The sequence below is a fragment of the Drosophila albomicans genome, chromosome 2L, assembly GCF_009650485.2.
Source record: "Drosophila albomicans strain 15112-1751.03 chromosome 2L, ASM965048v2, whole genome shotgun sequence".
NCBI lineage: Eukaryota > Metazoa > Arthropoda > Insecta > Diptera > Drosophilidae > Drosophila > Drosophila albomicans.
In genome coordinates this window covers 21,700,664-21,822,559 of record NC_047628.2, presented here as the reverse complement: position 1 = coordinate 21,822,559, position 121,896 = coordinate 21,700,664, and the positions used below count along the sequence as shown (strand labels likewise).

Below are 121,896 nucleotides of genomic sequence, written 5' to 3'. Positions count from 1 at the left end.
TTAAATATGAAATGTGCACATGAATTCCAAATGACAACAGCGAAGCCACATTCACATAGAAAGTTTAGAGCTGCATAAAAATGTTTACGATATTTAAACTTACCTTCTACTCAAACTTGATGAAATCATGGTAACAGCCAAGTTAACATAATATATCCAGGTTAAGGAGCTCTCGAGCAGGGTTGTTAGCACTGTTAAATAGCAGACGTAACCTCAAATTTGCGCGCGATCTATGCGCGCACACACACACAGAAGAGTGCTAAGATTAGTTTTCCCTAACGTGTAACGGTAACTCACATTTTCACTCACGGAATTCGCAACACGACAATCATTATTACCACTCAATATTATGGTAAAAGTGCTGGCAGCAGCCACACACACAAACACAGAAAGTGACACTGCACATTTGCATACATACATGTACATATGTATGTATGGTTGTATGTGTTGCCCGCAGGAGCACACTTTTTTCCGCTATCCATATATCGAGATGGCATGACAATAAATTGCATAGACACGTTGCACTTTAGCTCACACTTATCACCATATACACAATACAAAAAAAAAATAATAAAAAAAAAACATCACATCAACAATAAAACATTGGTTATTTAATAAAACTCGTTAAACTGCGCAGACTGCACGCAAGCAAACTTTTAACTGCACTTACAACTTTAAAGACAGGGTTGTTATAATGCATGACAAAAGCTGCATGCGATCGTCTACAGACACACTCACCCATATTGTAGAAACAAATTGTCCGCACAAAATATAACGGATTTTCTTGGATCAAATGTACCAAATATAACAATAGTGAAGTTTATGTTATTGAGATTATTGAGAATGCGGAGCAACTTTGTGTTAGACAATTAATAGAGCTTTTTGATTACCGCAGATAGTTAATGTGTTCCACAGCAGCTGTTTATTGCTGCCAGCTGCAAGCATGTTGTTGGCAATTACGCTCTTTGTGTTGGCTTAATTAATGCTGGGAAAGCTCCTCCTTCTGCGACTACGACTACGACGATGGCATTGCCGAGGGCAAAAAGAGATGACTGGGAACTCAATTACACTAATTGGGTTATCATATGACAAGGCAAGTTTGTCTCCGAATATCCTTCTTGTTGTACTGAGTGTCAACTAAACATGATTTAACCCAGATTTGAGCAGCCATTAATCGAGAGTGGTTGAAGTAAGAGTAACTTTAATTAATTTACAACATTGTGGGTGCATATGATGTACATTAAAGACGTACGGCTGGCTCAAAGTGAATTAGTTCGGAATTTTCGTTAGATGTGCTGTTTGACATCATCTCTTCCAGCATGCGATTCAATGACTCGGAACCAAGCTCACAATCCTTCTCAATATTATTTATGATCCTCGGACGCATTGCAGCGTTGTGCTCATCGCTACTTAGAATCTGCTGCAAAGCTGCACTTATCTGTTCTGACCCCATAATATAGGGAAGATCTGCCGATTCGGATCCACTTTGAACTGCTGACGAGTACATGCAATGCGCACAATAATATTCATTGTCTTCATTGGCCACCTTCACCATGCGAATGGTTTGTGTCCCCGCTAAAAGGCCAGCTGTAATGCTTACAAGCCATCGAGCGATCGGTTTCATTGCGTACGAAATTTCTTTCAGATGTTTGTGCTTAATTTTTCAGTGCATATTTAATACCAAAATACAAATATGTTGACATATTTTTCAATGAATAACTTAAGTTTGTGCTCATGAGTTTATTTTTTAAAATGGCCGTTACGTGCTTAGTAAGCACTGCTTACAGAGTAAACAGCTGTTAACTAACAGATGAAACAGAAATAATTTGGTATTTTCGGTATTAATACCTCAGTCGTCTGCATTTTAAGCAGAAGAATATACAACCGTTTATAATTATACTCAATAATTGCTTAGTTAATAAGAAGTTATAAATAATAAATAATTATTAACAACTTAAGAATACCGCAATTAAAATAAGCAGTATATTTGTAATTTGAGCCTGCGATTTTGCCAGTTACTAAACTGGTCACACTGGCTGCACGACAAATAAACATAAACGTAAAATGCTACCTGGCGTTGGCGTATTTGGAACGGGTGAAATTGCCAATGTGCTGGTGCCACTGCTACGAGAAAAAGGCTTTGAGGTGCGCGCCATCTGGGGCCGCACCCTCAAGGAGGCCAAGGAGACGGCGAGCGCACAGAATGTCGCCTTCCACACCAACGTCATAGACGAGGTGTTGCTGCGCAAAGACGTCGATCTGGTGTTCATAGTGTGTCAGCCTTTTTTACACGCTGAGATCTCGGTAAAAGCACTGGGCATTGGCAAACATGTGGTTTGCGACAAACCTGCTGGACTACATCAGATGGACGCATTGAAAATGGTGCGGGCATCACAATACTATCCAACACTCATATCGCTGGTGAATCATCCGTTGCGGTTTTTGCCCGCCTTTACACAAATGCGTCGCTGCCTGCAGGAGGAGCTGATTGGGCCGCTGGCGGCCGTCGTGCTGATGGATGTACGCGTCCAGCTGGGCACACTCTTTCCAGAGAAGTACAACTGGATGTGTGACGCACAGATGGGCGGTGGAGCCCTCAATCTGGTAGGCAGCGTTGTGGATCTAGTTAGCTATCTACTGCAACAGCAAGCGGTGCGTGTGCATGGCGTGCTCAGATCGTACACGAAGACAACGGGTGCCATCAATGGCATACGGCAAATTACAGCGCCGGATTTCTGCAATTTCCAAATGGAACTGGCCAGTGGAACACTGGTCACAGTGGCGCTGCACAGTCACACTGTGCCCGCTAAAACGTTCTCGCAGGAGGTGCTCGTTTATGGTAGCAAAGGACATCTGGTGGTGCGTGGCGGCGATTTATTTGTGCTGAAGGAGGGACAACCGAAGGAGGAAGCAGTGTATGTAGATGTGCAGGATTTGCATTTCTCCACAAACAACTCTTTGCTGCCACGTCCCTACATCAAGGGACTGTGCAAAATGGTCGGCGCACTAAAGGAAGCCTTCGGCAGCAAGGAGTCCAGCTGGATTAAGGCACCCGTTTCCACAGCAGCCACGTTTGAGGATGGTCTTTATGTTCAAGCTGTCGTCGAGGCGATACGAAAATCAAACGAGACGCGTCAGTGGCAACGTGTCCAACTGTCCACGGATTCGCCTCTCAATCACGATCAGATCATAAGATATGGCTATGCACGCATGTCCACAATGTGAAGCACATACATAGATAGATATATATACTACTATATAGGTATTAACTCATTGGCCGACTTACTAAACAAAGCACTTCACTAATCGGCGTCAACCGTAAATGTATTTAACTTATTGTATTAGCATTTATATTCGTGCATTAACAAAGCGTAATTGTTTTTGTTTAGACCGTAAGTTTAACTTAAATCGAATAAGCAAGTTTGATATATATAATATATATATTTTTCCAAATTTTGTATAAATTAACCAGACAAATCTGTAGATTATTCCCCCATGTCAAGTGCTCTCCGATTTGTATTTAACTGTGCAATCAAAATCATTCTAAAAATACAACTAAACACATTCGAAATTATGCAGCAACTCAAGTACTATATTGTTAAGTTTGATTTGCCATAACTAATTGAAGATATACGTATTTTAATATGTAGATTTCCAAACGCATTTGTAAGAAAACACTAATTCCAATTACAAATTTACCATTTTATTTAATCAAATAAAAAAGCCACAAAAATTAGAATCCCTTAAGTGTGCTAAATTGCTTAAACTAAAACTTACACTAACTAAAAACATGAATATTCAAAATTTAATGATCACAATGTATCTTTGTTTATTGACCTTAAAAGTGGAATCTGGTTGTTCTGTGTAGTTTCTGCCACGAATCCAAAGATACTCTATAGTACATAATGTTGGCAAGCTCTTCATTTGGCTATGAAAATTTGTGTGCTTGAATATTGTGACAGCAATCAATTCCATTTCGTTGATTGTGCGTGATTCTTGCTCATTTGTTTTTGTATTTTATGTTTTTCCTTCTTTTTTGTGTTTTTGGTATATCAGCGTAAAAGATTAAATTAAAACTACATACTACCTTAATATGGGTGAGAATAAGTGTTTAAAATGCTACCCTAAAGCCTTTTCTGAACAATTTGGTTAAAGTTATGCAACAAAATCGAATGAATGTCTTTAACTTAATGCTAAATAAATAGTATAATTAAATAATAAATGAAATTGAAAAATCAAAACGAAAAAAAACAAAGAAATAGACACCTAAATATATACAAAAATCGTAACTAACTAAGTCTAGTCTAGGTCTATGACGATGCTCTATCGTTTGTTCAGCTTGCGCCACAGCGTGATCACCGTCAGCAGATGCATCACACCAATCACAGTGCCCATGAGCAGTATACAGTCGGACATGTGAACATCGGAGATCATCATGTACTTGAGAAAGACTTTGGGACTGCGAAAATGACAGTACATGACATTGTCGGGACAGTTGAGGAATTGGCGATCCATGCCATAGATGGCATTGAGCGCTCCATGGAAACCAGCACGGAAATAGCTCAGATGCCACATCCAACGAAATATCGGCGTTATGTCGATGTAACGTGTGCAGAAGCCAAAAACGGAGAACAATACAGCCAAAATAGGTCCGATGAAGACGGCAAGCTACAGGCATAAAAATATTATGATTAGAGATATTAATAATTGCGACAAAAAATATGCGAATTTGAAGTACCTTAGTTGGCAGCGTGGCGCCCACAAATAAGCCCCACGCTTGAGCGCTGAGCGTGGCCATAATGGCCAAGAGCATAAAGTAATAGATTCGGAAAGATTCAGAGCTATCGTTATCCGTCAATCGCACACTAATAACGATATAGAGAGCGGCACACAAACTCTGCAAGATTGATTCATTTATTAAATTCTCAATTCATTAATCATTTATCATTTAATTAACTTACTTGAAAGGGTATCTCGAAGCTGATCAGCGACAAGAAATACGGTCCCAACTTGTACCAACGATTGAAGTGTTCCCTCGTCAGCATATCGATCTCCAAGGGAACTGCAAGTAACCACAACAACAAAGATCAAGAGTCATTAATGAGCTGGCAAAAAAGTTAATAATAAACTTATGATAAAGGCAGGCCCGCCCCTGTCAACAACATATTATTATATAGGTCAGGTCAGTAGACCGAAAACGACAGTTTTGCGATGTCAAAAACCGGTTTCAAAGCCACACAAAATCAATACAACAAAATTAAATAATAAAAAAAAACTGAGAAAGTTTCGAGGATATAAAAATGAGTCTCATATTACGCATCTCCAAAGTTAGTGGAAAAAAGTTTGGTTAACAAGTTTGATTAATGACCGAAAATGTATTTAAATCAAATTAAATTATAGAAGAGTTGTGTAAATTGTAGAACAGTTAAATGCTTTGCTCTTTGCTTAATCGATTTAATTACCGGTTTCACCTTCATCAAATGTTTATAGCTTTTTTGTTGGGTTTCTTTGTTAGCATTGATCTTTCAGCCAATAGAATTGGCCACTTCAGCGTAGGAGATCTTTGCGAACAAGAGACATAAATAAGCAAATATCGTTGGCAAACATAAACTGCAGCTGCATACAAAAAACTCCTGACTCTCAAGTTTTTATTTTTGCTTTTGTACTCGTATGTGCAAATAGTATTCACAAAGTGTTGAGGTCAGCATTGCATAAGTCTATGAACACGAGTAACACCAACTTAGGACGTCAACAGTTTACATTTTGCTTCATGTTGTGGTGTTGTTGTACTTTAAACTTGTATCTTTATGCTACTTACATGTCAATACCACTGCCATTTTGCCGGTGTAGACCAAGAGGAGGGTGGTGCCATACAGATAGACGTAGTTGCCCAGCACTGAGTGCGCGCTGTTGCCGACATTCATATACAGGTAGCCGAATATCACGCCAATGACTATGTGCGATATGATGCGGGCCAAGAGCAGAAACTGCAAAATAGCAAATAGAAGACATCAATATATCTATAAATCTAAAGAAAATGTAAGATAAGCGAAGCCGCCAGCGCATGGAAGCATTGCATTTATCTATGTGAAGGTTGCCGTCGAGTCGAGTCGAGTCGCGTCGCTTCGATTGGCTTTTTGAGTTATATTTACAATTGAGTGGTTTTCGCATACTTCAATTCTCAATAGCCACAAACAAGCCCACATCCATCTACAGCATGTTTCGATGTTTGTGCACAAAGTAGAACAACAAATTAATTCACAAGACGCTAAAAAGCACTCGCTGTCAATGGCAAACGAATAAATATGAAAAAATCCAAATATTCATGTAAAACACACTTGTACTACGCGAGCAGATCTCAAGTAACTAAAGCGAAGCTACATTTCAATGTCTCAAACATAAGCAGCTAATATCGCTCATACGCAAATATTACGTATACGCAGTGTGATACATTAGATTTAATTACGCTTGTAATTTTGTATTGATATTAATAAATATCAGTAAAAATGTGATTCAATCAATATTAATTAGAAACATTGCCAGCTTTGTTTCATTTTTTTAAAACAAGTCAATAAAAATCTGTGTTGCGTAGCTATAAATTATATCAGGTGTTAATTACATCTTATCTAAATAGTCGTCGGATATTAAAAATTAATAATGAAATAGGTGTAGCAATTACATCTGCTTTTGGCCTGCTGACCTCAGTTTAACACCTTGTGGAGATCTTGATTTAAGATTGTAGTCGAGTGAATTTTAATTGTCAGCACACCTTAGCACTGATTGGCGTAAAACCGAGAAATTGCTCGATAATTTCTATTTAGTTACATTGTAAAAAGTGCAAGTCGTAAAGAGAAGTGTTTTTACTTGTAGTTGCTGCAAAGTGCAGAATAGTTCATGCAATAATGCGACGTGTTCAATGGCATAACAAGGCAATAATTGCCATGAACATTTAATAATCATTACCGTCAAGCTCAAAAATGATGGCAACGATTACTTAAGAGCAAATCGCGTGTAAGTACACAGTTTATTAAATAAAGAAAAAGGTCAAATATTATTATTTTATGAACACACACAAACATATTTCAGACGTTTCGCAAAATGCGTCGAAACAGAAAGCGTATCCAATGCCCAGATAAAGATAGAGGGAAACATGGACTGTGCTAGTTGTAATTATGAAGTAGGTACAGGGCAATTAAATATAAAAAAAAAAAAACAAATACAAGACGCATACTTAGATATTAAATATAGTATAATGCAACGCACTCAACTTTAACCAAAAAATTACTAGACCATTAAAGATGAACAACACAAAAATGGTGAAAAAAGTATAAAAGCTTGAAACTTGAAATGAACAGCAGCTAGTACACAAAAATATATAATGTTTAACATTTCAAATGGGTCATACAATTTTTGGGGGAATCGCTTAAAAACCTGAATATAACAATAAGTAAATACTTAGCTTGCCTTACTTAATGGATAAAACGCCGTAAATTGCAACGAATTACCAAATCAACTTGACTGGCAATCAAAGTCAAGTTGTCAACTCGCCGCGTTGCGAGTTGCCAAGTTGCCACTTACGAGTTGCGATTGCGATTGGCGAGTTGCACTGCCCTAAACCGGCATGAGCACGACCTTGTTTCATTAACAAGTACGAATTATACTATATATATATATATTGTATATATACGTTGTATCTTATCATCATCGTATACTCACATAGTTACGACGGGCGCAGACCAAAATGCGTTTCATCAGGAGAAGATATTGCATGAGGAACGAGGCCGATTCGATCTTCTCAGATGTCTCCAATTCTGTGCTTCTCACATTGACAATCTCTACATCATTATCATTATCGTCATCGTTGTTCTGTGGTCGAGCATTGATTTCCTTTAGCGGCAACTCTTGGTAGCCAGACTTCGCATAGTCAAAGCTGGCGAATTGTGTGATCGCCAGCGTTGAGAGCTCTTGGGCCGAGCTGCTCAACTTCTTGCCGCCAATGTTCTCTGTAATGTTGTAATGCAAATGAACATTGAGTATACATACATAAAGTATATATTTAAGTAGCCACACGCCATTCAAACAAATACAAGTACTCTATGGCTATGCTATCGTGCTTATTATTCACGAATCCGAATGACGCAACTACGAGTATTCAATGTGATGTAATTCTTTGATTCACGATATAATGTTGCGCAATAAGAAACTTTCTTTAAGCAATTGCATAATTAAACACGAGTATTTAATAGTGTATGATAGTAAAAAATCATATTCATATTCTAACCAGTTTTTAATTCATAACTTGTTTCAACTTGAATCCATTTATTAACTTTGATATTAAAAATTGCAAGAAAATTATAATTCTTGAATTGAAATAGTATCCTAATCTATTGGAATATTCTTTAAAAGCTACATGTTTGCAATTATTACATAAATGATATCAATCAACTCTCTCACCTTTTATCGTTGATATAATGCGCGACATATCGTCGGTATTAACGTAGGGATAACGACTGGCATCCTCGTAATACTTCTGTTTCGCAGCTTCTATCAGATTGCTAATGTCGCGTTGATGTTCGCCAACTGCCACCTCCAGCACTGTGCACAGATATAGATGCAAAGATATATAACTTATTGCAGATACAATCATGAGCATATACTGAGCAAATACTTACGGTAATCGGCTGGATTGTGATAGCTGGGACAGATGAGCTGCTGATCGGCTAAGAAGGGCACCAGCTCCTTCACCCTGCCCTGATACATGCAATGACCATCGGCGACAGTGTAGAGCTTATCGAACATCTCGAAGATCAGAGCACTCGGCTGATGGATGGTGCAGACAATCGTGTGACCCTGCGAGGCAAGTTTCTTAAGCAGGGCAACGCATGAGCTGCACGAGGAGCTGTCAAGGCCGCTGTGAAAAAGTTCAAGGAAAGATGCTTCAATTATAGATGTTGATAACGAATGATTCAACTAATACATAACATAAAGGCAATAAACACAATCAGCGCACTTTCTTCGGTAATCATATTCGAGCACTCAACCCAACGGAAAAACACCAAATCATTATTTCAGCATCACAAATCTATCACATGATCAGAGCATAGACGATGCAAGGGGATCGATTTGTAGTTACCCTGGAATCAGTTTCTGTTTGTATATACTATATAGTGCTAATTCTTAAAAGACAATATACCCTATGGAGGCTTGATAATTCCCTGTGAAGCTTTTAACTTTATAATCCCTTGTTAATTCGACAGACAATCAAAATGTTGCCAAAGTTCGTTTTGGCGACTCACACATCCAAGTTAATGCTCTTTGAGTTCATTACACACTCTTTGTTTATAGCATTGTACGTAAAAATAACCGGTCATATAATAAACTAAGATATGATTCTTATTTTTGGATTCTACTTTGTATACGAGACTACAAATAGAAAGCGCATTTTTTGTGAACTCGTAGTTAATGAATTTATTCATAGTATGTCTAGAGCGGGTCATTAGACTCTAGCTTTAGAGCTTCAATTTGCAAGTCATTATTCGTAATGGCCATAAAGTTGTAGACATCCATAAATTCCCCCCATTCGGGCCTATGATCGAGTTTTTTCACAGCAATTCTCTATCATAAGTAGCTGAACAATTGAATACTATGCAAATGGAAAATTACAATGGAAAATTTTGTGGAAAACAATTAATGATATTGGGTAGAGAATGCACAATTAAAATTTAAATTTCAAATTCTTTGCATTCTATAGTAGTTACTTAGGTTTAGATGTGCGAATATTTTTTTATGAATTTTCTTTATTTTATCGCACTTTTCCATTTACTTGAAACAAATTTTAGATACTTTTTTATGAATCCAGTTATTAGTTACTTTTTGAATTGTACGAATAAATTTTTGTCTATTTTAATACAATTTTTAAGATATTTGAATTATTAATCTGTTGCTCCTAACGATGTTCTATTATTTCTTATTTAATTTTAAATTATAGTTTTGTTTATTCGCAATTTATTTGTTCTGCTTTATTTTATAGGTGTGAGGGGGCGTCAATTAAAACTAAGTTCAAAGCACTTTCTGTTCTTGGCGAAGTGTTCGCAATATTTATTTAGTTATCACTACGTCTTGTTACTCACGTCGTTGGCTCATCCAGATAGAGAACCGGCGGGTTGCTTATCAGCTCCAGGGCAATGGCAAGACGCTTCTTCTGTCCGCCCGACAGTTTTCCTGTGTGCACATTGAAGCGATGCTCCAGGCCCAACAGCGATAAGATGTGTTTGATCTATGCAAAATCAAAGCAAAGCATTGAGAAGAATGTTTTAATTATAGCATGATTATTTCCAAAATGATTATTTACCAAATTAAGCTTGTAGCCTTTGGTCACTTTGAAGCCGAGCTTCAAGTGCGCTGCCATCATCATTATCTCGCCAACCATCAGCTGGGGACGCAACAGATCATCCTGGTGAATGTAGCACGACAGCCGGCGAAATCGCTCCGAGCTTGTGGCCATGGGTTTGCCATTGACGCGAATGTTGCCACTGACTCCGGAGGCGCTACATGAAATAAAAAACAAAAAAGAAAATAAAATAAGGGACGCCGCAATTAAAACAAATTCTGTAAACAAAGTCAAGATGCGAGCAAAATTGTGGCGGGTTACGAATGCGACTTTAAGTTGCCGTCTGTGAGTGTGAGAATGAGTGTGAGTACGAGTGTGAGTACGAGTCTGAATACTTGTAAGCGTATTCATTTCAAGTTCGTAGTTTATTGACCGATAAGCGACATTATGGCGACATGTGTAATAATTTTCTGAACTCTAGTCTAAAGCAAAATTGCTGAGTTGCTTAATATATTATATTATAATAAGACTCATTAAGTTTTAAAAAGTAAAACGATTACCTAACAAAGAAGATTAATTGATGATAAGCATCGAGAACGAATACTTTAGGAATCCAACTTTTCTTAGATCTTATTATTTAATGCTGTTATTTATATTAATCAAAAACAAATTTGTAAAGAATGTATCTGCAAGATAATTCTAATGAATAGAATCTTCTTCAAATTTCAATTTCAAATTCAATTTGCCTATATTACAAAACTTTGGAATTCGCATCGCATTATGTAAAAGTTTAGAGATAGGAAGGTTATCAGTAATCACTTAATTGGTGGGTAAATACCTTTGTAAATTAATTAGAATATACTTTTTTTGTGGGATGTCTGTCTCGACAGTTGTTACCTAACCAGGAATAGTAACTTGGCATAAGATTAAATTGGTTTTGCAATAGGCAACGTAACATTTTAATGCAATAGTATAGAGCAGTATAGAGATCCGCTCGTGTGTGGACTTTGCCAGGGTCTTTCATAGAGCAGAGGCTGATGCTGTTGCTGTCGTTGAAAATGAATCTGCTGATAGCTGATAGCGTGTGTCTTTGACAGTCAGTGACAGTTCCGACATAGATTATTAGTCTCTCATATATATAACTCCTGTTAGCAGCCTCAATAGGCTGTCGATTGTTCCAGTTTTAATTGAATCTCGTTGAAAGCATTTGCAAGCAAAAATTGCAGTTATGCAAATGCTCGTTCGTCACAGCAATTATGACTCAGGCATTCGCTATAGTCGATTTCATTATCGCTCCGAGGTTCTACTTAGACATGCAACAAAATACCCAGTGTCTGTTCTAATGTTCAGACTTGCATATACTGTAAATAGATATAGATATGTTGGTCGTACGATCTTTGAAGTCTTGTGGCGTCACATTGCAACTGGACTTTGTAGCAACTATATATAGAACGCAATTCTTTATTTAGTAGGATATCGCTAAAGAGAAAGGCATTATTTACTAGAGATACAATAAATTCGCCAAAATAATATAAAAATAGCCGCTAAATACAATAAATCAATGCTAATTTATTTTTAAGACTGTAGTCTGGTTTTTAAAATATGCAAATGTCGTGATAATTGTATACAAAAACATATTAATTGAAAGCGTAAATCGAATAGCTTACCAAAATCCCGACATGACATTCAATAGTGTGCTCTTGCCTGCACCCGAAGGACCCATGATGGCTGTTAGTTCACCTGACTTAAAGTTGCCTTGCAGACCATGCAGGATCTCCTTAGTAACTGCCGATGGACAAACAACAGTCAGTACACTTTAAATTATTTCAGACACCTTTGAGTACTTACCAAACTTGCGTTCGGCAAAGGAAAACTTGCGAACCTCATAGCGTACATCGGAGAATTCAATGTCGATGGGTTCGCAGGCGGCAAAATTGGCATGAGCCACAGCTTCGTGGTAATTGAATGTGCGAAACTCGTTGAGATTATTGTTGACCTTATTCGTCGTTGCCGACGAAGTCGATGATTTCTCATCGATGGACAACTCTGAGCTCGCCGCCGAGGTGCAACAATTCATGCCCAGGCAATCGCTTTTCCCATGATGAAGATGATGATGCTGTTGCTCCTTGAGGCTGCCACTCGTGCTTGCCTCGCTGTTGCTGCTGGTGTCGCCTCCACCCACGCAACAGGCGGCGTCGGTGGCCTTAATGTCTGGCAAGATAGTCATTTCACTTTATCGAATAACGCGGCTCCACTTTTGATATGTTTATGGCTTTAGGCTGTAAAGGAAATTTACAAAAAACATTAGCGAAAATATCCATCATATATCTGAGTAACATTCTAGAGAGCGGTTGAATCATTAATTTGACATGCTTCCAGATGAATACATTAAGCGATGCCAATTAACTGTGGCACCTCTCTGAAAAATGGTTTCGTGTTAATACAATGAATAATTGCCAGACAGAATGACAAGCTGATTGACAGACTGACTTACTGACTGCTGGAATTGAGTATTATGCCTTCCATTAATAGTGTCAACCAAAAAGGGGATTGTTTAATAGAGCCTTAACCCCAACAAATAATCATGGTAAACACTTTAATAGCAGTTCTTATTGCTCATTACTCAAAGATCAGAGCTCCATTTAAATTAAATGAGAAAGTTTATTTTATAAATTTCAATTGTCTTTCACAAATATATAAAACAGTGACTTGAAAATAGCAAAAGCACAAAATCAGATATATAATAAATAATTAATTTATGCATCAGCAAATTCCAGTTCAATTGTTTTGTATTCTCAGTATCGATAATTTGCGTCAAAAGGAGTATAATATTTAATCAGAATCAACAATATTTGGCATAAAAGACAGTTTTTTGCTGACACAAAACTTACTGTAATACGAGTTTTAAAAGATAAGTACGTTTGCACTAACAGTAAGAGTAAGAAGTGCACTAACAGTTGAATTGATTGATTCAATGAATTGATTCAATTAAGAAGTTCTAGACAAATTTGCAAAATGCTGATGTCAATTGCTGCGGTCAAATTTATTTGGAGAGAATCTTTCGCTTAAATCTGTTGTTTTTAGATACAACGTATGAATACGTAAAAAGTTTTCAACTTTTATGAGTTATTGTTTACAATAATTATGTGCAATGTTTGCTCTGACCCCAGAGAACAATTCGCGAATTGTTTTCGACATTTTTAGCGCAATTGAAATATTTTTAGAATGCCTTCTACTTATTTGATTTTCAGCTCAAACTTGTTAATTGCAATCATTATTGTGCACACAGTTCACGTAGGCGAAGCGGCGATTATTTAGTAAACACAAATTGCATTTTTAACCGGGAGTGAGTAATGCGATACGATTAGTAAAGTAAACATTGTAGATTTGGGTAACGCCTCCAATTAGCACGAGTTTAAATGCGCACTCTATAATTAATTCAATGAGCATTATTATCAAACAATAGCATATAATATAGCCATAGTTAAATCATACATCTTGGCAATTAAGCACGTTTGCTTAATCAACAGAATATGCGCATACATAAATATGCTAAGTTGATCTGTCAGAGAGAAAGGGTATTACCTCTCACTTATTTTGCACATACATACGTCATCGTTCTATGGGGAAGTCAATTCAGAGATTGGGGAACACGTTTAGAAAAAAGATAAGTTATTTTAAGAAGTGGAATTTCAAAAATGTCTCACTATTTGTACTTAAAATAAAGTCATTGCGAATAGTGCAAGCGAGTCTTAAGCCCATTTCAATTACAGTCACGATCTTGCCATTTTTTATAAAGTCAAAACGTGTAAGCGAGAGTCAGAGAGGGAACGAGGGAAAGACAGATTGAAAGACTGAAAGAGAGACACACACACACGCACACATACAATTACGATTTGGGAATGTGGGGTATAAGAGTTGACAGAAAGCGGCAGGCATGATAAAATAAATAAACAAAATAAATACAACAACAACAAAGTAATAAAAAACCAAACAACAGAAGAACAAGCAAAACAAACTTAGCATGAGAAACATTATGTATTCGACCCTTAGAATCACATTTGCGATAAAGAAAAGTGCCATCGACAAGGTCAGCACGTGGCGATCGGCTTAGAAATCTACTGAATGTGAGCGCTTTGTGTGGGTTCAGGGACAGGGTCAAGGGGGAAATATGCGCAAATAGGCAAACACAACATACTATAACACACATTTTCAGGTTCGACAGTCAGATAACTTAGCGCGAAATTCGTATTTCACAGTCTGTGAGTTCCGGATGTTTTAAATACCTTTCTAGGAAAGTATTACCAGCTCTAAAATTGAACTTGTTTTCGAAAAAAAAACACAGATGCTATTATGAGAATTGGATTTATTTTATTATTATTTTTTATTCTTCAGAAAAACTATAATTTATCCTGATAGACAATAAAATAATAAACTATTTTGACATGATGCGTATCAATACGCAATGTAATTGTTTTTAAGAACTTTGTATTTCCTTGCATTGAATAAACTACGATATTATGATAAGTATTCCAGAACCAGAATCATACGTAATTGATCTGGTAATCCACAATGGTAAACAGTTTAGCAAAAAAAAATATTAGCACCTATCGTTAATTGGTTACGTACCAAGTTGCGTAAAAACTATACTGAACTAGATCATAAATATTAAAAACACATCATTAAATATGATATTTATAGAGTTGATCAGGAAAGAAATAACGCAACAGAGTACTTTTGCAATTGTTTTTGTGTGATGTGCTTATAATCTATTTACTCATAAATATGTATATGGCTGCAAGAGATAGGCGAAGAGAATGAAACGAGTGTTACGATGGCTGAAAGAACGGCTGGAACTTCCAGACTGGAAGAGCCACGACGCATTATCAAAACAACAGACAAGCACAGAGAGACAACATAGATAAATAGTCAGAGAGACGCCACTGGCCTACTTTTGAGTTGTGCTGCTCCCGCTGCTCTTGCGACTGAGACTGAGATTGAGACTGATGCTGATGCTGGTGATGCTTATGCTAGAAACGAACCAGAACCCGATAATAATCACAGCATGGAAGGCGAAAGCTTCTCAGAAGCAAACAAGCAAAAAAAACATTTTTGACTAGAAACGGAATGTTTATAAATACGCATTAACTACACATGAAGAAAAACTCAATCGAAAATTAACATATCTATATATAGGTGTGTATTAATATGAATTAATTAGGAAACCAATTTAAAATTTGCTAATTATATTTATGTACTAGGAAGTTAATTATATATTTGTTTATAAAATCAAGTAATATTTTTCAACTTGCATTTATATTGAAACTTATTTTCTGTGTATTTTCAGTCGTCTTTGGACTTCTACTCTCTCTCCTTTTCTCACTCTCTCTCTGTTTTGGGCAATCGCCCACCCACCCCAACCTAAAAACAACTCTCACTCACTGCCGCTCTCGCTCTTTCTTCACTCGCTGCACGTGAACTGCATGCAGTGTCGTCGACTCCATCGCACTCACCTTTATTTGGCCGCCAGCTGAGCTTTATTCTTGGGTGCAGTTCTTTGCCTTGTATTGTTGTTCTGCTCTCACACGCTAATGATTTGTATTGTTTGGGTGACACAGTTTGTTTTTGTTTGTTGTACTCAGTTGAAAAATCGCGCGCGCACGTGAACTAAAACGATATGATGCAAATATTTATAATAACACAAAATAAATAACGTCTTTCATGAATGAAATATATTGCATCTGCATTGCCTGTGTATGTGTATCTCAATCGTATTATGTATACGTTAATATGGAAGACGTATATAGCACAAAATTGTGTAAATATTTCTTTGCATAAGCATTGACAGTTGTTATCATCACACAAAACACGCGATCGCAGTAGTTTCGAATAATAAGTTTGTTATTGAATTCGCTCGCGTTAAGAACTTTTGTAATTTTAATGGCAATTCTATTGTTTGCGATTTCCGCTTGCACACAAATTTCAGTAAATTAATGGAAAGAACGAACACATGAGCTTTGTTTTGAAAGATGAGCTGCAACTTCAGCACACACAGATACACAGACACACATGCACACATATGTACATACGTATGTATAGGTTTTCTTTTAGTATTTGTACTTGTATCAAATGCAATTGCTGTTGTTGTCATTCGCTGTCGCTTTCTACGCTTTGTGGCCCGTTCTTCATTGAACTTATGCAGATCAACCGAAAGACAGAAAGACGGACAGACGGACAGAACAGCACGTAATTAATTTTAATTGTACGTCGATGTCGTTTTGTGTTGTGTCTTGTCTTCTTTCACTATGTGTTTGTGCTGCTATTATACACCACACACATGCACATTATTTACTTCTTTCTGCGCTTTTCACTTTGACGCGTTTCGTCTCCTTTTTATATCGCCCGCTTTACACAATTCGTTGATGCGCGTGTTCCATTTGCGCCGCTGGCTGCCGTTGAACTAAAGAATGCGCTCTCAACGGCTTGTTATTATAGCATACTCAAGTCAGATGCCCGCTCAGCTGTGTTGCCGGCAACACACATATACAGTGGACGTGGAGCCTTAGTTCTTCACACATATACTTCATATAGATTTTGTGGTAAACAATTACGTAGCGACAAAGTCTAGCAGTTGTTTTAATCAATTAACAAATTATAAATCAACAAATATACAAAATTTATAGCGATCTTTCGAATTCTTTCTCTCGTAAAAATATATTATGTTGTTTACCGTGTAAACAATTACATGCATTAAGGTAGCACTTGATTTAATGAATTAACGTATTGTGCTTCAACAAATTTAAACAATTGTAAATAGATTCTTCTCTTAAAAGATGTTCTTAGTTTCATTATTATCAAATAATGTAAAAAATAATCAAATTACATTTTTTGTTAAATACATCTGTATAAATGTTTAAATATTTAAGTGGAAAAAGTCTAATGACCTCGTAATGCACATATACAGTATTTTAATTCTTAATAAAGAAAGTATTAAATATGATCAAATATTATATAGAGCTCTAGAACACTTGTCCAATTTAAAGGTTTTAAGCATTTAACCCCACAGTGCAATTAGCATGGTGATCAGTAGCTTCAATTGACTCTCTGCTCTCTCGCAATTATTCTCGCTCACTCTCTCGCTCTCTATAAAGCCGACCTCTTGTAACGTTTAACGTTACGTGGAGAGCATTACGTTATGCTTTAAATAACTTTTCACATGATAATTTAATGTTTGCGGTTAATGTGTTTAACCATTGTGCGTATGCGTAATTATCCCAACTACTATATGGCAATTTTAAGTCTGTTTAATAGTTATAAATAAATAGACATATACGTAAATACATTTATGAGCACTCAATGGGTAAAGCTTGGGTAATTCTCCATTGCGTTTTTTCCAATTCTCGCTCTGAGGGTGTGCAATAATTATAAGTCACACTTTCTGCTCGCAGAGTCTTCACCTGACGATTTTCCCAAGTATTGTGAAATTTTCGTTGATTACCACGGATTAATTATAATTTGTAATTTTTCTAAAGTTTTTTTTTTATTATTTTAAATAAAGATTTAAAGTAATAATAATAGAAAAATCCATTTTTATGAATTTTATATTCATTCATTCATTAATTAATTTTTTTAATTATGCATTTTATAGAAATGTTTTTTCCAAAACAAAATTAAAAACTAAATAAACTCTATTGCAATTATTTTTTCTATTTATAAAAATCATTTTAAAATTTCACTCTTACACAACAAAAACTAGATTTAAATGATCATATTATCAGTTATAATCTTGTCAACGTGGTCAGCGAACTGTATGGCGACCTTAGCTTAATCTGATGTATAACGTATGTTATGTAACATATAGAAGGGATAACGATTATTTAACTTGCAATTAGTTTAGATCAAAGTGCCAACTACTTATTGTATTATAGATTATCGTTAAAGTTGGACAATTTCAATTAACGTTACGTGAATTCGATTAAAGTCAACAAGATACGCATAAGCAAATATAATAAAGCCACCTCAAAAATCGCATTACCTATTGGATTGCAGATAATTATGGTTATTTGCCCGTGTGCCAAGTCATGATCCGAAAATCTAGCTAGAAAATGACGCAGAATAGTTGGCAAATGAATTGCGAACTTGAATTGAATGAAGCGTGCTTGAATCTGAAGTACTTAGCAAAGCTTGAATGTAATTAAATTAGATGCTTGTGGAAACAATTATTTAAATTTTTTATATTTAAAAATTTAACAATATTTCGAACTATCATTAATTAAATTAAATTTTAATTGTAACTTTTATATATTAATGGAAATATAGTTATTATATTACGATTTTAAGGTGCTCTATTTGTTGTATTACATTGCTAAAGACAATAATGATAGCGTTCGGTCATTTGTTGAGTTTGCACTTTAATTAGCAATGAAATAAAATCGCATTAAAAATAAAAGTCGGCTGACAACGCCAAATGTTTGCTAATGGCCACAAAATCCCGAATAGAGTCAATGGAACTGCATGTCTTTTTGGCTAATAATTTAAATATGTAAGTATGTACGTTATTTCGAATGAGTGTTGGCAAGTGAATTAAATTGGCATGCTGAGTGCATTACTCGCTAACTGATGAATGAAGCGAATCAAGCGAGTACTTAGTATTTTGATCGGACTCTGAACTGTGCCTGCTGAGCGTACCTGATGAGCCCCAATAACTGACTGCGTAAGCAAACAATATAAAATCGCGACTCCTGAGTGAAATTTTAAGCACTGAAATACTGGGAGTGCCATTTACGTAGAAAATGCAAAAAACGCCGGTTGAGTAAGAATGATAGAGTTGCCTTTTGATGAAATTATCTCGCTTCAATCAGTCTGTAAATGAACTTGCTTGACTTTCACTGGCCTAATGACTAGGCAAATGTGTCCGGCTGCCAAATGAATACATCGGCATCGCACCACCGGAAACCCAGGCAAGCAGGCAGCCAAGCAGCCAGGCTTTGACGTAAGATTCCACTAATTCCGTATGCAGAACATGCAGAACCTAACTGGTTGAATAAGCAACAAATACCATATATGAAGCAGTTATGATGTGGAGAGGAATACCGCTTTTGAAAAGTGCCAAAAGTGTTAATATGGCAGAGAGTTAAGAATCAAGCATAAAGAAAAGCTATCTTAAGTTTGCTGATCAAGTATGTTAGAACTGTGCGAACCCACTGAATGGACAATATCCGATAACTACAATTACGGTGTTGCCCTTCTCCTGGTTTCATTGGGTTCGCTGTCGAACTGAGAGAATAACAAGCTTGCCAACCAAAGTATAAATGTGAAAAAATACGTATTCTATTAGAAAATGCAATTGCAATAGTCATGCTGATAGAGAGTACGTATTTCATTTGTTATCCAGGGGCAACCTTGATGGATTGAGAGCAAGTGTGCAGTTTTATCGCCACAAGTGGCAAGTGCAACTTGGCAAATGCGTCACAAACGAAAGTGCTCGCAACTAAGTTGCGTTCTTCACAATATACATCAAAGTAGTGCTAATCAGAACGATAAGCCGACAGTTGGATTAAGAGTGCAATAAAGGAATGCACTACTATCATTCAAGCCATAAAAACTGCACCCAATAACAATAAAATATAATTCACCAATGTAGTAACACATGCTCAAGTGCCCAGAAACCCAGAAATATACGAGTATGTACCATATGTATGAAAATGCAACAAAAGCTAGGTAATCGTATGTACATATATACAGTATACATTAAAATGCACATATACACATGTGTACATTGTCTATTATTGTCGCGTATATAGGGAATGTACAGAGCCGCGGGTTATGCCCTTTGAGCAATGTAAAACCAAGTGAATCATGGTAAAAATAAAAAACAATAGTCACACTTGAAATGCAAACAATATCAACACAATATTTACATGTGCTTTGAATTCACTCACACACAACGTCTTTTAAAAACTATATAACTTGATAAATGCGCAGTTGAATTGACAAAAGTATCGCCGGCAGATACAACCAAAACAAAACTAAACCATTGGAACCAGGAAAATGCAGAAAAGAGGGTGAAAACCCATGTAAGGTGGTTGAAAACACATACGCACGCAACAAATTGTGCGCGCCAAGTTTTGAAATATTTAAATTTAAAGAGTGCTGCAAAACGTAGAAATTGTGCAAGTTGAGTTAGCAGCGCTGTTTCAGTATACATCAAACTGTACCGTTCATTGTTAATTGGTAATTAGTTGTCATCGCTTGTCGTAGACCTGCAAAGTTTGTAAATTAGAAATTTCACCCAAAGTAGTTTTTATTATTATTTATTCATTAATTATAATTATATATAATTTTTGTCTGCCACTAAAAATGATTGAATAATTGACGTTTATCCAACACTACGGCTATTTTGCTTTATCAGCTGATGGTCACACTGCTGGCTCGGCGTGTTTTGCTTTCTGTGTTGCCCAAAGAAGTTATTTGTTTATTTCTAGTTAAACGATGAAAATCTCGCGCTTTAAAAAGTCACACAAAACCCTGGTGTTTTTCGCCAGCAACTTTGATTATCGGGAGCCCTATCAGGTGCTCGTCGACGCCACATTCTGCCAAGCAGCACTGCAGGTGAAGCAAGCCAGTGAAATTGCAAAACAAGTTTTATAACAATTTCTGTTTGCAGCACAAAATTGGCATAGAAGAGCAGATACGCAAATACTTTCAGTGCAATGTGAAGCTGCTAACCACACAGTGTGTAATATTGGAGGCAGAGGCTTTGGGTGCACCTCTAACAGGTGCCACAACAATTGTGAAACAATTCCACGTGCACAAATGTGGACACGAGGGGAAACCTGTTGCGGCTGCGGAGTGCATCAAATCAATGGTTAGTGAATGGTGTTAAAAGAGTGCATTATTAAACATACTTGCTTTGTAGACCAAGGATAATCGATACGTGGTCGCCTCACAGGATCGTTTGTTACAGGCAAGTCTTCGCAAGATTCCCGGACGTTGTCTTCTCTACTTGCACAAAGCGACGCCCGTGCTCGAAGCTCCCTCGGCAGCATCCAAGAAATGGGTGCTAAAGCGTGCCAAAAATCTGATGCTGGGGAAGCAGGCAGACAAAATCGATTATATGAAGCAGCAGCAGGGGATAAAACCAACAGAGCCAGCTGTGAAAAAGAAACAACAACGTGGTCCAAAGAATCCGAATCCTTTGTCCTGCAAGAAGAGCAAGAAACAAAAGGCAGCGCCACAAGGCGTGCAACAGACAACTACAACGATAGCAAAGGCGAAGCGGAAACGCGTCAAGATCTCTGCACACATCAAAGAATTAATCAATTAAAAAATCAGTTTAATAATTATTACATGTATAATTATCTTGTACAATGGCACACAAGTGATGTTCCTTTAGAGTTTGCCCTCGCGTATCTTGTTAAGCGTCTTCTCCGTCATAAACTGACCCAAGATCTTGGTGAGCGTCGCATTGCGTGCGCAATACGCCATCAGATTGACGGGGAACAGTCCACACCATGTGAGATCCATTTTGTTGGCCAGCGCCACCGCAAAGAGTTCTCCACAACGCTCGGCCGTCAGACGCTTCTGGTTGGCGGTGCTCTGACCCACTTTGCCGCCCTGTGAGCCCGTAAATGCCTCCAGCAGGAAATCGGTGGCTATGGGACCCGGTGCAAAAATTGTCACATCCAATTTACGCAGCTCAGTCTTCAAAGCCATCAGATAAGCATTCAGCGCATGCTTGGCAGCACAATAAGTGGCCGAGAAGGGCACTGGACTGAAGCCAGCAATGCTTGAGGTGGCCGCAATGTGACCACGTCCGCCATTCTGCTCGAGGAAGTAGCGCACCACTAACCGAGAGAGATGGACCACAGCAAAGACATCCAGCTCAAAGAGTTCACGATCCACCTGAATCTCAATGTCGGTCCAGTTGGCGCGTTGCGAGCGTCCCGCATTGTTGACCAGCACATCCAGACGCTCGAAATGATTGAGTACCGTGTAGAGAGCTGTCTGATGCTTGTCTAGCTGCAGCATATCCAAGGGCAGGATGAGCACATCCTTCTGCGCCAGCAGACCGCGTGCCACTTGCAGGCATTCGGCTTGCACTTGCTCCAATTGCTCCTGACGTCGAGCACTGAGCACAAGTCGAACACCGTGGCGGGCCAGGCTTACGGCCAAAGCACGTCCAATGCCGCTGGAGGCACCGGTTATCCAGACCACCTGCCCACGCATTGTGGAGAGCGAGACACCGAAACGAGATTTATACCACAGGGCAACATTGCAGTCAAGCACAATCCAGAGCACCACATAGACTACATAGTAGAGCACGAGAAGCAGAAGCAAAAATTCGAGGAACGTCATTTTATTTTGACGACACCTTTGGACTCGCTCTCTTTGCCGTAAACGTAACCGTAACCAGCTGTGACTTTCTCTATTCTGGAAAGTCGCCGCTGACACCTGCACTTGCTTCTGTGTTTGCGGCTGATAACGACAATCAGCTGTTTAACTAAGTGAGGAGTGAGTGTTGTGTGCGTGTGTGAGAGCTGATCAGACTTTCAGTATATACCAACTTATGGGTCACACTGTTGGGAGAGAGCAAAAAAGGAACGAGCAAAATACTGATCATAATACAATAACAGCTGGTAGTCTCATCTGCAAAATCTGGTACCTCTTCAATCATAACAATGAGTGGGAGTGAAAGGCACTCAGTGTACATATGTACATACTACATGTAAACCGAGCGAAACGACAGTGTGTGTATTAACCCTTAAAAGATGCAATGGGATTAAAGTTGCCAGTTAGAAAAAAAGAGAAATTAATTTCAAATAAGAATTTTATTATTGTTTTTTTGCATAGACAATCTTTTATTTACTAGTCCTTAATCTTCGTCGTCCGTGAGTTCAATGGCAACATCAAGTTTATCCGCTTCAACTGGGTTTTCTGCTAACCACCTATATAATGTGGTTCGACTCGGCAAAGGAAAGCCTTTCTTGTATAAATGTTTATACGCACGAGGCCCTGCTGTATGTAGACAAATTGCAGCAGAAATGTCTGTAGATTTGAATTGCGTTCGCTTTCCTCCATTCTTTAGTATTTTTATTTGGGTCTCCGTGAAAATTTTGCTAAGAGACATATCCAACTGCGTATGTTCCTCCAGCTCCTGGCGTAAAAAATTAATTTCCCTCTCCATCTCACGATTCATTTTTTTAAGACTGTTGTTTTCTTTACGCATTGTAGATTCTATTATCTCGTCCCTATAATAAAAATGCATTATTGTTTGCCTAGAGTTTTGACTTATTGTAACATGTTCAACTTACTCTGTTTGAGTGCCAGAATTGGCGTATCCTAATTTTGTAAGTTTAGGTTCTCTCAGTGGAACAGCATCATCTTTCAACCGCCTTCTTTTTGTGGTCGACGACTTCCACTGTCCCTCCCTAAAATGCGTTTCGCAAATTTTGGAGTGATCACCAAGTTCGCATTCCAACGATTCCTCCCACAATTTTCTTTTCATCGAACACTTGGGCGCTGCGATAAATTTTACACCATTCACGTGTCTACGGCAAACAGTGCAATATGTCATTTTGCATAAAGAATTATTAAAAAAAAATCGTCAGCACACAAGCTTTAACTTCAACATTCTTGCGGACGAGACTAGCTGCTGTTATTATAGCATTGTACTAATTGTATAATAGTGTGACCATATTTTATATTAAGCAATCCATATTTCAGTATTTATATATTTCAAGTATATATGGACTTTAAACAGCCATTTTTAAAATCCCTTTTCTAAGGCACAGTTTTCTCTCTATGGAGAAGGATGATAAGCAAAGCTGCATTTATAGAAAGTGCAGTACAAACAGGACGGATAAGTACTGATCATAATACAATAACAGCAAGTAGTCTCCTCCGTAAAATCTGGTACCTCTTCAATCATAACAATGAGTGCGAGCGAAACGACAGTATGTGGATTAACCCTTAAAAGATGCAATGGGATTAAATTTGCCATTTGAGATTTGTTTAACCATTTAATTTTTAATAATTTTGAATTTGAAAGGCGTTATTTTTGTTTTCACATAGACAATCTTTTATTTACTGTATTAATCCTTAGTCTTCGTCGTCCGTGAGTTCAATGGCAACATCCAGTTTATCCGCTTCAACTGGGTTTTCTGCTAACCACCTATATAACGTGGCTCGACTCGGCAAAGGAAAGCCTTTCTTGTATAAATGTTTATACGCACGAGGCCCCGCTGTATGTAGACAAATTGCAGCAGAAATGTCTGTAGATTTGAATTGCGTTCGCTTTCCTCCATTCTTTAGTATTTTTATTTGGGTCTCCGTGAAAATTTTGCTAAGAGACATATCCAACTGCGTATGTTCCTCCAGCTCCTGGCGTAAAAAATTAATTTCCCTCTCCATCTCACGATTCATTTTTTTAAGTCTGTTGTTTTCTTTACGCATTGTAGATTCTATTATCTCGTCCCTATAATAAAAATGCATTATTGTTTGCCTAAAAGTTTTGACTTATTGTAACTTACTCTGTTTGAGTGCCCGAATTGGCGTAGCCTAATTTTGTAAGTTTAGGTTCTCTCACTGGAACAGCATCTTCGTTCAACCGCCTTCTTTTTGTGTTTGACTTCCACTGTCCCTTCCTAAAATGCGTTTCGCAGATTTTGGAGTAATCACCTAGTTTGCATTCCAACGATTCCTCCCACAATTTTCTTTTCACCGAACACTTGGGCGCCTTTACAAATTTTACACCATTCACGTGTCTACGGCAAACAATGCAATATGTCATTTTGCATAAGGGTTAATTAAAAAAAAATCGTCAGCACACAACCTTTAATGTCAACAATCTCGCGGACGAGACTAGCTGCTGTTATTGTAGCATTGTACTAATTGTAATAATAGTGTGACCAAGTTTTATATTAAGCAATCTATATTTCAGTATTTATATATTTTAAGTATATATGGACTTTAAACAACCATTTTTAAAATCCCTTTTCCAAGGCGAAATTTTTAAAAAAAAAATTCCCCATTTCTCTATGGAGAAGGATGATAAGCAAAGCTGCATTTATAGAAAGTGCAGTACAAACAGGACGGATAAGTACTGATCATAATACAATAACATCAAGTAGTCTCCTCCGTAAAATCTGATACAATGAGTGCGAGTGAAAGGCACTCAGTGTATGTAGTAAACCGAGCGAAACGACAGTATGTGGATTAACCCTTAAAAGATGCAATGGGATTAAATTTGCCATTTGAGATTTGTTTAACCATTTAATTTTTAATAATTTTGAATTTGAAAGGCGTTATTTTTGTTTTCACATAGACAATCTTTTATTTACTAGTCCTTAATCTTCGTCGTCCGTGAGTTCAATGGCAACATCAAGTTTATCCGCTTCAACTGGGTTTTCTGCTAACCACCTATATAACGTGGCTCGACTCGGCAAAGGAAAGCCTTTCTTGTATAAATGTTTATACGCACGAGGCCCCGCTGTATGTAGACAAATTGCAGCAGAAATGTCTGTAGATTTGAATTGCGTTCGCTTTCCTCCATTCTTTAGTATTTTTATTTGGGTCTCCGTGAAAATTTTGCTAAGAGACATATCCAACTGCGTATGTTCCTCCAGCTCCTGGCGTAAAAAATGAATTTCCTTCTCCATCTGACGATTCATTTTTTTGAGTCTCTTGTTTTCTTTACGCATTGTAGATTCTAGTATGACGTCCCTTCAATAAAAATGCATTATTGTTTGCCTAAAAGTTTTGACTTATTGTAACTTGTTGAACTTACTCTGTTTGTGTGCCAGACTCCGAGTAGCCTAATTTTAAAATTTTTGGGCTGGGCTCCGTGTCTTTGTGAGGGACAGCATCATTAATTAATCGTCTTCTTTTGTAAATATTTCCTTTGTTTGGTGCCGCCTTCCATTGCGAAGAATCAAAATGAGTTTCGCAAAGCTTGGAGTTTTCACCAAGTTTGCAGCCAAGGATTTGCTGCCACAGTGTCCTCCTCTTCAAACATTTTGGTGCATTTATAAATTTTACACCGTCCACGCGCTTTCGGCATAAATTGCAATATGTCATTTTAACACAAGGGTTAATCTTCACAAAAAAATCGTCCGCGCACAAACTTTCGCTTCAACAAGCACGAGCGCACTGACGATACCGACTCGAAGCCGAACGTTAAGGCACGCGACGAGACTACCTTGTGTTATTGTATCATGGACGAGACTAGCTGCTGTTATTGTAGCATTGTACTAATTGTATAATAGTGTGACCATATTTTATATTAAGCAATCTATATTTCAGTATTTATATATTTCAAGTATATATGGACTTTAAACAACCATTTTTAAAATCCCTTTTCTAAGGCGCAGTTTTTAAAAAACGTTTCTCCATTTCTCTAAGGAGAAGGATGATGAGCAAAGCTGCATTTATTGAAAGTGCAGTACAAACGGGACGGATAACAATAACGCACGTCGGCTGGAAATTAGCCAACGATATGCCAATAATATATCTCAAGTCACCCCCACCACTCGCAAGAAACATCACGTTATCAGAATATTTCCAATGAGTTTGAGACTTGCGCGCAGGCGACTCAATGCAGTCCACACTCAAGCACAGCCATGGCCAGTTACATAGTTCCATTTGGCCAATGAAATCTAGAGCTGTCAAAGTTAAAAATTAAGGTGAATAAAAATAAAAGTTTTACATTAAAGGAAAATGCGAACTTGAAAAGGTTAGTAACTCTAATAAAGCGTCGTTTATTCACTACGCCTGCAATACATCGCCAAGGTTATCACACACTTTGTCGATCTCAGAGTGTCCCGCCTGTTCCAATGACAAAATGGCATTCGCCAGTCCCACAGTTTCGGCTGCCGAGTGAGCTTTCACCCAGATGCGACCGTTAACGCCAACGGCAATTTCATAGGGCAGTTTTTCGGTAAGCGCTTTCAGGGCTGGACAATTCTCGCGCAGCAGCAAACGTCCCAAATTAAGGCTGCACTTGAAGAAGAAACCATCCTGCAGTAATCCCAGCTTGCCGCGCTTTCCATTGGAATTGACGCACACTAATTCCGGTTCAATGTCTGGACTGGCATTCAGAACACGTGCATAGAGCAAATCACCAGGATTGAGATCGGGACGATTTTTTTTTGTGGCCGCCTCAAAGGCCAAATATGAAATGGAAGCCGAGTCTGCTGAGCCAATATCCACACGATACACATCACCAGACTTGGCTTTGATAATGCCAATGATCAGATCTCCTCGCGCCGGAACATAACGTCGCTGATAGTTGTCCACCCAGAATGTGTTTGGTTCCCGGTGTTTCAGTGGACCTGCTTTGCTGGCCACAACTGTGTCGTTGACTCGTCGCAGACCAGGGCCCAATATGATTCGCTTGCCCTTTGCGACATCCTCGACAGCCGTGATGCGCTCGCCGGGCATAACAATGTTCAATGCGCTGGACATAATTCTTGCAAAATAAACAATATAAACAAACTTGAGAGCGTGCCGCGTGCTGAATGCGTGCGCAGTGTGACCAATACTTGCAATAGAAAATATAATCAGTAAATTTTCCCCATCTTGCTCCACACCGCCAGTGCTGTAAAACATGTGTAGTTAGTAACTAAGTACAAATTGCTTTCTATATAAGTTTTGTTAGCATAATATTTATTACTAATATTTAAAGTAAACATTTAAAATTATGTGTTTGCAGCTGTGTGAAATTAAGTAGTCATATGTGGATGCCATTAGGCCTAACCTTGTCCGAAGGTCAATTCAAACATTTAGCCCCTTACTGAGAAAGCCGGCAGTCGGTAGTCCAGTGTACGCCTACAACAAGCCAGAAAGAGCCCCCACCTGGAAGCACACTCTCACTTCCACTCAGTACCACGCATCGGCAAGAATTTACGATCCACAAACGACAACAACAACATGGCGCACATTGTATTTGTATCGCGCGCTCTCCGATTCTGCCCAACGTTGCATTCGTCGTCAGCGCAAAAAATCAGCCAAAGTAGAAAATTTGTCGTCTGCTCATCGAGTTGGTCGAACGTAGCTTTCAGTAGCAAATCAGTCGGACAAGCCGGAAGCTCGCTAGAGTCGCTCTCGTCTGGATTTCAATTTCTCAAATTTAAAAGTTCTTGGTATGTATCACAAATATTAGATATATAGTATATAAAAGTGAGAGTGTGTGTAATAATAATTAATATTCAAACACTTTATTCAATTGCAAAAATTGTTTGCTGCTGATAAGCGCATAAATAACTAAACGCTACGATTATCTAACAAATTAGACGACAGACATATATATGTAATCTATATATACAATTTTTCGCTTACATTTGATGATTGCGAATTACACATTTCCATCGATATTGTTCTTAAAATACAGCAAATATTACAAATTAAGCAGCTTTGATGTAATATTCTATGTGACATTGTGCAATTTACTTTCTTTCCGGCAAATTTTCCTCATTACTTTTGCTATGACCTTAAACGCGGCGTAGAGGTCATTCGTACAAATCGCACTGCGGTCGCTGCTCTCCCGCATTGCTTCTTTGCAGTAAAAGTGTTTTTTTTTTTTGCGAATTACTGTTCGTTTACATCATATTTGTTAATTCTGCTAGGACAACAAATTGAGCTACGTTAATTTAAATATTAAGTTATTTTTTACTTATTTGCTCTACGTGTTTTTCTATCAATGAACACAAGTTTGTCAGCTAAACATTAATATTTAAAAAGCTCGGTAAATTGGATAATTTCATTTGTGTATTTTATTTAAGCTGTAAATACTATTAATTTAACTTAAAAATTATATGTATATGTGTATATTTGTTGGCTTCCTTGATGAAATCTTTGACTTCCCAATTGAAATTATTTCGTTCTTCTTATTTAATTGGATTAACTCATTTTAATGTCATTTGAGACACGCACACACATAGAAATATACATATGTACATATAAATTTTCAGAAATACATGCACTCATTTGTAAAAATGCGTGTATACTATATATAAAAAACTCACTATTTTCTGGATCTGGAAACAATTTGAATTCTATTTATGTGGTCGCGCAAAAAAAGAAAATCGTTAAAAAATATATATGTATATTAATTTTACTTACATTTAATATGATATATTTATTGCGAATACTTCATATGTATATATGTATATATATATGTATATATATATATATATATATATGCATGTGTATATTACATATACATATATTCTTCTATGACAATCTATAATACATAGATCATCTCCGGGTCTTATCTGCCACTATAAAATTGTTTTTATTTTCACGGTCCGAATAACATATTTAATTTAAATTTGGAAATCATTTAACAAATTTAATAAAAGTTACAAAGTACAACACATGCTTTTAGAATTTTTTAGATTCTTAAGTACTTAAAATATTTGCATATACATTTTTTTATATCACCTTTCTAGATTTTTTATCCATTTATAAAATAAATATAACAAATATTTCGGTGAATTTTTCTATTATCTTTTTGTGTGTTTAAATATAATTTTATTCGTTTGCACCTGTCTACTATATCATCTGAGATATTAGATAGTTTACAACATAGTACTAATCTTTCAACCAATCTTCTCATTTGTTTGCAGTACAAACGAAAACAATATGACCATCAAGTCGATCAAGGCCCGTCAAATCTACGACTCGCGTGGCAACCCCACCGTCGAGGTCGATCTGACCACCGATCTGGGTCTGTTCCGTGCCGCTGTCCCCTCGGGTGCATCGACCGGTGTGCATGAGGCTTTGGAGCTGCGCGATGGTGACAAGGCCAACTATCACGGCAAGTCTGTGCTGAAGGCCGTTGGCCATGTGAACAACACTCTCGCTCCCGAGCTGATCAAGGCCAATCTGGATGTCACAGATCAGTCTGCCATCGATAACTTCATGATCAAGCTGGACGGCACTGAGAACAAGAGCAAGTTCGGTGCCAACGCCATTCTGGGCGTGTCTCTGGCCGTTGCCAAGGCTGGCGCTGCCAAGAAGAATGTGCCATTGTACAAACACATTGCTGATCTCGCTGGCAACACTGATATCATTCTGCCCGTGCCCGCATTCAATGTGATCAACGGCGGCAGCCACGCTGGCAACAAGCTGGCTATGCAGGAATTCATGATCCTGCCAACTGGCGCCACCAGCTTCACTGAAGCCATGAAGATGGGCTCTGAGGTCTACCATCATCTGAAGAATGTCATCAAGGCCAAGTTCGGTCTGGATGCCACCGCTGTGGGTGATGAGGGTGGCTTTGCCCCCAACATTCAGTCCAACAAGGAGGCTCTCTGCCTGATCAGCGATGCCATCGCCAAGGCTGGCTACACTGGCAAGGTACACGATAAATCTCTTCAACATCTATGGCATTGTTTAACTTTTATCGTTTTTACAGATCGAAATCGGCATGGATGTTGCTGCCTCTGAGTTCTTCAGGGATGGCCAGTACGATCTGGACTTCAAGAACCCACAGAGCGACAAGGCCCAATGGCTGTCGCCCGAGAAGTTGGCCAACTTGTACCAGGAGTTCATCAAGGACTTCCCCATTGTGTCCATTGAGGATCCCTTCGATCAGGATCACTGGGATGCCTGGACCAACCTGACCTCCAACACCAAAATCCAGATTGTCGGCGACGATTTGACTGTCACCAACCCCAAGCGCATTGCCACCGCTGTGGAGAAGGGCGCCTGCAACTGCTTGCTGCTGAAGGTCAACCAGATCGGCACAGTCACCGAGTCCATTCAGGCCCATTTGTTGGCCAAGAAGAACGGCTGGGGCACCATGGTCTCTCACCGTTCCGGTGAAACCGAGGACTCCTTCATCGGTGACTTGGTCGTCGGTCTGTCTACCGGCCAGATCAAGACTGGCGCTCCATGCCGCTCGGAGCGTCTGGCCAAATACAACCAGATTCTGCGCATTGAGGAGGAGATCGGCGCGGGCGTCAAGTTCGCTGGCAAGAACTTTAGGAAACCACAGTAAACGTTGACACTTAAAAATTCCAAACACACCGAGCACACTCACCTCTCACGCTAAAAACAAAAATAAACGAATTGAAAAAGTAAAAAGAAACCAACCAACAAAATGAACACAAGTGTCGCATTTGGTGTAACGTTTTTTGTCAACCTCTTATTTGGGTTTGTGACTGGCGCACAAAGCAACCGATCTATACTATTACCCACACTTTGCTTCGTTATTAGACATTATGATTAACGTTACGATTAGTATGATCCTTCTCCACTCATCTTATGCTGCTCGACAGAGGCACAAATATCATTGTATAACCATAATATGGTACGGATTCATCTATGTTCAATGCTGCCCCGATCAACAATAAAGATAAAATACAATTACATACTTGTTATAAGCATCATAATTGTTCGACTCGATCAGTTAGCGAGTATATATTGTTAACACGCTATAAACAAAAGACGAATCCATTATACTCTTATTCAAAGTGTTACTAGATGTCAAATAAATATGGTTGAAAAAAAAAAAACAAATATGAAATATTTTCTTATGCATTACAAAATCGCAATGGAAAATTATAAAAAACACATAATCCTGGATATCTCAAGAACCGACAGGTCGATTGGGACGACCTTTGGTCAGTCGATAGTCCTTACTAAAGGGAGTTGCTTGACACAGGATTTGCCAGGATCGGCAAGGATGCAGCTGAGTTATAGCTTATTTTCTCCATACAAAAAAGTCCTTATATTTTACGTATTTGAAGGATGTTTGTCCTTTTGCCAATGTCAATCTGTTTCTAATAATCAGAGCTATTTATGTGCCAAAGGACATCCCAATAGTCCTTCAAATGGCCGAGATATGGTGGTCCTTCCGATTTTTTGCCATTTTTCCTATACCCACCCCTTGAAAAAATTTGAGGTGAGAATTTTTTAAATATCCTGAAAATCCTTGAATGTCAATCGATAGTCCTTGACCTTCTGATCACAAAAATATATATCCTCACGAGATCTTTAAGGATTTGGCCAATTTGGAGTTGGTTATGGCTAAAAAAAAGAATGTCCTTTTTCGAAAATAAGCTATATTTCCGTCATATCCTGCTGGAATTTCAAAGGACACGTATTGTTAGGATCGCAAGTATTAACTCTATCGATCGTCATCAAAAAAATGTGGGGTCATCTAAGAATCCAACACTTGTAATTTTTCGTCCTTGGCTGCAAAGAAAAATGTGAAAACTACAAAATCCTGGATATCTCGAGAACCGGCAGGACGATTAGGATGTCCTTTGGCCAGTTGATAGGCCTTACTAAAAGCAGTTGTTTGACACAGGATTCGCCACGATCGGTAAGGATATGGCTGAGTTATAGCCTATTTTCTCTATACAAGAAAGTCCTTGAAACTTGGCTGTTTGAAGGACTTTCGTCCTTTTGATTTTAGAATCCGATATTGTGCAACAAAAAAGTTCTATGGTCCAAAGGACATCGCGATAGTCCTTCAAATAACCGAGATACTGAGGATTTTATGATTTTTTGTCAAATTTCCTAGGGGTACCCCTTGAAAAATTTTCAACATTTTTTTTGTAAATAATTGGGATGATTTTAAATGCCAATTAATAGATTTATATTTATTAGTGTAAAAATGAATGTGGATTGACTGTAATTGTTGCTGGTGTGAAATTTTTTAAATTTGCATTTGACATTTATCCGTTAAATTTAAAAAAGTTTCCTCATCAATTTGGTCATGATTGAAACAGTCTTGTTTATAAATATCATCAAAATCGATGTCGATTTATTGTGGCATAACGTTTATCTAACTAAACTAAACTACTTACACACTAACAATTAACAAAATTAAAAGTTTGTCATTCTATAACTATGTGAAGTTTGTTCAAAGTTTTTAAAATAGCATGAGTGTTTGTAATAAATTCTTTGCTTATGAAGTTTTAACGAAAATGGTAGCACAATTATTAAAAAAAAATGTGAAAACTTAAAGAGAATTAAAATTATAGACTAAGGCACCGAGTTGGTAGCGATAGCAATGGGCCAAGTTGTTGGCCCCTTTAATACGATATCCTCGAGAGCATGTTTGATCTTAATGAAGCGACGCTTGAACTCCAAGCCGCATCCCTTTGACAGTCGGAAGTCCACAAGTATTTTGCCATCCATTTCGATAATGTGCGCCTTGAACACGAGACGCAGTTTGCGCCTATCGATGGTGGACACAGTGACGACGCCCTCGTCGCTCACCTTGCATGTGTAGCCACCGAGTCGTTCAATGGTGCTAACCAAACGCTTGATGGTGTCATCCCAGCGTGTGGTCACAAAGAAACGAGTCATGCGACGCACCAAGCGCTGGAAATAGTTCTGTGATGCGCTCTGTGTCTGATTCATTTGCGTGGCCAGCAGCAAATCATCCAGCATGGCGGGCTGCGAGAAGCAATAGGTCAGACGTGCCTCCTGCACCAAGGCCTGTCGATCGCCATCCGCCTGGTTATTGCCACAATCCTTGTCATTGAACTCATCATCGCTGCGAAGCGTGGGCATCGGTTGTGAGCAATAGTTGCGGGAAATTGAGTCATCCAGATTGGTGCTGAGATGTGCGCTCGACTGCAGCCGTTGTCGCTTGGCCTTGGGCGAACAAATCTCCAGGGCAGCTGCCGAATCGACCAGATCATACGAGCGATCTGTAAAATGGAGAAAAATGCTTTGTAAAATGACCGTAATAAAAGTCAGCATTCAGCAAGACGGTTGTGCAATACAAAAATGAACGTAAGCAAAGCAAATAAATAGGAAACGAAAGCAGTGCAAAAACCATTTGGTATTTGGTAATAAAGCTCTATGGAATACGCTCGCACCATACAGCTAAAATCACCAAAGAGCAAATAATATGCAAACAAAAAGTTTAATAAATAATAAGTGTAATGCATTAATAATTAGTTCACTTTGTAATTCGTTGGTCTGGTCGCATCCGCCAATGCTTTGGTAATCTAGCTTTATGAAGTATTCAAATCTATCATACAGCTAAAGCGCCAAAGCAATGGCAGTGCAACAAACGCTGTCAACACTTGATGATCACATTCTCTATAACTCTTTCACATTTAGGTAATCGTTGTATTGTCACATACGCGGTACAGGCACAGAGCGACCCTCAAAATATGCAAGGCACAAATGTGATTGAGAGTCACTAAGTACCTGGGCAGCAGCATGCGCATTCTATCGAAACTCAGCACTTGGATTTCAAACTTAACTCTTGGCACTTTCTCTTCTTACCATGTTCGGCAAACTGCATGTTGCTCCACTTGTGATCGAGTATCTTCTCGAGCGTCAGACGAGAACCCGGACTACTTGCCAGCACCTTGCGTAGCAATGAGATGGCCAACGTATCCAGTTTGCTCCAAGGTGTCTGGGTTTGCCAATGATCGTTTTCCTTCCAGTTGATGAACTCTGTGCAGGTCGCTGATGGCTGATCCCAAGGTAGCTCTATGAGTAGATAAACATGCTAATTAATACAAGATTTCTTGTAGCATAATGTAGATTGTGATTTTTAGGCCAATTTGAGCCGTGCAATAAACAAGCTATTTACAAAGTTGTCGTGCTCTGAGATTTGCTGACTGTTATTGTCAGTTGTTGCTTCTTATTATTATTATGAATGATTGTTTGATTGATTGATTGTTGGCTGGTTGATTGGTTGGTTGGGCGGGTGCGCTGGCAAGCAATTTAAGCTGGAGCTTTGGTATAAAAGCTTTAGATGATACAAATTATATAAACAATCTACAGCTAGAATACCAAAGAAACAGCAAAAATGATAGTTTAAACAGTAGTTGCAGTATTAAATGGTTAAAGACAACATCAATAACGAGAATAATAAAAACAATTCAAGAACAAAAACACATATTAAACACAATTACATTCAAGTACGATGAACCTTTTAAACGGTGCCTTCATATGGATGCGAAATGTGTGTAGGAAACGATCTTATGCGATATTATTTAATGCGCTATGCCTTAATAGATTTTGCAAAATCGAATCGCGTTGAATAGTGAAAAGTGCATTAAAATAAAATGTTAAATATAAATTGAATATACACATGGCGATAATAATGTTGAATGAAAGTGGTGGGCACACACTAATCAAACATACCTCCCGCTAGCATTGTGACCAGTATGACGCCACAGGACCAAATGTCAGCTGGCTGTGCATGGTAGGGCTTTAGAAGGACCTCGGGTGCCACATAGGGTAATGTGCCGCATCGCTTGTCCAGCAGACGCTCCTTGCCCTTGCATCTAAATACAAATAAAATGATGAAAATTAGAAATTGAAGCATAGAATTTGCAATATAAACGAATAAGGTTTTTTTACAACATTAATTAGATTTTAGTAGTAGTATCTTTGCTTGTACCTAATACCTAAACATTGTGGCCATGCCGAAGTCTGAGATTTTCACATTGTCGTGCTCGTCGAGCAGCAGATTTTCCGGCTTTAAATCACGGTGCGCGATGCCGCGTTGATGCAAATACTGCAGTCCCGACAGTAGTTGTGTGAAGTAGCGTTGTGCCTCATGCTGTGGCATGCCAACGTCAGGTTCTGCAAATAAAGAGAGAGATAAAGAAGTATAATAATAAACAATTTTATAGTAATAATATAAAATTAATATTTTGGAATCAGCAATCTTGAAAAAGAAACCGCAATTTGTACACTATTTTATTTAGAGTACATATGACTTATGATTATTTTTTATTCGTATTCCTATTCTATGATTTTCTATAAATGTTATGGTTTTTAATTTCATTAATACTAATAGCTCTATTTTATTCTTATTAGTGTTAGTGTTTCGACCTCTTTAACTTCTCATCGTCATTTGGAGTAGCAAAATCATCTGCTAAGCCTTGACTTAAACATCTGACGCGCCTAATTTAAAAGCCCTCAGGAGGCAATCAGTGCAGTCCTGTGTAGTGCCGACTAGTTTCATTAGGCAACTGACAAAAACGTTGCACTGTTTGCATCCCACATCTGCCCCCTTATTTGCCATAGCTGCCAGTTCTTGTGTGGTTATCAGACACATTTGCCAAATTGCCATTTGCACGTCGTCGTCCAGTCGAGAGTTCCATGCCGCGCTGTCGTCGTCGTCGTTGTAATCAAGATCTGTAACTTGTCATTTCTGCTTGTCGTCAGATGTTCAAGCTGTTTGATTTGCCCCTTACGCCTCCCTACAGGCGACCCCCCACACAACAGCGATGTCCTTTGCGTCAATGTCAGTTTACGTTTGCTGTGCACACATTTGGTCGAGCTGCGTCAACACAACGAATGCTCTATTTGGCAGTTAAGGAAAATTGGGAGGCTGATTGAGTATACGACCTGTATACCAGGATAATAGTTGATAAGCTGAGCTCTTCACTTACCAATACGATCGAAGAGTTCACCGCCCGCTGCGTATTCCAGGAAGATGTACTCCACGTTGCCTTGCGAACGTTTACCAAAGAAGCGCAGGATGTGCGTATCCTGCAACATCTTCTGTATGCAGACTTCTTTGCGCACCGAGATCACAGCATCGGGATGCTTCTTTAGATCCACCATTTTCATGGCCACCGCCTCGCCCGTCTGCCGATTGATCAGCAATTTGACCCTGCCACAAATGAGGTTGGAAGAAAGGGCATTAGATGTTGACTGTGTATCGAGTGTATTTTTTTTCCTTTTGTTCAATGCTCCTATTCCCAATTCCGACGCAGTGTGGTTGACACATGCGCACAAAATTAAAGCAATAAGACAGGGGAACGAGGTGGAACCGAAGCCGAGTGGCATATGCCGCAAAAAATACGCCGGAAATGTGCGTTTTTCTTGCGCCTCAGAGTGTTTCCGGTTTATTGACTTCTCCGAACATGCACACAGCAGCAAATGCCGCAATGTTGATTTGGCTTGCTACTTACTCGCCATAGGCTCCTTCGCCTAGAGTCTGAGCCAGAGTCCAGCCTTCGACAAATTCACGGCTCGCTGCTGCCGATGCCGTCGTTGCTGTTGTCGCCGTGAGAGCGGTTGCTGCGCTGGCCGCCATCGTATCTTTTGCTGGCACGATTTATGTTTAATATCCTGTTGCCGTATCCTGCGCTAACTGCTCTCGCCATGTGTTGTCCTCATGGACTTGTCGTCATCTGAGATGCTGTTGCTTTTGTTGCGGCCAAAAGCATTGCTGCAAAGACCGTAAGAAACAATTAGCCAAGAGTCAGAAACTATTTTACATTTATGATGTGGGGATGTGACGGAAAGGATTCTTGTGTTCGTTTTCTAACCTCAAATTTCCCAGCACCCACGCACACGCAGACATACACACCCACTACTAAAGTACTACTACGTCGTAGTTGAAATGCATATACACACACACACACACAACCACACACACACACACACGAGGCACATGTACACACTTTGGGGATGTTGCTGTTACTGGTGTACACACACCAAAGCACAAAAAGCAACTTTTGATGGCCTTTTAATATTTCATCCTTTGGCATGGTCATGGTTCGTTCGCTCCGTGCAACCACATTGACATCACACAAGCGTGCCGTCGTCCCCCTCCCCATTTCGATTCCTCTCGCCTAACGCCATCGCATCTCAACTTAGAAACTTTCCGAGATGGCTTTGTGAGCTCTGAGAGAGCACATGCGCTCTCTTCATTCTGAAATTTCGCTTGAATTGAAGCTCTTGAAGTTCACTCTCTCACGCACACAATGACACATTTCAATCTGCATAAATACACATACATATTTACACACGCTATACATACACATTGCAAAGCAGAGACCTTTTCTCGTTTTTAAGGAATGCCATCAATAAATACGCACAATATTAACAAATAAATAAGGTATAAATATTTGTGCGACAGATATTTCAGTTAATCTAACCTCAGTTTTCTATTTATTTTTTTATTTTAGTGTAACGCAACAGCAACGACAACAACTATGACTGCGACAGCGAAAGAGACAGAACAGCATCCATCAAAGACGTTGTCGGCGTCATAAAAATGTATTCCTGCCGTCCATGCGTCCCCATCGTCATTTTCACAATATTGCGTAGGAAAGCTCTCTGCAGCTGCTGCGCTGCTATAGCCACAGACGAATATGACGTCGCGGCTAGAGCTTTGCTTTGCCTAGCGAGGACAGCAGAGACAAAGACAATAACTGCTGTTGCTTCTGCGCTCTTTCACAACGCGACGTTCGCATTGACAGCGACAGCAACTTCTTATTTGCCGGTGCTAAAAAGCTCAATGGCAGGCGTCGACGCTGCTCTTCTCTTTGCTGTTGTTGTTGCTCTGTCGGCTTGTTCAACAGGCCACTATTACGATTTTTTTTATACTCCTTGCATATGCATGTGTGTGTGTGTACTCCATTTACATTCAACAAAGTGGAATTTTTACCTCTCTTTTACACATATATACACGCACTCGCACACATATTTAGAGACTGTGGCACACTCGCTTAATTTTTCTTTTTCTTTCATGTTGCGCTCCCTTTTTAACGCTTTTCATGGCAGCTTCCTCTTCCTTGGCTATTTTTAGGCTAGGTAGAAAGATGGAGATGGAAAAAACGCAAAAAAGGTACATTTTCTTGCCGTAACAATTCGAATTGCGAATACTCTACACGATAATTACGTATACATAATAAATAAGTTAGATTGACGCTTGGAGTATATTCAATATGAGGTCTCTTAGGTCAATGTCCCCTTGATAAAACCCATTTAATTATAATCACAAATATCCTTTCATCATATTTGGCTTCACATTCCCTGAGATCAATGCACTCCTGCGCCATTTAGGGTTGCTAAATGTGTCGTCCTTATGTCCTTCTGTCATTTCTGGTATTTCCACAATGCGCCGCCTTAGGGTAAAGGTCGTAAAAAGCAACGGTTACAATGTCGGAGACCCCGCTCTCTTTTACTCTTTCGGCATCCTTAACAAACAAACGGAAAATACAGACAACAACGGACAGTTTCTGGTGTTGGTAAACACGCTTAGAATGGTGGGGAGACTTGAAAGCTAATGAGACTTTGTTGGCAACACAAGCCGCAATTGTTTGAAGAGTCTTTAGATTTAATGAGCTTGGAGAGCTTGCTCAAGCCCGGAAAATATTTACTATTGAACTTTTGACATCAAATAATTTAATTACCCTGAACTTGAATCCGAATTAAAATTAAATTTAGAAAATGCAGTTCCTTTTTCTAGTCGCAAGCAGTACGACTTCTTTTTGTTTTGTGCGGTTTGTCATGGTATAAAAAATGAAGTCAAGCGCATGGCAACAGTCACGGGATTGCACTGGACATAGACAAAATCGTAGACGGACGAACTGGTTGCTTGGAGTTTTGTGGCAAACGAGTTGTTGACCAATAAAAAAAAAACTATCAAAATCGAAAAGTGATATGTGGATGGTATTCTCATCCAACCACGTTTAATTCAAATTTGAAATTGTTGTAATAATGCGATTTTTGGCCTAGAAGCGACTAGCATTCATAATTTTGGCCAAACTTCATTGAACTTCGAGTGCTGTAATAACTGTGATTATGATGAAAGTCCGGCGTACTGGGAACTCGACTATGAGTTACTTGATGCCTTTCTCTGCAGCGAATCAGCTGATCATAAATATGATTTATACCAAAAGATTTTCAGGCGCTTTAGCATTTGCGGTATATGCAGGGTATAATTACTATAAGTAAAGACATGTTATTTGCTGTGCCGCTTTGCTCAAAACCTTGCCCCTAGCAACAGCAACAGCAACTGTAAGTACCTCGGGGATCGGGGACTGCAGATTGTAAACTCAACTCAACTCAACTGAAGGAAGACTGTTGTCCCTCTCTCTTTCTCTGTCTCTGGTTAAACAACTGACGATAAGGCTCAGCAAATACGAGTTTGGATATGAGCTTCGCCGTTCAAAATAAAAAAAAAAAAACCAGGAATAAACTTGAATATTCCAGGTGAGTGAGATCAACTTGTCAATACCCTATACAGACATATAATAACCAAATGAAAGAAACGAAACTGAAATACTATTAAATACTTTTGAACCTAATCCACAAAAATATAAGTTTAGTTTTTTCTTTCAGTTGGAGTGACTCGTTCCAACCTATTTGCACAGGGTATAGAAATTGATTGTATGGCTAAGATGAAATACACACAACTCTCTCTGGGTGGATGCAAGGACAGCCACCAGATGCGGACTCTCGGGCGAGCGACAGAGACGGAGTCCAGAGAGGGGACATAACAGGCTGCCGCAGACAGAGAGCAGAGGAGAGTTGGCAAAACAAGACCAGACCTGAGCGGCAAGCAGCAAGCAGCAAGTCTTCTCGGCACTTTTCTTCAATTTATACATATCGTGTTTTAGTTTTTTTTTTAGGGAATGGCGGGCTTTGGTCGACAGGAGCCACGTGAACAGAGCAGAGAAAACGCGACGACTAAGTAAAAGTTAATTTCATTAGCATTGCAGGTTTACCTATATGAGTGCTTTGTATTTGATGGTTCAGCCATAACGTAAAGCGGAGACTGAAGAACGATATCTGGTGATAAAGTTGGGGGGTCGTCACTTTTTTTTTATTTTCGACACCGAAACCGAAACGGAGTTTGGGGGACTTGGGAGCGCGCGTCATTGCGAACCGAAAAACCGTCGCGTCGTAATGAGCCCAAAAAATTGTCTCGTTGTCGTCGTCGTCGTCAACTCGGCAATGCGTCGAAGTACTCACGACACAATGGAAAACCCGGCACGGTCCATAGTTTGATGATGGGGCAGCCGTTCCTTGTTTGCCACCTCGTTGCTAACAATGTTGTATTCTCCATTAAAATTCCTTTTTTTTGTTCTGCTCCTGACGTTGTCTAGAGGTGATTCAACTAGTATAGTTTTTTATTCTTTTTTTAGAATAGATGGAGGAAACCGAGAATTTTAGACGCAATCCTGGCGACACACGTTGGTTCGTCCTGGGCCAGCGTTAAAACGAAACTGTGAGCAGCGAAACTGCGACCGATACATGACCATTGTATAATATATATTCGCATACACATACATGCCCATAGGCCAGGCCAGGCTACGAGGCAACGAGGCAACTCGCAAATTGCAGAGAACAACGTCGCGTAGCCAACAAAGAGAGCGATAGAGCGAGCAACACATATAGTTTACATATACAATATATATACATATAAATATCCGTATATATTTATATATCTGTTTAAAGATTTCTGTATGTGTGTGTGTGTGTGGAGAAGGAAAGACGCGCTTGCGCGCGCCAAAAAGGTGGATGCAACACACTGAGGCTCAACACGTTTTCGGTGGTTGCTGCTGCTGCAGCAAAGTCGTCTCTCCGTTTGGACCGTCGACGTCTCTCGCGCTCCAAAGCAGCAAACAGCTTTCAAGTTTAACTTGCCGCTCGCTCTTAAGTTCAATGCGGCAGCTGTGGCGACGTCGGCAGCCGAGACAGAAACTGAGACCAAGACCGAGACAACACCACACACACACACACACACACACACACAGCAGCCAAGCGACACAACGAGGAGCAGGAGGCAGAGCGTTAAGCAAAGGGCTGTTGCTTCATGTTATTCCTCATCGCAACTCGCATTTCATCATACATACAACGTATACTTGTATTTAGCATTGTTGTATTATTGGACAGATGAATAGTCAGTCCACGTTCCCGTTCCCATCTCTGTAAATCACACCTTGACAAAAACCTTTCCAAGTTTCATCGGCATAATTAATGCCAACTTTTTAAGGCAAATTTTTTCTACTCTTTGTTTCGCTGAATAAAAGTAAATTGAATTTTAAAATTTTTTTTTTTTTTTTTTTAGTGTAACAAGGATAACTTATCTTAAATTTAAAACTTTGGTTTTAAAAATATTTAAATATTATTCGAAATCTTTTTTGTTTACAACTCAGTTGGCTGAGCTTTTTTCTCTTTTTTGTTTTGTGGTCTGCCGATTTTGTACGCTCTGTGTATTTATTCCATGTGTATACAAGTATTTATATAAATATATAGCTGCTATAACAAAAATCATGAATAAGAGACACACTGCAGCATCCCACAGTGACTCTTGGCACTAAAAAAAACAAGTAATGAAAAACGACAAGGCGATGTGATAAATATAAAAAAAAAAAAACAAATCGTTTTTAAAGTTCACTGAACTTTACTCTTTTAAATATTTTTAAAATATCTACAGCACGTTTCAAGGATAATTTCTAAGCTCCCGAAAATGTAAGGACTTCATTTTGTAATTTATCATTTCATTACATAAAACAAGAGTATTTAATGTAAAAAGAATTACATATGTGATCAAGTTAATGTCTCTTAGAACGTACTCTTCTATGACATATTCTATAGTTCTCAGAGCAATTTCACTTCATTCAAGTGAATCGGATCACTCCAACAATTGATATTTCTGCATAGCTGCCATCATCCTGGCTGCTGTTGGTGTCATCTATATTCGATTTGGTCGAGAGCTTTGCTCTCCGATCCGATTGAACCATTGGGATCCGTAAAGATGCTGGATGCATTGTCCACATTACTTGGATTTAAAAAATTGTCCAAAGTAATTGGGATCAAAGGGAAACTTTTGCGCCCATTGTCCATAATGATGTGGGCCATGGCATTCGGCAAGTCTCGCATCATAGCAATCCCTTCCTGTTTCTGTCCACCCAATCTGTCGTGGTCGTATGCGCGCCCAACTTTTTAGAGCCGGCAATCTCCTGTATGGGTTCCATCAACTTCAGACTATCGTTTATATTTCTGGTCTTCGTGCTTTTCGAGTTCCTGGTTACGTTTCTCTCCTTCCTTTGGATACTTATACTTATGGTGGTGTATTTTGTTAGTTTTGTTGACGATTATCATTTTCTGTCTATGCATCCATCAACATAACCTTAATTTTTCTGCATGCAGTTGCATTTCTCAGTACGTGAGTGTATGCGTGGAGTTCTGGAAATTCGAGAGCACACACATACACATGAATGCATTCATTCATGCGCCTTGCTGACAAAAAACAATAGCAGCGAATCTTGTCAGGGTCTTGAGATGCGTTCACTATTGCAGCGTAGAATCAACCAACCACTTATAAATGAACTTCACAGGTTCAATTTGACAAATGCTATACGCAAATATGCGTAATGTAAATTCCCAAACAAAAGTCAAATTCACCGCGTTCTATTTCGTATTCGTAATAGAGATGGAAAAATATCTTCCACTATCGCTGTTTTTTGTTCGATAGTCGATAATGTCAATAATGTAGTCGCGTAGAATTTGAATATAGAAAAATCTGTGTATTCAAATTCAAACTCATAACTAAATAAACCGCAAAAAGTTTTTTCAATAAAATTTATAAACGAAACGGTAATACAATTAATTTATCTGATCATCTTGTACGTTAAAACCAGCATCAGATTGATTAATAATTATGCTGCTTCATCATTTGAATTTTTAACATATATTTAGTAAAATGGTCGATATATCGAAAACGTCGTGATTTTCCCAACACTGATGCATAGAGCTGCCACAAGTTCTAAGCCGTTTTATCGATTGTGCCCCAAATTTCATGATTGACTTGCTTGGTTTAATTTAAAAATTGTAATCCAAAAAATTAAATTAGTTTAATATGACTATATTGCAGAAGTAAACATGTTAAAGCCAAAAAAAAAATAAAAAAAAATCTGCAAGTGTATTGAGCAGCTCTGCAGTACACAAGCATGTCTATATCCATCCCGCTCTCACACCTACAATTTTAATGCTGTACGCAATAAAACACCGAAAGAATTGCGCCAAAAAGTCAAACAAAGCAAATATATAAAGGAAAATGCAAAAAGATGATGATGGCAGCAAGCGCTTCGTATCACGCACACGTATCACTGACTTACTAATAAATGCAAATAATTATGCATACATTTTATGGAATGGACTTACCGCTTTCCCACCACTTGCACACAGCGGCGTTTTTTTGCACGCCTTCCCGAAGGTTTCCTCTTTCAATCACTAAACTAAGAAACTCGAAAGCATAAAATATTAAACGATTTACTTTATGTGCTCGCTTGTCAAGTGCTTTTAGCCATACACATTTTATTTATCACAATTAAAATTCCGTTTAATTAAAAATTAAGAGCCGAAGAGGCCGCCTTGTAGATTTGGCAAACAGAGCTGCGTTAGAGGTGGATAAACATCGATGGCACTATCGCTTCATCGATGTTTTGGACATACTTTTAAACATCGATTCTTTATGGAAACCATCGATAACTTTTGAAGAAAATGTTTTTAATTGATAATTATGAATTATTTATTGTTGATTTGTTTGCTTATTTTTAATATTTATTTTAATGCGGAAATGATATAGCAAAATACAAACTCACTTTGTTGTTCCCCACTATTATAAAAATGATTATTGGCGTGCTTATACCGAAAATCGACAGTATATTTACGGTCTCACTGTTCAGTGCAATTTTTAAAATTATCGAAAGCAAAAATACCAAATGTCGATTTGTCAAACGATAATTGCAATAATTTGGCGGTTTTAATTTGAATCAAATATATTTACGGAACCATTGCTTTTTTTTATAAATAAATGTATATTAATTAATTGCTGCAATATTGTGTTTAAAATACACGTTTTCTAATCTCATTATTTGTATCATGTGGAGACAAGGTTCATTGTCCTCGTCTCCTTTACTACTACACACATGCGCGATGCAGCTTAACAGCCGGTCATAGTTTTCATTAATAAATATCCATCGTATTTCGCCCCAAAACTGAAAGTTCTCCACTCGCGATTTCGCCTACGCTGCTGTGAAGAGTCCTTGCATTCGACCAGTTTCCAGTTGCATATCTACAGCGGGCCAAGGCGCACGGAAATTTGGAAATTCGGAAAAATATCAGAGTGTGATGACACATAGTATAACAAACAAATTAATAAAGTGAAGTAACACTTAACAAAACGCCAACAACTAGTGCTTTTTAATTTTTAATACAAAAAAAGGCTTAAATTTGTTTAAAATTTTTGATTTTAAATAATAATTCTATATTCGTAATTGTAAGTGTGTCAACAAATCTTCGTTTTAACTTATTATTCAGGAATAATTCTTTTGTGTTATTTCATAGACCAAGTGTATGAAGTTAAATATATTTCTTTAAATTTCGGATTGTTAAAAAATGTTATTGTGACTGTAATAATTTACGAGGGATGCATTTCTAGGTCATAAACTCAGTTAAAATTGCCCTTTTAAAATGTTCAACTGTAATTGGGGTCACTGTACTTCCGGTTGCAGATGATGTGAAATATACAAATTTTATTTCATAGATTTTCTAATTTGCAAAATATTTTCATAAACTTTTTAAATACATATTTGGAAAAGATTTGCAAAATATTCTGCAAGTATTTATAGAACCATACGAAACGTGTCATAAAACCAAAACAGCAAACCAATCAAAAATCTCGAAATCAAACATCAAAACAATTGGAATTGTTAATTGTTTATAATTGAGAAAGAATCAACGAATAATTGCGAACGTTTTCCACAATTCAATCGGAAAGTAAACAATATTTAAGACAACGAAGTTCTACATAAACATACACTTTTGTTGTTTCACATTAATTCGCGCAGTTTTCTAATTTGATTTTCGAAATCGCGTTCCGATTATTATCAAAACATTGTCGCTGTCGCTGCTGCTGCTGCTGTTGCTGCTGACGCTGTCAACGTCGACGTCGACGTCAATATCAACGCAGATAGTGCACTGGAGGTGCTACGGCAGCAAACTCGTTCGATTGCTGCACTCAAGAGGAAATCTCAACTCAAGGTAACAAGGGGATGCACACTAGATGATGACACTCGCTTTTCACTTTTCATTTTTCCACTGTACACTGTACACTGTTCACTGTTCTAAAGCTGAAGTGCTTCCCCACTTGTGCCAGTTTATCAATTTTATGCAATTTACTTAGTTGGTCATTACAAAAGGGGCACAGAGTTTGTGTAGCACTCGTCAAGTGAGGGAAAACTGAAAGTAGCCAGCTGCAAATACTTGACTTAATTATAGTTAAAACTATCTGAAAGGTATTATTGCTTTCCCTTTAAGTTTCTTTTAAAGTGTTAAGTAAAGCTTCATTTTAAGTTTTCTACTTTTCACATTTTCATATTTCTGTAACTTGCTTACAAGAAATTTAACGGCGAAAACAAGTTAACCTACTTTTTCGCGCAACCGTGTGCGTGTTCACAAACACAAACACAAACACACATATACAATGTGCAGTTTGCATGTTTGAACCCAGCAGACCAAGTAATCATATGCGATATATTTGCTTGCGACAGAGTTAGTGATAGTTTTTTATTTCAATATTTTTTTCATGACGGATTTATAATGTTTTTACTTTTCATGTATTGACAATAAGTTGAACTAAATGTCTTTTTATTTAATTCAATTTTAATATTCATTATACCTTACAAACAATGCGATACTATCGCAAGAGGTTTGTTAATTGGTGTGCTGGGTCACCAAAATGAAACCCAACTCACACACACATAGGGAAATTCGTAAATAACAATACACACACATACAGAAACACAGACGTGTGTCAAGGAGGACGCAATTTAAACAGCTTTTAGCAAAAACAAAACACGGCACACGGCACACGCCGAACGACGAACGAGCCAACAAAAAGTGTTGTCGTTCTTGTTGACGTTGGGGTCTGGGTCGCAGCGGGGGAGATGGGGGATGGGCTGTGCGGTCATCCCGACCGAGTGCAGTGCCCTCAATTAGCAGGCGCTCAAGGACAACAAGAACGACAACCACAAAGGCTGCAACAACAGCAATAACGACAACAACAACAACAACAACTACAGCGGCGACTGTTGCAACTGTGTCCATAGTTACCATTAATTGAATATTAACGTGGCGTATACGTAACATTTCGTTGTGATTTTATTTTATTGCAACCTATTGGTTATGCAAACTCTCATTAGTTAGAAGAGCAAAGCTAGATACTCGCTGGCGATAGGAGGTGATGGCTAATGATGATGAAGATGTCATTCATAGTGTTGCCAGCCTGTTAGAATTTGTAATGCATGTGGTTGCCACTTCGAGTGCACTTAAAGAGCACGCTTGACCTTCTACGCAAGAAAACAAGCCAGAAAACTGCAGTGCACAAACTGTGCGACTTCTATATACCCGATACATAAAGAATCATAAAGTTCGACGGTCTTTAAAATGTCTTGCCTCCTTCTGCTAAATGTTTCATAGCCAGTATGCCCTTTTAGCCATCAACAGCCGGGTATAAGAGCACGTCAACTGCAGGTTTCACAAGTATGTTGTTGTTGTCTTGGCACGCACTTGCCCTCAATTTCTTGCCAAAAAAAACAAAAAAAAAAAAAATTAAAAAAAGAGGTAGAAGCACTGCAAGTTGCATTCCCTTTGAAGAAGGCAGCACTCGACTGATGATTCGTCCGGTTTTTTGCCATGTCCTTCTCCGCTTTGCCGTTGGCTTTGTCTGGAAGCTGTACTAACTGCGTAGCCAAGGACGCACATGTGCATGATGTTGCCAGCAGCTTAAGTTGTTGCCGGCATGCCACCGCAACAAGGACACTTTTGTGGGCGGTCTGTGTCTGTGTGCCTGTGTGTGCGCGCCACATCTTCATTCTCCCGACTGCTCTGAATCGATAGCTCCGCCATCAGAGGCAGCCGGATGTGTGCAACCTTCGTTTGAGGTGAAGCACTGAGCACTGTGGACGTGAACCTGAAGCTGCATCCCCATCAGCATTTGTATATTTTCATATGTGCAGTTGTTTGTGTACGCATGTGTGTAAGTTTTTCGCTTGTGTGGCTGCTGCTGTAAACATGTTTGGTCAGCTGTGAACACCAACAACAATTGCAATGTCAGTCTTGACATTTAATTATCTGCCTGATGTTGCTGCAACTGTTTGTGGTTGTTGTGTTGCTGCTCGGTGTGTCAAGGATTCCACTGTTGCACGGTCAATGTGGTTGTCCTTAACTTTCAAACAGTATTTAGAAGATTATCCAGGTTTTTGTTGATAACTTCATCAACTTAAGTAGATTATTTTGTAGCATACACTTTTCATCGAATCTGCAAGTGCAACAGCCACTGCGCTGAGAAGTATGCTATACTTTTAGAGTGACGAATACTTAATATAACAAGCTTGCACCTAACATTTTAGTTTATTACATTCAATTGTTAATATTGCTCTGAGTCTTAATAAATGTGCTAAGAAAGCACAAACAAACATTATTTTTTTGGTGGTTGTTATTAGTTTATATAGTTCTTTTACTATTTGATTTCATTGTTTATTTGGTTTGCATTATGTGATTTAAGTAAATGTTATATCTAAATGCTTATATTACTAACTGCACTAACCTAATAACTTGCTATGCTTTATCTCTTGTCACAGTTGTCGAAATGGACCGATGCAAAAACTGGAGAGGAAGCCGAAGGTAAATGGCGCGATAACAAAACTTATATACATATGTGAACAATTATAAAGTTTATACAGAAAGTTAACTAAGTACTAAAGAATCTTCAGCAAAAATTGTAAATAACTTAAGCTTACGTTTTACCATTTTCAGAAGCGGAGATTTGTGAGAAAATTCTTTCCTATTAATTGAACTTTTCAAAGTCTTAAGGTCACTGCACCAAAAAGGCAATTTCAAGAATTTTTAATTGCTATTGGGCGAAGTGTTTAGGGGATGTGGTTTGGTGAAGTGGGACAGCTGCAATCGAAGTAGACCCAAATTAGCAAGTGTGGGTGTGTTTGTTTTCAGGTCAATCAATAGTGTTTCAATGGATTGCGATTACAAGTATTTGCCAGCCCTAAAGCTAGCATGTTTCTCTATGCCTGCATGTTTTGTGTGTGTCTGTGTGTGTGTGTGTGTGTGTGTAACACGGCCAGAAAGTGGCAGCAACGACGAGTTTGCCGATGACTGTTGGCCATTTTGTTTTTGCCTCGGAGCATAGCGTGGCAAGTCCTGACCTACGACAAGCTAAAGAAACTGCTCTGAGGTTATGTCCTGCGCAGTCTCATATTCTCGATTGCATACACACGCTTATATTTGTACTTACATGCACACTCGTCTGTCTGTCTGTGTGAAATCAATGAGAGTTCAACGCACGGTGACGATGAACGTGAAAAAGGTAGAAAAATTGTGGCAAACTTGATACTCAGCCGACTTATAAATGTCCAACAGTTTGTCCATTTGGGCAAATGCCAGATACTCTAACTTAGCAGCCAGGATTACCAAAGGATTAACAGTATATTACAAATTTTATATATAAAGCTTAAGAGAGAATAAAGGGTAATATTACCATTGATGTCTAGTTTAGTAATTGTAGTTAATATCTATGAAATAGTAAATTTTAATAATAATAACATAAAATAATAAATAAACGAAATATATATAGAGCAAATAATAAGAGATATATTATAATTTTAAACAAGTACACTTCAGTATACGAATTCTTATTTAAATACAATATGTTGTTCCTTCAAACAAATGATAATTATATTTTAACTTTAAATAATATTCATCAGGAAACTATAACTTTTTTAAACACAATAACATGTTGTTCCTTGTCAGCACTAATGCCCAACTTTATAGCGAAAGAGTATACATGTGATATGTATATGCAAAACAACACGTAGCTTACTTATTTGCGAGCGTGCCGATTGTGTCTATGTCTGTATGGAGAGGAGGGACACAAATACTTTGAAATTCATTGATCTGTTGATGCGCTGAAATGTGCTCAATATTTCAGAATGAGCATAGTAATGAAATTAGTTGGCAAGAGTCACAAAACTGTCGCCTCCTAACTTTGTCCTCATTGCGAATTATAGAAATCTCTGTGGTATTTTATCATCACCAAAATGCTGGAGGGGTGAAAAGGGGGTCTGAGCGGGTGTGCGGGTGTGTGGGTGAGTCTCTGGCTGTCTGTGTGCTGTGTGACTCTGCTTGTGCTAGTGCGAGTGTATTTCCTGTGCATTTAATATATGCAAAATCAAGCAACAATTGACCCAGATTTCTGTTTGACGGCGCATTCTCGCCTACTTTTACTCTATCCATAAAATGCGGCCATAAACGTGTTTGTGTTTCGCTTGAAGAATGCAATTTAAGCTCAATTTCAGATAGCTTACTTTATATTTCGAAATATTTATAAAGGTACTGTTATCAATTCATAAACAAATAACTAGATGAAATATTGGCTACTAGTTTTCATAAATGAAATATTCAAACCAAATGCATTTATCCGTTTATGTTGAAAATAATGGGACTTTGATTTGAAGCAAGGACATGCCACAGACCCCAAACCACCCACATTGTGTCTCCCCCTCGCACTCCCCCGGTATGCCATTTTTGGCCTTGAAACCCTTCGAAATATGCGGTCGTAGCAGAAACCTGCAAAATGGAGTGGGAACTGCAACATTCTGCTGTCTGCCTATTTTTTCACTCAAGGCTGAAATGGGATTGGTTAACTTTGTTATCTGTGCCAGACATACATATATTTATATATATGTTTTTACATAAATTGTGGTATATACTTGGACCTGTGTGATTGCGTTTTGTGTATATGCCAGAGTTATGACTGTCCATTAAAATGCAGACAGTTTTCTTTTTTTTTTTTGTTGCCGCTACTCTTCTCTTGGACAAATGTTGGTATAAGGTTTTTGACTTAATGTAAATAGTTTCTAATAAAAGTTAGCTAGCATTTTAAGTGCTAAATGTTTTAAAATGTTTTCCTATAAGAAAGTCTGCTATATGAAGAATTTAAAAAATACCCTGGCTTTAGTTGGAATAGCTTTAATAATTTTAAATATAAATACTTCCTGAAGAGTTGGCAACTATATAGGTAGAGTAACAATATTTATTGTCATTCACAGATGTCTTTGAAAAGTCAACGAAGATTTTTCAAATAGGCGAGCTAGAGAGACTTTTTTACACAGAAAGTTCCTTAATATAAATATATTTTGTGAATTATCACATTCATAAAATAATTTATAAGGAGGAGTTGATTAATTTCTCTGCAATATAATTTAAATCGTTTTTATTGGCTTACTTATTTTTGTTTGGCAGACGAAGGAAAAAAGCTGCACTTCATAAGTCCGGCGCGTAGGAAATCAGTCTTGGCCCCCATATTGAGTAAGATCAAGAATGGTGCAGATGCCTCGGATGCTGGCGATAAGAAGCTTGGCAGTGAGAGCAGCGGAAGCGGTCATATAGCAGTTCAAATCGAACCAGCTAGACGTGTCAAGGTACGAGATCATTAAAATTGCAGAGCTATCAGACTAAAATGAATCCCTTGCAGCGGCATAGCATACACGGTATGATGGAGGAGGAGAATACTATAAGGCCGCATCAGGAGATCCGACAGCTGACGCTGGAGGAGAAGAAGTTCCTGCTGGCCGTGGAGCGTGGCGATATGGCGGGCACACGGCGAATGCTACAATGGGCCCAGGACACAGACAACATCAATGTGAACTGTGTGGATCCATTGGGCAGAACGGCTCTGCTGATGGCCATCGATAATGAGAACCTGGAGATGGTGGAGCTGCTCATTAACTACAATGTGGACACCAAGGATGCGCTGTTGCACTCCATTTCCGAAGAGTTTGTCGAGGCTGTCGAGGTGTTGCTCGATCACGAGAATGTCACCTTTCAGACCGAGGGCAATCACGTATGTTGCCACAATATTTGCAAAGTGAAAAAGTGTTTCTTGATTTGATCTTCTAGAGCTGGGAGTCCGCTTCGGAGGAAACATCCACTTTTACGCCAGATATCACACCTCTCATCCTGGCCGCACATCGAGACAACTACGAGATCATCAAGATTCTACTCGATCGTGGCGCCGTGTTGCCCATGCCACATGACGTACGCTGTGGCTGCGATGAGTGCGTGCAGTCGCGTCAGGAGGATTCGTTGCGACACTCACGATCTCGGATTAATGCCTATCGTGCGCTGGCCAGTCCCAGTCTCATAGCTCTGTCCTCCAAGGATCCCATACTAACCGCCTTCGAGCTGTCCTGGGAGCTGCGTCGTCTCAGCTTTCTGGAGCATGAATTTAAGGTGAAACGAATATGAATAGTTTGAATTTAAATGAAATGTTTTTGATTTAAATTAGAAACAAAGTGGCACTTATATGCCTCGTTATATGCCTCTCTTATATATCCGATAACAATACTTAAATGCTGATCTTTGCAGAACGAATACCAGGAGCTGCGCAAGCAGTGCCAGGACTTTGCCACAGCTCTACTCGATCACACTCGCACCTCGCACGAGCTGGAGATACTGCTGAACCATGATCCCACTGGACCTGTCTACGAGCACGGCGAACGCATGCATCTCAATCGCCTCAAGCTGGCCATAAAACTGCGCCAAAAGAAGGCAAGTACTCAGCTCGATAACATTCAAGCAATAAAAATTTGATTCTGATTTCTTTCTTCTTAGTTTGTGGCCCACTCGAATGTGCAACAGCTGCTGGCGAGCATTTGGTACGAGGGTTTGCCGGGTTTCAGGCGCAAGAATATGGCATTGCAGGCAGTGGACATCATACGCATTGGCATTTTGTTTCCCATCTTCTCGTTGGCCTACATCCTGGCACCCTACTCCAGCATTGGGCAGACAATGCGCAAACCCTTCATCAAGTTCATTTGCCACAGCGCCTCGTACTTCACATTTCTGTTCCTGCTGATGCTCGCCTCACAGCGCATCGAGAGCTTCATTGGCAGCTGGTTCTGGTCGGACACGAGCACGCTCAACCAGCTCAATAATCCAACGGATGAGCTGCAGCTGCCGACGAAACGTGGCGCCAAACCAACCTTCATTGAGTGGCTAATACTCGCCTGGGTGAGCGGACTCATCTGGAGTGAGGTGAAGCAACTGTGGGATGTCGGTTTGCAGGAGTATCTCAATGACATGTGGAACGTGATTGATTTCGTGACCAATTCGTTATATGTGGCAACAGTTGCGCTGCGTGTTGTCTCCTTCTTTCAGGTGACGACCTCTGAAAAAGTCATTCAACTTCTGAAATTCTTAAATTTCTTTTCTGTAAACAGGTTCAAAAGGAAATGATCTTCAACTCGCAGGCAACTGATTTGCCGCGTGAGCGTTGGGACACCTGGGATCCAATGCTCATATCCGAGGGCCTCTTTAGTGCGGCAAACATTTTCAGTAGCCTCAAGCTGGTGTACATCTTCTCGGTGAACCCACACTTGGGACCACTGCAAGTGTCGCTGTCGCGCATGGTCATGGACATCATGAAGTTCTTTTTCCTCTATGTTCTGGTGCTCTTTGCCTTTGGCAGTGGTCTCAATCAGCTGCTCTGGTGGGTTACACCAACGCTATCTATTTCATTCATTTACAAGTCTTTCTCTTTTGTTTTAGGTACTATGCGGATTTGGAGAAGAAACGCTGTCCGGAGGTCTCGCCCAGCCTGCTGCTGCACATGAATGGCACTAACGATCCCAATGCCTGCATTGTCTGGCGACGTTTCTCTAAGTGAGTACTTCGATTCAATTAGTCAGTTACTTAACTAATTTGAAACTGAATTTGCGCAGCCTTTTTGAGACCACGCAGACCTTGTTTTGGGCCGTCTTTGGCCTCATCGATTTGGACAGCTTTGAGTTGGATGGCATCAAGATCTTTACACGCTTCTGGGGCATGCTCATGTTTGGCACCTATTCGGTCATCAATATTGTGGTGCTGCTCAATCTGCTGATTGCCATGATGAATCACTCCTATCAGCTCATATCGGTGTGTTTATCTTCTCCTCTTTCTGCCGATTTAGCCGTCAACTTCATCAGACTTACTTATATTATATTTTGCATTGCAGGAACGTGCTGATGTGGAGTGGAAATTTGCCAGATCGAAGTTGTGGATCAGCTACTTTGAGGAAGGCGGCACCTGTCCACCGCCTTTCAACATAATTCCCACGCCCAAGTCCATTTGGTATGCCATCAAATGGATGCGTCGTGTCTTCTGCAGTGGCTCCTCCGCCGCTCGACGCGAGCATCTCAAAACCATACGCGTAAGTTTCCAGCAACATTTATAAGAGTCCTTACTCTATGGTCAATCCTTAGCGCAAGGCTCAGCAGGCTAGTGATCGGGACTTCAAGTATCAGCAGATCATGCGCAATCTGGTGAGGCGGTATGTGACCGTGGAGCAGCGCAAAGCAGAGTCTCAGGGTGTCACTGAGGACGATGTGAATGAGATCAAACAGGATATTTCCGCCTTCCGCTGCGAGCTAGTCGAGATACTCAAGAACAGCGGCATGGACACCAATGTGACAGCTGGCCAAGGAGGAGGTGAGTGAGCAGAAATGTACGAAAACTTTAACTGCATTCAGCAGTACATTTTTCAACTATAACAGGTGGAGGCGGCAAGAAGAATCGCCAGAAGGAGCGTCGTCTGATGAAGGGCTTCAATATTGCGCCACCTGGTTCCACTGGCTCCTTGGCACCTGTGGCTGAGTTCTCCACATCGCTGGACAACTACGACAATCAGCACGAGATACTCAGCTCCACGTTGTCCACACTCTTCACGCCCAATTTTATGCATCGTCGCCAGCACACGACCACAGACACCGTAGTGGGCGTGGATTCGCCCACTTCGCCTACCCAAGGTGGCAATGTGGCAACGACGTCAGTGCCGCCTGCAACCAACAAGTACAACAAGACCACGCTGAAGTATAACAAACGCATTGCGGGCCACAAGAAACGTTGGGGTAAGTGGGCACTACAATCTAAAATTGACAATTTCAGTTTATCATTTAAAATAAGAATTTATCATAGTAAGAAGAAGTTCATGAAAGTAAAACAGAGCGATATTATTCTTAAAATTTTCCTAATTAATATACCGCAAATTACAGAAATATACCAAATCCTATATTTGATGTTTTGATTTAGTACCACATTCAAAATATACCATAAAATACTAAAATATACCAGATTGTCAGCCAAGGACTTTAGATTTTTTACATTCCTATAAAATTTATTTTTATTTTTTTAGAAATTAAAATACTGAACATCAAAATAAAGTAGGATTTTTATACCCGCTACCCATAGGGTAGAAGGGTATTATAACTTTGTGCCGACAGGAAATGTATGTAACAGGTAGAAGGAGGCATGTCCGACCCTATAAAGTATATATATTCTTGATCAGCGTCAACAGCCGAGACGATCTAGCCATGTCCGTCTGTCCGTCTGTGTGTCTGTCCGTCCGTCCGTATGAACACCTAGATCTCAGAGACTACGAGAGATAGAGCTATAATTTTTTTCGACAGCATTTGTTATGTTTGCACGCAGATCAAGTTTGTTTCAAATTTTTGCCACGCCCACTTCCGCCTCCGCAAATCAAAAAAATCGAATAACAAGCGTAATTTTAAAGCTAGAGTTGCGAATTTTGGTATATGTAATAATAACTATAGTAGGTATGATTCTTGAAAATTTGGTTGCGATCAGATAAAAATTGTCGAAGTTATTAAAGAAATACTTTTGTATGGGCAAAAACGCCTACTTACTAGGGGTCTTAGTTGCTTTGGCTGACTATCTGGTATATTGAGCCGTCTATGGTATATTCTGAATGCGGTACTATATCGATATACCACATATACCATTTGGTATATTTTTACTATTTTTGTAGTATATTTGGTATATTTTGAGAATAATACCACAAAATATATTGCTTTTATTCAAAATGGGTAGCGGGTATCCCACAGTCGAGTACACTCGACTGTAGCTTTCTTACTTGTTTATTTTAGGGCGTTTACAATTGTGAATACAACATCAAATTTTGTCTATTTCATAAACTATGTTATAAATACAAAAATAAATACAACTTACTCTCACATTTTTCAAATCTTTCATTTCTAGGCACACTCATTGAGGCCGCCAAGGTGGGCAATGTCAGCAAGATGCTGGGACGCTCCAAATCTGAGGATTCTGTTTGCAATTCCTTGCAGAACTCGACGCCTGTGCATGGCCAGGTGCGTGTCACCTATGCCCAGAACTCGCCCCAGCACAGCTATGGCTACTACGCTGGCGAACCAACTGCAGCGGTTGCAACTCCGCCGTATCCAACACCTCCAGCAGCAACAGCAGCAGCAGCAGCTCCTGCTCCGGCGCCAAGCAACACACACACACACATGGGCGTGGGAGCTCACTTCTTTCACACGACCACCGGTAAAAGGGCTTTTAAAATCAATTCTCTTAAAGAGTTCAGCAACTTGTGTCCCACTCTTTACAGGTTTAACGGCCATTGCTGCTCTGAAGCGCAAGCGTAAAAAGTTCTCGTCGAGCAAGAACATTTGTCCGGTTACCGAGTCCATTGCAGCGGCCAATGCAGCGGAGCTGCTCAACGACAAGGTGAGTTGACACAACAAAATCAAACACTCTCTCTCTAACTCTCTCTTTTTGCAGACGCTCAAGCGCGTCTCCAGCTATCCGGCAGCCACAGCGGAGGGCGGTGTGCCACACAAGGATCCCGCCCAAGTGCTGAGACCGCGTCGACACGAACAAACACAGAGCCAGCATGATTCGGTGGAGACCTCAACGGAGTTCACCATGTCCATTGATCCATCGAACACGTCTGTTAATTCTCGAGAGCCGCTGATCAGCAACAGCTGCGTCTCCACGATGGGCGCCATTGGTTGATCACCTTTCACCCCTCACCACTCGACACTTCTTATAGTATTAGCACCGAGAATATACTAAACAGATATTGCATATATAGTATTATATGTAATCACGACCTTGTCATAGTCATATCACCGATAACCAAATATCAAATTCAGGCTTCGGCGTGTCGAAGCTTAAATAGCCTTGTGAAAGAGTTGAAATTAGTTGTCTGATGAATCCGATGAAAATGAAATAACTCAAGAAACATATCAAACACTGATTATTTATAATCTATAGTAATTCAATCTCTTTGATATAAATTGAAAACTAAACAAGTCATTTCACAAGGACCTTAACGTCACCTCTAACCGATCATTGCACATAACTCTAATTGGTTATTGCTTCTATCCCAGCCACATATCATGTGAGTGCATTTAAACCGACGATTAAATACCCTCCTGCAGGGGGGTAAACGAATTTCTTTTCTTCAAATCGTTATACCAAATACCTATAAAACCATCCCATATCGATGTTGACAGTTGCCTTAGCATGAGAAATATTTTTTGTATGCAACTATAAACTACCTACAGATATACATATATACTACGGATATTTATACATACAATATGGTATCTAAAAATACAAAAACATATATATTGATCGATTTATATGTATGCATAAGGTATAAGGTAGACAATGCATAAGTTTTGGATGAACATTGAATTGCTGTACTTGTACTTGTATTTAGGGAAGCGCTGTGTATTCTTCATTTCAGAAGCGAGGATTTGAGCCAAGGATTTTTGCAAAGCAGTTAAATAAGATACGTTACGCATACGAGGCGTACGCCAGGCATACTCGTAGCATACACCATAAATTTTATACACCGATTTTAAGCAACGCAACAAAACAAACAGAAACACCAAACGAATTGAATAATATCGATAATGATTTTAGCGTCTATACTAATATATAATAATACTAGTAAACGTAAAACAAAAATCAAAAGAAACATATAGCATATGTATCTGTAGAATAAATATTGCGAATGCATATACTAAATTTTAGATGAGTTTTAAGTTGTAAGGAAACGCATATGGTTAAAAGTTTTAGATTGACACAACAGCAGCAAACAGAACAAGTAGCAACTAACACGAAAATAACATATTATCCAAATTAACAAAAATATACTATACATAAAATACGAGTCGCAAATACATCTATGTAGGTACTTAAAATGTTAACAATACGAGTACGAGTCTATCAAATATTAATGCTATGTCACAGCAAGTCAAAAGAACTACCATTATCCAAGTATTTGAATTAACCATATTCCCTTCGATATATTGATAATCCATTTATTAACTGCGACATAGTATTTGCAAATCTACATATCAACGAATACGACAACGTCCGACTTGAAACATTATCAGTGTCAGAGCAAAAAGAGCATTTAAGATAAATACTTCGAAAAGACATGTTCCTATTGCGAGATATTTCATTCAGTAAATGGTCCGATTTCAATAATATGTTACTAATAAGCAACTAAAAGTAAAACGTTTTAAGTACGCACATAAATGAAACACACATGAGACAACATGAAAAATACGAATAACCAATGCTGGAGTTTAATTTGTAGGCAACTAATGTTATTGTCTTTGCCTTCGAATATTCAACTCCGACACTCAACAATAAAGTTATAATACAATAGCAAAAATATGTGGAAAGCATTTTCGAAATGGGAAATAAACTATGTTCTATCAATATTCTGACCTTTGCAGGTGGAATGTCAAGTAAACATAATAAAAAATTGTTATTTGCACAGAAAATAAAACGAACAATTATATATTTGTTTTTAATTCGCCGAGTTTTGATTACATTTTTGGAGATTTCTCATTCTAGATTCTAGACAGCAGACAGCAGACAAAAAGCTGAAAAAAGTTAAGTTAGTATAACATGAAACACACATTGGAAGGATTTAAGGTATTTGTATATCGCATTTATTTGAAATGATTCATATATATGTATACTTTTGCAAATAAATTGTATAATTTGTTGCATTGTATGACATATGTAAGTATGTATGTATAATAAACAAATAAATCGACAAAGAGTACAGTAATTTGCTAATATATATCTGTATATATATATACGTTTATATATTGTAACCATTTACCGTTGTAAACATACATATTGTGTTTTTTCTTTTTCTGTTTTTTGTATTTTTTGTTTGTTTTTTTTTTTTGCATTTTTGTTGTTTTGTTTTGTTGTTTTAAATTTATTCTTTCGATTTTTCATATATAATATATATATATGTATATATATATTAAACTATGGAAAGAAACGATTACATTAATTTATTTATTTAGAAAAATAATAATAATTGGAATATAAATCACTTTGCGTTGCATTAGGCTATAAATTTCAAATATATTCTCATCATATATATACTAAATATTTTCATCTTTTGTTTTTTGTTTTCGTTTTTCTTTTTTTTGTATTTTTTGTGTAAAAAATATATTTATAAACATGCAAAAGAAAATGTAGTATATAAGTGCTTTATATACTATATTTTCTTTTCTTAAATTGTTGTATTTTTCTTGTATAGTGTGTATTTTTATAAGAGTGTGTGAGTTGTGTGTGTGTGTGTGTGTGTGTAGATTTGAGAGCCTTGTCTAGTTGGGATTGGCTATATGTGTATAGCACGCACATGGATGAGAGTCAAAAATTGACCAATAATTTTGGTTTTTTGTTTTATCATTTTTGATTTTGCATTAACATGACATTAACACCGACAACATATTCATGTAAGCTCTGGAATAATTGGTTAGTACAATTTATCTTATTTTTTCTTCATTATTATTACTATTTTGTTTCGTATTGCATATTATGCAGCAGCCCACGAATTGAGGCTTGCTTTTTTTCATTTTTTGTTTCGTTTTATAATGTTTATCGTAATAAATTTGGGATAATAGTTGTTTTGGTTTTATGAAGAATGAAAAAAGCTGGTTGCGCTGTCGGAAGAGGAAGGACGTTTATCTAGCGATTGGCAAATCGAGAGAACAATTTGAAAATTGTGTAATTTGTGTAAACATTACATACTTACATACAAATGTATTTTGGATGCAGTTGCGATTGCAGTTAAGTAGTATAGTATACTAGGAATAGAGACTAATAAATTCATACTTTTCGTTATTCGGATTTTTTGCATTTAACAAGTTTCGCAGCAATTAGCTTTTAGTAACATGCAGCGCACACACACATACATACATGCATACATATATATAGTACATATGCAACAAGTTATCGAGTCATCGAGTCGATTATCGATAGGCGCTTTCTTTTGGTTTTTTTCTAAAGTTTCTCGATTATACTTAAATCGCTTTCTTCATTATTCGTTAATTTGTTGTTGTTATCGGTTTGTTTTGGTTTTCTTATGTACACATACATTGAGAATTAGTTGTTGTTGTTTTTGTTGTTGCACTGAATGCTATAGCACATATGGAGAGATTTGTGTGATTGTGTGTGTGTGTCTGTGTAAATTAATTATTATACATAGAAGCATATGTTTGTGATTCGATTAGTAACAAACAATTATATATATGTATGTATACATATATAAATATATATATATAGAGATGTATATGTATATAGATTCTTTAAGTAAATAGCATATCATTTACAAAACATTTACGTATATGCATGTGTGTATGTATGCATGCATGAATAATTCATTAATTGGTAATTGTAAATGGTTTTGATCTCGGCAAAAAGGGAACGTTCATCATTATCATCATCATCTTAATCAACATCATCATGATCCATTATAGTATTGTGTGTACATTTAATACAGTTCTGGCTAAAGTTGTAAAGGTATGTGTGAGTGTTCTGCTTACATATTTCTCTTGGATGTTTTCTCTTTCGTTTTGTTTAGGCAATTTACAGGTTGGTTGTTGACACGTTACGTATACGTACATACATATAATATATATAAAAATACAAATACAATGTGTAATTACTAGGCAATCGACGATCACTTATTTGAGACATCAAACATCAAGTGTGCTTCCCCCTACTATTACTCTATTCTCTCTCTCCTCTCTCTTTCTTTCTCCTTCTCTCTTTTCTAGCCCCAGAGCATGTGCACCAGCATGGCGACCAGGAAGGTGACAAACACAAAGGAGACCACAAAGAAGACCGCCTTCTGTTGATCCGTCAATCGCTTGCGATTGTAGTAGAGTGCCGTCAGCTTAGAGATGACCCGACGCACTGCTCCGCCATGTGCCAGACTGTTGTAGCTGTAGCTGCTGCTGCTGGCGCTGCTGTTGCTGCCACTGCCATTGCCACCGTTGCCACTGCTCGCTCCAGCACCGACCGAGGCGTGCGCATAGTGTGAATGATGCATGTGCGAGTGATGCAAATGATGTTGATGATGCATATGATGCGCGGCCACGCTATTGCCGCGCAACTGCAGTGTGGAGGATGGTGCTATGGATGCTGCTGATGCTGCGTTGCCGTTGCCATTGCCATTGCCGGTGGCCAGTTCAACGGGACACGCCTGATGCGTATGCTGATGCGGATGCTGATGATGATGGTGGTGATGATGGTGATGATGCAGTGGATCGCCGCATGCATTGAACGTTGCACTGCCACCGCCACCAGATAGCTCATTCTGCAGGCGACTAATCGCCTGAGGATCGGCGCCAACGCCGCAGCTGCCGCTGATGGCCGACGCACTCACCGAACGCAATCCATTAATGTTGGAGCCATTGCTCGCCGACAATTTCCGACTGTTGCGCTGCTGGGCGGGCGCAGCCGCTGCATTAGCGCCATGCAAATGATGGCAGGCCAAGGGGCTGGCCGTCAGCTCGTTGGGCACACGATAGCGCAGCGCTGTCGACGGCTGGCCGGGGAACAGCTCGCCCGATGATGTGACACGCACAGCGCAGACACGAAACTGGTAACAGGTGCCCGCAGCCAGATTGTCAATGGTGAACTTGGTCTCGGGACCGCGATAGAGTTGTCGATACTCCTGATTGCTCAGCGCAATGGGCGCTACGTTGCTGTCGTTCGTGCCACGCGTCTTGGGCGACTCGAGGGCATCCAGTTCAGCGGTGACCACTGCATACTGCAACTGATACTCGACACGATCGTGGAAGCTGTTCTTCGAGTGCTGCCACTCGAGTGTCAGCTGCATCGCCAGCTGTCCGGCCTGATCCATCACACAGACACTGCTGTCGGGCACGACGCGAGGTGCTTTAATATTTGCCGGCAGCGTGGCAGTGGTGGCAAAGACGTACTCCTCGGAGTAGTCACCATCGCCGGCACGATCGGTGTGCGCATAGATGCGGAATGTGTAGCTGCTGCGCTCCTGCAGCTTGTGGATCTTGCACATGCTATTGGTGCCCGCATAGACGCTCTGGAATTGCTTGGCACGCGCCACATACATCTCCACAAAGTACTTGGTAAAGTCGACTCCAGGCGCCGATGATACCGAGTTGTTGCCGTTCCACTTGAGCTTGATGTAATTGTGTCCCGCACCGCTGCACTCCAGACGTGGCGGCGAAGGCGGCGCCGGTTGCGTTGTCAACTTGGCATAGGCACTAAAGGCTCCCGCACCGATGGCATTCACCGCCTGCACACGGAACTTGTAGCTCGTCTCGGGCGTTAGATCCACAACGGTGTAACGGGTGCAGGCATCTGGCGTGGCAATCGTACGCTCGCCGTACTCAATGTTATAGCTGCAGATCTCGCTGCCATGCGTCGCCGGCTGTGTCCAGTTGAGTGTCACTTCTTGCGCAGTGAACTCGTAGCCCTGCATCTGTGGTGCACCGGGAACAGCAGCTGGCGTTGAGACGCAAACCACCTCGGTGGCTGGCCCCGAGCCGGCGGCATTGATCGCCTGCGCACGCAGATAGTAGCGTGTGTAGGGCAATAGATTGCGCAGCTCCACATTCGTCTGGGCTCCCTGGTAGCAGCCATGGAACTGTGTGCTCGATGGCTCCGCTTCGGGTTCCTCACACTGCTGACTGGCACTCTGCAAATTGTAACCGCTCACCGCGGAACCATTTGTCACCTGTGGTGGCTGCCAGCTGACGCTCAAGTGTGTGGCCGATTTCACCAGCACTTGCAGGGCTTCAGGTGCGCCGGGAGGTGCGGCGGCTGCTGTGAAACGCATCCATTGCGACCAGTTGCCAGCGCCAATGCGATTGATGGCACGCGCTTGCACCTCATAGATGCAGCCGGGCTGCAGTTGTTGTGCCACAAAATAGTCCTGTTTGCCGCGATACACGCTCTTGGGCGTCGCCTCGTCCAGCTGACGCATTTGCGTCTCAAACTCCAGCACCGGGGCACCGCCATTGTACTCCGGCTGATTGAGGCGTAACAGCGCCGCATAAGGCGTGGGCGGCGCATCGCAATGCGGTGGAGGTGGCGCTGTGGGCGTCACCGCCTCGGTGGTCACGTTGCCAATGTCCGAGAAGGGACTCTGACCAGCAGGTCCTTCGCAGCAGGCACGCAACTGGTACGTGGTGCCCGGCTGCAGACGCTCGCACATCGCTTCCGTTTCGCTGCCAGTATAGATGCGCTCAAAATTGGCGCCCGCACTCAACTCCAGGTGATAGCGCAAGATGTCGGCGCCACCAGTGTCCGCAGGCGCCTCCCAGCGCGCCTTAAAGTGTGTGCCATGCAGCTTGCCTTTGGCATGCGGTTTGCCCGGTCGCCCAGGACGCTCCGCGGCTGTGTTGTAGCTGACCTCGGCGGACCAGGGCGAGACGCCCGCATCGTTCTCGGCGCGCAATCGAAACTGATAGCTGGTGGCGCGTCGCAGCTGCAGGCAATCGTAGTGTGTGTCGCTGCCCTTGTAGCTGTTCATGTAGCCATGACCCGATTCGAGGTCCTGCAGCTGCAGCAGAAAGTCGCCGTCTTGGGCCCGACGTTCCCACACCAGGCGCAGCGAGCTCGCCGTGCATGCCTGCAGCTGGGGAGCCTTGGGCGCTGTGGGTGGATTGCCCGCAGTGCTGTAGCTAATCACTGGCGAGTACAGCGACTGGCCCACCTCGTTGACGGCGGCCAGACGAAAACTGTAAACGGTGGTCGGTTGCAGCTTGCTAATCAAATAGTGTTTGGTCTTCGTTTTGGCCAGTTCCACAAACTGTAGCGCATTGCCCCTTCCCTCGTCATACTCCAGCAGATAGTGCTGGATGAAGGCGCCATTGTAGGAGGGCGCTGTCCAGCGTAGATTGATCGAATTCTTGGTGCGCGACACCAGTTTGGGGGCAAGAGGTTGATCTGGTTCGCAGGCGGGAGTCTTGAACTCGGTGGGTTCGCTGACGCTCCCCTGGAGCTGCTTGTAGTGCACCTGCAGACGCACCAGATACTCCTGGCCTGGCTGCAGATCTTGCACAATGCACTCGTATGCCTCGCCTCGATAGAGACTCTTGTATTTGCACTGTTTGCCCGTGTCGCTGAGCAGCACCTCGTAGCGCAGCTCCTGCAGATCCACCAGCATGGCATCTGTGATCGCTGGCGATACCCAAATGATTTTCGCCGACCTCGAACTGACTTCGATAACATCGGGTTTCTCAATGGCCGAGATTTGTTCGACAATCGACGACTGATAGTCTTCCTCATCTTCGGCGGCCAAGCTCGAGTTGTCTTCACCATCCTCTGAGGTGCCCACAGAGTTGCCACCGCGATTAGGAACGTGGCCATTGCGCTGCTGTTGTTGTTGTTGTTGTTGTTGCTGTTGTGGAAGCTGTTGTTGTTGCTGCTGCTGATGCAGTTGATGTTGTTGCTGCTGCTGTTGTTGTTGCTGCGCTATACGACGTCCATTGTTGTGCATGTGTTGTGCCATTGGAATGTTGTTGGTGTTGTTGTTGTGATGTCCATTGATGTCGTTGCGTCGTGGCGATGGCGAATGCGTGGGCGTGGACATGGCAGAGTCTACAAAGGATTCGTTTAGTTGCAATTTATGTTCCCTTGAAACAACAATTTAATACTCACTCAGCTCGCGCTGCTTTTCCAACTTGCGCAGCAGCTTCGTGTGCTGCCGCTGGCTGCGCTCGTCTCTGTAGTTGGGCGGCGATGGCGAGTGCGGGGAATGTAAATGCGACTGTGATGACGTTGTTGTTCCTCCTGCCGCTCCTGTGCTGCCTGTGGACGTGGCCTGCTGCTGCTGCTGCGCTGTTGGTGGCGGCGGCGGCGCTGGCATATGATAGTGGGGTGGTCCATTGCCAGCTGGTCCTGGTCCAGGTGGGAAGCCAGGCAAGGGCGTATAGAAATGCGAAGTGCCATTGGCGCTTATCTGCAATGCAAAATAGTATCACACTTTAGTGCCAATTCGTTAACTACACATGCTAATTAATAATATCCCACTTTAAACACAATTCTATGGCTTGTTGTTGACGTGGTCGCTTCTTCGGTTTCCTGCGGCATTTTTCTTCCACCTCCACGTCAATAAATGTTGAACTTCCAGAAAAGCTGAACTAATAACGACGACCGTCTGTCAACTGTTAACTGATAACAATTGCTCCGAAAAGAGCAGCACATAAATCTTATCTTTGGCTATTTGCGCGTCGCCATTAATTTTGCCCGATGGTTATTTTTAGTTAACAATGTCCCACATCAGTTAATTAATGTGTGTCACATTTAAAATGTTCTAGTTTCTAACATTCTGTATTTTGTTTGCTGCAAATTTATATGCCACAACCTACTGCAAAAATCAAGGGTATCCGTTGACACGGGGGTTTCTGTTATATGGCTGTTGTGCTCAAAATGTACTGTAAAACCCGGCTGTTTTAATAGTTGACATCAAGTAATTTCTTTAAACTAACTAATTGAATAATTTTGTTTAATAGAAAAATTAAATTTATTTTATTCAATAATTGCAAACGTAAATGATTTGCAATTGCCTCAAATTGTGCATAAATGATTCCCAATAATTCGGTATATTTTGCCAAGCATCAACCATTTTGTTTGAGCTGGCCACACTACACACGACTTTTATGCAACAGCTGCGTAACAGTTGAGTGACTTCAATAAACGCTGCGCGCGCATTTGAATTATATTGAGCAATTTTGCGCTATGCAATTGCGAAAATTGTTTGATTATATGACAAAATGAAAAAAAAAAACAGAAAAACAGAAAAAGAGAATAACCACCAATTGCATTTGTGACAAAAGTGATAGCAAAATTATCTGTATTTTTGCGCCCACATGCAACATTCACGTATTGCACAAACTGGTTCTAAAATTATGATATTATCATGTTTTATGTGGCAATTTATTGTCGTCGCGTTTTTTATTTTTTATATTTTTTTTTGCTGCTAGCCATCGAGTTGGTAAATTGCTGTCTCTGAATATGGCTGCTTTAACGGCTTTCGAACAGTCAACACCTAATTATACACAGTCATACCACCAAATAAGTTATCTAGTATTGAAGATAAAAACAAAACAAGTTTCCCCGAAAAACTTGGTTATTAAAGAACTTTGAGAGATGCTAAACTTTTTGCGTAACCTTTCGGATTAGTGGTTTTGTATGGATTATTGTTAATACGGATGACCATAAAGAATGTACCACAAAAAATGGGTCAAAGTTAATGGGTTTTTGTTTGTCGGTACCAACAACGCAAAAAACCAGCAATAAGACAATGGGAAGATCGTGTATAAAGCATTGCTGAAATATTGCTAACATTTGCATTGGATGGATGGATGGGTGGATAGATGCAAGCATGCGAAAAGCAGCAACAAATGTCTTCAGCTGTCGGAGATTGTGATGCGATGGCACTTTTTGTAGGTAGTATGTGTGTATGTATGTAGTTGTTATTTGTGTTACATAATAATGTACTAGTACTATAGCAGTACAACAAGCGGAGATTATGACCATTCAAATTAGCATACAATCAAATTTTATTCACATTTCGACACAAGTACAAGCGGAAGCTGGAATTTGCCTCATTAAATTTGTGGCTGCCACAGTCATGTTGTTAATTTAGTCAAGAAAAACTATCCACGTTGCCACCGCCACCGTCATCGCCATCGCCATCGCCACTTTCATTTCAGCAACAAAGCGTGACGTCGCCCCCCACTACAATCGTACATACATACATATTATATGTATTAGGAATGCATTGGAAATGGAGCCAAGCGCAGCAGCCTTGGCGGTCTACATAAATTTTTTTATTTACTAGTGGCATTTTCTCTAACCTAAAAATTTTTCTTTACGATCGCACAATAAACACAGAACTTATTCCACAGCACGTTGCAAACTACCGCACGCTAGGTGGCGCCAGCTTGGCTTACGCTGTGTCGCACTAAGAGAAAAGTTCGTGTTTTTTTTTTTTTATTTCCGCTATTAATGGTCGCGCTTGCAGCTTCCTCAATATCGTCATTTCAATTTACGCCGTTTCGAATGGTTGTTGGTATATACATAGGTATGTATGTAGTATAAAAAGTGGTTTCTAAGTGATTGTTTGGACGAACAGATGCCCAAGAGTCACCTGTTGACCGAGTTTTCCTTCTAGCATATTTGCCATTAAATAGCTTTGGCTTAGCTTTAAATTGGAAAAGTTGGCTACCTCTTTTGCTTTTACTCTCTGTGTGCGTGCAAAACTTAACTTCTCAGTTTTTTAATCCCTCGATTATAAATTTTATTTGAATGCATAAATTATAAATGCAAAGTGGCTGCAGTTATTTTAAATGTTTCTGATTGCGATAAGTATTAGTTTTATAACTAGTGTTTTGCACTGCATTTATGAAAAAGTTTGTTGTTTTGCATTTGCCAAATGCCTTTGTGAATTTGCATTCTTAATAGTTGAGCTGTTTCCACTTGTAGTGCTATCGCTGCACTCAGACACACATACACATACACTCACACACACAAACAACACAACACAACACATCTTTGCGGCAATACAAATTAAAAGCTGCTGGGGTAAAAACCCAGAGCTCTTGTTTCCAGGAAAAACTTGAGCTGAGGCGCTTCAGCCGGATCTGTTTTGTTTGTTTGCTTGACGCTCAACTCAACTCATCTCATCTCTCAACTGAACTCAAGTCAGTTCAACTGAGCAAACGCTCAATGAATAATTGGTTTATATATTTTATTTATATGCCCCTGTCCATTTCACTGGAAAATGCAATTAGCATTGTGCTCCATTGTTGCTGTCGTTGATGTTGTTGTTGCAATTTGCTCTTACTGATTGGGGGCTCAATTATCTGTCAATTTTACAGCACGCGTCCGCCCTTTCAGCCCCCAGAGATGGCAGACAGCAATCCTCTTCAATGCAGGTAAACATCATAAGCTTACATTGCACTTTGTGCAATATTTATTTAGGTGACAAATATCGCCAATAGTTATATATTAGGTTGTTTGGTAATGACATACCGGTTTTTTATTGATTTTTGACGACAATTTTAAAATAGTTAGCATTGTCCGATTTATGTGCTTTATATACCGTTCTCTTCGATGATTTTCTGCCATTTTGATGGTAACTTGTATATGCCTCTCCTAAAGAAGTCCTAGTCCCTACTGGCAAAAAACTCGGCGATTCTATTTTCACAATCCTCCCTTGAACTCAATTTTTGTCCATCGAAAAAATTTTGCATGGCCAAAAACAGATGGTAATCGCTTGGAGCAATGTCCGGTCTATAAGGTGGATGCATTAACACTTCCCAACTAAGCTCCCGTAGCTTGTGACGCGTCACCAAAGATGTATGGGGCCTGGCGTTGTCATGATGGAACACAACGCCCTTACGATTCACCATGGCTGGCCGCTTCTGTTCAAGTGCAATCTTCAATCGCTCCAGTTGTTCACAGTAGAGGTCAGAATTGATGGTTTGGCCATAGGGCAACACTTCATAATGGATAATTCCTCTGATATCCCACCATACACTCAGCAACACCTGTTGCTGGCCTTGCCACCGTTTGAGATGACTCACCGTGCTTCGACCAGGATCTTTTACGCTTTATGTTGTCATATGTGATCCATTTTTCATCACCAGTGACTAACCGATCCAGAAATGAGTCGAGTTTATTACGGTGCAACAAAGATTCGCAGATTGATACACGGTCGAAAAGATTTTTTTGGGATAACTCATGAGGCACCCATAAACCGAGCTTTTTTGTTCAATTTTTCGACTTTAAATGCCTATGGACGGTTTCCGTGCTTAGTTGCAGCTCCTCTGCGAGGGTTCTAATAGTCACATGACGATCTCGATCCACTATTTCCATGATTTTATCCGTATCAACGGTCACTGGTCGTCCGGAAGGCGTGGGTGTTTCGGTATTAAAATTGCCACTTCGGAATCGCCTAAACCACTGTTCGGCGGTTTGAATCGAATGTTTATTATCTCCTAAGACAGCAATAATCTGTCTGCGAGATTCCGCAGAAGTTTTTCCTTTTGCGAATAAAATTTAAAATTTGCCCGAATTTCTGCGTTTGTGAACTCCATTTTAATCGATTGTAATTTTTTAACGTGAAAGCTCATGTAAACAAACTATATGTCATTTTAAAGGTGATGCCAATACCTTTCAAACGATATATAGCATTGCCAGATACGATTATATTTGACTTCACAAGAGAAGCCCGAAATTTTAATGTAAAAACCGGTATGTCATTACCAAACAACCTAATATGTATGTATGCATGCACATACCATACATGCAGATAACCTGCATTCGGTCTGTCGCCTTGGAATTAATTAATGATTTGTAAGCGCACTTTGCATACATTGAGCGTTGTGCTAGTGAAAGCTTTGAAGCTATTTTTGGAATAGTTGTAGTTTGAGTTTAGACACTATTATTACAAAATAAATATACAATAAAGTAGTTTGAATGTGGTTATTTAATATTTACTGGAACTGATAGTTATCATGAATATTCATTTGCTTAAAGTGAAATGAAATCAACTTAGAACTAAGCTTAGCAATTGGAATCGAAATCAATGAATATAAACTAAAGTCATTGAAAATTTGAAAATGTAGTTTAACGATAATAAAAAGAAGTTCCAGAATATTGTCTATTGTTCCTATTTTCAAGTTAAGAAATTTATTTTTATACTCGCTACCCATAGGATTGAAGAGTACTATAACTTTGTGCCTGCAGGAAATGTATGTAACATACAGAAGCAGTCATCTTCGACCGTATAAAGTATGTACATATATTCTTGATCAGAGTCAACAGCCAGTATGAAACACTGGATCTCAGAGACTAGACTAGTAATTTTGAAGCCAGAGCATAAAGGTACATACAGTAATAACAATAGTATTTAAAATTCCTGAAAATTTGGTTGCGATCGGATAAAAATTCTTAAACGTTACTTATTACGGGTTTTAATTGCTTAGACTCACAATCTGGTACATTTTATGGTATAATTTGAGTGTTATAGTATATAAATGTACCACGTATATCATTTGTTATATATTTTGTATCTTTGCGGTATATTTTAAAATGAATACTAACTACTATTTAACAGTCGTCCACATTCGACTATCGCTTTCTTACTTGCTTTATACAACTTTAGTATTATCTTTCAAATTTAGTAATCTCCGACAGCAAATCCCTTAAATTATGTATTCTCTTTAAACTTTAGGGAGGCATTACTTTTGACAAATAAAATTCGTGTAGGTTATAAGTAGACTGCAATATTTTCTAAAAGATTTCTGCCTTGTATACAAGAATATTTATGACTAATCCCTAAGCTTGCCACAACTGCAATAGATTTCTTTTGGTTGTTGCTCAAGCAACATACTTGGTTGCTTAGATGCGGCAAACGTATTGGACTTGTGATTGTGAATGTATTGTATGTTTGTATTTTGCTGAGGAGTACTTACAAATGGTGCTGCATGCAGATGAGCCTGTCCGGGATGCAATTGTTGGTATTGCTGCGGTGGCAGCACCACGTGGGTTAGTGTTCCATTCTCGTTGACGTACGGCGGCACTTGCACCGGCACCGTCATTGTCGGCGGCGGTCGATTGTGAGAAACCATTTGAACGGGTGTTGGACCTGCAAATAGTGTTAGAAGAAAGTACAAAAGAATGAATGAAGAAGCCGAGTTCACAGAATTACTGTATATACATATATATATATATATGAGTGTGCTCATAATACATTTTTTGGATGGCTGGAATATGCATATGCGGATGCTACAGCAGGCAGCAGCAGCAGCAGCAGTAGCAGAGCAGCAACATCAAGTCATGGCGCCAGCGAGGCGACAACGACAACGACAGCGCGACAACGATGCCATCTCTCGCACAGCTTAATACATACATCTTTGATATATATGTATATGTGTGAGTGCTTAATAGTCATACACACACACACACACATAGAAAGAGACACAGAGAAAGAGATGCATGTCTGGGTCATAATGTGTGTTGCTGCCAAGCAAAATATGGCCGTCGCTTAACTCATGTGACAGATGTTGCCAAATATACGAGAACAGATCCAGCTCCAACTCGAACTCCAGCTTTAACAGCCAACAAACTTGTCATGCATGCACTCCATTTAACAGACTCGTATACTCAACCATATATTGCTCATACGCAATTAATGATTATATCCATTCGCAAGCTATAAAGTCGAAAGGTGCCGCCAAGATCTGCTTTAAATTATGACCACTTTCCACAATATTTATTTCGCATTTACTCTTATGGTATGTCCATTTTTTTAATATGTGTACTATATTAAAATATACAAATTTCTTTTGACTACCATAAAATATGGTGGTCAGTGTAGTTTGTTGGTTCTGGCATTTTCTCCACTTGCCAATTGCTGCTCAATTGTCACATGTGTGTTCACACAAACCATTCAAACAAATACATAGTATATGTGTATACAATATATATGCAACTAATCCAAATGTCTGCCAGCATTTTTGGCACAGATCACAGGCGGCTATCGCCATTGTTGCGGCATATTATTATGGGCTCAAGGTCTGTAATTGTTCCTCCCATCAAACATCGAGCGCCAATCTTCTAGGCAAACTAGAGTTGAGTGCGTGACACGAGAGCCAAGCACGAAATATGTGTTTTATAAGCTGAGAAATCTGAGCTCAAGATAAGTTGTAAAAGTAGTATACTATTATATTATATTTTCCCCCATTGTTTCTGTAAATTTTTAAGACTAAAGAAGTGAAAATTAATTGCCAACAATTTTACTATACCATTAACTCTAAAAATTACCATAAATTTCAATATTTCTTTGCAGAAAAGTTAAACATATAATAACCTAAAGCTGCCTCGCTTGTCGCTGCATGTCAAGAGAACCAAGTAAAATTATAAAGACACTGGAGTTGTGTATAAATCCATTGAACTGTTGCCAAAAACAGTGTTAAAATTCTGACACGCGCCCATCTTTGGACGAAAGCAGTCATTTTCCTCATTTCCCTCGCATGTGTGTGTGTGTGTGTGCTGTGGCTGCAACTGCAACATTGTGGCATGTCATTGCCTCAGTATAAAAGTCAGCAATGCCAAGAAGAAACTAAGCTTTTATGCAATGGCAAACAAAAAAGAAGAAAGAGAGATAGAGAGAGAGAGAGAGAAAAGAAAAGCAGCTGAAGACAAGAAGAAAGAAAACTGTCGGCCTCAATGCGCAGCAGCTCTTCCCATTTTGTCCTCTTCTTCTCACTCCCATTCCCATTCTTATTCCCATTCCACATTCCCATTTCGCATTTCGTATTTCACATTCCAAACTCCCATTCATGTGGCCATTCCAAGTCTCACTCCCATTTATTCACAGTGGTATACTAAGTACTTGCGAAGAGAGCAAAAAAAAAAAAAAACAGCTCCATTGATTTGTGGATTTCTATCATTGTTCAATTTGCGGATTTGTGGATGCAACTGCGACAAGTTAAAGCCAAAAGCTGCGGTTGCCGCAAACACACAACGATATTGTTAGCACACATCTTCTTAGCAGATGTCTAGCCAAGATTACTTTTCGATTCTATTCACTTTTCGGATTTCGGTTTTCGGTGTTCGGCTTAAGCAAAAGGTCAAAGAATTCTCTCTTCTATTGTATTTGAAATCTGCAGTTGTTGACGTTTGTCTAATTTAATAAGTTTTTCTCTTTCATATGTCAACAGTGTGATTTATATATTTTACAAAGTACTACTACAAGTAGTGGATAATTTCTTGATAAATTGCATTGCCAAGCTCTGCTCTTTGTCTTTGAACAACTATTTATTTAATTTATGTTTAACTCAAGGCATTTGCAGATTTATCAGCAATAAAATAAAATACTATTTTATCTTAATGTTTTTCAAGGCTTTTGTATAAAATTAATATTTTATTTATTCGAAAAATAATTAAAAATTAAACAAGCCTTTTGGGAATTTCGAATTTGACAAAAGTTGAGTTCATCAGCCACTTAATTAATTTATATGCTTTCAGGCATACAAATGAATATTTGATAGGCGCACAAAAATGTGCACAAAAGCAAATTTGTTTCTAGATATGATTGATTATTATATATACACATGTACTTTAGAATTTGTATTATATTTTTTGTACATTCACTAAAAAAAACTGTTCACTCTCAATGGCACTTGAATAAATTGTTTCAACTGCACTTAAAACAAGTTAAACTTAATGTCAATGTTTAAGTATTGTTTTGTTGTCGAAAATACCCGAAAAAGTGTTAATAACTTTACCAAACATTTAATAAGCTTAGAGAGCGTTGCGAGATCGCGTTTCCAGTCGGACTGACTGTCGGCACAAGTTTGACTAACTTAGTTGCGGACTAAGTACTTGTAATGTTGCTGGCTGAGCTGAGTAGGTGGGAAAGTGGTGGATAGGGGGGAGTTGAAGGGGTGGTGGTGGTGCATAGTGCATAGTCTAATCAGGCATAAAATGCAGGCGTGCTTAGCCAGCCATGCGTCGCCATGTTACCTGCACTTAGGTGTAAAAATGTTGGCTTAGTGCGCTGACGCATAACATGCCAAAGTGCAGGCGGCGATAGTTGATAACAACAACAACGACTGTGCATAAATATTCACTTTCGCATTTCTCATTTGCATTTCGCATTTGGCATTTAATCAGCCAGCCAGCCAGCTAGGGAACGAAGTGTCTGGCCAGAAATGGACACCAAAGAGCTGCTCGCAACTTTGCCAAGTGTTGAAAGACAGCAATTAGTTAAGCGTTGCGAATTGGGGATTGAAAAAGAGCGAGAGTGTCGAGCGGGGGAGAGAGAGTGCTGTGGTAGAGCTTATCACTTGGCCAGACAGTTAAATGTCTGCAGCACAGGGTAGAAGACAAAACTCCCCGCTGTCTCTGTCGCTGTCTGCACTTAAACTCAAACTTAATTAATGCTAAACAGCTTAAGGGGCACCCCCAAAAACCCAACTACTATCCCACCTTTGAGCTTCCCCTCTTTTCGCTTCCCACTTCCCTCTGCAACTTGATTCTACTTTCAATGAAATCGCTTCGCTTTGCTCGCTTTCTGATCATCTTCCATTTAATTTTGAGCAACTCTGCCGCAGGTCTTTGCCATATTTTATACACTGTCTAATTGCGTGTTGTTATTGCTTTCGGCTGTCATTATTATTACCATTTATTGTTGTTGTTATTACACTTTTTTTTTGTGTGTGTGTGTGTGTGTGTTGTGTATTGTTATTTAAGCATTGTTGTTAGACTGCGACGACCTTTCAATTACTCAGCCACATTGTCGCAGACTGTCATGCAGTCTGCTGCTTTACAAGGTCACACCTTGGCTACGGGCCACGCCTCAATAAGCGTCAGCAAACTAGACGACACTCAAATACACTTTAAATACAGTTTAGAGTATTTGCGAGTCGTTGTTTTGAGTAACTCATTAAAGTTGCAAGTTCTTCAAAGCTTAGTTGAATTATTCATTTTATTTTGGTGCCGCGCGACAAAATGTTGGTACAAAAAAAAGAAGTCTGTGTTCCCATTTATTTTCCCTCTAATCCGCCGTCGCAATGCTCATAAATTTTTTAGCACATGCACAAGATTGCCAATGTATTGGCGGCAGGGATGCCAAGGAGAGGAGAGGAGGCGAGTGGCTAGCTCAATTAGTTGCCATCACGGCGACTAAAACAACATTAAAACGCTGACAGCTCCGACTAGCAGTTACCCTGACTGTATAACTATGAGCGAGCAGCTTCCGGCTTCTTTACAGATAATATGAACATGATAAGTTTCATGATTTATTACCCTATTATAAGTGGAATTTTTGACCAGCTATATATGCATATAGACTACAATTATATAGCTGAAGCTAGTATTAGTATTTATTCCCATCAATAACATTATGGTTTGCATATGTTTTTGGCAGTAAATCAAATCAAATTTTAATTATCCGAAAATCATAAATACTATAAATATGTTGCATATTAAGTATACGACTGTGTTGCTTAGTAAATTAACGTCTTGATGAAAGCACTGCTCAGAATATTAAGTATACGTTCGTTGGGGGGAAAACATCGCTTACTTTTAAAGTGAGCAAGATTCATCACTAAAAATATTAAGTATTCGCCCCGTTTTGCCTGGCAAAATGTAGCACAAAGTGAGTATGCCCAAGTATTGATATTGATACGCAGCAGCTCGGCGCACAAAAGAACTTGCTGATAGCAAAGAGTAAAATATTTGTTTCCTAAACTGTTGGCTGCTTAAATACAAAATATATACAAATACACACACAGAGGCAGGCCGAGATAGAAAGACACACATACTCTGATACAGAGATAATGCACACTCACACACAGAGGAAGATAAGAGTGTGGGACGAAGGAGGGAGCCCGAAAAACACGTGTGCGATGTGGCGACACTGCGCCATTTTGAGGCAGAAGATTTATAGGGCCGCAGCAGTACGTCGCTGTCGCTGTCGCCGTCGACATCGTTAAGGATACTTCAAGGACAAACGAAAAGGACACACAGCGAGAGGAAAAACAGCAAAACAGCTAGTAAACTCGACTCGACTACTCTCGAGCAAAGCAAAGCGAAGCGAAGCGACCCAACTCGACCCAGCTCGACCCAAAAACGAGGCCAAGTAAAACAACAACAGACGCCGCGCAGACATAGACATAGACAAAAAAAATGCCGACAATAGCAACAACAGATAACAACAACAACAACTTCGGGGATATATATGTACGAATGTTGTACAATATAGCGAAACAACAAGCGATATGTATCCATGTGTATGTGTGCGCTACGTGCAACGAGAGCGTGTTAGACAAGCGTGCAAATTCCAAATTCAACAATTTGCACCTGTCACTGTTGCTGCGAAGCTGCTCAATCCGAATCCCACAACGCAAACCCAAACCCAAATCGAAAGCCAAAGACCAAAGACCAAACCCAAATCACCATTACATCCACCCAGTTTTCACACTGTTCAAATTCCAAATTCCATGTCGAACTTTCGGACAAGTGTGCTCAATATTTTGGCAGCCGCTGTACGTGTGACCCCCAAGAGGTGTAAAAGGTGTTGGCTCTGCACTTTTGGGGTCAGTTTCGAGTATTTACAGTTTTGCAAACACCCTTTTTTTTCAGACTCAGACTGAGACTGAGACTGAGAATTCTCTCACACACAATCTATGACGCTCTCTCTCTCTCTCTCTCTCTGTCGGGTCTTTGTTTCACCCGCATCGCTAATTTGTGTGCCACGCTCTAGATTTGAGAACATTAATCAAATCAACTTAATTAATCACTGCGTTGCAGACTTTGATGACGGCCAAGACGCCTACTGCCTCTTTTTTTTTTGTTTTTTTGGTGTAATTTCTATCCACTTTTTAAGTACATTTTGTAACAGTCACTATTATTTTTATTATCGTGTCGCAAAACACTTTAGTCCTGGTTACTGTAACTCATTTTTCAATCTTTAACTACTCGCAAGTCCTTACAAAAGTAAACAAATATATTGACAGTTGTTATTCTTTCTCAAGTCTTTTGTCAGTTCATTAGTAGCATTTTATTTTCACTGGAAATTTCTAGCGAAAGTTGACCGTCTGTTGACCTATTGCGCAGCAAAATAAAATTGTAAGTAAAAATTTGCCTAATCAACATGCATATCATTCTCATTATTATACTCTGACCTTTGTGTAGTCGTCGTCTACCCTTGTCGAGGGCATTTAAATATTTTGGTACAGTAACAAGTCAGCTTCGAGCAGTTGAAGAGCTGCAGCTTGAAATTTTTGTTTGAAACTAAAATGTTACTAGAATGAAATACAACTTTTATTTGCCAAAGTTTTGAGAATATCTACTAAAAGTTTTCTTTTTTTTTTTGGGGTAATTGGACTTTGCGAATACTAGTTTTTTATTTTTCATTTAAATATAATTAAAAACTACATTTTAGAGTAAATACGAAACTTCAAACTGGTGCATAATTTGTTGGTAAATAACGTTGTAAAAAAAAACTAAATAATATTTAATAAGATACTACAAGCTTATGCATAATTTGTTGTTAAATTACCTTTTAAAAAAATAACAATTACTTTTGAGGTTTTGATTTAGATTGAGTAAGCGAATATTGTAAAAATCTGTGCATAATTTGTTGTTATATATTCTTTATGATTCCATTTACACAAAAACAAATTAATGGTAAATTGAAAAGTTGATTTAAAACTCGATTTAATAGGAAACCTTTATCTTAATTTGTAGTAAAATATTCTGATTGATACGAATAAATTAAAATGAAGATTTAATAGGGAACTTAATGTGTTGCAAAGTATTATTTTTGATACCAAGAAATATAATTTAAAAATGCAGAAGATTAAAACAATTACTTGGGATGTTTTTGCTTCCTATTAAATCGTATGATTCATGAGCTGAATTCTAACTAAATCGGTCAGTTAGTCAGTGAGCTTTACATAGCGAGCAAAATACAAGATAATACTAAGTTAAACTGATTAAAGTAATGCGCACTTGCACCACGTCAGATACACACATGAATATATGTATATGAATATATAGTAGAGCTATAGTGCAGCATCTAATTGATGGATCGTTTATAGGGTATATGCGATGCGATGAGTGTGCTTTGTGTTGGAATTCAGCGCCAAATCTCATCTTACAATGGAATGCGGCGACAATGCTCGACCATAAGTATGCTTGTGTGTGTGTGTGTGTGTGTGTGTATGCGAGTGTGTGTGTGTGTGTATGCGAGTGTGTGTGTGGGCGTCAACGTGGGGCATTGTCAGTCAATGGTTCACTTAACGACACTTAAGGAACGCATGCAACAAATTGCAGCGCATCAGCATCGACTCACAGATGAGTTACTCACTGAATTACTGCCCCATCTCCTTGTGTGTGTGTGTGTGTGTGGGAAGTGGAAGTGTATAACTTTTGTCGAGTGTCGTCTCCAATTAGAACATTGGGGCCAGCGTAAACTTTCAAATTAACCTAGTCGAGAGTCGTCAGTCAAATTGAATCGAGTTCACTTGCTAATCAGAGAGTTAAAGTTGTTGTTCGCAGTTATTTTGTTGCTTTTGCATAAACCGCAAAACAGCACGAAAAAGATAGATACATATAAAACATACACACACACACACATAGATATGCATGCATTGAATTTGTCATGGCCATTAAAGAAGGCATCGAGTTGGTCTAAAGCGTCATCTGACCCAAATACCTGACTGCCGCCTAACGTGGCAACGGTAAATGCCAAATGGCCAACTTCTCCAAAGACTCTCTGCCAACTTTGCAAACTGACTTCGCTAGCTGACTTCTATTTCTTCTTCGTCTTCGAGTTCGACTTCTCCAGTGCAGTCTTTTTGCAGTTAACCGAATTCTGTCTGCGTTGTGTGGCGACTTTGTTACTTGACTGATTTCGCTTGCGTGCAGCACTTTCTTTCTAGCCGCACAGATACCCTCTATACCCCACTCAAACGCATGCTAACATTTAGTTGTAATTACAGGCCAGATATTAACTATGAGCACTAGATGGCGCCAGCTTGGCTTTAACCGTTCCGCACTGCGTGGCAAACAACGCGTTCGCTCGCATTCATTTTGTGCTTATCTGTCGATCGTAAAACAATTTGCAGAATGGCTTAGGCTACATAATAAGAATTCTTATTAAAATTCCTAACATTATAAAACTGAAGAGTACACTGATAATTATTTACTTGTATTATAATGTTATAAATAATGTAAAAGAAAATCGTTTGAAGTCAAGCGAAGTATCGTAATAATTGAAGAAATAATTCTCTTAAAAAGTTTTGACTTTGCTCTTTTCTTTTTAAACCACAAGCAATAAAGTTTTGCAGGGTATTTCGACAGTCCATTATGAAACCACTTTGGCTCTTGTTTAATTAAATCGAATTGAATTTAAATGAATTGAGTATGTCCATTCGGTCAGACATTTAAGCAGCCACAGAAACAATGAAGCACACAAGAACACAACGAAGAAAAACTTGAAACTCTTTGCATGTGACTTGCTTCTTTTTTTTCTGTGCAATTCGCACTTTGCGAAAATCACAAGGGCGTGGCAACCAAGTGGTCAACACCAACAGCAAGCAGCGTCCAAAAGTTGTCGTCGAGTTGTCGCCAACGAGATTTGGCACTTTTGATTGTTTCTTGGGGCGGTCAGGCAACAAGTGCAAAAGTCTCTTTGGCGAAATTTCATTTGCAGTTACCATTTAGATGCAGCTAAAAGTGGCTCTGACAAGATGTCAAGTGGTGACATCATCTCGACTTATGCTTGATCAGAGCTGGCAATGCCCTCGTCATAAAAAGTTAAAGTTTAAGAACTTATACTTGCATAACTTATCAAATAAAAAAAAAAACCAAATAGAAGAAAATAAAAAGTTGAAAAGCTTGTCGCTTGTCTGTCTTGACCTTGTCAACGCCCATCGCAATTACGGATAGTTTGCATTGCAGTGCAGAAAAGTTTAGCTGCTGCAGCTGTCGTTAATTGAAAATTGTCATTTGCACTTACGCTGGCAGCCACAGGGCGTATGCGCAATGTTAAACATCTTTGCTTGTGTCTTACCTGCAAGGAAAAGAGAGAGAAAAATCAAATTATCAAAATGTATTTAAACACACATACACTTTAAGGCTTATTACTAGCAATAAAAACAAACTGTGTGTTTCCAAATGCGTTTTAATAATTAAATCAATTTGAATACAAATTAATCTTTCATGCAGAATCTGTAATTTTTCACCGAAATTTGTTTGCTGATTTCACGCTCATGTCAAAATCAATTGAAGCACGCTCCACTGAAGTGTGATTGACTGGCTAATACCCTGTTTTCGGCATAATTAATATAGTTCTACGCCTGCCACATGGGGTATCATGCAGCTGCACAGTTTCTCTCACTTCATGCTTCTGGGGAAGAGCGTGTGGATGTGCTATTTGATTTCGAAATTTCACCAAAATTTGCTAATTTGTTTAGTTAGCTTTATAAACAATTCGCGTGTATACTTATGCTTTGCATGTGTGCCAAATGAAACATCGCAATTCTCAGGAAAAACACACACAGAAGAACACTGTTAGATCTTGTTCGAAATGAGTTTATAAATTCAAGAAGCGAAGCATCAAAAACCACAGGCGACACATTTAGTGAATAACATTTTGCTTTTGGGTTCTTTTGAACAGCATATGGATTTATTTGCTATTATTAACACTATGCGTATTACTAGTATTATTATTATTATTATTATTATTATTATTATTATTATTATTATTACTAGTAATATTATTATTGGTATGACCCGACCCGGAGTACATTATGTGGCTTTTTATTTTACGACTGCTGCGGGTCTAAGGGGCGTGGCAAACAATGCCTATAAACTCAACTGCGCCGAGTGTGCCTGAGTGTGTGTGTGTGTGTCTTGCCTTTGGCTGATTGTTGTGCCGAAGTGAGTGTCTTCACTCAGTTTTGTCAGGCGACCCACATCGCAATCATTTTTACGAGCCACACACACACACACACATGACAAACGGGGTACTCGTTGTTAATGCATGCGAAATAAAACACGATGTAACGATGTTTCCACGATTTGAATAGTCTGCCGAAGGTTGTCTTTGATTACATATATTGTGGTCGCTGTTTTCGCTTTCCTAGCATACCCTGTAACTTGTAAGACGAAGTAGTCTATTCCACTGGCAAAAATATAAAATGGAAAATTCAAATGAAATTGAAATTTAATAACACGCCAGCATTGTCTAAGTCATTCAACTAAATCTCAAATGAATATATTGTAGCTTCAAATTCATTAACATAGAGTTTAAGGTCTTTAGAAATCATATACATTTAATATATCATTTTATCACTAAGCTAATATAATAAAAAAAGCTAAATCTCAAATGAAAATATTATAGCCTAAGCAAACATAATAATAAAACTAAATTTCAAATGAAAATGGAAAATTAAAATGAAATTGAAATTTAATAACACGCCAGCATTGTCTAAGTCATTTAATAAAACTAAAATGAATATATTATAGCTTCAAATTCATTAACATAGAGTTGAAGGCCTTTAGAAATAATATAGATTTTATATATTATCACTAAGCTAATATATTAAAAAATACTAATAATTTATCTACTATTATATTCTGATATTTATTGATTTCATATATTACATTGTCTTCATATTAACAGAATAAAATAAATGAAATTATTTACTACTTAATTTTGACATCACAATTCAACATGCATTGTCCCAGAGTATTTTGCAGTCGTTATTCTTTTAATTCAACTGTCACACCCCAATGTCTAGACACATTTAATCATGTATGTCAATTTTAATGTATACAGCATATCCGCCGGTCGAGCACACTCAACACAACTCAACTCAAGAACACAGGCATTCTGCTGCTATTACTTACGCAAATCAACACTTGAACAGATTTTTTACAATCAGAGTAAAGCAAACAGAATTACGAGCTAGAATTAGTCTTTTAGTTTTATGCGATGCACGTGCTGTGAACTCAACTCAAGAGTGGGCACAACACAAACTAAAGTGGAGTTAGCTTAGCGACAAGATAAATCGCATACATAAAAGCCAAATGTCTTAATATATTTATGTATGCAGATATCAAATTTCAAGGGGTGATATCAAGGCTTTGATTGATGAATGGCACTGGAACAATAACTTTTAGCACGCGTACAATCAACTCCCCAAAGAGTGCGCTTAGTTTATTATTAAGAAAAAAAAAAACAAATATTAATAAGCAGCAACAGGAACTGCAGTTAAGCACCATTAATTTAATTTATGAGTTTAATCAAATTCACACTAAAATTACAAATCAAAATAAAATTTATTAGATTAATCAAATGAAAAGCAAATTGTTTGCATTTGAATTTCCGAATATACATATATATTTTTTTTGGCTGACAATTGAATGACTGCGAATGGAATTGAGAGCCATAACGGGTAAGGGAATGGCAGCTCCAACAATAACACTAGCCAAATTCAAGTATATACGCTATATATGTATGGCAGATGATGGCACCAGCTAGCTATGGATGCCGATATATACAATACCCAAATATATATACAGACAATATTTCCTTATGTATTTTTGTTAATAAATGAATCTGCCCAAAAAAAAAAAACCAGCGAGAAAAAAGACGAAACAAAAGCTAAAAGAGACAAAAGTAAGCAGCGAGAATGAAAAATAAACAAGCAAGTGCGACGCTAAAAAGCGAGTGTGCTCGACACTCAAACACTGCGTAGGGAATTGTTTGCTGTAGTGTGTTATTTCATTGTAATATATGCATAACTTTGATTTTGATTAGAAATCTATTTATTAATAAGTTTATTTCCCTTTCTTTTTGCCCGTTGCACTCACTTGTTATACCCGTTAAATGCAGCCAGGGTATAACAAGTTTAGGATCAAAAAGGAGCACACACCAACCAGTAGCACCAACGGCATCGACGAAAAAAAAAAAAAAAATGTAGAAGAGAGAATCACATGAATGGCACTTAACTTGCCAGCCTGAAGTAGAAGCTGCAGATGAGCGCACGATAGAGATGGCAACAGCAGAGGATTGCGAACGTTGGAGTGAGATGGCAAGAGGCAAAACTGTAACAGTTACAATTTTAATGCGCATTGCATGTGTGCTTGCCACACCCTCCGGCCATTGTCTCCCCCCTTTGCTGCTGCTGCTGCTGCTACTGCTGCCGCATCCCTCTTCGTTCCGCATATGTATCTAAAGTAAGTTTTGTTGTTTGATGCCAATTTTTTGCATTGCTCCTCCGCTCCTCCTCTCGACTATACTATATATATTTTTTGTTCGTTCGTTTTTTTTTTGTGGGTTGTTGAACTCGAGCGTCGAGCGCTTGGGTCATAAGTGGCCCTAGCCAAGAGCATTCAGCTAGGCAGGCGGACGGGGAAGGGGAGGGTCAGAGGGCAGCAGTCCTAGTAACAATACCAACAACGACAAGCGCAACACAAATCAAATGAAAGCTGCGATGCCGTCGTCGTCGTCGTCGACGTTGCGGCTGCCTCTTTTTTCATCAGAGTTAAGAAAAATGCGACGATATAAATATATGTAAGTAACAGACATATATTTCTATGTATAAGTGTGTGTGTATATAGTAAATTCAAAAGCTATATAAAATATGTTCAAATAATAAACACACACACACACACGCACGCACTTGGAGAAATTTATGTTTGCTATGTTTTAATGCTGTCAACTGATATTGTTCAATTTCCAAGTTTGTAGACACATTTTTTTTTTCTTCTTTTTTTTTTTTTGGCCTCTCCTTACCACAAGCCACACTAGACGCATAGGTTGCCACGCCCCTCTCACACACACACATACGCAGAGAGACGGAACCCCATTAAAAAGCAATTAAAAGACGTTTCTCACACTTAAGATCAGAGCAGGGAAGTCAAGTTGGCAGACAGACGACAAACCTGGCGATATTCGATGTCTTACGGCTATTTGCAAGGTCATCAGACACAAACACACACACACATACACACACAGACCAATACTTTTGTGCGTGTTTGTGTGTGTGTGCTCAAGAGTGTTTGCATTAATAACCTGTGTGTCTGGCCGTGCTTGTATAGTATAAGAATCATGAATATTACGCATACGCCCCGAGCGTATTTCTTGATAGCTTCACACAAAACCAAAGCCAGCAATCGACTCGGGTATACCCTTTAAATAAGTCATGAGTGAGTGACTGTGTACTTTATGCATATATTCACACATTCACACTTACTCAAACTTCTCACACTGCTCGCCACTAGATGGCGCCAGCTGCTCGCCCACAAGTAACAACAACAACAAAAAGTTTGCTGTCTAACTTTTGTGTTTATTACCGAAAACCTAATAAAGTTGTGCAGTTTGAACACACTGCACGTGAGTGTAAAGTGTGTGTGTGTGTGGTTGTGTGGGTGTGTGTGAGTGTGTGTATGCACACACTAGTTCAAGGCTAGAGTGTTTCCCCATTGTTTACAGTTTAACAACTTTACCACGTTTTTGTTGATGGTGAATTCTACACGGAGCAAAAATATGTTTGCCCTCTCATCTAGTGGTATAAAAAAGAATCTGCATTTTGCTAATTGGCAAAATACTATATGCATATACTTTTAACCGCAACTGTGCTGGGCTTCGGAGGCTGCCGATGACATTTTCACGCTTTGCAAATAATAATAAATTCGAGTTTAATAGACTTGTTGTTTTGCACCAAGCGAAACATATGCAAATGAGGCAGAATCAAAGCACACACACACAAACACACACGAGAGTATATATTCATCGCAGATGAGTCAACAATTAATACAGAGGGAACGGAACAAAGCCAAAGACCATTAAGCAATATTAAGCAAACAATTGGACTGGCAGAAAACAAAGTTCAGGGTTAGGCGAAATACACTTTTCGAATGTTGCAACACGCGTTGCAACACAACGAGGTCAAATTAGCGGCAACTATGCAAATGCATTGTGACACAATAGGCAAAAAAAAAAAAAACAAAAACACCAAAAATAAAAGGAAGGTAGAACGACCTATTAGCATTTGGCACAATGAAATTGGGTAAACCGACAAAGTCTATAAATCTAAGCGCCAAATCGGATCGTAAAACTGGACAAGTTTATGCTTTTGCTTTGTGCAAACAGTCGTACTATAAATTGTGGGAGACTTGTCAGGTAAAAGAGACGCAACAGTGATGTGCATAAAACTCACAGTTGAGAGTTGAACTGAGCTCACGTTTTGCTCAATAGCCAATCTTAAAAGCATGTGAAAACGATAGTGATGACATCAGCAGCAGCAGACTCCCTCCTCCTCTACGCCCCCTTATTGGCTTTTGCGCTTCTTAGTGCAACGTGCAGACAAATCCAATTGTCAGTGGAGCATTGAACTGGAGCCTGAAAGTATTTGCCTAGCTGAGTAGTTGACAAAATTGGAAATTGAGATGAAAACCTATTTTGTCAGTGTGTGTGCTGGAATAATGGCAGCACTGTTCTTCTTTGTACAATACTCTCTTGCCTCCCTCCATTTTACTGTTACTGTTACTGTTACTGTGACACAATTTAACTGTATATCAGGTGCCCATTTATTCTCGAGTTTCCCCCCACACAACACACACACACACACTTAAAAGCACATTTTCGGCAGCAACGTGAAATACGAGTACTTACTGTATTTATTGGTTATTTGCGAGTCTCTTAATAGCTGCACTGCGGGTGCAAAGGTCACAGTGCAGAGGGCACTGCTCATAATTATGCTCATTAAATGGCCATAGACAATGGCATATAAATTACTCGAGAGCCGCCCAGCTCCGTTCGCTATATGCTCTCTGCTCTATGCTTTACAAGTCTCAATACGCGACGTCAATGTTTGGCAATGTGCGGGCTGAACAAGAGTTAATTAAAAATTATGACCAACACGTTGCGGCAACTGCCAAAGAGTGTGCTCAACCATGAGATACCCTAACTTGGAGAGAAATTTTTGAAGAATGTTCTAAGAATATGTAAAAACAAATAAGTTAGCTACAGTTGAATGTGCTCGAATGTAAGATACCCGTTACTCATTTTGAATATACCAAATATTGCCTTAGGTATTTTTGTGCTACACTATTCTGGTATATTTTAAGAATAAATGTATACCACAAAAATACCTACCACAAATATACCAAAGGCTATATTTGGTATATTGGTATAGTACTACAATACATTCAAAATATACCATAGAGGAATAAACATACCAAATTGTCACTTTAGAATTTTATGTCTTCAAGTTAAAATGCCTAAGGCTATTTTTGTGGTACATTATTTTGGTATATTTTAAGAATACATTTATACCACAAAAATACCTAAATATACCGAAGGCTACATTTTGGTACATTGGTATAGTACTACATTCAAAATATACCAAAATTCTCACATACCAAATTGCTACTTCAGAATTTTATATCTTCAAATTAAATTATTTTTGAAGATTCAGCATTTGATTATACGAAGCTTACAACTTTTTTATTATAATACATACTACTAAATGTGGCATATATTATAAGATATCTAAAACTTATTAAACTACACACTAAATTTTATAACATAAACTTAAATAATATTTGACATATTAAACTTTTTAACAGCGGACAGACATAAGAATTTATTAATCTCATTTTAGCATGTTACAAACCCTTATCAAAATGCATATGACCCGCTTTATTTTTGTGTGGAGTGCTTAAATACATTTTGGCTGTGCGCAGGGTATGTAACGAGATTAAAACAGATAAAAAGATAAAGCCGCTGGCAGCAAGCACATGCTTGTAAGATATTGAAATTTATACCGAGGCTTTGGCCATGTCGAACCGTTGTCAGCGCTTAGAGTTCATCGAGCAGCCACTCAATCGAAGAAGGCAGCTCGCGATGCGATGCGAAAGTGGAAAGAGGAACGTAAGTATTTTGATTGACTGTGGTTCAAGTTCTTGCTCCCATTCTCCCTCTCTCTCTCTCTCTACTTATCTCACTCGATGTTACGCTGTCGATTACGCGTACTTTGATGTCTCCCCTCGCAATCGAAGTGGACCTGAGACGAGTTCATTGAACGCACAGCGCTTTCTACAACTTGTCTGTGCACTGTTGAATGGCACACTTACTCTCCACAGATACTCAATACTTGATGCTCAATGCTCGATGTTCAGCTATCAAATCAGTTGATGAACTGCTTTTATTATTGAGAGAGAGAGAGAGAGAATTGAGAAGTTTAAGCAAACACAAACAATTCAGAGGTGGAAATGGGGTCAAAGCGAAGGGTAGAAGAAGCAGCTTATTATAAAATCTGCAGCAAAAGGAGCCATTCTTTGTACAATTAAATGCGTATCTTTTATACGAAAACTTTATACTACAATTACGGGTGAATAAAATAAATGCTGAAGTACGTTTCGGAAATTTTGCAAAGCTTCTAAAGCGTTTGCAGCTTTTTATCTGCGCCGTCTTTAAGACTAACCATTGGTGTGTGTGTGTGTGTGGGGCATATAAAATAATAAGAATTATGTTGATTAGAAGCACAGACAGAGTGCGAGTGTAAGTTATGCCGAGTGAAGCACAATCAACACTCCAAGCCTCCTCAACTTCATTTGAAGTGGCGCCTTAGCAAAAACAACAACAGTTTTTCGCACGCAGCCAAGGAGGAAGTGGTGTAGGGAAGAGGAGGAGGGGGCAAGAGCATGCTCAGCATTCTTATAATTATAACATGCTCAGCATCCATATCAATATAGCCCCGTCGTCGACGTCGTCTTTGTCGCCCCGGGAGAAAATTCCATTAGAGGGAAAAGCCGAGCCCAGCACGCACTTAGAGCCATTTTCTTGTGCCAGTTGATTCGATTAACTAGGAAAAGGAGCAAGGAGCAAGGAGTTGGAGACACATTTCGTCTCTGTCACTTCCGTTTGGCATAAACCGAAAGAGAACAGACCACAACAGAGGAGGGCGGGGGGTCAAGACGGTAAAAGCCATTTACACTTGCTTGTAATTGTAAATTATGAGCTTCCACTTTGCACATGGGCTCTAAAACTATTTGGCATGCAGGAAACCAAGGGAAGCAAACACAGACTCACAGAGAGTGAAGAGATTGAGAGTGAGTTAAGAGTTGAGGAAACTGCCAATTCCCGTCACATGCAAATACAATTAGCAACTTATGTTTTGGCAATTGAATTAAATTTCGTCCATTTGCAAAAACAATAAACTATGCACAACGCCAAGTTCTTGTTACTGCTCTCTCTCTCTCTCTCTCTTGCTCTTGCTCTTTAGATGTCTGATCATTATTATGTATGGCATGAACAGGTAGAGGACACACAGTTTCTACTCTCTCAATCAATAAAGTCTCCCGACGCAGCCCAATTAGGGTTAAAGCCACGAGACTGCGACAACAGATTGAGCAAGCTTCCTCAGAGTGAGACTGAGACTGAGACAGAGACTGAGTCAGAGGCTGAGGTAATTGAGGTTTCTGGGTTGCGCGCTAAACTTGATTAAATTCAATTATCTTGGCCAGACACTCCCCACAGCACAGCACCCTCTTTTTATTTTTTGCTTTTTCTTGCGGCCAAAGAACAAATCTCTATTCGCAATTTCCAAGTATTTCGAGAGCAGCTCCGGTTTTGACGCTGGCCGAAATGATAGCTGAAGCGGATACGACTTTCTGCCTGGCCTCAACTATGTACGATCGAGAGTGCCAGTTTCAGTCAGTTGCAATTCCATTGGCAATTCCAGTTTCAGTTCCAGTTCCAGTCAAACAACTCCGTTACCGCGCTTGCCACGTGGGCGTTTCTACAGTTATGCTAATAGAAATAACTAGAGGAGGGCGCGGTGACAAGGGAAATTGCATCGACAATCGATCGTGCTGTGCTGCTGGGATTGTATACATATATAGTATTTATGGCATAGACGAGTTGACCAGATCAGTTAACATATTGAGTGACTTGTGGGTGTTGTCCGGCGTTTGCGCGTGTTCCAAATTAATCGAAAATTGTTTTCTACGAATACTTTGCTGGCAGTGAGAATCACAAGTTTTAGCAGAACTTATCATTATTCATGAATTTTGGCTAATAGCGCATTATTGGTAATTTGGCGTTATTGCAGAGTGGGAGAAATACGGTGAAATCTGTTATTTTAAATGTGAATATCAGCTTCAACTTGGCTGTCAATCACTAGGTCAATCTAGCTGACACAAACAGAGTTTACTAGACTTTATCGTTCATATTATTAAGCATTTAGCTAAAAACAGGTGGCAACAACAATTAGTTATTGAAGTACTGAATGAGGCAGTCAGTTGGTCAATCAGTTGATAAGCTAGTTACACACTCAATTCAACTACACGGTAATCATTCCACATCTTGTACATCAATCATACCACTTCACAATGTTCAAACAATGGATATATGAAATCATAAATAATATATTACCATATGATATTTTGTGTATCAGCTGTGATTTGACTGTCAGTCAGTAGGTCAATCAAGTAAAGAAACTGATATTTAAAGCAAATAGACTTTAAAAGCCTATATGATTTATATTATTAAGCATTTTGCTAAGCAGACTGTAAAAAGGGCAGTCAATCAGGTCAGTCAGTCATAAACAATACCATATAGTATGGTGAGCGTGAGGATCGCTGTCAATCAGCAGGTCAATCAAGCGAAAAACCAGAAAGTGTAGACTTTAATGTTACTAAACTTTCGTTCAGACTGTCAAATTAATCACAGGTTACTGAAATACTAAATAATACAGTCTATCAGTCAGTCACACAATCAATTCTACCAAACGGTAATCAATTAGTTATTACAAATGTTGTAATAGTTGCAATCATCCATCACTCAATCGAAATGAAACCAGTCAATCATAAATAATACTAAACATTTAACAGAGAGCAAGTTCAACCATCAATCATTTAGTTGAATTACTCACAGCTATTACAAAGTTTAAGTACTGCTGTTAACTGACATTTTCTTATACTAGCTTCGACCCCACGTTTAAGTTAAAGCAGCTAAAGTTTATCATAGATAACACAGCATCGTGCTAGTCTATTAATAGATTCAACTAAGTAAATCAAGCACACTACAACAATGTTGCTGCTAAATACGAACTACGCGATTTGCAGAGCTGCTGATAAGAATTCAGCATCATCCAACATGTTCCGGGACGGATAAGTTGTCATAGTTTCATTTGCTGTTTCAGTTTTTATTTTTGTTTTTAGTTTGCCGTTTGATAACGTTGTTTGCTGTTCCTTCCGTTTTCGAATTGTAAAGTCAACTGCAAATCATTTCAATTTACGTTTTGAGGAAGAGGAATCCGATGAAGAGAGCTTACTTGTTGACTTTGCAGCTTAAATGACAGATACAATTGCAGATGTAGATACAGCTGCAGATATACATATCTATGTAGAGACATAGTTGTTGTGGAGTTTGGGGTTTGGGTGGTTTGGGGTTGGGGTGTCTATTTTGAAGACTTGAGTGAGACTTTACGCAGCTTAGCCTTGAGTGTCGCCTAATCATGGGAATTGGAGCTTGCAGACTCAAAACTCACACAAAGCCAGGCAAAGGCTTAGCAAAAGTTTCGTGACGAACTGAGTTATTTAGCGGCTTCCCGACTGCTGCTGCTGCTGTTGCTAAAGCTTGGGATTATGCTAGATGTAATTAGCAGCCATCAGTTAAGAAGAAGGGGGACAGAGTTAACTCACCATATTCCGCCGAGATGGCGCACATGGGCTGATGATGATGCTGATGCGCGTGCGGATGCTGATGCTGATGCGAATGCGGATGCGGGTGATGCGGATGCTGTGGACAGATACCCTCGTGCGGATGCGGCGCAATATAGTATTCCGATGGAAAGAATTCGCCGGGATACTGTATATAGACCGGTCCAGGCGGCAATGCAGCTGCCACTGGCGGTCCAATGCCATTTGTGCTGTTCCCACCTCCAACTCCCCCGCCTCCGCCTCCTCCATTGCTGCTGGAGACGCTGCTCACACTGCTGGCGGAGCTGCCGCCAGACCCGCCATTGGGCGAGATGCCGCCATGTCCGTTCTCGTGTGGCTGCTGTTGATGGTGTTGCTGCTGCTGCTGTTGTTGTTGTTGCTGCTGCTGTTGATGGTGTTGGTGTTGATGTTGATGTGGTGCTGCATGAGGTGGCGGCGGTGCTTGCAGCATATGATGCTGATGTTGCATGGCCGCCAGCAGAGCCAGTTGCTGCTGTGGATGATGCAGCGCACACACTGGCGGCACCAATTGTGCACCCTGCGGCGGCGTCGCCGTCTGTTGCAGCAACGGCGGCGACGCTGGCAGCGAACAATTTGAACCGTCCGATGGCGATTGTTGCTGCTGTTGTTGCTGCTGTTGGGGATGTTGCTGTGGTGCTGGTCTCACTGCCGTTGCTACCAAATGTTGCTGCTGCACAGCGGCAGCTGCTGGCAATGGGGCTGCCTGCAACATGACAATGTTGCAAGGTGGCGACGTTGAGTTCGTGATGCTATTTAAACTCGCCGTTGACGATGCTTTTGAAGAGCAGCTGCCCGCATTGCTGTTGTTGCTGTGATTGTTGTTGTTGTTGTGGCTTGTGGTGCTGTTATTGTTGTTGTTGTTGTTGTTAATGGTGTTCTGTTGCTCGGCAACATTACGTCGCACCATGCTAAATGCCTTGTCTTTTGTTTTTATTCTTGGGGGCTAGTTAGCACAAGCTTATCACCATGACTGGGAATGTTTTCTCCACTTTGTGTGTTTATCTGCGAAAAGAGGGAAAACAAGGGAAAACGTCGACGGCAAAATGGTGTTTGCCTTCGAATTAATAATTGCAGCCACGTTTGCCACATTGAAACTTGCCACTGCGAATGTGTTTACGTTTGCGTTTGCTACTTCCATTTCCCACCCAAAAAAAAGAAAAGAGAAAAACACACGGTGGCTCCCAAATTGGGGTCGACAACGATAAGCCCCGCCCCCTTACCCTCTTCTTCGACGCTTTCAAGGTTATCATATCGCCCTTTTTATTTGGTTGTAGTATGTGTGTTTTCTTTTATTTAGGTTGTGTTTGCTTTTGGTTTTCGTTTTAGCCCAGTTTCAATTGAATAGAATTGCGAAATGGTTTAGTTCCGCAGAACTCGCTTGACTCTTGCCAGCTTATCTTATCTGCCCAAAAGAAGCTGTGTGAGCCACAGTGAAGCTTGTTTAAAGAGCGCTCTCACAACAACAACAACAACAATTCAATTGTTGTCTGCTGCCATTGTTGTCTCAATTAGCGTTGCATAAACGGTTCAATACATTGCATAACATTGCTGATTATATCTCAATCGATGCCACGATTCATATTAGCACATCAATGCATTAATGCAATTTCGTTTAATTCGATTTAATTAATTGCAAATGGAGTCAATTGTTCGATCTTTTCTCGAGTGCATTACATTACACAAATAATGGAGTTTTGCAAACTGTTTCAAGGTTCATTTCGTGAAGAGTGTTTGCGTATTCCTTTACACTCGAGAAAATGTATTTTTTTGTGCAGTTTGCGTTGACTCACTAGCCAAACAAATGACATTACCAATTTGCAGCTGGAACTAAAGCTATTGCTCACCTTGTTTTCAAATCAATCTAATATTTACCAAGTTACTCACATAACTTCCTGACTACGAAAGATAAAAAGAATGAGACTATTTATTTGCATGAAATTGTTTATAACTGAATTATCTATTAAATTTAGTTTAGTATGAGCTGCAACTGGAACTAAAGCGATTGTTAAACTTGTTGGCAATTCCATTTAATATTTAACAAGTTACTCACAAAAGATAAAAAGAGTGAGACACATGTTTTGCACTTTTCTCGAAATTTTCGTTATCTACGTTGACTATTCAGATTAACTTGAATCACTAACAATCAATATATATATTTTCTTACTCATAAAATTCCTGACTAAATATATAAATGGAAAATCTTGTTAGTCAAGGATTAAAGTTTGTTTGTACGTCTTCAAAAATGTTGGATATTTAAAAAAATATGTATAAAATTTGTAAGAGTAAGAACTAATTAATTCTTTTTCAGAATGCAATATCTGCAATTAATGTTTGGCCACTTTTCTAAATTTTTTACTTGATACATTGTTGTTAATTTGTCATACAATTTGCATATTTGCAACAGCAGCAACAAATAGTGTTGGCTGACCACCCAGAAATGGCAAAGGCATAAAAATAAAGAGACTTCAAAGACGTGGCTGACTGGCTGGCAAATGAAAGTTTAATGAAACCCCGCAAATAACAAACAACGAACAGGCAAATAAACAAACAAACAAACGAAACGAAATGAAATGAGGATGAGTGCAAGTGTGAATGTGAATGTGGATGGTACAAGTATTCACACTCGTATTCGTGTGGTATTCATAGACGTGTCTTAATCGTGCCATGTGGAATGCCAAATGCAGTCTCGGGGGTTCCCCTTTTTTTTTTTTGTTGCCACAGCTACTCCAGCTACTCTAGCTCTTCAACAATTTGCGATATTTGATGCCATTGTCATTGTTGTTGTTCTGCCTGTTAATGCAGCTTTAATTTAATCGGTCTGTTGCCTCGTTCTTGCTGCATTTTCACGCTGAGTGCACAGTTTTTGACACTGCTTATTAGATATAGCACCGACTACACCATACATATATATACTGCATTTGCATGTGGATACTTAAGGGTTCATTGAACCAAAGGCGGGAAAAGAATGTTTAGCTACAATTCTTAGAGGCAGATTATGCCAATAGCGACCGCAAGTTGCAAAAGTTTTGCATGCAGCAAAGCAGTCTCTAATTGATTTAGTGCGTCTGCAGTGCTACTCTCTCTTTCTCTCGCTTCACTTCTCCCAGTGTCTCTCTCTCGTTCACTTCTCCCCTGCAGCAGCAGTGGAAAAAGAAGAACAACAAAAACAATGAGTGACTGTTGTCACCTGTCTCAATATGTGCTCTCACGGCTGTCTCAAGTGGCTCAGACAGACCCACGCTCCAGACAATGAGACACATGCACCGTCAGCGATTCCGGTAATGATGCCCTGCCCCACGGCTGTCCCTTCTGCTCTCCCCTCCCCTCCTCTCAACGGTGATGTGAACGTTGTTGGCCCACGCGGAAATTTACGCAGCTTGGCAATTGCCTTCATTTTGTGTTTTTGTGTCTGGACAGACAGACAGACAGACAGACTGTCTGGAGAGGCGACTTTCTTAGCCGTGTATTTGTGTGTGCTGCATTTGTGTCAAAAGTGTCTAGACCGGCCTTGGAGTGGTGTGGCATGGCGTGGTGTGACGTGGTCTGCGCGTAAGCGTGCCCCAATGCAGCAAAGAGGCTTCTCCTATCCTGTCGCCCGATCCCTGACGATGACGACGAAGTCAGCACCTTGAGCGCTTTGATGAGCCCCATTTGTTTTGCTGCGCGCATGACAATGCAGCTGACGATGATGACGAGATGACTGCATAATATAGCAGGCAGACACTGCAACTGTCTAGCCGAGCAATTTCTAGGCGAATAATTTGTATAGGAAGCGCAGTATACACTGCACTTGCACTGCTTGCAGCCAACAGCGATCTTTATTGCAAGGTGTACTGCTTGCAAGCAGTGCAAGTGCTTCCCCTTTTACAATTTGCCACGATCACTATCAAATTTCCTTGTAATTCGCTGGAATGCATTGCAATTAGTTGCCTTCAGCTTTTGCAAACGATCTTTCGAAAGTAAAACAATTGCATCAGCAGGTGGTTGTACATCAATTATCTCAGTGCATTTCGGGGCAAGTTTACTGCTCGTATACTTAATGAGTTCGAATGGCAAAACGTGGGAGATGCAACAAAGCAGAAGTTACCAAAAGTAACGCTGAGCAGTAATTAAAGTGGAGATTATTCGTAGATTCGGCATACAAATAAAAGTTCAATCTTTGCAATCTTTACAACAGAGTTACATCATTCTAATATATTTTTTAGAAGTTCAATTATTAAATAATCCTATATAAAATCAAGATAACTTGTGCTATAAAACTGTAGCAAAGTTACAGTCTTTTTCTATTTTTATACAAGTTAATTTTTGCTCTCTGACTTGAGGCTAAATTTTCGCTTTGACGCTCCCCCATTGAAATGCTCTTAATGAAATAGCACAGAATACACGGAGGCATTTGTGGCAAGCGAGGCATTTGTGCTGCTCTTGCCACACGTAGCTAAAGTGGCAGCAACACTTTTTCATTCAGCACTGCTGAACAATAGAAGAAAAGAAAGGTGTGGAACCTTTTGCATTTCGTTTTCTTTTCTCATTTTATTTATTGTTTTTTTTTTTCCTTACTCTTTTTTTTTTTTTTTTGTTATTTTGATAGCTTTTGTGTTAACGAATGGCTTACTTACACATACACTTAGACACACACACAGACAGAGACAGAGAACGAGCGAAAAGCGGCATTGCAGCCGACAGCAACTACAATAAAGGCAAATTTTCTAACGGCAATTTCCAGCAATTACCTAGTTACCGTTAATAGACATGTTGGCCAAGTTGCCGAGTGGCAATACATGAAAAAATGCTGGCTCCAATGTGCACTGAGAGAGATGAAGGGGGCAGAGAAGTGTGAAGAAGTGTGTGCATTGGTTAGAGAGCGACGCAAGTGCATCATCGTCATCGTCAACGTCGTCATCGTCATCGTTGTTGTTGTCGTCGTCATTGGTGTCCATTTCGCAGCTTTCTTCTGTGCGCTCGAATGCATCAATGGCGACGACGACGACGACGCCGATGATGACGACAATGATAATGAGAATGATAATGATCATGAAGCAGCATGATGATGAAGTCTCTGGAGTTGAGTTGCTTTTGAGCCACGTTTCACTTGGCAACGCCTACGAGTTGAATAGACAACTTAGGGGCAACCCGATTCGAGTCACAATAAATAGTTATTGTATACCGTTTAAGTACATTTGGGTTTTTTTTTGTTGTTTTGTTGTTTGTGGTCTCGGATTTGACCTGATCCCCACGTACCCAATTTCAGTTGTGAGCAATAATTTGTGGTTTCATGCTGCTGCTGCTGCAACGAGACAAGACATCAGGCAGTCATTCATTCAGTCAGTCAGTCAGGCAGTTATTCAATCAGTCTGAAAGTCATTCAGTCAGGGAATTGTTCAGCCAGGAGACTAGTCAGTAAGGCATTCACTCAGTTAGTCAGTCATTCAATCATTTACCTAGTCAAGCGGTCAGTTAGTCAATCAGCCATGTAGTCAGTCAATCTCATGCAAGATGTTGCCACATTCACTAACCAACTTAATTGCATAAGCCTCTAAGAAACCAGCAAGCAAGCAAGCCGCCAGCTAGCCGCATGCCTCAATAATTCCACCAACTCAGCCTGACTGCTGATGATGCTGCTGTGGTTTTGTTTGTTGTGCAAAAGCGTCTGGGTCTGCGGTTTGTTGTTGTTGTTGTTGTGAGTAAAAATCACAATTTTCTACTAGTGTATGCAGAAAAGTGCAAGCAACAGGTTGCCACATGTTTTGCACAGCGACATCTTTTGCACTTAATTACGTTTGGCCGAAATGGCAACAACAACAGCAACAACAACAACAACTGATGAAGACTCTCAACCACCCAACGGGGTGTAATTTATGTTAATGATATCAAACTGGAATGTGTGTGAGTAATTGTACGAATACCCACCGCATATTTCTGGTTATTGTTTTTTTCCCATACGAAAAAAAAGAGTTGGAGGAGGGGGGAAATTCCGCCTCCATCTGCAGTCGCCAGGGAATTACTTGCATAATCCCAAAAAAACAAGAAGCAGCAAGCCAACAATGCAAAAACCGTATGTGGCTAATTACAGCGATTACATAAACTGTCTAACAAATGTTATGTGCCATGCCATGAATGCCCCAAATGAGTGTGTGTAAGTGTGAGTGGGAGTGTGCGAGAGTGTGAGTGTTTAATGATTCAATTAAACCCCACATTGAGCGTGAAAAGTCGAAATTCTTTAGTCTCGCAATTGAGAGATGACTATGAATACGAATGTGAATACGAATGCGAGTGCATTCAGTGCTTTCAGGAGTTCCGCCCATCACAGCACGTAAATTGTGCTGCGGTTTTTTCATTTCCGTGGTTGCAAACACAGATACACACACACACACGTGTCCTAGGCTGGTATTTTCAGTTGTAGTTAGCCATAGGCGTAAACTCGATGCGGTTGCATGCCACATCAATGACGAAATGAGGCAGTATTCGACACGTGGCATGTGGGTGTGACTTTGGCAATGATATGTCATTATGACAATGCGCCCATTCTAAATTAATCTGCATTTGTTGAAGTTGAAATATGATTATATGTTAGAGTTCAATATTACTTGGAATAACTGTGAAAAAAGTGGAAAAAAGAAACTCCAAAGAAAGGTTTTTGTTCCAATCAAAAATCACTTCATTGAGAAATCATATATTATTAAATTCAATTTTAGAAATCAATGATAAATAGCACAAGTTCGATTCTAGCAATCATTTTCTTCCATTTCAACAATTTCATTTTCATTTGAGTACAATTTAACTTCTTCTTACCACTTTGAATTGCAGTCAGAATACTGTGAATTGAAACAGTCAATTAAATACCTCAATCTCAGGCATGCCAAATGATTGGCACTTTAAATTGATACCACAAATGCTTGCCCACAATGAATGTGTTATGGCTCTGACACTTAACTAATTAAAAACAATATTAAATATTCAATTTCAAATTACTAATTAAAATGCAATAATAAGTTAATACCAAACAAATAGTATAGAGTATATATTTGTATTAGCCAACAAGTTCATAATACCCGTTAGACACGCTCTTTGCTTGTATAACAAACTGTGCTGGAGTTTACTTTGTAACCCGAAAAGTGCAATTATATGTCAACATGTTGAATGGCAAATAATGTATCTTCAGAGTCTGCAATAGCATTCCTTGTGTGTGTGTGTCTTTGGTATTTCTTACAATTTAATACTGAAATTACAATTGCAGTTTGCCGCATGCTTGTTGCCAAAGGAGAAGCTTTCGGGTAATGAAATAAATTATTAGAATTTATTGAAGTTTGGCGACAGCAAAAGATACAGTTCAGCAGCAGCAGGCAGACAGCAGAAACGCAGTGAAGGAGCAAGAAAGCAGCAGCAAGGCTATAAACTTTAAAATGTAATTTAATTGTTGTCGACAGTAAAAACTTATCTCATAAATGCAGTAATCATGCACAGAACACACACACACGCACACAGAGAGCGAAGGAACAACGACGACGACAATCTGCATGTGGTCGAGATGTGGGGAAACCTCAATAAATTTCCGCCTGTCGAGCAAGCAACTTGATTGCAAAAGGGTTCTTCTTCTTCTTCTTGTTCTGCTTGAAGGTGGTCATTAAAAATTTGCCAACTTCTTTAGATTGATTCCCAACTCTAGAGGAAAATGCAATAATTGGCAACTTTAAAGCAATGATGATGGGATTAAGCGTTGTTTCTATGATGTGTCGCAATGCTAACGAGTCTCTTGTATATATCTTTTAATCGAGTCATTTGCATAATTACAGATTAGCTGCTGTATATGTGTGTATTGTGAAATCTGGACACGCAATACGTATAAAAGTGACATTAACTGTGCGTGATTTTTGTATTAATTTTTCAAGATACTTGAATATACTTTTTAGTACTCACTCGCATAGTTCGTTTCGCTTTTGTCTGATGTCTGGCTGTCCGTCCGTCTGTCTGTCTGTGTGTAGATTGCGGAGTAGTCAAGAGAAATGTGAGCACAATTTGTCATTTTTTGTCAGTTAGCATTATAATTGCCATAGAGCAAATGCAAGAAAATCGCTAGGAATGATGAGGGAAGCTGGGGGGGGCTCTCTTTCTCTCTCTCCCGCTCTCGCTCTCGCTCTCTAAGGGTTTGTGTCTGCTTCGGATGACAAAATGTTAGACAAGGGTTTATACAACGCCTGGCATTTTTGGTCAATTCGTTTGCGGCGCTTAAATGGCGGCGCCACAAACACACACAAACACACACATACACAGGGCGACACAGACACATGTTAGTACATAAAAGTTTGTATATTTCAGCGCGTGTGTGTGTGTGTTGTCGCCTTGACAACAGTAAAAAAAAAAAGAATGGAAAAGAGATAGAGAACGAACAAAAAAAAAAAAGAAGAAAAAAAATATAGAAAGGAACGGAACGGAACTGCTGCCTAACGCACCCATCAACCCATCAGACCCAATCCCCACTACTTCTACTATTCGAGAAACCCCAAAAACCCCGCCATCATCAACCCATTCCACAGAGAACAATGAGCCTGTGATTGTGTGTGCTTCTGCTTGTGCTTGTGCTTGTGCTTGTGCTTATGCTTATGGTTGTGATTGTGAGTGTGCTCTGCTTGTGCTGCTGCTGCTGCTTTGGGGCCTGGAGTCCGTAGTCCGTGCCAGAACGGACATGCCAACAACAATGAAGAAGAAAATTTTTGGTGGCGTCTGCCAAGAAAAAATGCCAGCAGCAGCAGCGGCTGTAAGCGGAAGAGACTTGACAACATACGCAACATCGGCGAAAAATGAGCGGCCGAAACTGAGACAAGAGACACAGACATAGACACGAGACTGTGACTATGACTGAGACTGAAACTGAGGCTGTGAGACAGTGAGACTGAGACGCATCATCAGGCGCACATGTCGTATGAGTGACGAGGCAGAGAGTCACAGTCACAGTCACAATCATAGTCATGGGGCAACGACAGCAATCTCTTTCTGTGTGTGTGTGAGTGTGTGTGTGGCATAAACGCCCCGCACAGATTTGATAGTTTTTATCGATTTAAGTAGATTTCGTCGCATACAAAGACAAAGGCCGTAACAACCATGGCAATATACATACACAAACACACACACACACAAAGTGAGGGCTGGACAGACAAGCAATCTTGCTTTTTGGCAAACGTTCTGAAACAAATGAGTGTAAAACAAAAGCAGCCACCGAGTCATCGTCGCTAGTTTTCTTCTCCTTCCATATACTCTCAAGTGCAAGGATCATGCGGCTGCAATTGTGGCCAAAAAAAAAAAAAAAGAAAAGCACAAAACGAAAAAAGGATCACAGTTTACTGTAGATATTTTGGCTGGCTTGACTTCTATTCAATTTTGCGCACAAACTCGCATTTAAGCTACGCATTATGGCAAAGCATGTTCACACTTTAGACATCTACATAAATATACATAACATATATACATATGTACATTTATTGTAAATATGTATGCGTAATCCGCGTTGTCTGCGTCTCAGCAAATGGCACAGATAAACGTCGACCACCCCACTAGAAGGCCACAAAGGGGCAAATGGCAAGGGACAAGTGGCAGAGTGGCAGAGTGGCAAAGTGGATGTGGCAAAATGGAAGTGGGAATCAAACTCAAAATCAAAGCGCCAATTTATGAGCATAAAGAAAAAAAAAACTTGGAATATGAAAAAGCAGCACGAGTGTGAGAGCATTCTCAGTCAAAGTATCATACGATTGGAATTGCCGAGCATCGCATCGAGTATCGAGTGATGGTCATACGATTGGCAAAAGGCAAAAACTTCTTTTCGTTATCGATTCGGACAAATGATAAGCAAAAGTTTGGCGACATTTTATAAACTAGTTTTCAATCAATTAATTGTCAAAGTATTCCAAATGAGCAGCGGATTAACAAAGAATAAAAAAGTTGCTTAATTATTAGTTGATATTCAATTAAGCAACTTAAAACAATGCGTTTAATTAAATGAAATTTCCTCGAACTCTTGTCAATAAATATTTTTTTAATATCTGTTCTGTATAAAATCAAATTCCACCATTTCAATTATGATTTAAAATGCCAAAGAGAATCTCTAATTAAATTCGTTAAATAGTGGGAAATTCAAAATGCATCATGTTTTTTTCCAAATAGCCAATAAAAAATTCAACTGCCTATCTTCTTGCAAATTTATTGATATTTCTAGTCACATTTTGTGTGCCGGCAATGATATCACTTCTTCTCATTCTAATTATTTATGCCTATTTTATTTTATATTATTTTATTTATAACGAAATCTATTCTCAGAATCTTCACAATATTCAGCTTGATGCAATCGATGTCTACAAATGAAAAGACTGCAAACATTTAAAGAACTACTTAAATTTTATTACATTGACCTTATGAATCTTCATCATCATTATTTGACAACTATGATTACAAATATTCGTCATCGTCATCTATCTCGAAACAATATAAAAATGCAAAATTGTTTCGCTTTTTAAGACAATTCCAAGTCAAGTCTTTGGAATACTCGTATAAAAGTGTAGAAAATGAATAGCAGCTCTCTCACGTTTCGGTTTGGTTTCTGTTTTGCTGGTCGCTTGGCATTTTGCAGCATTCTTCAAGTCAGTCAAAGTTCCAATTTCAATTCCAATTCCAATTCCATTAGCAATTCCAGTTCCAGCAGCTTGAAAACCGGTTGTCGACAAACTGCACAAAAATTGCATGTGAACTAAAAGTGAACTGAACTTGCATTACTTGGCTTTTTGTTTTTTGGGTGGCACTTTTGGTGGCTTCTTAGGAGCAATCGTAATGCGCGCCATGCCCTCCTCCGGAGACTCCAACAAACGCTTGTAGTCAAAGGCTTTGGCCATTGCGGCATGCTTCTTCTTGATGCTACCATAGCCAAACATGGCACCCGACTCAATGCTGCCTCCATCGTAGATACTGGCCACCGATTGCGTTCGCTTTGCCTGCTGAAACTGCATCTCGAGCGTTTCACGGCGATAGCGATGCACATTGATGCGACCCACATGGGTGCCCTGGAGCACACGCTCCTGCCGAGGATGTCGACGCACCCATGTCCAGGGTTTACTCTCATCGAAGGGTTCGTGCACGAGCACCGGCAACATTTGGCCCATATACTTTTGATCGGTGCCCTTGTACTTCTTCTTCTTTGGCGGCTTCGGTGGTTTCGCTTTCTTTGCACCCGTCGGCACATAACCGTCATCGTCATCCTCCTCAACAGCAGCGGGTCCATTAACCAGCTTGCGCTTGTGCTTGTTTTGCACAACTTTCTCGTACAGATTGGAAATATCTTTCATGCTCTTACGCTCCGCCTTCTTGGCGTCGTCCGTCTTGGCGCCCTTGGCTTGCTTGGCCTTGTCTTGCCCGCTGCCATCACCTGTCTTTAAGCCATAGCCACCACGCTTATTAGCCGCCGCATCATCAGCAGCAGCAGTTTCTTTGCCATCACCACCTTCATCATCACCCTTATCATCCCCGTCTCCATCACCCTTCGTCTTGCCATCCTTGCCGTCCTTGTCTTCGCCATCATCGTAATCGCTGCCCCCAAACTTGCCACCACCATCAGCCTCCCATTGCTGCCGCAACTTGGCGCCTCTGCCATCGCGATCCGCAAATATATCCGTGCATTTGTTCTGATTGCTGCCCGTGACAATCTGCTCGATCACCGTGGAATACCGACGATCGGCATAGCCTTGACACGGCAAATCCATATAGTGATCCATCATGACCAGCAGTATGTGCAATATATACGGATGCAGCGGATTGCGCAGATTCCCTTCCGTATCAAAGATGCCATCGTAGAGGCCACACGTATCGGGTCGCACAAGAGGCACTCGAAACCAATTCCAATGCGAGCACTTGGGATTGAGTATCTCGCCGAATTTCTTCAGCGTCAGCTGGTATAGAAAGCGACACACCAGCTCCAACGGACGTTGCAACATCTGGGCAAGTTGACGCAACACGAGGTTATTGTGCAGACACCAGCGTCGCTCATCCGACTGCCAATGGGCATTGAGGCGTCGACACTTTTGCACAGGTTCCGTCAGCGACGCACACGTGTAAAGCTCCAAGGTTCTGCTGCGTGGCAGTCCACAGGCGGAGGCACAATACATTTTGCCGGAGACGGCAAGAGACGAAGGCAGAGAAAGAGAGAGAAACTGTGTGCGTGTGTGTGTGTGTGTTCACAACCGAAACATGCTACTCATAATTTCTATTGTGCGTAAAATAGAAACGCAAAGTTTGCTAGGCAGTCGCCTACTGCAAACATCTAATTCAAAATATATAAAGAGTATTCCATTATCCAACTGTCTGTCTGTCTGTCCGCTTCATTCAAGAGCTATACCTTAGAGTCCTTAAGAGCTAGAGCTATCAAATTCAGCTATAATTTGGGTATGTTTTAAGAAATCCTAATTTTCATTGTATAAACACGAATTTCTTGAATTTAATTAGAAATACTGAAGTCTCTCATTATTCATCCATCCGTCTGTCCGCTGGCTTCAACAACTGTAACTTTGACTACTTGAAAACTAAAGCTATCAATGCACGTCTAGTTATTAAAAATTAAAAAACATAAAAATTTATTTTACCTTTTAGCCCCAAAATCGTTTGTAAGTTGAATATATTATATTTTGTCAATATTAATTTGTTTTTTTTTCGACTATGTCTAATTTTTATTGTGAAAAAATGAGTTACTGGTAGATTAACTGTATAAATCGGTCAAAAGTCTCTCAAATCTGTCCTTGAGATCTTAAACTAACAAATTCGCTTATACTCTAGACGAGTTATCAATAAAATTTAGCAGACAAATATTAATTAAATAATAACCATATACAATTTTATTTCTGAGTGCATTTTATAACTTTAACTTGGCTCTGTTTGGACTCTGCATAATTTTTATTGTTTAAAAGACAGAAACTTGTACTTTCGCCCTCGACCCATATTATTATTACTTGTTGTACTATATTAACTGCTTTTCTTCTTGAATTTACGGCTTTGGCTCGAAAATACACGACGATATTCGGGCTTCTTTTTTAGTACATCTGGTTTAGATGCATCGAGTTCGTGGCTACTCATACTATTGAGACTATGTATTGAGTAATTTTTTTGTGCCCGTGCTATAGATTGCTGAACCGATTGACGTTTATATCGCCTAGCGCCAGACGCAGCCACGTGGCCATCCTCTTGCAAGCGCAACTGATGAGGATCACGACGCAGCCAGGTGGACTCCATTTTTTCGTTATACGGCGCATGAAAGAGCACTGGCAACGGATCGGCAAAATAGCGGCGCTCCTTATGCCTAACCCCGTCAGGTTCTCGATCTTTCTCTTTGTACATCGGTTGTATTCGAGCAGCATCTTTTATTGGTGCCGCACTTTGCGTTGCATCTGCATCGCGACTCACATAGAAAGGCGTTTTCTTCTTGGACTCGGTAGTAACCGTATCCGTGTAGAAGGAATCCAAGTGTTCTGTGGCAAACTTGGTTTTCCTGCGCTTTCCATGCGACGTCTCCTTGAGCTCAAACGCTTTCAGACCCTTCAGCACACGATCAGGATCGCCTTTATGCATTTTGGATATCAACAGACGCATAATCTCGGCACGTTTGGTACGCAAATCGATCAGTTGACGACTGCCATGACCAAAGCGACGTCCCTTCTCATCGACTAACGTGTGATTGGAGGGATATAATGTCCGCATCGAACCGCTTGGAAGTGAAGTTCCATCAATTCGATTTGTAGCATTCAGCGTGTATTGATGGTGATTGATCTCACTGGGTGATCGTCGTTGCACGTCATAGCTGCGCTGTGTGCGTGTTCGTCGATGTTCTTCAGCTTGAGGCCTCCATGTTTTCTGTCCCTGCTCCAGTGATTGTTTCTTACTGCGTATTTCATCAGCAATCTGCTGTTTGTCCGTGTCCGGATCGAGTAGACGTCCCAAACGTCGACTATATATAAAGTAGGTTTTCTTTTGGAAATATGGATACAATTCGTGATACTTAACTGCTGACCGCACACTAGATGTATGATCAGTATTTAGTATCGTATCAAGAGGAAACCGAGCCGATAAATCTACATCATCATTGAGCACGCTTTTGATGTATTCCAGCAGCAATACCAAACTACGGGGATGCCTTGGATCCCTCAGATTGCCATCCAAATTGAAGATGTGTAGATAATTATCACAGGCATCCAGGCATGAGAATGGTACATTCTGTGAATTCCATCCCGAGCTCTTCGGATACAATATGCTATTGTAATTGTGCAACGTAAGACTGTAGAGCAAAGCGCCCATCTCATTGATGGGCTCGGATGCGAGCATGGACAACTTGGTTATGATTTTTTTGTTACGCTTAAACCACACGTTCCAATCGCAGGTGTTGTCGTCGTCGGTGCGCATGGAACGTCTGCTTTGATTCCATTTGATGGACTCGCCGGCGGAGCAACGATTTCGAGAGTATCTCGGCGATCGTGATCCGAGATTTTTCATTCGCCAACAGCTCATTTTGTCACTGGGCACCACAAGAATTTTATTGTCTAAGTTTCTATCATATTGTCGCCTGGGTTTGATTGACAAGGCAATGATTGCTCTTATGTCATTATTAAATGTGATCTAAGACAAAACTAGTGTGATTCCCTAGTTTGATTTGATATATTCCCAAATTCATTGTTTATTGTTCCTAATTCATTGTTGGTCTGTTTTGTTTCTACTGTTTTGCAGAATCAACTAAAGTATTCCATATAAGCTATATAAGAGTATTGTCAAGAAAGTTCTACAGTAAGCCATCGCAGAGATCGAGACGTTTTTACGTGCGGTCAGACGGGCAGACGGACGCAATTTTTTTTTTTGCTTTTTGCTGCTAATATGCTTTATGGGGTCAGAAGATGGCGACTGTGTGTGCTGTCTGTTATGAAAATCAAATAATAATAGCTCAAGAGTAAAAAGCAATGCCGACAATGGCATTAAAAATATAAAAATAAAAAACCCAGAGTAAAAAAGAAGAAGAAATGCCAAACGAAATGCTCGTAAACATGGGGAGCATGGCGCATGGAGGCACGATTCAAGTGGATAGCGAAGAACGCAAAGTCAATAACCGCTACGCTCCCACCAACATCATTATCATCATCGTCATCATCATCATCATCATGAACAACAAACCTCGATGGTTTTGGCTCAAAGATGTGCGTAGATCGCCGAGACGTTTTCTTTTCTTCTTTCTTTTCGTTTTGGTTAATCACAAAAATTGGCAATACAAACAGATGTCGCAGATGTGGGAAAAAGCGCAGGCAACGAGTTGTTGTGATAATAACTGCGACTGCGACTCGCGTGGTCAGCATAAGGTGAGGCGGGGCAAACAGAAAAAAGGGAGGCGTGGCTCGAATCGGCCTAAGCAAACACGCACCTTTTTCTTTTCACATTTTTATTTTAGACTTACAAAATTGTTTGTGATTGTGTTGCCGCAGTAGGTGTTAGTTATCGGGGCTTTGAGGTTTTTGAATTTTCGTTTTTTTTTTGGGGGGAAGTTCACTGACCTCAGACACCGACGAGAGACGAGCAGAACACGCATGTTCGATTGGCGCGCGAGCACAGTGGGAATGCACCGGAAGCGAAGCGGGCAAAAAAATAGGTGAGTTTATATAGTATATAAAATTGTGCTAGTACGATAAATCAGCTAAAAAGTCAGACCTATCAAATACGAGCGAGAGTGTGTGCTCTCTCGAGTACATCTCAAACAGACCATAAAACTAATAATTACAAAATTGCATGTTCTTTGTTGTTGTTATCACGACAAAGCAAAAACAATCAATTTGATGAGCAAACACACAAGCTGTGTGTGTGTGTGTGTAAATCTAAACGCAGATAAAAGTTTACACGAAAAGCTTTGACAACACAAAGTTGATGGGGAGGCACAGAGAGTGTTGGTTTTCTATCTCGCATTTGTATCTGAAGAATGCTTGAGGGAAATCCCAACTCGACTGCCATTTTCAAGTGCTCTAACAATATATTTAAACAAAAAGGGAAAAAGAAAACGAGAGAGATAAAACCTTGCTGAAACACAAATTTCTGCCATCTCCCATCTTGATGATGAGAAAGTGTTGTTATAAATTAAAGGCCCCCACTGATTGATTGGTTAATTAATTAACTGGGCTGTCTGGGTTAGCCGCATTTGTGTGTGTTTTGGGATTTTAGCAAACGCAAACATGAACAAACGGTTCAAGTTTCACACAATAGCAATAAGAATAATAACAATATTTGATTAATGTCCATTTCATACTTACAGTCAATAAACGCGCAAAAATTCTTTATAATCCTTCACAGCAAACCGTATTATTTTTATTTTTTCAACTTTTACTAGCTATTTTAATAGAGAATGTTTATTTTTTTTTTTTTTGTATAATGTATTGCAGCAACGTTTTGTTGAATAAATTGTTATGCCATTCTAGTGTCTAGCTGGCGATTTATAATAATTAATTCAAAAATGTTTTGCATCGCACAATAATAATTGCCAACAAAAAAGCAATGAACACAGCGGCGTTTGTAAACTCGTTATTTATTTAAATGTTTATTATTTTATTGCACATTTGTTGCACTTTTTTTATTGTTGATTATAATAATAATTGTTGTGATTTGTTTTTATAACTTTTTTGTTTCTTCAATCAAATCGAGTTTCTCTTCTTTGTTGTTGATTAGTGTTCGTTAGTCAACAATTTATTTGCACTATAACTATTGCATTTTGCCCGCGCACTGTAAGATAAACAACAATCTGTTAGATACATTTTTCGTGTATGTGTGTGAACCGCAACAACATTACAACTTCTTGTGTCAAACGGCAACAAATCCGATCGATTGAAAATCTTAGCAAAAATTAGGTTAATAATTAATTAAATATTGAGAAATGTTCTAAAGTGAAATCAGTGAGCGAGAAACTTCCAGTGAAATTTCACATTAGGGCATTAATTACGACGTCATTAGATTGCGTTAAATTATTGTTTGTTTTGCAATTTGTTTGTTTCCCTAGACAAGAGTGAATGCGGTGGCATGAGACGTTCGTGTTGTACACAAATTATACGCTACTCGCTTAACGACCTTCGACCTTATAAAGTACATTTAATTATGACCGGGGGAATACCCCAGTTAATCTTTGCTCTGTTTTTTTAGCATATAATATTTTCAGTTTGTTATTGATTAGGGGGGTTTTTTCATTTTCGAGATACTTTTGACGTTTGTTTAGTGATTGTTTGACTTTATGTAACAGCACCATCATCAACAACAACTATTGGCACTTTTGCAATTTTGATTCAATCCAACTATCAAACAATCCAAAAAGCAGACAGCACACGAAATGCCACGGCCCCAAAAAACACAGTACATTGTTTTTTCTTTTATTTTTCTGTTGTTTTTTTTTGCACTTTTTTGGGCTCAGTTTTCACTCATTTCACTCGTAGCCTGTTTATGTTTATCTTTGTGCTTACTAAACACTCACACACACACACACACACAGAAACATACTCATGCTCGCCCTCACTAGCTCACTCACTCTCTATCTCTCTCTTGTGCTGTCTTTCAATCACACAATCACACACACACACACAAACAGAGACTGAGGCACACCGGAAATTACAATTGAAAAGAGCGCATTGCGTTTTTGTAAATCAAACTCAACACGAAAATAATAAATGTATTAAACAAAAAAAAAGAAGAAAACTACTTGTGATGATGTCGCATGTCCGACTACAGCTAAAGCTAAAGCTATAGCTAAAGCTAAAGAGATAAAACCGCATACAAATGCATGCCAAACAACAAATACACAAAGAGCAGGATGTGAGTAAAACGTAAGTAATAAATAACGGCTTATTTCATCTCTTTTTCTTTTTTGCATTTCGTCAAAATTTCGATGACGTCTTCACACACTCACACACACGCACACACACAAACTCGGGCACTCATGGAATTTGGATATGAATTTGAATTCGAATTCTTGCTACGCGCATTTCACACCAACACAACACAAATTCACTCCACTCACTTGAATTGTTTTAAGAAAACAAATCGTAGTTTGTTCAATCCTAATTATGCTTGTTTGTTCGTTTGCTGTCGCTGTCGTTTGTTGCCGCTTGCACTTATTATTGTAATTGTTGTCGTGGTTGTTGTTGTCGCAGTAGTATTTGTGACAGTGTAAGAACAGTGAAACACGACGCGACTAAAATGCCGTTGCTGTAAACGCACCCAAACCGTACAGTTTGAAAGTTAATATCGGACTGTTCGGAATGCTGGCGCTATTCCCTCGAACAATCTCACGACGCGACCGAAGCCGAAGTCAAAGCCGACGTTCGGTTTGCCGATGCCGAAGAGCAGCCGAGACCGTTTTGCTGGCAAATGTTGCATGGCCGCTCTCGTTGGAACGCTGCCAGTCCGAAATATCTTTGCGCGCTGCTGTCGCTGACTCTGTCTCTTGACTGGAAGGGCAGCACACACGCGAGTAGTAGACTGGAAGGCAGCAGCAGCAGCAACAACGGCGTTGTGATGTTAAGAGGTTCGTAGCCACCGAGTCGCTTGGTCGTTAGGAGACCCGCACAATCCAGTGCATGGGCCGGTTCCGTTGTCAGCTGAGCGGCAAACGTTAGATACAAAATTTATCTACGTACAAGGCAACAACAACAACAAACCGTCCACGTCGTCAGTCGACGTAGTAAAAGCAAAACCGGCAAAGGCCACCACGACACAGAACGCGACCCGCTGCCTGCATTTTTATTTTATTTTATTTTGCTTGTGGCGGTGTCTGTGTGTGTGAGTGTGTGTGTGTGTGGGCGAAGAGAGCGCGCAAAGATACAGTTAAGAGAGCGTGTGCCCAAAAAGAGAATTTCGCTTATTTGCACCACACAATTGTTGTTGTTGTTCTTCTTCTTCTTCTTGTGGTTTTCGTATTCAAGTTGAGTTTTTTGGGCTCTCGTTTTCAATCACAAAATGCCACGAACACAGCAGATTCGTCATTTCAACTTTCAATATCTATCCAACTCCTGCAAAATGATTATTTTTTTTTAATTTTTCAAATTTTTATACCCGCTACCCATAGGGTAGAAGGGTATTATAACTTTGTGCCGGCAGGAAATGTATGTAACAGGTAGAAGGAGGCATCTCCGACCCTATAAAGTATATATATTCTTGATCAGCGTCAACAGCCGAGACGATATAGCCATGTCCGTCTGTCCGTCTGTCCGTCTGTGTGTCTGTGTGTCTGTCCGTCCGTCCGTATGAACACCTAGATCTCAGAGACTATAAGAGATAGAGCTATAATTTTTTTTCGACAGCATTTGTTATGTTTGCACGCAGATCAAGTTTGTTTCAAATTTTTGCCACGCCCACTTCCGCCCCCGCAAATCAAAAAAATCGAATAACAAGCGTAATTTTAAAGCTAGAGTTGCGAATTTTGGTATATATAATAACTACTATAGTAGTTATGATTCCTAAAAATTTGGTTGCGATCAGATAAAAATTGTGGAAGTTATTAAAAAAATACTTTTGTATGAGCAAAAACGCCTACTTACTAGGGGTCTTAGTTGCTTTGGCGGACAATCTGGTATATTATGCCGTCTATGGTATATTTTGAATGTGGTACTATATCGATATAACAAAAATACCATTTGGTATATTTTTAGTATTTTTGCATTTTTGGTATATTTTGAAAAAAATACCGCAATATTTTGCTTTTATTCAAAATGGGTAGCGGGTATCTCACAGTCGAGCACACTCAACTGTAACTTTCTTACTTGTTTTTTTCAATTTTGTGTATTTCTTCAAACAGATCTTTTGTCTATTTATAATGTACACAATTCCAGATAGCAAAGCACAAATCACCAATTTAAACACATATAGTATAGTATATATACAATGCGACTAATAGATAACCCCGCACAGTCGGGTCAGAAACCGAAAGTAACCAAATTCTCAAAATCGTGCCACCATCAGAGCTAACACAGCCGAAGTCCCATCATCATCATCATCAGCAGCAACTTTATCAATTTGAACTGCAACCGCCACCGCAATCGCTGCCGCAGAACAAATCAACGTTGTGGCGATAGCATTTGAGGGCAAAGCGAGCGAAGAGGGCAACACACAGACATAATGCCCAAGTACCGAGATGTACCCACAACTTGTGTGGAAATACCACCCAGTCAAACTCAAAGTCTAGTCTAGATCTCTGGCTAATCTTAGCTTTTAAACATTAGCAAATACTTTAAAATTAATTTTGCAATCTGTAAAAATAGTTTGCTTGAAATAGAAATCTTATAGATTTTAATATAAACATTATTATTTCTTTTTAATTTTTACTCTTGTTATTTTTGATTATGAGTTAAAATACAGTATTTAACAACTTTTGCATCAAAAATATTATAGATTTTAGTAAAGAAATTAAAATTCTTTATTTAGTAATATATCACAAATATATACTCTCAACTTTCACATAAAATAAAATGTCAAATTCTTGATATAAATTTAGAAAATTTTTGTAAATAGCAAACATTTTAGTAATACGATAAAATTAGTTCTGCAATCAGCAAAAATTTGCTAAATTTAAATTAAAAATTTTAAAAATATGATTTTATGTAAAATTTGCAAAGGTTTTAATAATTTATTGCCTATAGAATTCTTACAACAGAGAGATAATTGATATAATATTATTTTGAGTTCTTTACTCTAGTTTCATTATAAATAATCGCATTTGCTCCACTGTGCCACACCTAAGTCCAGCTTTGACTTTTACTTCTGGGTGTGAGAGTTTGTTTATTTAAATCACAACATCAAATATTAGCATCACAAAAGACTTATTTGTTTTCGTTAATATTGTGCCAGCCTCAAAAAAAATGCGACTAACAAATAATTTATTTAAATTTCGAAATGTCAGCGACAGAAATTCGCATAGAAAAAGATAAACAAAAAATCTGAACCATAAAAAGAGAATTTTCACTGTTGTTTTACTCACAACTTTATTACCAAATTTATTTCATTATTTTAACTACCTTATTATTACTTTTTTTAGTTTCTTTTGTTTATTTCTGCATACAACAAATTTATAATGCTGTTCACGACGTACAATCCATTGAGTTAATAATGTACTCGAAGATACTCGAAAGTAAATCGCGTAAATCACAAAAGACTTGCCGTCCACTGCATGTAAAATGTTGATGTTTGCATCAATATGTGTAATAATGATGATTTTGATGTTTTGCTAGCGACGATGACGATGACGATGATGATGATGATAATGCTCTGTTGAAGTTGTCCAAGCCTGCTTGACTAGCTTTTGTGGCAAGCGTTCGCATAGAGTGGGGCACTTTAATAAAATTTACGACACTGGAAATGACTATGACGACGGCGACGACGACGGCGACAGCGACGTAAGCCCTGCAGTCGAAGAGTGAGAACAGAGAACGGAGAGAGAGAGGAGGGAAGATGCGGGAGACATACTACCAACTTGCAAGCCGGCTCAAAAAGTATCTCTGATATTGCAATGCCAGTCTCGCAGTCCCCTTCTCTATAGAAAAAGCAACAGCAACAACTACTGCAACTACAACAACAACTATAGTTGCTGCTGCCTCTGTTTCTGTTGCTATTGCTGTTGCAGTCACTCTAGTGCCATCGACTAGTGCCATCTCTGTCATTGGCTTTATGTCTATAGAGCTATAGCGATAGCTGTAGCTGCGGCCTGGCCGACGCGTCGCCTCCCCGCCTCCTTTAGCTTGGTGTGGGAAATAATGCAGTGAAGGGAATTTCCAAGACTTGGCAGCGACGGCCGTAATGTGTAATGTATCTCTCTTTGGATACATTTTAAATATTATGCTGTTTGGCGCGTTGACAATGCACACACACACACACACACACACACTCGCACACACACACGCACCCGTGTGGATGGCGGGCAATAGAATTCCTCCACAGTATACCCGCTTGTCGTACGAGGCGACTAAAGGGTGAACAAAAACGGTGTTGGTCGTGACCGATTGGCGCCTCACAGCGGAAAGACTCTGACTGCCTCTAACTTGGTAGGGGCCAGATCGATTCCAATCGTAGCTCGACAAGTAGCTCGCTACCGCCGACCACTAGGGTCAGGTAACGCCCGGGTAGCCCTCTGAACACCCGTCCAAGGGCCAGCAAAAGCGAGAAGGCGATCATGGTCTGGCAGTGAGACCTTAAACAAATGCTATGGGTGATTCCCAGAAGATAATAATCAATATGGAAGGTCCTAAAGGAACCAACCTTACGGTGCAGGGAGTCGGATCCCCAGTACCGGCGACTTCGAGGGGTGAGCAAGCGGGCCCCCGGTCGTCGAAATCCTTTGACCGCAATGCCTCGGTGGTGGCGAACTTGGCCACCGACGCAGATAACATGACAAGCGCCCTACACAGGAGAGTGAAATACGGCGAGAGCGGATATAGTTCGGAGCCCATATTTAATCCTTTCCAGGGCAGTAAGAAGACGATTAGATCTCCAAAGGCAAATCCGAAGGATCCTACAGAGGAACCCACGTGTTCGGTGGCCCCACAGAATAGAGGAGGGGAATCGCAAGGAGCCGTTATCGATAGTACTCGAAGCTTCGACGTGTTGGGAGAAAAGATAAGAGCTCTTAGCAAGATGTTGGAAGGGAGACGCACAATCCACCAACCAATGAGGAACCTGATCGATAACATCATGGAGCTTTACGCGGCAGTGGATGAAGAGAGGGCAGCGAAAACATCTCCGGAGCCAAGGGCTGCAGAAGGCAAGAGAACCAGAGAGGAGAGAGGCGACAAGGTGTCACCGCCGCCTACACCCAAAAAACCAAGAGGGCAGGTTCACAAACCCAAACCGGCGGCAGCTCCTCAAGAGAGGCCGCAAACCCACCAACCAGGCGTCGATACCAACAAGAGCAAGGAGTGGAAGAAGGTGCCAAAGCGGGCCAGAAGGACCAAATCAGCTAAGCCGGACGCAATAATAGTGAGAGGGTCCAACGACGTATCGTATGCTGACATACTGCGATCCGTGAAAGCCGAGCCAAAGCTGAAGGAGCTTGCCAACCATGTCAGAGGCATACGGAAAACAGCAAAGGGTGAACTTCTCTTCGAGCTCGAAAAGTCAGCAGACCCAATCACGAAGGGTATACACGAGGCAGTCCAAGACTTCCTGGGCCCTAGTGTAGAGGTGATAGCGCTGACGGAGTCCTCAGTCATAGAGGTGAAGGACATAGACGAAGTGACATCTGAGGAGGAACTTCTGGAGGCACTGATAACACAGTTCGGAGAGGTGAGGATCACAAAATCCTGCATTGTCTCATTCCGGAAGGCCTACGGAGGAACGCAGACAGCAACGCTGCGACTCCCAGTCGATTCGGCCAATAAGATGGTAGAAGCTGGCAAAGTGCGAGTAGGCTGGGTTATCTGTCGCATAAGAAGGAAGGTTCAGCTAGTCCGCTGCTTTAAATGCATGGATTTCGGTCACGTAGCAAGTAGATGCACCGAAACAGTTGAGTACAAGGACACATGCTTCAGTTGTGGGGAAACAGGCCACAAGGCGAAGCTATGCAACAAGGCCCCAAAATGTATACTCTGCAGCAGAAAAGGAGAGAAGGCAGTAGACCACCCGGCGAATAGCAGTAGGTGCCCATACCTCAAAAAAGCGCTCAGCAAAACAAGCGGAAGATGACACGGTTCTATCAACTGAACCTGAACCACTGCGAGGCAGCACAGGACCTGCTTATGCAAAAAGTTAGAGAAACAAGGACAGACGTGGCTATATTGAGCGAACCCTATCGCATTAAATCCTCCAACACTTGGGTTGGAGATAAATCGCGTAAGGCAGCCGTCTGGAGTTGTGGGCAGCAGGCCCCACCAGCTACCGAGGTCATGGCCCAAAACGGCTTTATCCGTGCCAAGGTACAGGGTCTGTACATATACAGTTGCTATCTGGCCCCGTCACTCAGCCAGGCGGACTACAACAGCATACTCGACAAGCTGGTCAACGATGCGAGAAGTAAAACCCCGTGCCTCATTGCTGGAGACTTCAATGCTTGGGCGACCGAATGGGGAAGCACATGCACCAACTCAAGAGGTAGGGCAGTCCTGGACTCTGTTGCTCTACTAGATGTAGTACTCCTAAATCGGGGGGGTGCAAACACATTTAGTAGAGGAACGGCAGGTTCAGTGATTGATCTGACTTTTGTGAGTAGCTCACTAGCCCCGAGAGCCTCCTGGAGTCTTAGCAGTGAATACACCCATAGTGACCACCAAGCTGTAATTACGGAAATTCACAGACACTCCTCCCCCTCGGTACCCAACAGGCCAATCCGATACAGAGCAGAAACTTTCGATAAAGAGATTTTCGAATCCATGCTCCATGGACTGGAGATCAACGGCTCGGCAGCAAACAGCACGAGGCAGCTCATGTCCAAGCTAACCCAGGCATGCGATGCATCAATGCGTAAAGCAGGACGAGGTACAAAGCACCAACCTGTATACTGGTGGAACCAGGATATCGCCAAGGCCCGCAAGGATTGCTTTCAGGCACGACGAAGGTACCAGAGGACCCTTACACTTGGATCCCACAGAGCAGACGCCCATCACCAGGCACTGAGGGAAAAAAGGCGCATATTGAAATCGCTGATTAAAAGCAGCAAGAGGAAGCTGTTCCTAGAGCTTTGCGACGAAGCCGACGCCGACCCTTGGGGTTCAGCCTACAAACTGGCTATGAAAAAACTCCACGCATTCAGACCAGCTTGCCCAACATGCCCAGAATTATTGGCGAAAACAGTAGCACACCTATTCCCGAGCCAGCCGAGATCGGCATATGGGATGGCTACCGATACTTCGACGTTCGCCCAAGTGACAGAGGATGAAGTCCTGTCGGCAGCACGATTGATCAAGCCAGGGAAAGCTCCAGGCCCAGACGGAATACCGAGTGCAGTTGCTAGAAAGGCCCTCGAGATCCAACCAAGGTGCTTCGCCTCCACCTTTAGCAAATGCATGCTGGAAGGAGTGTTTCCTAATGTCTGGAAGATACAAGACCTGGTCCTAATACCAAAAGGGAACAAGCCACCTGAAGACCCTTCCGGGTACAGACCCATTTGTCTGCTCGATTCGGTAGGCAAGGCTCTCGAGAGAGTAATCTGCACGCGACTCAATGCAGAGATTGACAGAGTTGGGGGTCTCTCTGAGTCGCAGTTTGGCTTCCGGAAGGCCCGATCAACAAGGCACGCAATCCAGGAGGTGACAGACCTGGCAAAAAAGGCCATAGAAGGCAAACGCTGGCTGTGGGGTGAAAAAGAGTACTGCCTGGTAGTAACCCTAGACGTCAGGAATGCGTTCAATTCAGCGAACTGGGACAAGATTATGCAAAGTCTGAACAACCTGAGCATAAACCCACACCTGATAGGCATAATAGGAAGCTACCTAAATGGCAGAATTCTTCGCTACCAAACCAGTGAAGGAACGAAAACGTACGAAGTCACAGGAGGAGTCCCACAGGGATCGGTCCTCGGCCCGACCCTCTGGAATCTCATGTACGATGGCATTCTACGGCTGAGACTTCCACCAGGCGTGAAAATGATCGGGTTTGCGGACGATGTGGCGATAGTGGCAGTAGGCAAACATCTACGTGAACTAGAGATAGCCACCAACAGGGCAATCGTACAGGCCCAAGAATGGCTAACCAATGCAGGATTAAGCCTAGCAGAGCACAAAACGGAGGCGGTACTCATAAGCTCGAGGAAGACCGTGGAAACCGCGAACCTGACGGTAGGTCGTACAGTCATAACTTCCCGACCGTACATCAAGTACCTGGGGGTTATACTAGACCACAGATTGTCCTTCAAGGTACATCTGAAGCTAGTAGCCGACAAGGCATCAGTGGCATGCTCTGCATTGGCCCGCATAATGCCAAATACCAGAGGTCCGAAGGAGTTGCGCCGCAGACTCATCAGTGGTGTAGTGCGTTCGATAACCACATACGCAGCATCAATCTGGGTAGGTGCAATCGAATGCAGGACGTACACGAGGGATATACAAGCGGTATACAGGACGTGCGCGCTCAGAATCACAAGTGCGTTTCGCACTGTGTCGGGTGAAGCCGCCGAAGTACTGGCAGGTCTGATGCCTTTTGATATCCACGTCCGAGAACTCGTGCTGAACAGTAACACCCACAGCGGAAGCAGAGTAGCGAACAGGCAGATTTCCCTAAGCGAGTGGCAGCGCAGGTGGAGTTCATCCAACAAAGGCGCATGGACGCGTACCCTCATTCCGGGAGTGAGTGAATGGGTAAATAGGAAACACGGACAGGTGAACTACTACCTGACGCAACTTTTGAGCGGACACGGCTGTTTTAAAGACTACCTCTTCCGTTTTGGGCATGAGGCAGACCCACTCTGTCCCAGATGCGGGATAGGATACCCGGAAGACGCCGAGCACGTGTTTTTTAACTGTCCGAGATTCAGAAGAGAACGAGAAAGAGTGGAACGGAAGTATGGGGAACCGGTGACGCCATCGAATCTTGTATACCACATGCTGGCAAACATGGACAATTGGGAGGCTGCAGATGAAATGGCGAACGCAGTCATGAAGGAGCTACGGCGGGAAGAAAGATCCCGGAGAACGGAAGACGGCCGATAAGGCCATACTCTCCGCCGAAGTAATACTTAACGGTCGTTCCGGCGGAGAAGTAGACAGGAGTTTAAACAGGCATAGTCCTGGTTTCGCAGGGGCCACTTGTACGTACCGCGGTGCGTCAACGTCCTTGTTTTTTAAAAAAAAAAAAAAAAAAAAAAAAAAACACACACGCACACATACAAAGATACATCTATAGCAATGCTTCCATGTGGCTGCTTGTAGTTGGGCTCGAGTTGAAAGCGCCAAAAACATTTGCATTGGTCATGTCAATTAATCAAAACTTTCAATTGATTTCAATATTTCAACGATGTGTGTGTGTGTGTGCAGCTACAGATACAACCCAACTATACACATACACAAACATACAAGAGATACAGCTACGGATACGGATTCGCATGGCAGATACATTTGTATCTTTCTGCTACATTTGTATCTATGGCATTTATCGTTGCGTAAATCAATATTTTTACTACGCCCGCGTTTCCGAATGACAGTTGCATGCAACATTTACTCCCCACATACCTACCATACTATATCGTATATGTAGATACATTCAAATGTAGCTACTAGATGCTGCAGGCCGGCTTTGTCCGCGTCTTTTTGTTCTCTTATTTAATTTTAGTTCAACACAAGTTTTATGCCCTCAAGCTGTACAATCGATTGCATACAAATTGTATATATATATTAGCAATATTAAAGATGAAGACACACGTATGAAATTTCAGCAACTTGGCCTTTATATCGAGAGCCAAGGTGGAGGGGTAAGCAGAACGTAGTTTTCCTAAAGTAAAGTTCAGCATTTCCATAACAAAACAGGTTTCAACTTATTTGAACCCTTTTAACGGATATGACACAAGTGCAGCCACATTGTAGCTCACAGCAGAATACAACAACAACAACAAAAAATATGCATAAATATGCACTAAATACTGCAACAGCAGCAGGAATATCGGACAGCATCATCAACAGCAGCAGCAGCAGCTGAAGGAGTAGAGTAGAGGGGGAGTAGAAGAGTTTTTCATGCATGTGGGTCAGTCTGCCAGATGGCGATGCAATGAAATATTTCTGCAATGTTCGAATTTACGCATTATTTCAATTGGTTGCATAAAAAAAAGTGAGTGTGCGGGTGTTTGTGTATATTTTTAACAATGCATTTTTCGGCTCAAACGATGCACAAACTCAGACTTTATGGCCTGATGCTGCTGCTGCTGAGTGCATCAGCTAAAAATAAAGCTCTCAAAGCAAATTGCAAACTTCTGTCGAAAGTAAAATAAGTAGTACAACAAGCATTCAACTTTGTCTATAAAGAATTGCTGCGGCAAGTTTATGCATTGCATACGAAGATTGCTTTATCTTAATATTCACAAAGAGTTGCATTAAGCTGTCAAGTGATAAGCAAATTATTAATTTGGGCTGATTCAAACATACAATACTTTCAAACAAGAAAGAAAAGATATTAAAATATTATTTTTTTGCTTAACTACAAAGTACGTTGTATTAAAATATAACAAATTTTTTACAAAATGTAAAAGTTAAATACATCTCTGAAAGCAAAAAAAAATTATATGTATTAAACATTTTTGCACAAATTTTTTAACATTTTAATAAAACAAAATAGGCTTTCCTTGTATTATTTACACAAGTTGAATTTGTGCCATAATATAAAACAATTTTTTGCTAAGCTAACATGTTTATGTGTGTGGTTTATAAGCTTTATTAAGTTTCCACAATAATTCAATAAACAAGTAATAAAACTAGATAGTCGAGTATGCTCGACTGTGAAATACGCTATACTTAAAAAAGTGCGGTATTAATATTCTAAAATATACTAAATATATACCAAAGGTCATACTTTGTATATTGGTATACTACTACATTCAAAATATACCATAAAGAAATAAAAATACCACATTGCCATTCAAAAGAATTTCTTGAATAATTTCTACAGTTGACCCTGATCAAGAATATATAATATGCATATACTTTATGGGGTCGAAAATGACAAAGCTATAAATACTTATTACCCTATAATACCTTATGTTTATATTCTTAATTATTTAGCTATCTAAATGTAGCTCAACTTTTTATTATTTGCTTTAATAAATAGGTAAACAGTTTAAATGAATATTAAAAGCTTGTTCCATTATTAGTTGTTTTAAGTTTCTATGCAATTACATAAATTGACTAATTTAAGCTAATAAAAATATTTACTATTTGTTTAGACCAAAATAAATTCTTTAGTTGTTATTTTGTTACTGTTGTAATATGCTTTTTGCTATGGTAACATTAAACTCACATTTCTTTTATAAGCTGTATTAATTTTCTGTAATATTTAGAAAATGTGTTAAGTAAATATATTATTTTTGGCTCTGAAATTTGCAGCATTGCGTTTAAAATTACTTTTCGCTGTACAAACATTAAATGCATGTTTGTTTTTCTATTTAGTTAGCTAGCCTAATGGACCACGAATTGCATTGGTTTTTTCATTGGTTTAATTGGTTAGTTTCTATTTAGTTGCGAGATACAAAAATTATTAATTTGAGCTAATAAAATATAGTTTATTTGAATAGAAAAAAAAATTTTGTAGTTGTTTGATTTGGTACATTTTAAAATAATTTTCACTGTACAAACATTAAATGCATGTTTGTTTTCTTAATTATTTAGCTAGCTTAATGGACCGTGTAGTGCAGCAAGACTTTATTAAATAAGCAAACGTTTCAAATGTGCATTTCATATGGCCAATTTTAGTAGACTCTTGGTATCTCGGAGCTGCTTGAATTTTCACCCATTTCCTCTTAGTCAATGGTCGTCGAGCTTCTGCTTTTGCTTTTTCAGACTGACCCTTTTGGTGAGCCACTTGTGCTTGAGAGCAGAGAGGACGCCCAGGTCCTCAATCAGTTTGTGGTGCTAGACGCACCCGAGTTCTTCAGTGACCAGAAATGTTGGCAGTGCTGCTCAAGTGGCCACTTTTGGGGGGGCCAAAATCAACAGCAACAGCCACAGCAACCGCCACAGCAACAACTATAACGAAAACGGGTCAAAGCACACACAAAACTGTAACTGACAAGTTTAGAGTGTGTTGCCTGCCTCTTGTTGGACAGAGATTCGCTCTCGGTGTCTTTCCGCCTTTATTAATAATTACGACACTGACAAGCGCCAATTAAACAATTGGTAGATCAAAACAAAAGCACAGCCAACGAATGTCAAAAAGAAAGCTTGAACAAGAAAATGAATGAATGCTGTAAAAGGTGGGTGGAAAGGTGGAAGTAGTGAAAGATTTGGAAGATGTTGAAGAGGAGAGTAGAGCAAGATAACTAAAGCCGCAAATTAGATATTAAAGTTACAGATATTCGGAACCTCAAAAGAAGACAGAAGACAGCGCAACGATGATGATGATGATGATTGTGCTGGTGATGATGATGATGATGATGATTGCAGATAACGGGCTAAGACGCCAACTGAGGCTGAGACTGAGACTGAGTCGAAGACTGAGACGACGACGAAAACAATGTTAACGAAAATAGCATTTAAGGAGAAAGTGCGCATACCAAAGCCAAAGACTTTACAGTCTAACAATTACAACAACAACAACAGCAACAACAACAGCAGCGAGCCAAAAGCCAAGCCGATGATGAGGAGGAAAAATGTTGACTACCTGCAATGAGAGACACGTTACGGTGGAGGAGGCGAAGGAGGAGGAGACGGAGGCAGATAGAAGAAGCAGAAGCAACAGTGCCACAACAACCACAACAGGAACAAGTTTAAATGAGGCGAAATCCGCTTCGGGCCACAAATACAAAGCGAATGGAACTGGGAGATGTAGCTGAAGCTGAAGCTGAGTCTGAGGCTGAAGCTGGTCAGCTATAAATACAGCATAAGCTGACGAGGCCAATGAAACTACCAACAACTACAACTACAACTGCAACTACCAACTGTGCAACGGCGAATGCGTTGCAGCTGCAACCGAATGCGAATTGGAGTGCGAACAACAAATAAAACATTTTTGCAGTCAAGTTGAATGACCAAGCTACAGCATATTCGCAAGTCGAGCAGACCTCTTCATAACTTGGCCAAAATGGGGAGTTGACGCTCGCTTGCTTGTTGTTGTTGCTGCTGAGATCCCTTCTCTTCTCAAAAGACCTTGAAAAGCATGCCACAGCTGCAACACACAGCTAAAGCAAAAATTCAACTGCGAAACGGAATGCAACTTTCACCAGTTTGCAGCAAGAGCAACAGTGACATGCGTCACTTGATAGATGGCTGCCACAATTGAAAAAACTATGCAAAATTGCACCTATCTGTGGCAGCGTCGAGTCCTCAATCACAGCATGCAGAATTTGTGCGCTGCGTGGCAAGTCAAGATTCGGCTTCATCTTCATAATTGCGGCCATCATTCATGGCAGACACAACTGTAACTTGCTGCTGCATGGAATGGAGGCAACGCATTGTGTGCCACAAAGTGTCGACTAGTCAAAGATGAAGTCGAAATTGCATATCAGATATTTGGCGAATGACATATTGCAGCTTTCAGCACTTTTCAAAAAGCTTATTGAAGCTATAAGCTAAACTAATATGTGAGAAATTCTTGAAAACATTTGTATTATATTAAGAAATAACAACGAATTAAATAAAATTATAATAAATGTTACATATTTTTTTATTCGAATATTAGTCGTATATACCTTTTGC

The 121,896-nt window shown here is 39.8% G+C and overlaps 10 protein-coding genes across 16 annotated transcripts; 4 read left to right on the top strand and 6 right to left on the bottom strand.

Annotated features, from left to right (window-relative positions):
* Positions 1 to 1,172: 1,172 nt before the first annotated feature.
* LOC117563705 (uncharacterized) lies at positions 1,173 to 1,719 on the bottom strand. Its single transcript, XM_034242152.2, has one exon. It carries the CDS (start codon positions 1,622 to 1,624, stop codon positions 1,241 to 1,243), a length of 384 nt encoding a protein of 127 aa, XP_034098043.1. The 5' UTR covers positions 1,625 to 1,719; the 3' UTR covers positions 1,173 to 1,240.
* Positions 1,720 to 2,013: 294 nt separating this feature from the next.
* On the top strand, positions 2,014 to 4,251 carry LOC117563704 (glucose-fructose oxidoreductase domain-containing protein 1). Its single transcript, XM_034242151.2, has one exon. The coding sequence runs from the start codon at positions 2,065 to 2,067 to the stop codon at positions 3,223 to 3,225; it is 1,161 nt and encodes a 386-aa protein (XP_034098042.1). The 5' UTR covers positions 2,014 to 2,064; the 3' UTR covers positions 3,226 to 4,251.
* Positions 3,682 to 16,796, bottom strand: LOC117563703 (ATP-binding cassette sub-family G member 4). The gene is made up of 13 exons (XM_034242146.2): positions 16,683 to 16,796; positions 15,844 to 15,997; positions 12,179 to 12,609; positions 11,998 to 12,115; positions 10,352 to 10,547; positions 10,131 to 10,276; positions 8,673 to 8,911; positions 8,455 to 8,595; positions 7,717 to 8,003; positions 5,819 to 5,987; positions 4,962 to 5,062; positions 4,739 to 4,897; positions 3,682 to 4,668 (listed from the first exon to the last, which is right to left on the bottom strand). Exons 3-13 carry the CDS (start codon positions 12,555 to 12,557, stop codon positions 4,324 to 4,326), a joined length of 2,280 nt encoding a protein of 759 aa, XP_034098037.1. The 5' UTR covers positions 12,558 to 12,609; positions 15,844 to 15,997; positions 16,683 to 16,796; the 3' UTR covers positions 3,682 to 4,323.
* A 3,942-nt stretch (positions 16,797 to 20,738) lies between these two features.
* On the top strand, positions 20,739 to 21,690 carry LOC117564894 (rRNA-processing protein UTP23 homolog). Its single transcript, XM_034243842.2, has 3 exons — positions 20,739 to 20,941; positions 20,997 to 21,197; positions 21,249 to 21,690. The coding sequence occupies exons 1-3, from the start codon at positions 20,822 to 20,824 to the stop codon at positions 21,654 to 21,656; spliced, it is 729 nt and encodes a 242-aa protein (XP_034099733.1). The 5' UTR covers positions 20,739 to 20,821; the 3' UTR covers positions 21,657 to 21,690.
* A 31-nt stretch (positions 21,691 to 21,721) lies between these two features.
* On the bottom strand, positions 21,722 to 22,823 carry LOC117564893 (dehydrogenase/reductase SDR family member 7). Its single transcript, XM_034243840.2, has one exon. The coding sequence runs from the start codon at positions 22,685 to 22,687 to the stop codon at positions 21,722 to 21,724; it is 966 nt and encodes a 321-aa protein (XP_034099731.1). The 5' UTR covers positions 22,688 to 22,823.
* Positions 22,824 to 27,054: 4,231 nt separating this feature from the next.
* LOC117566147 (exosome complex component RRP40) lies at positions 27,055 to 27,878 on the bottom strand. Its single transcript, XM_034245634.2, has one exon. It carries the CDS (start codon positions 27,791 to 27,793, stop codon positions 27,095 to 27,097), a length of 699 nt encoding a protein of 232 aa, XP_034101525.1. The 5' UTR covers positions 27,794 to 27,878; the 3' UTR covers positions 27,055 to 27,094.
* Positions 27,879 to 28,306: 428 nt separating this feature from the next.
* LOC117566146 (enolase) lies at positions 28,307 to 31,852 on the top strand. The gene is made up of 3 exons (XM_034245632.2): positions 28,307 to 28,470; positions 29,956 to 30,688; positions 30,747 to 31,852. The coding sequence occupies exons 2-3, from the start codon at positions 29,972 to 29,974 to the stop codon at positions 31,329 to 31,331; spliced, it is 1,302 nt and encodes a 433-aa protein (XP_034101523.1). The 5' UTR covers positions 28,307 to 28,470; positions 29,956 to 29,971; the 3' UTR covers positions 31,332 to 31,852.
* A 1,129-nt stretch (positions 31,853 to 32,981) lies between these two features.
* On the bottom strand, positions 32,982 to 44,468 carry LOC117564786 (serine/threonine-protein kinase grp). Of its 3 annotated transcripts, none has more exons than XM_034243695.2 (7): positions 44,234 to 44,468; positions 37,240 to 37,499; positions 36,715 to 36,938; positions 35,722 to 35,899; positions 35,456 to 35,598; positions 34,586 to 34,795; positions 32,982 to 33,999 (listed from the first exon to the last, which is right to left on the bottom strand). In XM_034243695.2, exons 2-7 carry the CDS (start codon positions 37,362 to 37,364, stop codon positions 33,326 to 33,328), a joined length of 1,554 nt encoding a protein of 517 aa, XP_034099586.1. In that variant the 5' UTR covers positions 37,365 to 37,499; positions 44,234 to 44,468; the 3' UTR covers positions 32,982 to 33,325. The 3 variants fall into 3 exon arrangements, with proteins under 3 accessions (XP_034099586.1, XP_034099587.1, XP_051858656.1); XM_034243696.2 differs by lacking the exon at positions 44,234 to 44,468 and adding an exon at positions 40,789 to 41,006; XM_052002696.1 differs by lacking the exon at positions 44,234 to 44,468 and adding an exon at positions 38,094 to 38,111.
* A 1,046-nt stretch (positions 44,469 to 45,514) lies between these two features.
* On the top strand, positions 45,515 to 58,108 carry LOC117565215 (transient receptor potential-gamma protein). Of its 2 annotated transcripts, XM_034244225.2 has the most exons (16): positions 45,947 to 46,114; positions 48,715 to 48,757; positions 51,389 to 51,567; positions 51,621 to 51,989; positions 52,046 to 52,378; positions 52,514 to 52,696; positions 52,760 to 53,305; positions 53,368 to 53,636; positions 53,696 to 53,809; positions 53,869 to 54,064; positions 54,144 to 54,338; positions 54,391 to 54,616; positions 54,682 to 55,035; positions 56,183 to 56,491; positions 56,556 to 56,674; positions 56,729 to 58,108. In XM_034244225.2, exons 4-16 carry the CDS (start codon positions 51,639 to 51,641, stop codon positions 56,960 to 56,962), a joined length of 3,429 nt encoding a protein of 1,142 aa, XP_034100116.1. In that variant the 5' UTR covers positions 45,947 to 46,114; positions 48,715 to 48,757; positions 51,389 to 51,567; positions 51,621 to 51,638; the 3' UTR covers positions 56,963 to 58,108. The 2 variants fall into 2 exon arrangements, with proteins under 2 accessions (XP_051858655.1, XP_034100116.1); XM_052002695.1 differs by lacking the exon at positions 48,715 to 48,757 and having other exon boundaries at positions 45,515 to 46,114.
* Positions 58,109 to 59,114: 1,006 nt separating this feature from the next.
* Positions 59,115 to 107,319, bottom strand: LOC117564467 (fibronectin type-III domain-containing protein 3A). Of its 4 annotated transcripts, XM_034243257.2 has the most exons (6): positions 106,855 to 107,319; positions 90,515 to 91,555; positions 79,812 to 79,865; positions 70,753 to 70,925; positions 64,928 to 65,228; positions 59,115 to 64,867 (listed from the first exon to the last, which is right to left on the bottom strand). In XM_034243257.2, exons 2-6 carry the CDS (start codon positions 91,458 to 91,460, stop codon positions 61,050 to 61,052), a joined length of 5,292 nt encoding a protein of 1,763 aa, XP_034099148.1. In that variant the 5' UTR covers positions 91,461 to 91,555; positions 106,855 to 107,319; the 3' UTR covers positions 59,115 to 61,049. The 4 variants fall into 4 exon arrangements, with proteins under 4 accessions (XP_034099148.1, XP_034099151.1, XP_051858654.1 ...); XM_034243260.2 differs by lacking the exon at positions 79,812 to 79,865 and having other exon boundaries at positions 106,855 to 107,280; XM_052002694.1 differs by lacking the exon at positions 106,855 to 107,319 and having other exon boundaries at positions 90,515 to 91,566.
* Positions 107,320 to 121,896: the final 14,577 nt, after the last annotated feature.

What these genes read in the sequence shown, in the direction of transcription:
- LOC117564467 (XM_034243257.2), bottom strand. Translation starts at nt 91,460, where the DNA reads ATGGTGCGACGTAATGTTGCCGAGCAACAGAACACCATTAACAACAAC. An exon ending in TACGCCCTGTGGCTGCCAGC is followed by an intron (nt 70,926 to 79,811) that starts GTAAGTGCAAAT and finishes CACTATTTGCAG; the next exon opens with GTCCAACACCCGTTCAAATG. An exon ending in ATCTGCATGCAGCACCATTT is followed by an intron (nt 65,229 to 70,752) that starts GTAAGTACTCCT and finishes TTTGCATTGCAG; the next exon opens with ATAAGCGCCAATGGCACTTC.
- LOC117565215 (XM_052002695.1), top strand. Translation starts at nt 51,639, where the DNA reads ATGATGGAGGAGGAGAATACTATAAGGCCGCATCAGGAGATCCGACAG. An exon ending in TTCAGACCGAGGGCAATCAC is followed by an intron (nt 51,990 to 52,045) that starts GTATGTTGCCAC and finishes TTGATCTTCTAG; the next exon opens with AGCTGGGAGTCCGCTTCGGA. An exon ending in GTCTGGCGACGTTTCTCTAA is followed by an intron (nt 53,810 to 53,868) that starts GTGAGTACTTCG and finishes GAATTTGCGCAG; the next exon opens with CCTTTTTGAGACCACGCAGA.
- LOC117564894 (XM_034243842.2), top strand. Translation starts at nt 20,822, where the DNA reads ATGAAAATCTCGCGCTTTAAAAAGTCACACAAAACCCTGGTGTTTTTC. An exon ending in TCTGCCAAGCAGCACTGCAG is followed by an intron (nt 20,942 to 20,996) that starts GTGAAGCAAGCC and finishes TTCTGTTTGCAG; the next exon opens with CACAAAATTGGCATAGAAGA. An exon ending in CGGAGTGCATCAAATCAATG is followed by an intron (nt 21,198 to 21,248) that starts GTTAGTGAATGG and finishes CTTGCTTTGTAG; the next exon opens with ACCAAGGATAATCGATACGT.
- LOC117564786 (XM_034243695.2), bottom strand. Translation starts at nt 37,364, where the DNA reads ATGGCGGCCAGCGCAGCAACCGCTCTCACGGCGACAACAGCAACGACG. An exon ending in TGAACTCTTCGATCGTATTG is followed by an intron (nt 35,900 to 36,714) that starts GTAAGTGAAGAG and finishes CTTTATTTGCAG; the next exon opens with AACCTGACGTTGGCATGCCA. An exon ending in GGTCACAATGCTAGCGGGAG is followed by an intron (nt 34,796 to 35,455) that starts GTATGTTTGATT and finishes ATCTACTCATAG; the next exon opens with AGCTACCTTGGGATCAGCCA.
- LOC117566146 (XM_034245632.2), top strand. Translation starts at nt 29,972, where the DNA reads ATGACCATCAAGTCGATCAAGGCCCGTCAAATCTACGACTCGCGTGGC. An exon ending in AGGCTGGCTACACTGGCAAG is followed by an intron (nt 30,689 to 30,746) that starts GTACACGATAAA and finishes TCGTTTTTACAG; the next exon opens with ATCGAAATCGGCATGGATGT.
- LOC117563705 (XM_034242152.2), bottom strand. Translation starts at nt 1,624, where the DNA reads ATGAAACCGATCGCTCGATGGCTTGTAAGCATTACAGCTGGCCTTTTA.
- LOC117564893 (XM_034243840.2), bottom strand. Translation starts at nt 22,687, where the DNA reads ATGACGTTCCTCGAATTTTTGCTTCTGCTTCTCGTGCTCTACTATGTA.
- LOC117566147 (XM_034245634.2), bottom strand. Translation starts at nt 27,793, where the DNA reads ATGTCCAGCGCATTGAACATTGTTATGCCCGGCGAGCGCATCACGGCT.
- LOC117563704 (XM_034242151.2), top strand. Translation starts at nt 2,065, where the DNA reads ATGCTACCTGGCGTTGGCGTATTTGGAACGGGTGAAATTGCCAATGTG.
- LOC117563703 (XM_034242146.2), bottom strand. Translation starts at nt 12,557, where the DNA reads ATGACTATCTTGCCAGACATTAAGGCCACCGACGCCGCCTGTTGCGTG. An exon ending in TCACAATCCAGCCGATTACC is followed by an intron (nt 8,596 to 8,672) that starts GTAAGTATTTGC and finishes ATCTGTGCACAG; the next exon opens with TGCTGGAGGTGGCAGTTGGC. An exon ending in TCTGCGCCCGTCGTAACTAT is followed by an intron (nt 5,988 to 7,716) that starts GTGAGTATACGA and finishes GCTATTTTGCAG; the next exon opens with TTTCTGCTCTTGGCCCGCAT.